Source organism: Oreochromis aureus, linkage group 17, assembly GCF_013358895.1.
Source record: "Oreochromis aureus strain Israel breed Guangdong linkage group 17, ZZ_aureus, whole genome shotgun sequence".
Taxonomy (NCBI): domain Eukaryota; kingdom Metazoa; phylum Chordata; class Actinopteri; order Cichliformes; family Cichlidae; genus Oreochromis; species Oreochromis aureus.
Genome location: NC_052958.1, coordinates 19,606,235 through 19,713,591, shown reverse-complemented (window position 1 = coordinate 19,713,591; position 107,357 = coordinate 19,606,235). Strand labels below are relative to the sequence as shown.

The 107,357-nt window shown below is 39.7% G+C and overlaps 4 protein-coding genes and 1 long non-coding RNA gene across 9 annotated transcripts; 2 read left to right on the top strand and 3 right to left on the bottom strand.

The window, feature by feature from the left end:
• Positions 1–2,775: 2,775 nt before the first annotated feature.
• echdc3 (enoyl CoA hydratase domain containing 3) lies at positions 2,776–7,159 on the top strand. The gene is made up of 6 exons (XM_031760347.2): positions 2,776–2,963; positions 3,813–3,934; positions 4,009–4,106; positions 4,712–4,912; positions 5,807–5,985; positions 6,235–7,159. Exons 1-6 carry the CDS (start codon positions 2,827–2,829, stop codon positions 6,386–6,388), a joined length of 891 nt encoding a protein of 296 aa, XP_031616207.1. The 5' UTR covers positions 2,776–2,826; the 3' UTR covers positions 6,389–7,159.
• Positions 7,160–7,668: 509 nt separating this feature from the next.
• On the bottom strand, positions 7,669–14,832 carry trim35-14 (tripartite motif containing 35-14). Of its 2 annotated transcripts, none has more exons than XM_039601582.1 (2): positions 11,419–14,832; positions 7,669–8,721 (listed from the first exon to the last, which is right to left on the bottom strand). In XM_039601582.1, the coding sequence occupies exon 1, from the start codon at positions 14,595–14,597 to the stop codon at positions 13,179–13,181; it is 1,419 nt and encodes a 472-aa protein (XP_039457516.1). In that variant the 5' UTR covers positions 14,598–14,832; the 3' UTR covers positions 7,669–8,721; positions 11,419–13,178. The 2 variants fall into 2 exon arrangements, with proteins under 2 accessions (XP_039457516.1, XP_031616202.1); XM_031760342.2 differs by lacking the exon at positions 7,669–8,721 and having other exon boundaries at positions 8,756–11,895; positions 11,959–14,832.
• Positions 14,833–17,441: 2,609 nt separating this feature from the next.
• kcnj8 (potassium inwardly rectifying channel subfamily J member 8) lies at positions 17,442–27,862 on the bottom strand. Its single transcript, XM_031760370.2, has 6 exons — positions 27,297–27,862; positions 25,864–26,012; positions 24,659–24,819; positions 20,552–20,691; positions 19,831–20,047; positions 17,442–19,673 (listed from the first exon to the last, which is right to left on the bottom strand). The coding sequence occupies exons 1-6, from the start codon at positions 27,641–27,643 to the stop codon at positions 19,422–19,424; spliced, it is 1,266 nt and encodes a 421-aa protein (XP_031616230.1). The 5' UTR covers positions 27,644–27,862; the 3' UTR covers positions 17,442–19,421.
• Positions 27,863–28,805: 943 nt separating this feature from the next.
• abcc9 (ATP-binding cassette, sub-family C (CFTR/MRP), member 9) lies at positions 28,806–107,078 on the bottom strand. Of its 4 annotated transcripts, XR_005608819.1 has the most exons (41): positions 104,398–104,598; positions 101,943–102,122; positions 95,651–95,792; positions 95,395–95,516; positions 93,617–93,783; positions 93,370–93,471; positions 93,009–93,149; positions 92,699–92,887; positions 79,473–79,637; positions 78,121–78,276; positions 77,898–78,032; positions 77,633–77,795; positions 76,498–76,538; positions 76,223–76,365; positions 75,830–75,938; positions 74,568–74,675; positions 71,366–71,438; positions 68,215–68,320; positions 61,634–61,735; positions 61,444–61,528; positions 61,285–61,365; positions 58,983–59,120; positions 58,760–58,885; positions 58,567–58,666; positions 58,159–58,232; positions 57,729–57,935; positions 57,225–57,376; positions 56,239–56,308; positions 55,878–56,035; positions 55,516–55,608; positions 52,734–52,836; positions 52,478–52,591; positions 51,491–51,611; positions 47,511–47,641; positions 46,156–46,234; positions 41,974–42,082; positions 36,033–36,136; positions 35,809–35,942; positions 35,325–35,387; positions 34,518–34,808; positions 33,925–34,056 (listed from the first exon to the last, which is right to left on the bottom strand). XR_005608819.1 is itself a non-coding variant. In XM_039600861.1 (40 exons), exons 2-40 carry the CDS (start codon positions 102,103–102,105, stop codon positions 33,919–33,921), a joined length of 4,707 nt encoding a protein of 1,568 aa, XP_039456795.1. In that variant the 5' UTR covers positions 102,106–102,122; positions 106,943–107,078; the 3' UTR covers positions 28,806–33,918. The 4 variants fall into 4 exon arrangements, 3 of the variants coding, with proteins under 3 accessions (XP_039456795.1, XP_039456794.1, XP_039456793.1); XM_039600861.1 differs by lacking the exons at positions 34,518–34,808; positions 104,398–104,598 and adding an exon at positions 106,943–107,078 and having other exon boundaries at positions 28,806–34,056; XM_039600860.1 differs by lacking the exons at positions 34,518–34,808; positions 104,398–104,598 and adding an exon at positions 106,938–107,066 and having other exon boundaries at positions 28,806–34,056.
• Positions 79,940–87,233, top strand: LOC120433887. The gene is made up of 3 exons (XR_005608820.1): positions 79,940–80,174; positions 80,516–80,675; positions 87,131–87,233. It is a non-coding gene; the product is annotated as an uncharacterized LOC120433887 (long non-coding RNA).
• Positions 107,079–107,357: the final 279 nt, after the last annotated feature.

The window sequence follows — 107,357 nt, the reverse complement described above, 5'->3', positions numbered from 1 at the left end:
TTATTTATTTTACATTTTTATTAATTATTGACACATTCAATTATTTAATGATGTAGTTATTTAATTCATTTTGGCACTTCTGACCCTGCCGCTGTGTTCTTGAATTTATTTTATCTGTCAGCCTCACGCGTCAAAGTCTAGATAATCGATTGAACTCGTGGTAGTGTGGACTTGAAGGAGCCAGGTATCCCAGAATGCATTTCAAAACACAAGCAGCACTAGTGGTGGTGTCTAAACTGTAAGTTATATCAGGACAGGTTGTCAACATAGAACATGTTTGAGGTCGCTAGCTTTGCTGACAGTCAGCTGACAGAGTGTACCGAGCTCACAGCCCCGGGACATTTCTCGGTACTTAAGTACGCAAGTCTGTACCCGCATTTTCACTAGTCCGTGCTACTGTAGTTCACACGGGAGTCCAGACTTCCCAAGAAAGCAGCCCAATCATTCTACAATTGGAAGGCAGTGTACTTGATGACATCACAACTCCAAAGTTTTTACTGCCAGGCCCCCTTAATTTAACTGTGATTAATATTTTCAGTTGGCAAAATTTGCTTTTACATGTCTAATAAGCTTCATACAGGTCAGCACAATCACTACATGACAGAATCACAAGCTTAATCTCTCTTAATAAAAATGGTATAGAGCTACGTTGCTTATTGAATAAAAGCAAACAGGTTAGAATGCTTTTATTTTTATTTTAGTAGACACTCAAACCTACAACAGACTTGGGAAGAGAAGTGAACAAATATTTAAAACATAACTTGATCATTTCTGGAGCAGCCTTTAGGATCTCCACGTATTAACCTCCCATTTCTACTGTGTCTCAAAATGTTGGCAGCAGACAGCAGAAAGCCAAATAAATAAAGGTGTCACTTACAGAGATTACACCCCAGTCACGCTGATAAGCCGTTTTTTCAGCGAAAAGATGCCGAATATTGCTAACAATCATCCCGCTTTGCGAAAGCTATTTCAGTAAACCAGCGTTAATAAAGTTATTCTTTGTTTTAAGTTGATCTATATCTTTCTTTTAGTTTAGAACAGAATTGTTTAAGCACTAAGGGGCAATAAGAAACTACAGAAAGAGGTTGACCCTAATGCAGGCTTCTACAGTTTTAATTGCTTTTGGGTTTTCTGATGATGGAACACATTGAATGTACTGTTTGAATTCATTTTTAAATTTACACTTATGTATATAAACGCGGCCATAATAATATTCAGGTCAATTATTCTTTGTCAGTCTCCCTTTGTAGATCTTTATAGTTTTCTGTAAGGCCAAACAGAACATTCTCCCAAAATAAGAGAAAATCTTCAGCAGTTTGTTTTGAAATCAAATTACAAATTTGACACCAGAATGACTGGACGATGGGGGAGAGCCAAAATAGATGGACAGATGTTTCACCGTGATCAGAACAAAAGCTGCAGCTGACATCAATATTCTTTTTTGAAGTGTTTCTGGATAGACTTTAGCCAGATAAATGTTATGAATTAATTTAAATAAAACTTGTTTCGTTATCCTATGAGAGGAGTTTACCATCTTCATTAAATAACTGAGCCACATGTGTAATACTATTAAGAAACCAGTATCCCACAAAGAGGGATTGGTGTCTGTATAAAATGTCCTCATTGTTCCACATAACATACCTGTGGGCAGAGAAATTATGTTTATAGATGAGAGTCCATAACAAAAAGGCCTGGCGATGAAAAGCAAATATCTTAATTGTGATTTTATCAATGTCATAACTGCATATTGTTTAGATATCACATGGAGCGGAATAGCATTCTAAATGGAGCTGGGCTATTTTTGTAAATATTTTAGCGAATTAATCTTAAATGTATTATTTAAATTGCTAAAATCCAGAAAATGTAGACCACCTTTATCATATGCATTCATGAAAACAGGTTTTCTTAAATAATGAGTCTTATTTCTCCACACGAAGGTAAAGAGCATCTTGTCAGTGTCAATTAAAAGTTTTTTCTCCACATGGAGAGGCAGAGCTGCACATGTTAATCGTAATATTCCCTCCACTTTGGTAATCAGAACTCTTCCTTTTAAGGAGGGATCTCTCAGCAGCCACTGGTTTAGTTTACTATGAGTTTTCTGGATGATGGGTTCCAGATTTATGGATGTTCTTTTTTGTTGATCCTTAGTAATTATTAATCCTAAGTATCTCACTTAATTTTTAACTTGTATATTACAAATAGATGTACTGGAACATTCCTAAGTTCACACTTGTTAATATTCAGATCTAAGCCAGAAGCTCTAGAGAAGACTTTTACAGATTCCACAGCTGCAGAAATTTGGTTTTCGTTCTTCAGAAAAAGAGTAGTATCGTCAGCCAGTTGAGTGATGATCAGATTTCTGTCCAGCAGAGAAATACTTTGAATTTTACTGGATCTAATATGGTCTGCTAAGAGTTGGGCAACTAGGAAAAAGAGTTAGAGAGAGACAAGGCATCCTTGTCTAATGCCTCTTGGCAGATCAAATCTAGGACAAGTTACACCACTTAGTTTCACTGAGCTATTACCATTTCTGTATAGACTTTATAGTTCAAAGTAATCTAGAATGTCTAGCAATAGTCTTTTATTATTGGTTATCTTTTAGGCATAAAACCTGATTGTGTTTCATCTATGAGGGAATTCAGGACCATTTTGAGTCCCTGTGCTAGAATTAGGGGGCGCCGGTTATCTAAAAGTAACCGAAAATGATTGAGAAGCACTAATCCAGTGACTGTTGAACAGTCATTGGTTGAAACGTTTTCCCGGTCACGTGTCCTAGAAGTCATCAAACCCGGAAGTGAGCGTGAAGGCAAACCGGCCACGGGCAAGATGGCACGGAGCGTACTGTGTACAGGCCTCGGTGTGCTTCAGCTAGGCAGGAAAACCGCGCTGCTGTCCGGCGCTCGTTTTTACTCGCAGAGCGAATCGGAGCCGCTGACAGTCAAGCAGCAAAGCGACGGAATAAGGTGCAGCTAGTCCCTTATGCAGATACACAATAATTATGGAGCAAGTAAGACTTTGACCACAGCAGTTTGTTGTAGTGATCCGTACAGTGCCTCAGTGCGTGTGTCAGACCAACACGTACACACAAAGCACACTCGGGATGAATATTACGTCAGTGAAAAGCGGTTAAAATGTCTGTTGTTCTGAATTTGAAACAATGGGGAACATGTTTTCAGGTTATTGGTTTAACTCAAAATGCACAAAAGGAACAACTTCTGTCCCAAAAGCTTGAAGTCTAAATTTAATGAGCAATAACGTGAACATTACACTGTCTGTAATGCAGACCATTTTTTTCCTGTTTTTCTCCTGTCTTTACCCTCATAATGTCAACACAAAATACAGTTTTTAAATTATGTTTTCATGTATTAAGGAAAAGAAGTTCTCCAAACGTATCTGGCCCTTTGTGAAAATGTATTTGCGTCCTAAACCTAATAACTGGTTGTGCCACCTTTGGTGCAGTGACTTTGTTTGTCAGCTTTAGGTCATGGTCATCAGGCTCTATTTAAGTGATTTCTTCATTCAGCAGGTCTGCTGGTATTCAGACCTTTCTCTAAAATTAGAATTTATTTGATTATCTGAAACATTTAAGTGTGACGAATATTCAAAAACTAAGAAATCTGAAAAGGGGCAAATATCTATTTACGGCGCTTCTACATCATCACCTTCAGCCAAATCAAAGATGAGAAATAAAAGAAAGTAAAAAAGGTGGCAGACGCCTATATTACAGAATCATTTCTGTGACCTTGGTGAAAATTGTTCTGAAATATGTTTAAAAAAATAAGAAAAATCTTTTTTTTTCTTCTCGTCTTCAGGAGAATAATACTGAACAACCCCAAGAAGAGGAATGCTTTGTCTCTGTCCATGCTCAAGTCTCTCCGAGAGAACATCTTAGCTGATGTTGACAGCGAGGATGTCAGAGTTATCATCCTATCAGGTTGGTGTTTGTCCATTACGTGTGTGACAGAGAGAGAGCTAAATGCCAGTCTGACCTTGTTATTCGTATTTCAGCCAAAGGTCCGGTGTTTTCCTCTGGACACGACCTGAAGGAGCTGACGTCTGCTCAGGGTGGAGAATATCACACAAAGGTGTTTCACACCTGCTCAGAGGTCAGTTTGTGTTTCTTTGTCTTCGTGTCTTGTCATTCACGGAGACGTTTATTGATAATTTTATGAATTAAAATGTAATGAATCATGGTATATGCTAATTGAAAAAACTGCAAAATAAAAAGTGATGTTTCAGACAGTTTATGGGATGAAAAAGCCAAATGTGCTTAGTTTAAAATAACATGAAAAAGAGACAAACTTCATATATAAGGTGGACTTTGTTACCAAAACCACTGATTGTATGTCAAAGATCGATCTATCCACCTCAGCTTCTTTGGTTTGTTTGTTTTGTGTTTTTTACTGTGACTGCAGCGTACATGCTGACAAATCACTGTAATTTCTGCTTTGTTACAGAGACTCAGGTACAGTTTTGGTCACAAGTTTCCATCCATTCATCGTGGGCATGAATGTCATGGTTATTTTGAGCTTTGAGCTGAATTTCGCGACTTGTGTAAATCCATTATTCTCCACCTAAGATCTCATATCCTTAGAACAATTCAAAGAAATCAGTAAAAGTCCCAAATTACCAGGACATTCACGCCTATGATGGAAACGTCAGATCTCCACTATAAATATAAATGTGAAGGAAAAACTATGATGTGCTGCAGGTGATGACGCTGATACAAGACATACCTGTTCCAGTGATCGCCATGGTGAACGGTGTTGCCACAGCAGCCGGATGCCAGCTTGTTGCTAGTTGTGACATCGCTGTGGTGACGGAGAAGTCCACCTTTGCTACTCCGGGTGTCAGCGTGGGTCTGTTCTGCTCGACGCCGGCGGTGGCCATCGGCAGAGCGGTGCCGAGGAAGGTGAGAGCGCTCCTCTATTTATTTTTGGTTTTATAGTTTCATTCGATGGAAACTTTCAGATTTTCTTTTTGTTAGGACTTGGAAATCTTTGTTATCCACATGACAGAACACATTATGCGAAAGATGAAGATAATATCAGAAATGATCGTAAAACAAAGCCATTTAAAAAATGAAGTCTGCTTTTTAAAGGCTGTTTTTTGTTTATTCTCTTTAATAATCAGAACATTTTTGTTTTGTGTTTTGAAGGTTTGAGTAATTACAGTCACCACGAGTAAATTAAAAAAGACTTAAGATCCTTTTTAAATCTTTATTTACACCCTGTCTGTCTGAGCTTGGTCTATAAATGAACATCATGAAAATTATTCAACAGAAAAGTACACAGTTCTCAGTTAAACCCTATGTTTTCTATGAGGCAGTGGACGTCCCCTAAAGACCATAAAAGACTCAGGTCACTTGCGCAATGTATTTTATTTTTCTAACTGATGTTTCTAAGTGTTGATTTTCTGCAGTTTGAATCAAGAAATGCAAGAACTTGACTGATGCAGACATCTGAGCAGACAGCTTTTCTATCAAAAGCTACTAAATCTAACTACAACACAGACTTTTTTACCAATTTTTGCACTTCCAAATATGGAGCAGTGAAGACCAGCTTTAAGATTTCCCACAAAGTCATGAAAAACAGGAAGCTGTTCTCTGGAGTTTATCAATCTGTCTGTCATTCAGCTCTGAATAACTTGAAGTAATATCACTGCTGGATTTTGATTCTTCTAAGAGGACACGTGTTCAGAAGATGTTGTCTCTCTTTGGATCTACTTTCAATTGTGAAAAATCATCCTCAGTATTCTAGTATTTAGCTCTAATCAATACACATCTTCCTTTCCTTCTTTTAAACAGGTTGCTATGGAGATGTTGTTCACAGGAACTCCCATCTCAGCCCATGATGCTTTGCTGCACGGTCTGGTCAGTAAAGTGGTGCCGGAGGAGCGGTTGGAAGAGGAAACATTATCCATCGCCCAGCGTATCTGTCAAGCTAGCCGACCTGTTGTAGCCCTCGGAAAGGCCACTTTCCAAAGGTGAGAATTTACAGTGTGTAAACTGACAGACAGTTTCCATGACAATAATTTCATAGGAATCTACAAACAAACAAACAAACAAACAAACAAACAAACAAAAACTACAGTAAATTTACTGCACTGTATATTTAGCTAACAATCTTGAGGTTATGATATATTTTTAAGATTCCTCAAGTGAAAACATTTGATTTGACAGTTGTCAATGAATAAATTTATGTGGTGTTTGTTCCTGCCTGTTTTCTTCCTAAGACAAATGGCTCAAGGTCGCGATGCTGCGTATGCCACCGCCTCAAAGGTGATGGTCGACAACCTGGCTCTGAGAGACGGGCAGGAGGGGATCCGCGCCTTCATAGAGAAACGCAAACCAGTGTGGAATCATAAAGCAGAAAAAGCCCACGACTGACTGAGTTTTAGCAAATTATGCAATGATCATGTGATTAATATTGACAGGAACACATGATTAGCACTCACTGGTGAGTTGAGTAATTGCCACCAGCCTTCAGTGTATGTGTTGGCTGTGCTGTTTCATGTTCTCTGAGGATTTCCTCCTGTTCACCGTAGCTAAAGATGATGATGATCCATTGTGTGCCTTAAAAGCTGCTGTGAGAGCAATGAGAAGGAAATACACTGTTGACAAAGATGGTGGATAACAAAATAGACATAATAGATAAATGCTGCTTTCCGTCCAATTTTAGATGGATTAAATGAGGTTAAGAATGGAAAGAGAATCTTAATGTTGAGATGAGCTACATCAAAGCTCTGTTTGCTAGACTGTAAATCCTAAACAGAAGCTGAAGTTTGGATCTTTGAGCAAAATTACTGTTTTTTCAGATCCTGGTTTAATTTGTTCTGGATTTGTAATTGAAATAAGTAGAAGATTATAAAAATTAATGGTCTTGACACAAAACTATAATATTATAATTCAATAAGCTTGTTGAAATACAACTCTACTTCAGTAGCTTATAGAGGTATCAAATGTTCCCAGTATTTCAGAAAAACATTAATAACAACATAACTACAACAAAAATCTAAAAAATGAAGTATTTTTTAGGGATTTTCTTTGTCCTGTTACACATAATCCTCACAATGTCTGCAGGTCCTGAACAGTTAAAGCTGAAATTCTGCACTTAAAAAATAAAACACTATAAAATAAAATAAAAAGTCTGTAAAGAAACATTTATCAGTACTTGTTCCTTGCAAACAGGATAAACAGCCTGTGTAAGAATGAGTGTAAAACCTCCTTTCTGTGATCTGTGGGAGCGTCAGGAGGAGCAGCGAGCAAAGCTGGACAGCATGGAAGCATTTTAGACTCAAACTGAGTCAGTTTGAAAGAATCAGACTGTCGGAAATGAACCGACGTTTGTCCAGCACCTTTTATTGTGCCAGCTTTTTGTTAAGTGGTGTTTGTGTTAGTTTCTGTTGTTTTTGTTCAAATTGTGCATTAAAATTAAAACTCTTATATGGATTTATTTACGCAAAATTAAAATCAAAGTGGTTAAAATGAAAACCTTGTTCACAAAATAAATGTGAGGCCCCTGTGGAGGAGATAAACATGTTTTTGTGGTAGAGCCCACACACGCGCTGTAGCAGGATACACGCTGTACAAAACCAGAACTTTTTCTCAGCGCGATCAAGTGACATGGTTTGTTTGCTGCTACGCACACAGCAAAATCAGCGGTGTTAAATTAACAACGTCAAAATGCAATGACTCTATCAGAGTTTATAAAACACAGTTGTGTTTTATAAATTATAGCTGACAGAGGCGGTGGCTTACGACACCAACTGTCTGCCATCTATAATCCAGTGCTGACACCCTGGGCCATTTGACCTCGGGAAATCACATGACGAGGGGGCTAGGTTTCACAATGAGCTCATCTGAAACCATGGCTGATTGTGACCTACACCCATTTTCACACCTTGGCTCGTGTGATTAGGTAGAGGATAATGAGGGGGTCCATTGTCCATCTTGGGGGAACACTCCACCATTTGACCCTAGAACTGAAGAAGCTTCTCGGATGAGAGGTGAAACGTCTTCAAGCATCTTAAAGAAGTCCAGATGCTTTTTTTCCCAAGCTCCTTAGACTACGATGACCTGGATGACTGAGAACCTTCACAGACAACAAGTTACAATCCAAAAAAAAAGGGAATTATATATTATATATGCATTCTAATTCCGAGTTTATTTATCAATTAAATAGAGTAAAATATTCACACTTAAATGTATAAATAATGCTCTTTACGGAGTAATTTAGCCTGTAGTGTTAATCTCATATAACACTACCCAGTGTTGGTCAGTGTTAAATCCTGACTCAATTTAGAGTCAATTTAACTCTGGAATTTCAACTCTTGTGAAAGAATAATTTAACATGGTGAAAGAATGTCCGGAGTGTAGCCCTGTCTGAAATTATTCAGGTTTGCAATATAAAGGAAAATGAAAAAAAGAAGCTCATGGTTATAAAAGTGGTTAAAATATATAAAGTCAATAAAAGGTTTAAAAATCATATGCTTGGTTACCAAGGTACTTCATTTACAGTTGTAAGAGTTCAATGAATAAAAGGATTTCATGATTTAGAGTTAATTTATATGCTGTGTCCAAGGATGCTCCGAAGGATCCTACCTATGTCACGTAGGTAGGATTCTTCGACGGCCGGGTAGGATGGATGTGAGAAGCTGGCCTTCGTTCAAGTCTGCCCTTAATTCCACGTATTTCTGGTCGCTCACGCCACAACGCAAAAACTGAAAAATGGACCAACAAATGTTGCTCCATGTGTTGTGTACTGTTTTAATTTCCGAGGAGCTACAAAACCGGTATAAACATCGCCGGCATGTTTGGTACCTTAGGCTCATCAGAGCCAGTCATATCCAGGTAAAATAATCTACCCTAAACTACACGCATTTAGGAATTACATAGCTAGTTTAACAGATAATGTCAATAACTGAATGACTGCCAGTCATTCGTACACATTCACCATATTATAAAAAATATATAAAGTAAATGTCCTTGAAACTGATAGGAGAACATGTTGTATTTATTTCCTATCATTCATTGGATCCTGTAACTTATTTGTGTGCATAGAATGGCAGTACAAATGTCACAAAGCTGAAAACAGGGTTACGTTGGAGTACACAAACATGCTTAGTTACACAGATGAAGTGTATAAAGTGTATAAAGAAAATTGTCACAGCGCATTAGTATATTTTACATAAGCTTAATAATCAGAATAATGCTTGGATCCCTTAAAATGAATGAAATTATACCCTTCCACTAAAACTGTTTATGTTGTTCTCCACCTTTTCCTTAAGCAGATGAGACCCTTATACTGCAGGATTAACCTGAGTGTCCAGGTCCTGGACCATTTTTTCAACCAGGAGGAACCTAGGCCTGATTTTCAGCTAAGCAGGGAGTCTCTGGCAGTGTTGCTAAATCTCCTGAAGCAGAATCGGCGGCATGGTTGCGGTGCAACAATTAAGACCCTGGTGTTTTTTTTCTGGTTGACAAGTCGAGCATCCTACAGGGTGGTCTCAAGAGTGTTTGGGATGCCTCGTTCTACTGTCCACTCCATTGTTCACCGTGTCACAGAAGCAGTGGTGGCCATTTGCCACCAGGTCATCCACCTCCCAAAGACCTGGAGGTAGTGTCCCGTGGGTTTGCAGCCCGGGCACGCCACAGAGCCTTTCTGAAAGCAGTGGGTGCAATCGACAGCTGCCACATCCGCATCAAGTGTCCAAGCGGTCTTGATGGTCAGTGCTATAGAAACAGGCAGTTTGTGACCATCAGGGCCGCCTCATCGACACGTACATGGGCTGGCCTGGGTCGGTGCACAATTCCAGGGTGCTTCGGCACAGCCCACTGTACAGACAGTCAGTCTACCCTCCTCCAGGGCATTTCATCCTTGCAGATGGACGGTACCCATGCCTCCAACATCCACTCCCCCATCATCACAAGAGGCCAGTCCAAGATGGAAGTGAGAGTGTCTGTGTTGAATGTAAGAAGCCTCTGTCTTTCTACACGGCGGGACAGTAACTGTATGTGTATATGTAAGTCTGGAAAAACTGCAGATAGTCAGATTAACAGCAACAATATTTTTGTCTATATCTGCCATTGTAGAAATTAATGTCATGTAAACAATAATGTGGCGCACAGCATCACGTCAAAAAAGGCGCACACCTTTGACGTTGCATGACTAAATCTCTGTTTTCCTTGTCCACATGTAAATGCAAAAACAGAGTTTTCGAAAATCTCCACCCTGGCAGGAGTTTTTAAAAATCTCAGTTTTCAGTGATTAAAAACGCTGTTTACATGTGGATGAAAGGTGCAAACGCATAGAAAAATCTGCGTTTTCAAAAATACCCGTGTACGTGTGGCCGTAGCCTTAATGAGTTACAGTGAAAAGAAGTCCCTGTAAATGGTAATATAAACAGCACTTTAGATTTTTCTATTACTGGAAAATATCAGTTAATGGTACAGAAAATATATTGTGAATAAACAGAATTTTCTGTTTTATAACTGAAGGAAATGTCTGTAAATACTACAGAGAGTATACTGTAAATCTACAGAATTTACATTTACGGAAAAGTCTGCCAACTTCCGTACAAAAACTGACAAAATGTACTGGCAGAAAATTACCAGGACTTTTCCCGTTTTTCTACAGAATTTTTTTTTTACAGTGTGCACTGATAGCACAAAGCCCTGATATACCGGAAGACCCTGCCGTTAATGCAGCGGCACATTTAGTAATATATAAAAAATTGGAAAAATGGTTCGTCACACTGCCTCATGCCTTAAAAGGCATGTAGGGTAAGCTGCACTGCCGGTGCCTGACAAGCGGGTCTGATACCAGTCCTTTTGATTCCAGTACAGTAAGTACGGACACAAACATCTTAGTGATAGCAGCCATAACTGTGATTTCTCTTATTCTTTCAAAATGGAGCTCTTATGGAGAGATAACAGAAGATAAAGGTTCAGATGAGGAGGGGGAAGAAATTGAGCTCCCAGAAGGATCAGCTCTAACAAAAGAACGTGAAATAAAACCAACTGCAGGAACCAAAAGTATCCAAACTCCAACCCCAGTAGAAGAGGTTGCAGCTGACATCCTCAATGAGATACTTGGTAACATGGATTCAAGTAGCGAAGAGCCCTGTGAGAAATATGGCTCACTAAACCTGCCTTTAATTCAGGATTAATTATCAATAAGGTGAGAGACTTCTTCGCCAGATGTGTGCCATCCACTTCAATCACCAGGCTAAAAGCACGCAAACACCACTTTTCCATGTTTGCGAAAAAATGTTTCGAAAAAATGACAAAAGAGCTAAAACAAACAATAAAGACAAACAGGAAATATTTTGTTTGTCTAAAAAACATTTGCAAATACCCAAAGCATGAAACAGTGTCCTCTGATGAAAGCATAGTTTTCAACCTGCCAGAGTCAGTACCTGAAACTCCTCGTTCCCAGAGTGCAAACTCTGATCGAGCCCCTTCCCGAAATACGCTTCCTTGTTATATAGGTTCTTCTCCAGTGGACTTTAACGTCTGATCTAATGGCGCCAATCTGTTAAACTCACAAAGAAAGAAGAAGTCTTCATCATTGAAAAAACATTAAAAATTTTATGACGAGTCGAGTGTATCCCTCTCAGACACAGTCATCTCAAGGACTCCACAAAGAGTAGATGGCTTAAAGTGTTCATTTTCTCCTGAGGTCCTCTATGTCCTCATAGAAGATGCGGTAGAAAAGTTTTTGCAAAAGCTCTGGGTGGAGAATGAAGACAATGATCAAATGATTGAAACTGAGAGGGTGTCTGGGGCTGTGGAAGACATCCAAATCTTCCTTAAAAGAACACAGACCCCAACACAGGAAAAAAGCACAGATTCAGATGGCAATGGAAAGGAATGTGCAGCATCAACACCAAAACCTGGAAGCATTTCTCCAGAAAAATGCTCTCTGGCATCGCACATGTCACCTCCAACAGCAAAACCTGGAAGCATTTCTCCAGAAAAATGCTCTCTGGCATCCCATCATCTCCAAAGGCAAAACCTAAGAGTAAAAAATGCTCCTCAAGTGTTTTAGGCTCTCTGAAAGATTTCTCTGAAATGTCAGAGCTGGGAGCTGTGCCAGGGTCATCTTCTGATGTTTAGAAATTGTCCAGTAACCTCGCCTTTTTCCTGTTGGTGACAGTCGTCAAAAAATCTTTTAAAATATTGAAGCAGAATTTTAGCACCAAATCCATTTCCATCACCCCCAACCAGTCGCAGCGGATGGCTGCCCCTTCCGGAGCCTGGTTCCGTTGGAAGTTTCTTCCTGTCAGAAGGGAGTTTTTCTTCCCCACTGTCGCCTCGTGCTTGCTCAAAGGGGGATCATTTGATTGTTGGGGTTCTCTGTAGTACTCTAGGGTTTTTACCTTACAGTACAAACAGGGAGGAAACTTGTGATTTGGCACTTTATTTTAAAAAATATTTAAGTAGGCATCAAATAAAAATAATCTAAATTAAAAATACATTCCAACTTTTGTTGTTTTTCCTATGTTGCCAAATCTGTAGAAAGTGTTGCACGTGTGATTTTAGTCATTTTGCATCAATTTGTAGCCAACATGTGTCTGTTTTTTGGGGGGTTTTTTACATTCAATAAATCACCAAATTAATACACGCTTTAATACTTGTCATTTGATTCTAGATGTAGAACTCCCATCTGAAAATTAGTACCTACCCCACTTGGACAATTTCACTGGACTAAGAAATAAATAAAAACAGATTTAATAAATGTATGAATGTTATTATACTTGATCCTAATCTGCTGCTGAGCCTTGGAAATGCAGATAACATAGAACACACAGCAAGAACACCTGTTCAATCTTCTGTGTTACCTGGATTTACATCAGTGTAAGGGACAAAAAACAAAAAGTGTGCTGGTGTGTTTTTAATAAAGTTATAGAAACTACAAAATGATAAATAAATACTTTAAAGTTACACTTCTCTCACCAACTAGGTCACCAGCAAGCCATTTAAGACAAGTGTCAGGGTTAATATTAGGTTACCATGCACCTCTTTATCTAATTATCGATTTATTAAATATTAACTGCATTTTTGTGTATGGCAAAATGAAACGCAGATAACAGAAGAGGTGAAAAAGTAAAAGCTTGTGGTTTTCACAGAATAGTATCTTTAGCAGGTTCTAGCTTTGGCAGCCAAAATCAACTTTTTAGCCTTGTTCATCAGCACAGATGGCATTTTCCAACAAACCGTCCACTGTTACAGAGATCTTCAGTGCCACTATCTTTATTGGGATGTCACACCAGGTGCTAATGTATGGAAACAGCCTGTCGGTGAAGGTGTGTGTGAAGGTGTGTATGTGTGTGTCTGTGTCAGAGTCATAAAATGACAGCTCTCCTCTGTCCCAGTCCAGCTGAAGTCTGATTCTCTTCGGGTTCCTCGTCACTTGCACATCTGACCCCGGGTCTGATGGCGACAGTATTTTGTATTCACCACCACAGAACATCAGCCTCCACAGTGCAGGCCAAATGACTCCTTTCCTCTGACATGAATCTGTTAACACTCCCAGCACAAAGGCCGTATTGTCCCCAACCTCCACCTCCCAGCTGTGAGAGCCCGAGTCAAAGCCCTCGGAGCTGACAACGGAGAAGAAGTGATCAATCCTCTCTGGATTGTCAGGAAGCTCCTGGGTTTGCGTTCCCCGCCTCACACTGGTCAGATCTTCAGACAGGATTACGCCTGGATGAGCAGTGTTTGGATCCAGGATCACAGGACAGTAGGAAACCATCTCCTTCATCTTGACCCAAACATTGAAGCCTAGGTTGCCCACATGCTGGGCCACATTTATCTGTGCTCCCGAGGCGAGCTCTGGATCATCAGGAAGAGGTTGCTGCTGAACTCGTTCCACTGCAGCTCTGTAGTTCTGCAGAAATGAGACGTTACCAGCTCTCAGCTCATTCTCTGTCTCTTTAATGGTGTGGTAAAGTGCTGTTATCTCTCTGCTCAGAGCCCCAATCTTCTCCTTCATCACTTGACTCTTCTGCTCCTCTTCCTCCCTCAGTGCAACCAACCTGGCTGCCTCCTCCTCTTCTAGAAACTGGTGAAGCTTCTGGAACTGCTCCTTAATGCTCCTCTCTGTGCTTTCAGCCTGAGCTCTAATATGCTCTGCTGTTTGATCACATGTCCCTTTAACCTCACGGATGGCCCTCATTTTCTTTTTCAGGGGTTTTAAGGAATCCTCAAGTTTTTTCTTGTGGTCCTGAGCTGCTTCATCAACAGACTGGAAACGGTGGTTTCTGTGAGCTTCTTGATTTGCGCAGATGCTGCACAGTAGCAGCTGCTCATCCACACAGAAGACGCTGAGTTTCTCAGAGTGCAGACTACAGACGGGCTCAGAGGCTCGCTCCTGTAAGAAAGCCTCACAGCGCTTCTTCAGCTCAAAATGAACAGGTGGAAACTCCTTTGAAGACTTCCTCTTGCAGACTGGACACCCCAAATCGTTTCTGTTTGCCCAGTATTTCCGTAAACAGTCATTACAGAAGCTGTGCTTACATGACAGGATGACTGGATCTTTAAATATATCTTTGCAGACGGGACACGACAGATCTTCCTGTAATTTAGACGCCATGTTGCAGCTAGTTCCTCTCTATACTGTCAAGTTACTTTCACTTTCCTTATGATCCTCCTAGGTCTTATTTTTGTGTAGTGTCAGCAGCAGGTACAGTACATTGCCAATGGCAGTATTCCCAGTATTCCCTGTGGTACTATTGCAGTCGTTCTTCACTGGGAAGTCTTGAATTTAGCGATAAAGTGTCGTCTTTCATCCGTGCGTCCTCAGCAGAGAGAAAAACAAGTTGCTTCCTCATTTCAAAAGAGGGCAGGGCTTCCTGAGTTACTGGGCAGATAAGAAATTGTTGAGTGGCAGTCAAAGAAGGAAGCTGAGGAGCTGAAGTCTGTATTTAGTTTTTAATGTTTATGTGACACATAAATAGAGACTTTTGACATACATGTAAAAATACTATCAGATGATTTGTTTTTCTTCCAAAATAATTGTTGTATTTGTAAATTGAGATCTTTGGCTCAGTGGTTTGAGTTTTGGGGATGTTTAAGTTTTCTCTTGTTGAGTATTGCAGCATCGACAGCGATCAACTCGAAGGAAAATGACGACGGAGGCAAAAATGACCTTAATAGTTTGGGAACTTTATTCCACACCAACACGCGGCAAAACTTTCCTCATGGATGCCATTTTTGTTGTGGTATAGTTTTTTCTTCTTAGGGGCGTGATGACGCAGCATACGTGCCCTTACAATGAAACAGTGCCTCCTTGTGGTGACAACTAAAATACTCTCTCTCTGTTAAACAACAGTAACCATAATGCAGCTAAACACACTGTACAACATGAGTACACAGAATGAATATCTTAACATCTCTACTCTTGTATTTATTTATTTTTATTATCTTTTATTATGGTTCTATATTTCGTATATCTCATTGTTTTCATGTTTGCTTTCTTCAGGTTCGTTCTGTGTTTTGGGGATTTATGTTCCCATAGCTCCACAGCCTTGTGTTTATGTTTAACTTTTCTTCTGTTTATGATTTTATTGAATCTGGGACTTTGGTTTCTTCACTGCTTTAGGTTAATTATAAGTTTGTTGTCCATCTACTGCCTCTGTCTGGTCTCAGTATTAGTTATTTCCGGTCTTATTTTGATAGTCTCCTGTCGCGCGTGCTCTGGGTTTTCTTCTGCTTCTCTATCTCAGTCAGTTACGACACATGCTGTGTACTCGGTCTCATGCATTTAGATCAGGCAATGAGACAGAGTACAAAGCTGCGAAGTATGGACGGAGGAAAGCCATTACAGCGGCTAAGAGGCAGTACAGAGAGAAGCTGGATGGCTTCTCACCGTTGCGTCCTCAGTCCCATCCTCTACACCAGGGGTGCCCAATCCCAGTCCTCGAGAGCTACTATCCTGCAGCTTTTAGGTGCATCCCTACTCCAACACAGCTGAATCAAATGATTCGATTACCACTTCAGCATGCATTCAAGTTTGGCAAACGCCTGATAACAAGCCATTCATTTCATTCAGGTGTGTCGGAACAAGGATGCATCTAAAAGCTGCAGGACGGTAGCTCCCAAGGACTGGGATTGGGCACCCCTGCTCTACACCCTGTACACCCACGACTGTGTCGCCTCCAATGGGGATAACACCATACTGAAGTTCGCGGATGACACTGCAGTGGTTGGTCGCATCACTGGAGGGGACGAAGCGGCTTATAGGAGAGAGGTGGCCGGTGTGGTGTCATGGTGTGAGGACAACAACCTCACCCTCAACACTGACAAGACAAAGGAGATGATAGTAGACACGAGGAAGGAGAGGAGGCCTCACCAGCTGCTGTTTATGTGGGAGAGTGAAGTAGAGAGGGTGAGCAGCTTTAGATACCAAGGTGTCCACATCACTGAGGACCTAACCTGGACATTGAACACCACACAGCTGGTCAAGAAGTCTCAGCAGCGGCTGTATTTCCTGAGGAAATTTGGTATGTCGGCCAAGATCCTAGAAGAAAAGCTTTTTTCTGAGCTTTATTGTTTTGTTTATTTTTTTTTGTTTATTATTTTTTTTAATTAGTGATGTGCAAAGCGAGGCTTCTTGAAACACTGAGACCCATCGCCACAGTGACACCTGCTGGCCGATTTGGCTATCAACACATGTTTTGGAGAAAGCCAAACAGCTACAGAAATAAGCTGCGACTGTAATGATCAGTGTCCTTCAGCATTATTCTCCCTTTGTTAAGACTCGTGTTGCTCACAATAAACCAATTTATAAAGTCAAACATACATAGACAAGACTGCAGTGTTTGCTGCAATAACTGGACAGATTTACAGTCGATTTCGAGCTCAGCCGGCTTCGTTGTTTTTGCTCACGGCTTTCAAACTTTCCATGTGTTTAGCTGTCAAGGAAAGCTAGAAGCTGGTTCACCTCTGCCTTTTGTTTTTAATTAATTTAAAAATATTCATTTAAACGAAATAACACTAAATGTGTTTTCCTTCTTTATAAAACACATTTAGTCACATTTTCATCAGCTAATTCTGACCAATCATAACAGTCCATTTCAGACCCACCGACCAGTAAAGTTTTACATGATCCTCTGCTGAGCAACCCTGACATAACTTCATGATCACTGATCTCTCTGATTCTTACTGCTATGGGAAGAAGTGCTTTCATTTTCCTATTACTGATACTAACAGAACTGCCCCTAAAACCATCAGTTCACCCAGTTAACAATGCAAATAATATGCTGGCAGACAAAGAGGCATTAAAGGCGAATGCTTCTTTGTAGTAAATTTTTCAATCTTGCTATTCAGTTCTGCACACCTTAAACCTGCAGATTCCAGTGCACAGTGCACCTGATCACATCTTAATCAGTGTACAAACTGCATTAGTGAGTTTGTTATATATTTGTGAAAGACTTTCTTACAGTATAATTTTGTAATCTTTTTTAATGAGTTTCTGCATTTGCTGCTCAGTGACAGACAGTGAAACCACATTCATGTTGTGCATTTGCGTTTGCATACATAAGCATTTATTCTCAAACAACACAAAGACAAGCATACGTGAAAAATACACAAATCAGTACCATACAGTGAATGGCTGCCATGACTTCTCATTAGTAGTGATTGTGAACTTAATTAGAAAATATTACTTAAGCAGTACGTCTTCCCTTACAACAGCCAGGTGTTTTTGCGTACTGCTGTTGTGATAATACAGCATGCACGGTTTGGACAGATTATGGAAATGAACTGGAAACTGGAACCAAGCAGAACAAGTAGAGATACAGTGAAGGCAAACATGTCAGTAATGCTGATAAGACAGCTGGTTGATTTCACATGAAACTATTTGTGGTTTCAAAACTGGCAACAGAGGATTGAGCTGATGGTGACAGATAGAGAAGGACTCTGAATGAATCATAACACCTTTGCAATAAACAGTAAAAGTGAACACGTCGCAGTCTTTTCCCCTTCTGCACAGTGCACACCAGGGCTACAGTAAATCTACTTTAAAGCTGGAATAATCCTTTATTTTTATGAGACATTAACATGCTGATTTTTAAAATAAACCATTAAGGTACAAAAGGTTCAACACAACCTCTCGTTTCCCCAGAGTGAAATCTTCAGATTGCTTTCTCTGTCTGCGGTTCATTACAATAAGTGGAACACATCAGCTGGGTCATTGAGCGTCTCGTCTTCTGAGTGGAGAGAACTGGTGACTGAAGTTGAGACCAGGCACATCGCACAGACAGACACAAAGGGTATTGTGTGTGTTTGCCAGTCTATTAAGAATATACTATTGCTGCTATTCTGAGTATCTGACGTGCAGCATCATTGAGATAAAGGCATAGAGTGTCTAGTGTAGGGGCGGTTAGACCAGAAAGACGGATTTAGACAATCTGCATTCTTTCTAATGGCCAGCAGGGGGCAAATCCTTTGGTTTCAGAGAGAAGTCCAGCTGAACTGAAGTCTATAGAAGTGATTCTGACTTCATTAATGAGCTTAGTGAACACTTTCCTGTTAAATTTATAGGTTTCAGATCTTATACGATACAACATGACAGTCATTATATAAGTTGAGGACTGATTATTGTAGCCACATTGGTCATGTCTCATCCACAGCTCTGTTTTACAGTGGTGAGGGCGCAGGTACCCAATGTATTCTTCTAAATGATAGGCGAAGACGAAACCTCTGCATCAGTGGTGCTGGTGTAAACCAGAACAAGCAGGAAGATCATCTTCCTATGTGTAATCTCTGACTCTCTGAGCTTGTGTACTGATGCATCATTGAAGTGATGGTCAAACCAATACAGTCGTCTGCAAAAAGCCTGATCCATGTTTTATCATCCTTATGGACTCTAATGAGGACCATAATTTACAGAAGAAACATAAAACTGTACTCAATAATACTTTATACAAGTGATTGAGTCCAAAAACCCAAAAGAAAGGTGTTTACTAAGGACAGTTTTAAGGCTTTAGCCAGGATCTGGGAGCCAGAGGAGTAGCCCCCTGCTGGCCATGAGAAAGAATGCACGTTTTACACCGTAGTGTTTCAGAATGAAAAGCGCTGTAAGTCATTTAGAAATCAGTCTAAGCTCACACAACCAATTCTGCAGTTTCCATCTGTCTCTTTTATCTGTTTTAGTGTCTGCTTTCTGGGTTTTTGTCAGCGCAGAGAAATGTTACTTTAACTGCTTAGAGATCACAAATGTAATCTGAACAGGACCTATTTTAAACCATGAACGTAAACACAGGGAACATTAACAGTGAACGTGTCGAGACACAAGTCTAGATATGCCAGTGAAAAGAAGAAGAATGAGTCCAATCAGAGAGACAGATGCACCAACACCCACGATCCTCCTCCCCACCAGGAAGAGCAGTGGAGCCAGCAGACGGTAGGCCTCATGTCAGGTGACGGCGTTCAGGTTCTGGCCTCCATCGGTCGGGGTGAAGAACTGGACTTTAGGCACGGCAAGGCCTGAGTTGTTCCTGCGGAGGCTCCCGCTGCTTCCTGCGCCTTTGCGCATGGAGTTGTTGCGTCTCATGGAGTTGCGCTTCCTCAGCGAGTTCTGGTGCGACAGCTCGCTCTTCTGGAGGGTTTGGATTAAGATGGACGGCTTCTCGTCCAGTTCTCTGGCACTGCAGCATGGCGTCGCAACCTGCAGGAGGAACAAGAGAACATTTTGCGAACATCTCTTAAACCAAGTTCACCAGTGGGAAGAGACACTGACCCAAATCAACGGTATCAATGTTTTGCTGTGACTGATGATGATGATGAACAAAAGTCCACTAGGATCTTTTTGTTTTAGCGTTTACCTTGACTGTGTTGCCAAATTTGGAGTAGTCGACAGAATACGCGCCCTCCTCCTCTGTTACTATGGGAACGAAGCGGTGGCCCCACTGGATCTCCTCGGAGACGTAGGAAGTCCGTGCCTGCGTGGTGATGCCCGTTGTCTCCACAACTCCCTCCAGGATGACGATCACCTCCAGGTCGCTGCACTGCAGCTCCATGGCTGACAGGTCGTACAGCGGGCTGAGGGCAGAGTGGGCGGAGTCCAGGTTTAAATATGTTTCAAATGATGGGGTCAGAGTATGTGCAGGTGATACATGGTTTCGGTTTTAGTTGTTTTATTTAAACTGTAAGTCTGTGTTTGTCCAGCAGGTGGTGGCAGGGCATAAACAAGGCTCAGCTTCTTATCTCACACTGTTACCCTTCCACAGTTTGCTTTCTTAAACTACTTTATTACTTTTATGAGTTTTCTCTTTCCAGTGATTAACTTTTAAAAAGAACTAAAGGTAAAACAATTACATTAAAATATGAGCAGAAAAAGAACCACTTTGGATTATTTTTAAAGCAAAAGCAGCCAAATGCCAATATTCTCTCCTCTCTGCCATTTTCTGTTAACCATAAATCAGCCGAGGGGCTTTCTGGTTGATAACACATCACATATTATCTGTTTGTGTGGACTGTGGAGAACACAAAGTGGGGTTTAGTCAGGTGTAATAAAGCCACAGCCTCTGTGACGTGTTTGTGGACCTGTTTTTGTCGATGACGTGGCAGATGATGAGCGGGGCGAGGAGGAACAGGCTGTTGCTGCCCACAGCGCTCTCTGTCTGCACATCGATCTGATGGATGGGGATCACCTCCCCCTCTGGTGTGGTTGTCTTCCTCACCACCTGCAAGCAGACGAGGTGTAGTCCTAATTAACTAACAGCTCAATTAAACCTGAGAAAAAAAATAGCTTTTGAGTAAATTCTGAGGTAATTAAAAAACAACCACATTAGCAGACATATTAGACTTCATATGTAACTGATATCACCCGGTGCCTGATCCTGTTCAAGCCAAGTCCTTCAAATAAAACTTGATACAACCTCAATTCCTAACTCTACTCAGCTGTAAAATGTAAATACAAACAGAATTTATATACAAATATTTAAACTGAGATATTTTAGTTTTTCAAGTGGGCACCAAAAATCTGGAAAAGCAAGGGTTACTGAAAACAAACAGCTGGAGAGATGTTTAGAAGGTAATGAGGTTAATTAGCAGAGACTGGGTATCAAAAAGGTTGAGAGGCAGAGTAGAAATGGCCAGAGGTTCACCAATCTGCAAAATGTTGCATCTAGAAATTGTGGAACAATTTCAGAAGAAAAATGTGAATAATTAGAATATTTAATATTCTATCTACAGAAAATAAAATCAAAAGATTCAGAAAATTTGGAGAAATCTCTGTGCGCGAGGGATGAGGCTGAGAATCAGTGCTGGATGCCCGGCACATTGCATTAATGCATGAGCTCTGGTCTGCTGAGCAACTAAAATCCTCCATCAGATTAGAATCAGACATCATTCCTCTCCTGAAGGTTTAGCAGCTGCTCCCCAGATGTTCCCAGATGTTTACAGACTGTAGTTAAAAGGAGACAGTCTTTCCCAACATTTTTGAGACGTGCTATCAAACTAAAAATGAGCTCATATTTCTCTTATATTTTAAAATGCTACATTTTGTAAGTTTAAACATTTTCTGTGTCCACTGTGAATAAAATATGGATTTATGAGATTTGTGCACTTCACACAGCATCCCAATATATTTCAAAGTGGATCTGTAGATACTTTGGTGAGATAGCGACATCGAGGTAAATAGAGTCAAGCTGAAGATTTCTCCTCTTGCCCCTTTGTCGTTATATCTTTACTGCAGCCCCTTATTTAAGCTTTCCTTTTTACTAAGCTACTTGTTGCTTTATTTAGGTAGATAGATACTTCAGTGATTAGAGAGGTGGGGTATATCATCTGAAGTGAAGAAAAGTACCCAGCTGATCATTTCTGCATTTTTGTAGTGAGTAATTACTTAAGTTGTGTTACATGAATAAATGTGGGTAACTTTCTTAGACTGGAGGTGCTCACGGAGATAAAACTGCCACAAACAGCTCGACCAACAGATGAAACTTCAGCTCTGGTCAAAACGTCTTTCACATGTTGGTTCTTTATTCATTGAAAGAATTAAAAAAAAGTCACACTTCAGTTTGTAATAGATGCAACAACTCTGATCACCACATAAGAAGAAAACACTTATGTAATAAAAGTTTTTCTTGTGTTTTCAATAATTCATTTTGATGTTCTGATGGTTTACTTGTTGAACTTTTGTCTTGTTGTTACCTGGAAAGACCTTACGGACCAAAAGTAGATCAGGAAAGGAGGAATAACATTTAATAATAGACATTTTTAAACCCATGTTTGAGTTGCTTCGTTTCTATGGGCTCAAAATGTGGTCATAAATATTTTGTACTTGTAAATCAGTTTTGTACTTGTAAATCAGGATTTGTATGTGTAAAAAGAATTTGTGCGTGCGTAAAAAAAGATTTGTATGTGTAAAAAAATTTTGTGCGTGCGTAAAAAGATTTGTATGTAAAAAAGAATTTGTGCGTGTGTAAAAAGATTTGTATGTGTAAAAAGAATTTGTGCGTGCGTAAAAAAGATTTGTATGTGTAAAAAAGATTTGTGTGTGGACTTAGCCAAAAACCCCCCTGCAAGTTACAAGTACGAATTGACCCTATTTTTCTTCCTGTCATCTGATTGGTCAATGTCATGTCAATCACAAATGTAACAATCCAATCAGAGAACAGATGGGTTTGGCTGTCGGAGGGGCACTTTTTTGAACTGCAGGTCCTTGAAGGGAATAAATGCCCTTTTACATGCCAACCCCGCATTTTCCTTCATCACCACGAAGGAAAACAGTCTGTGGTCGTCCGAGTTTGGTGATTTTTGTGTCACAGGTCTACGTGTTTAATACAGGGACTTCCACAGCCTTTTCAACAGCGCTGCGGATCGCGGGGGGGGGGGCAGTGTTTTGGAAATGACAGTCTTCATTACAAAGCTTTCTTCGTTATGAATTAGCATACATGTTTTTATTGAACATTTGAAGAACTAGCAAAAAAAACAGAAACTCTTGTAGAGGACATAAAGTCAGAGATAGAAACGACAAGGAGCAGGTGCATCTAGTACAGACAGAGCTGCTGCAAAAACCCACAGAGCTCAGCAGCCAGCGCAACTAATTCTGGATCCTTGGCTTTTAGTTAGCAGTTAGCATTAGCAGCACATCCTGCGTCAGATGTGAAAGGACCTTTATGCTGCGCACTGTGACTCACAGCAATGGTCCCGGGTCAGCCCTGACTTTGTGTTAAACTAATCCTAAAGTAATGATGGTATTTCTAACCACTGACATACCACAACTTTATCCTTTCAACAGCTGCTGAAAGTAAGGGGACCTAGCTGCTATCGGATATTTATATAGAGATCCTCCAGCTTCAAACTGTATTACCCTTCAAGGACCTGCAGTTCAAAAAAGTGCCCCTCCGACAGCCAAACCCATCTGTTCTCTGATTGGATTGTTACATTTGTGATTGACATGACATTGACCAATCAGATGACAGGAAGAAAAATAGGGTCAAAATTCATACTTGTAACTTGCAGGGGGGTTTTTTGGCTAAGTCCACACACAAATCTTTTTTACACATACAAATCTTTTTTACGCACGCACAAATTCTTTTTACACATACAAATCTTTTTTACACACGCACAAATTCTTTTTACACATACAAATCTTTTTAACGCACGCACAAATTCTTTTTTACACATACAAATCTTTTTTACGCACGCACAAATTCTTTTTACACATACAAATCCTGATTTACAAGTACAAAACTGATTTACAAGTACAAAATATTTATGACCACATTTTGAGCCCATACGTTTCTTTTAAAAATGTGAATATTTCACTGAAACTTTAAACAGAATTATTAGAATTATTAGAACTGATCCCAAAGATCATTTTAAAAATCATTTTAAAAGATCATTTTAAAAAAGCATTATCTGGGACTCTCGGCCATTTGACCTTAGAACTGAAGAAGCTTCTCGGATGAGAGGTGAAACGTCTTCAAGCAACTTAAAGAAGTCCAGATGCTTTTCTTTGCAAACTCCTTTGACTTTATTGTAAAAAGATCTCTTGCAATACGTTCCAGGCCCACTAGGGGGCCGTGACCCACACTGTGATTGGTAAGGGAAAGATAAAGGAAAGCCCAACACACAACAGGTTATTTTGTTATTTGGGAGAGGTCTCTTTTATATGTCTTTGAACATGTAAAGGTTGGTCAATATCACACATTTCTATGACATCACAGTGTTTACTATTTAATAATGTTATAAAATCTTTGGATTGTGGTGCAGTGCTGTTTTCTCTTTTGTTTTTATTCTTTAGTTATGATTTGTATTTATTTTACTTTGTGTGTTTCTTCTGATTTTTCATCTTTATTTCTATGTACATTTTATGAGTATATAAAATGAGTATGTGTAAAGCTATATAGGCGTATTTACAAAGTTTACACTTTCTATTAAAAAATGTGGCAGCTAACATCTTAGAGCAGCAATTAGCTGGAAAACGTCTCAGATTTTTTTTTCTCTTCCTTTTGTTGTTGTTTATTTGTCTGTTTTGTTAGCTTAGAGAAAAAGGGGGCATAAGTTCTATCAATTTGTAACAACCATGATACTTGCTCCTAATAAAAGATATTTGGAAAACGTCTCAGATTCATATAGACAAACACAAAAACATATGTTGAGCGAGTTTGATTTTACTGGTGGTTAAAATGAGAGGCTCGCCTGTAACCTGACGGTCGCTCCGATGATCATGCTCTTCCTCAGATCCCCGATACGAATCATGAAGCACAGCCGGTTGTTCCGGACTGCGATCACGGCGTGGCGGCTGAAGATGAGGGTCTCTGCCCGACGGTTCGACTGAGCCGTCTTCATGAAGATACAACCTGAGAAGGTAAAACTCGGCAAGGTTAACCTGAGCAGGTGCTTCTATGCACGCATCAGTACTTATAGGTAAGAACAGAGCAAAGCACTGCAGTTCTTTTAACACGCCAAGAGTCAAAATAGCTTCACTGCCTGTGTTTGAGTGGAAATGAAGAAGCAGGCGCTGTTCTGGATAAATAATTCGTTTCTCCTGATCTCATCTGAACCCTTTTTCTTCAAGTTAAAAATGAGTCATGTAACCTATCTGACCCGAGAGTCAGAATCATACATAATTAAAAAGAGGGCAAAGGGTCACGCTGGAATTGTGCACTGTAGGGCCAGGCTGCTTTAAACACGCAGGTCAGAAATGTTTGATGTTTCTTTTTGTCTCTTTCAGGAGAAATTTCACTTCAAAATAACTCAAAGACATACTTAAAAACATCCAAAGTGCTTTGCTTCTCAAACAAAAGAAACCGCTTTATTAGATATAGTTTTCTGGTATACTTTGAGCTCCTGAGCACCACGGCCTACCTAAGCACAGTTGCTGACCATGATCACCTTTTTATGGCCACACCGCATCCATGCTTACAGCAGGATAATGTTTCATGCCACAAAGCTCAAATCATCTTAAACTGGTTTCTGTGACATGACACTGTGTGATGCTGTCATGTAAACATGAAGCAAAAGTCTCAGAGAAATGTTTCTAGCAGCTTGTGACTCTGTGCATGAAGGATTAAAGCAGCCCTGAAGTATAAACAGCATCCAAGGTGACAAAAACTGAGCAAGGTTGATATTTCTGTCTTTTTTAACCCTTTAAATCCTTTGATCAATGGTTTAGATTTTGCTTTCAGTTTTTTTTTCTCACTATCTATTATTTGCTGAACCCTTTGCTGAATAAAGCTGAATGTTTTGCTTCATTCACATGAACGCACCGACGTTCCCGGTTCAGGAGGTTTAATCAAAAAAAATCATCTGATGTGTTGGACCTACAAGCAGAAGCAGCGGTTTTAACCATCCATCTTCTGCTGATCCTGTTAGGTTTGAGGTAAACATTTCGTGCACCTTACCCAACATCACAGCGTTGATGATGAGTCCTACTATGTTCTGCAGGATGAGGACGGTGATGGCAGTGGGACACTGCTCCGTTATCACACGTTCTCCAAAGCCGATGGTCACCTGAACCTCGATGGAGAAGAGGAAGGCTGACGTGAACGACCTGAAGAGGGGGAGACAAGTTAAATCAGATAGCCCGGGGGATAAAGTATCATGAAATATTCCCCTGGTGCTGCTGGACCTATCGCTTCATGGTTGAAATAAGCTTCACTGTGAAAGAAACAATGTAAAACCAGAAACAATGTAAAATAATTATTTTAGTTCAGCTCAGTTCACTCTTTTTCATTGAGGAGCACTTCGACAGCGCCCCCTGCCTTCCGCAGGCTGAATCTCAACCAATTTCATGCACAATGGGCTTAACCTCTAAGATCCAGGTCTTCATGGCTGATCAGGGTTAGGGATGGGGGTCACAACCACCAAGGGGTCAAAATGCATGTGAGATACTTGATGTGTAAGGTCATCTTTTAAATTCAAGTTTTTATTCAGTTTGATTAAACATGTTACTAAAATGCACCCTAACCCTGAATGTCGTTTATTCACAGACATGTTGGATGTTGAGAAGTTAACAGGAAGTAGAGTTGCGGTCTTCAGATCAGGTCTGGTCAAACCCTGTTACTCACGACATTTGCTCCCCAACTACTTTTCCACAAGACTAATTCATAAAGCAAGAAATGATGACAAACATAGAAAAAACAGAGCTGACCTCCAAAAATACTTTTGATGTAATATTCATGAAGGTCTTTTAATCACTGGTGCGTCAATATTAAAAAACACGTGAACAAGTCGAAGTCCTGCAGTTAAAATTCAGATAAGATAAAAGTGCAGACGCTTCATCACCTAAAAGTAAATTCAGGACATAAAACTTTTCATGTGAAAAGGTTATGATGATTATGATTATGAGATTTAGGGAGTGTGAAAATAAAGCAGTATTTCAATGGAAGATGGAACCGCTACCTCCAGTGGTTCCCGACCATGGATTCTGATCATTTCCAAGAAAGAAGCAAAAGCAAATTTCCTATTTTCCTTTCTGTGTCTTCTCCTTCACTGTGGTAAGGATTCATGGGGGTGAGGGTGGATGCGCTAACATGGAAGTGCCAAAAAGCTTTTCACCACATGCAATCTTTCTGCTTCTGCTCTTTTATTTCCCTGAAATAAACGCAGCAGAAGTTCTCTCATTCCCTCTTCTTTCTCTTCCCCAGTTTAAAAATGGAGAATGTTGGCGAAGAGAAGAGGAGGCGGGTGGGAGCTGGGAGGTTTGGATCAAGTGGAGACGGAGACAGAAAGAATTTCGACAGAGAGCAAAACTTGACGAATTTACACCAAACACACTTTAACAACCTCGTTTTCGTAGAACAGATAACATAAAAGCACTCAAGCTTTTCCTTACTTCAGATTTTTTACGCAGTCGGTCTCGTTTTTACGCGTAGGGTCCAGGTCTCCGTGCGCAAATGCCACCAGCCACCAGCTCATGGCGAACAGCAGCCAGCTGCTGACGAATGTCGTGGTGAAGATGACCAGCGTGAAGCGCCATTTAAGGTCCACCAGCGTGGTGAAGACGTCCTGCAGGAATCTCCCCTGCTCGCGGATGTTCTTGTGCGCCAAGTTGCACGAGCCATTTTTGGCGATGAAGCGCGCTTTGTTCACGCGGTCCCTGAACACCGGCTTGCGGGGCATCCGGGAGACGAGCCCCGGGAGACCGAACTCCTCCGGGATGATGCTTTTCCTCGCCAGCATCTTCTCCTCCGCCCGCCGCTCCCGATGGCAAAGAAAACAGTCCTCAGTGCGTCTTTACGCACGGACGCAGCATGCCCACCAGCAGGGAAACGTTCAAAGACGAGCAGTTATACCTCCGTCGCCTTTCGGAGATGTTTCGGACTGAAGGCAGCGCGCCGCCTCTGCTCTGAGCCTCTGAGGGCTGGGACGGTCTCCACTCTGCTGTTGACGCACTTCCAGAGTCAAGACCCGCTCGGATCAGAGCGCTGCTGCCTTCAGGCCCCCTCAAAGGCAGTGGGAAAGGGCAAAACCACCGAAACAGCCCGCTTTGGAAGGCCCTAAAATCTTTTTATCTTATAGGGTTTTGTTTTTTTGTTTTTTTTTGTCTTTCTTGCAGTTTTTTAAGCACTAAAACAGTTTTTTAAGCACTGCAGGTCCGAACAATTGGACAATCGGTCCTGCAGGGAACTTTAGTTAGAGCTGGGCACAAAGTCAGCACTTTCCCTGCTAATCTACGTCAATGAAACCAGTCAAACTAGACTCAGTTCTCTTTAACTGTCTATAAAAACCTTTATATTTACCCTTACCTTTTCTATCCAGTTTAAATTTGTCAAGCTACAGAGATGTTCTCCAGGCAAGCTAAATGTTCCTCTGGGACAACCCCATACACCTATAGGATGGTTGAGAGGTGGGTGTCAGGTAAAGTAAGGGCAAGATTTCGATTGTGCCGCTATCATTCATGCAGGAATGACTCTGTGAGTTCCGGTAAAACAAAAACAAACAACAGCTGTTGATAAAACCAGTGTCCCGTTTGACTGGTTTTGTGTTTCAATCTGTAAACACATCTTTGAAAATGAACACAGAAGCTCAACAAGGAAAAGTTTATTAAGAACAACAAAAAAGAAAAAAGAAAAACGCCTAACAGCTCTTATTTTCATATATTTTATGAAATGTGTGCAATTTCCTAGTATTTGGATTTATTTTAGACACAGTCATCAGGGGGCGCCATTTAGCAATTTATCACATCTAGTATTGAGGGTAGCGTGACTCCTGGCCTGTGTCCTGAGGCAGGAAAGGTCAAGAGTTTACAGCCGTGAAAGCAGCCCAACACAAACAAACAGCCTCACGTCACTCAAAAGCATTTTATTGTTATTACAAGTGTAAAAAACAAATCAGGCACACATAATAATAGCAGTTTAATATATATATATATATGTTTAAACCCTTGGATATACAGGCTACTACATACAGAATGTACATATAGAAAAAAATGACCATCTCCAAACTGATCTGTGAGAACGATGTCAGTATTTAAGATGCACTCTGTTAACAGTCAACTTCATGAACGCAAGTAAAGCTCTCTGCAACAATGAGTTACATGCAGTCCCCTCGCATTTCCACCCGCTGTTTGCTGTTTTTATGTACTTGTTTGTTCCCAAAAACTAAAACACACGTGACACCTGATCGAAAAGAGACATTCTTTGAGTGAAAAAACCTGTGCAAAGTGTAACGTGGAAAAATGGGACCGCTGCTTTTTTGCTCTTGGTGTAAAATGTCAGCTTCAAAGACAAAAAGTGGTTTGGGGTGTGAGAGGATGAGTTTACAAGGCAGCCGTGTGCAGGTTCAGAACAGGAGCAGCATCGAAGCACAGCAAGGAAAACAAAGGATTTATGAGTGTGACGGTGGCCAAGAGCATAAAAAGTGCAGCTGAACGAGGATCAAAGAAGAGGAAGAGTACTCGATCGCTAACAGAGGAGACGGACGAGGACTTGGAAGAACTGCAGGGACAGAATATAAAGCTATAAAACAACAAAGACATTCAGTGTTACAGTTAAAGCTGTCAGGGGAAAGAAAAGTGCAGGCGAAGCTTGTGATCACCAAGTGTGATGGTAATCCTCGTGTGTGTTATATATATTAAAACAAGTTGTAAAATGAGAAACCACAAAGTTCAAAAGCTTAAGTGACAACTTCTTGAGATGAAACATAAGATTATTTAAACAAGAAAAGGCTGAAAAATCATGTTTGGCATTCAACACTGTACAGTACAAAGTTTCAAAATTTAGTCCAAAAGCAAAGTAAGTCTGATTAATATACAATAATACAAAGGGACAATAGCACCGCTCCCAGAGAGATTGGAAAAGATATTCTAAAGAAATGCACTGAATGCTGAGCTGTAACTACATATTGTCAATTGCTGTGCGCTGAAAATATCACCCAAAAGCTGAGACCTTGGCTCACATGTATGATTTATTATCACTTAATTTGAGATCCGTAAAGTGTTGGTCAGTCATTTTTATGTTTGAGAGCACAGGAGTGGCAGCGCAAAGTGATTGCAATGAGCTTGTTTCCTTTGGATAACATTTATATTTATGACATTTTAAATATTCAAAAAACTTATTACCCTTTTCTTTTGCTTAATAGCCTCTTTAGTTTTGCTTAATAGCCTATTAATTCATTGATATGCATGTTGCGTGTGTGTTTTTAACTACAGAAAGGGACGACTTCTGTTTTTATATGAAAACTTGCATTGTAATGACAGTTACAAAGAATCTTGACTCTCTATTATTTGAAACCAACAGATGCAATAACCATCACTAAGTTGCTTATTAAATCTCAAAATGATTAAAAACACGACAGTTCCCAAGCATATTATGAAGTGGTTCCATTTCCTGTCCCAGTGCACAGTGTGAACATTGTCAGGCACGTTTCTGTTGCATTTATCTATTATTGTACATTATCTTGCGATGATGAGAAGTTTTCTTTTATCTGGGAGATAACAGTCATAATTATGAGATACTGTCTCCCAAATATTTTTCTTTCAATGCAAAAGAAGGGACTCTGGCATCTCTGTCTGCATGTTTGATTCTTTGTCCACAAACCCCTCCCAGAGCATCAGAAGTCAGGCAGACAAACTTGGCTCACAGGTGCATCTCCGGCCCCCGAAGGTTCTTATCTATGTCAGATATTGTGATGCCATTACGTTGCCTAGCAACCACCTAGCAATGGACTAAAATAACATTTACACATGTACAACAGCTCACAACATCATCCTATAGTTTAAATTTTATGAGACCTGATCCACATTAGTTGAATTACACATGCCGAGCGAGAACCCATCAATAAGCTTTTTTAGGATGTCAGTTAGCCAACATTACAACTTTTTTGTACAGATGAAAGAAATTATATATCAAATGTTCATTTTTCACTTTTTAAAGGTGGCTTGTGGTTATGAATATACATGTAAAATGCCTTCATAACTCTGCATGCAGAGACAAAGTGTCTGCCTCTAATAGGATTTCCAGCAGAAAATGCACTCTCCTAGTTTAATCGATGCTTTAAACAAAGCTACATGAAAACATTAAATCTAAACCTATTACACAATCCATTGCACATAAAACTAAAAGTGTTAGCTAGGACTTCCAAGAAGAATCCAATCAGTTTGATAAAAACAGTGATCATGTGTTAAAGTTTCATTATTTTACTACTGGCTAAAAACATGTCTTGATATCATCCCATCAAAGAGATGGGAGCAGCTCCCATATGCAAAAGCTCTTTTTTATTAGATGGACTCATCTTTATGTTCATCTTGTGAATGCAAGTCTAAAATTCAGTCTCTCCTATGGGCTCTAATTTGGTTTCATCCAATTCATTACGAATCTTTCATTATTAATGTCAGAAATAGAGATGCAGCTCTAAATTTCAGCCCCTAGAATTGATTAACAGTATTATTAAGTTACTGCTAGTTACTGCTCTTCCTCAGTAAAAAAAGAAAAAAAAGAAAAGACATCACTACCCTCTCAAACATCCATGAAGGATCTCTGGAGTTAACGGGAGCCACGCTGGGTATCTATTGTCCCCGAGGATAAAAAGTTCAGCAAAGCATGACCGCAGACAGACAGCAGGTTCACCGGCTGCAGGCCGAGCCGTGACACCTTACAGTGTTTGTACTAATGGAGGCATAGACGTACAACTGATAGAACAGGGAGGAAGGAAAAGTAGGCCAAAAATAGAAGATCCAGCTTTCACTTTGGAAACTCCTGTTGGTATTTTGTGACATCTCATTTTTGGCATTTCATGTGAAAAATGGCAACACATGTTCAGTCAAAGAAGGGCCACAACAATCAGCTCTGTTATTTATCATTATAAATGCATCCTTAAACTGGTTAATAAAACCATATGATTCCATCAGCTTTGTCATTTCTATCAGTGTTACCTCTATGGCAGAACTTAAAGTCAAAAAGTAGCGTAGAATACAAAAGGGTCGATTTAAAATCCTTCCACTGTGTTATTTGGAAAAAAAATGGCCAAAGAGCCAACAGTCATTTTTAAAAAGGATTTTAAATACATTTAAAAAATCTTCCATCATTATTATTGCATAATACAGGTGCTAGTCAGTATAAATAGAGGTGGTGCATGATCTAAAAAGTAACAAATTTTTTACACAAGATAATTAAAGACTGTAAAAATTCTATTAATATGAAACAACACTTCTGTTCACTCTCCAACTATTAAATCTTTACATTTTACACTTTTCACAGCCTCAACGCCTGAAATGAAATCTCAAAGCCATAATTTCTATTTAATAAACTGAATGTATTTCTTACTGTCTACAAATCCCATGAATAGACCAACTAATATTAGCCTCTGTCTTAATACTATGGCGTCCCTCAACTCCCAGGAACTCTGTTAAAGAAAACCTTTCAAATCCATTTAAAACGGTGTAAAAATGTGTTAAAAAGAGGTAACAGTGCATTTGTTAAGGCAGGTAATCCATATTCGGTGTTCTCAGAGAGATTTTATATAAATATGGTAGTTATAACAACCATGATGTCATGGCTTTAGCATTATTTTTATGGAGCCAAAAGCTATCAGCTAGTGCTTATTAGCTTGGTTAGAAAAGTGCATCCACAAGTTTAATACAAACCTAGAAAAATCAGATCCAAAAGACGCCAATGCCATAAACATGGGTGAGATGTCTAGTTCTAGTTCTAGTAATGCCTAACTTTAAACATATATACAATTTAAATGGGTCGTATAGTCCTAGACACCTATCATGTGGCCAACTTTAGCTCAGGAGGAGGAGCAGGTTGTCCACCAATCAAAAGGTTGGTAAGTTTGATTCGTGGCTCATCCAGTCTGCATGTCAAAAGTGAGCGAGATGCTGAACTCCAAGTTGCCCCTGATTCATTTGTTTTGTCACTAGAATTGAAGATTTGCATTGCAAATGTTGACTTGTCCTGCCAAAACCAACAAAAGGAACAACTTTTACTTTGAAGGTGAACAGTCGTCATTTGCAGTCTTCATCGCATTCCTCACAGTTTGACTGCTGCACAACCTGCAACTGCAGCAATCTGCTACAGACCAAAGCAACCACAGCGGTTGTCAGTGCAGCTCCGTACACCTCTTTGTGGCCAATTTTCAGCAACTGCAGGCACCGATCTGGGATAGATGCTTTATCAACATGTTTTTTTTGTAAATTTAGACATTTTAACACAGGATCTGTGTAGATTTTTTGAAGCCAGCATCAAGTGGTCACAACTGCAGTTTTTAAGACTCTATTGCTTTTTTTGTATTTGTGGTTGCATTATTTAGTATGTTTTGAGTACATATTTTATAGTAGGTTTGGTCATTCGTGGGATTTACTGGCAATAAGAAATGAAATAACTTTGCTTGATGACCTTTAATTTGTTTGCTTTTTATCAGTTCTTTATTAACTAGTAACTGTTCTCACTATTCTTAGTCTTAGAGCACAGGTAAGATCTGCCTGGCTGCCTGTTTTAATACTGTGAGCTCCGCAAGCATTATATTTATTGCTTATCTTCTTGTTTAGAAGGGAGATCTTGAAAAAATCTTGAAAGGTGGAAAAATATCTTTAGATTTTCTATGAGACAAGTGAGAAAATATATTCATTTGTAGTTTGCATTAGCCATCCATCACATATAAGATATATCTTTATTATTACTATGAGCTTTCCAGTCAGAATACTGGTAATGTCGTGGTTTGTGTTATTGGGTTTTGATAAATTCAAACAAAATAAAACGGGATAGACCAATCGATGGACTCATTCTTTAGTATGGCTTTTAAACCCACTGACTGACAGTTGACCCCGTCTCCTTTTGGTGAGTGCACAGGGAAGCTTCTTCTTGCAGAAACAGTATGTTACCGGCTTCCCCGCAGTGCTGTAGTCTCTCAGAGGGCTGTTCACCTCATCAAGAAAATAATTCAGGTTAAAAAAACAAAAACAAAAAGAAACCAAGAAACTGAGCAGGCTGTCAGCCGTTGGGTCCCGCGTGTCCCTACATGTCAGCTTTGACAAACGAGGCAAACATCCCGTCCTCCTGCTCCAAAAGAGTCTCAGGTTTGTCGTACTCCATGATGTTGCCTCGCTTCATCACAATGACCAGATCAGCTGTTAGGATGGTGTGGACACGGTGCTGGAGACACACAGGGACGACACAAAACACAAACATAATAAGTCTAAGTGAAATGTATTGTTTAAAACATATCATAATTTTATTAAAACTAGTTTTGTTGGATCAAGGATTTGGTAAGAATCTTATAGACTGGTCAGCTGCTATAAAATTAAAATATGTGGACTCTCCACAGTTTTGGAGATGATGTTATTCTTTTTCCAAGAGATGTCCAAAGACCCATTCTTTTCAGGTTTTCTTTTTATTGATACAGTCCAATTTTCCAGTAACCTGCTGAATGAGAGGAAGGTAAAACATCTGAACCAGTCAGCTACTAAAAATACAATTTCAGGTTTAATTCTAACTGAATCCCTTCTCAATTTTTAGTTTGGAGTACAAACAATGTCAAAACACTGCAGACTGTTGTCAAATTTGCACTGCAAGGAATATCTTTAAAAGAGCATGCAGTATTTTCTTGTACCAACCAGGCTGTCAGTGGCAGTAAAGCTTCAGCAGACCCAGAGTCAGACTTCAGCTGTGGCTCAGCCAGGAAAAGAAACAGAAACAGGTAGGAAAATGGAAGAAAACAGGAGAGACCGAGAGTTGGCTGAGCCAAAGTGGTCTGTGTTGATCCGGGTCTACTTGTGAGTCCTCACTAGCACACTGAAGAGGCTCTCCTCCTGTGCTAGCAGGTTGGGACCAGAGTCACTTTCCACCAAGATCCCTGAGGAGAAGACCAACACCTGCTCGGCATCCAAGATAGAGGACACACGATGCTGGTGGCAGGACAAAGGGAGAGGAAGGAGGACAACAAAAAACAGGGAGGAGGGGAAAACATGAGTGACAGATGTAGTAAAAATGAAAAAGTGAGAAAACAAAAAAGAAAAGGAAGGAGGTGGGGGGAAGGGAGGAATTTGGGAAAAAGTAGGAGACAGCAGATTGAAAACAGGAAAGAAAAACAGAGCAGGAAGAGACAGCAACACAAAGAGACAAAAGTCAGAAAAAAGGGAAGCATATAAATAAAAGAACCGGACAAGAGGACTGAATTTAAGTCACTAAATCCACAAGGAACTATGTGTTACAAACTATGCTGATGTATGGGAAAGGCCATTAATAAAAGGCACAGATAAAGGAAACATCCTTGGGGTAAATAATTTAACGATAGATGAACATAGAGCTCGGAGCAAAGAGAGCCACATATCTGCATCTATCTGTACAAACCTCAGCTGACCTCAGCAGTTTGGTTTTTTTGCCTCATTACTAACAACAGGATAAAAGACTGAAGGACTTACTGCGATTGTTACGACTGTCCTATCTGCAAACGCCGTCATCACGACTTTCTGTAAGATGTTCTCCTGCAAGACAGAAAGACAAAACAGAGAATAGAAATCGTATCGTCAGGGGAGGAAGTGCTGAGCTGCTGTAAACGTGAATCAAACCAGTGCGAGGCCAAAATGGGGCAGTCGCGATGCAAACTGCTTTGCAACCCACCTCCAGTCCAGTTATATTTATTTCAAGCTGTTTATGATGTCATGTCTCTTTTTACTGATGCCTTAGAAATAACCTGTTTTAACTAAAAATTCATTCATTCAGTCTCTTTTCCTGATTTGTTCATTTTTTGCTTTTTTCTCTAGTATTTTAGGGACAACTGGGACTACATAAGTAAAATGAAACTGGCTGATGATAATACTTAATTACAATCCCACAAATATGTGTGTCTATTAAGGAAAAAGCTTCTGTACATGATTGCACAAGATGCAATGAATAAGCACACACCGTGGCCATGTCTATAGATGCTGTGGCTTCATCCATGATGAAGATGCTGCTCTTTCTGACGAAAGCTCTAGCCAAACAGAAGAGCTGCCGCTGCCCAACGCTGAAGTTCTCTCCTCCTTCTGTCACGACAGCGTCTAAACACAAACACATCGATCAAGTACTCGACTTCAAAACCGACTTTTGGCGCAATAAGATGTATTCTTTCTCGAGTTAAGTTTGCGCACCTAGTCCTCCAGGCAAAGCTTTCACCATGTTCTTGAGCTGAGCGATCTCTAGGGCCTCCCAGAGTCGATCATCAGTGCACATCTTCTCCGGATCGAGATTAAACCTGCAACGAGTAAACATCATTAACACACAAAAAAAGCATATTTCTGCCTCTCATGGACTGATCATAGATTTAATACACCACCTGCAGAGGCTGATAAACACAGTGATGGACCCGAGATCAACAAAGACAAAGACAGGAATGTGAACTGTTTCACCAACTTTTACTGTCTTTTTAGTCTTAGGCAGCCAGGAAGGAGAGCGAGTCCTTTAAATGAATAAAAATGCCAAAAACACATCAAATGACTGATCAGCACAACACATTTCTATAGAGAGTCCTACATCATGAAAAGAAGAAAAGGAAGAAGAAACATTCGGGATCATGAATGGCTTGCTTACTGGGCTAAGCTTTGCTTAATCCCTGTTGTGTTTAAATGAATTATATTTTATCTTATCTCATAGTGAGGACAACTGGCAGGAACTGATCTAAAGAATTCAGCCTCAGTCCAATCAGTCTTTTGCCCATATTACATCCAACATCATCCTAACGACTGAACCTGAAAAACAAGGAGGACATTCAGAGCTCTTGTGATGTTTCTGCCTTCTGTTCTGTTCTCTGTCAGGATGATCCCACACTGCTTGGGGATCTGGGAAGGCCGATCCATGACTGATAGTGTTCCACTGTGTGTTTTTCTATCCAGGTGTGGGTGTCCCAAAGGGTGTGTTTGGGATTGCTGTCACACTGAAAAAACAAAGCTTTTGCCAATCAGACGCTTTCCATTTCACATTCCCAACACCACTGACATGCAGCCGTTTTTCTTAACGATAATACTTTCAGAAACTGCTCGTCTACTGCTAGACCTTCCAGTTCTTCCTCTGTCCAGTTTACTCAAATGTTTGAAAGACACATAGCACACCATGCCAAGATGAGAAAAATATCTATAAAACACATTTTATAGATTTAACTAAAGAAATGGCAGAAGCGATGTGTTTTAGTGACAGGCTGTTAGTAACAAAGTGCCTAAACATATAATTTAAATTGGTTCTTTGCTAAGTTGTCTGGTATGTGTAGACACAACACTGGTTCATCCCTTCAGTTAGGTGTCTTTTATGTTTCAATGGCTCATAGTTCAGTGCAAAAACCCCCAAAATGTTTCTCTGAAAATGATCAGGTACAAGAACTGGACTGAAAATGAGTAAAAAAGCAGCCAATGTCCAAAGAAAAGCTTTGGAAGACCTTCAGAAACACAATTTTTTATGTACATTCAGCTTCACGTTCTGCATTTTAACATCTTGCATGAATATACAGATGCACAAGCTGCCATAATCTTCCATATAACTCACAAATGATCTTTTAGTCTTGCAGCTGAAGGATCACATGTGTGTGCATTTTAATATGTGATGAACAAAATGTCATCATTACCCCTGAAACTCTAAAAGTGATATGTCAGAAGTCCAGCAGTTGCATTTGGTGCACGCTACGGCTGATGGATCTTTTCTTGGCTGCACTCTGAGCGCAAAAAATTCAAATTATCTAAACAGGACAAAGCAAAAATATTACTGACCTTTTCTAGATAGATGGAAATTGGAAATTTAACTTAAGACCCACTTAGTTAAATATGCCAAACAAGCAAAAGACGTCCTTGGATGACATCAGTGTGGTCAAAAGACCACAAAAGAAGTCGTTCTTTTATGTCTAAATCTGGCGGAAAAGTGAAAAGTAAAAAAGGATTTTTTTTCAGGCTGCACATTACTTGGAGTCAATCTAATGTCAGCCATTCAGCAATAGCACAATGAGCAGTTTTCTGTTGTTTATAACTCTAAAAAATGTTTAATTCGTACAGCAAGCTGAAAACTGGGTTAAATTTGGCTCTAAAGTGAAGGTTTCGTACTCGTCTACTCTTCATACTGCTTGTTTAAAAAAACATCTTCATTGTTTTATACATTTGATTGACAGCCACATAAATCATAAGTCAAGTTGACACAGAATTGTCAGGCAAATGTCTTCAACGGGTTTTTGCAGAGTGTGCTGCAAGTTTGGAAGTTCGGGCCAAACAGGAAAAAGAAAGCAAATAAAGCAGTTTTAAATGATCATTGTTGTGATAAATAGAAGTTAAAGGCACTGAGTTCTAAACAAGGAGAGAAGGAGAAAATGGTAAATAATAATAATAATAACAATAATTAAAAAGAAAGTTGTTCTGTTTATCCTTATTTTGTGTCATGTTTATACTGAGCTTAATGTTCATAAACATAGATTTAAATAATGACATCGGCACATGTACAAGCAGTCCCTGTGGGCCAAAAGCTCAGTTTCAGGCATCTGTTTCTACTCTTGTCTCTGTATGCTGTTTTAGAGAGCTGATATGCCTAACATGGTCATCTTGGGCATAGAAGCCACGCCCACCTGCTGGTTAAGCCTTCTGCTTAGGAGGGGCAGCCAATAAAAAAAATTACTGGGGTAAACTGAGGAACATAGGAACTAAAATCACTCATTTCAGACCGAAAATTAACTGAGAGGCTGTGAACAGCCAAAAGAAGATTATTATTTGAAAATGTGAATCTAGTAAAGTCCAAGAACAAAAATATGGAACGTGTAGATAAACAGAATAGGTCCTGTTTGCATTTAAGAAGGTTAAAAGGTTAACATAACAATTACTTCAATGTTTGTTTTAAAACTGAGGCATTTCAAATAATTATAAATAATGCATTCATTACTACTTCTCTGTGTGTGTGTGTGTGTGTGTGTGTGTGTGTGTGTGTGTGTGTGTGTGTGTGTGTGAGAGAGTGTGTGAGTGTGAGTGTGAGAGAGCATCTATGATAACAGTGTGAAGCAGTCACTGCCGACCATTCACCTCAGGCTTACGTTCACATAAACAAGAGCTGCTGAAAATGCCAAAACACAGACACACACTCACCGTCTCCCACTTTCACATACAATTATCTGGAGCAGCATATCTGTCCAAACAAACAGCACATGTACTTTGTCTTTTATAACAAACAGAGTCACTGTATCATCTGGTAACACAAACACACAGAGGCTGCGAGTGTGTACGGCAGACGCACAAAACGGCGCTGGGTCCTTCATCTCTCCAGCGACCTCCTCGGTACGTGACGTCTGTGACAAAAGTCAGATTAGGTCCCGGCCAGAGTTCCCACTGCGTTCTCAACCGCTAACCCCACAGCTGGGACTTTGTGACGTCATGTGACAAACATCTTTCGGGACAGAACTCGGACTACGATTTAGCAAAGAGGGTTTTTTCTCTCTTTCTGGTTAAGAGCTCACAGTGAGGCGAGTCAGGGTTTTCCAAATCTGAGTGTGGTAAATCAAACAGTGTGACACTCAGCTATGGAGGCTTAAAAGAGCCAGTGCTCTGACGTCATGTTTAGATGTTGGTCCACTAACTTTTGTGGCAAGTATCAGTGTTTCTGCATCAGAAGAGAACAGGACCCCCCCCAAACCGTCTGTATAGATCTTTTCTTCAGTTTTTCAGCTGTAATTTCAGGCCAGGCAAACTCCTTCCACTGTTTCTGGTATCAATTTTCCTCATCACAGTCTCTAAGAGTTGGACAAACATAAGAGACGCGGTCTGCACTTGCTCTTGTGCATCTGCCGTGCGTGCTGGATCTAATCTAGTGTGTCAAAACAGCTTGACTTAATTTTCATCCTGGGCAACTGGAGGCATGCGTACAGAGGCAAATCTGGTGAGTGGAGCAGGTGCTGAGCCAAGGCTGTGTGGAAAAAAACACAAACTCACAATGGAGTGCTCCACGGTTCGGTTGTTTCCAGTAAATGTTCTCCCTCAAACACCTCTGGATGTTTCAGTTGACTTTACTGTGATGTCAAGTGTTCTGGTTTTTTAAACTGCAGGGCGACAGCCAGCAGTCACACGATCCGATCTGCGGTAAACAGCAAAGCATACGGCTCACCTGGTCATAACTGGACTCCTAGGACCAAATTTGCAGGAAGCCATTTGGACGTAGATAAGAAATTTAAAGATTTGAATCTGGTATTTTTCTTTTTATGGGTTGATTGAGGTAACTTTTTGATCATATCTTACCTTTCTCAAAATTATTCATCTAAATGGCCCCACATTTACAGGTCTATGGGAACAAGCAAGTACTAATTACAAACCCACAGAAAAACCAAAAAAGACTACAGCGAGTACAAACAATGGACCATCATGGTCCCCGTGTAGTCTAGGTGTGGTACCTGCCTCTCTGCTATGTATGAAATGAAGTGGTGGGTGTGGCTTCTAGAAGTCCTGGCCTGGCACACCTGCTACTCATCACCAATCAATGTCATATTTAAGCTGGGTCTCGAGGCTTGGATGATGTGCCAGTAAAATTACCAAAACTGTTTGAAATACCAAGCTGATCATGACTACTTTGCTCATACTCACTGTTTGATCTCTCTCTTAGAGCTAGAAGCCAGACACCCGAAAGGCCAGTCAGACCCCCAACCAGCCCACCCAAGTAAGAGTATTGATGTTTTGTTCTTTGAAAACTGAAGAGGAGAGTTGCTAATTTCGAGAGACATACAGTTTGAATCCCTGTCCTAAAAAACAGACATTGTTTGATTACCTACCTGAAGCTCCTTATCTGTAATTCATTCCAGAGGGAATTTATCACAGCTGGAATTAGCTGAAGACTGTTTAGTTTTTAACCCTTTCACTGTGTCATGTGCTTGAGTCCTGAGTGTGAACCCTAACATCCAGGACTAAAAACCGAAGCCAACGTAAAAATGTCTCTGGATTCTTTTTTATGGCCACAAGGGGGCGACTTTTGTGGCTCCCAAGAGGTTTGTACGGTTCTAAATCGGCTGACAGATTCACAGATATTTATCCCCAGATGCCACATTGGAGGTAGTCCTGAAGGTCATACACTCACTATTAATCATGTGGCTCATCACATGTGTGCTATTGATGTCAAGGAGTAGGTGGGGTTGGATTACCTGGGAAGAGATCTCAAGACTGGTGTTGTAGCTGCTGTTTAACAATAGATGTTCGCAGTGGACATAGATGGCCTCCTTTACTTGTCTCTGACACCATCTGTCTAGTCCAGGGGTGGGCAATTCCAGGCCCCGAGGGCCGGTGTCCCTGCAGGTTTTAGAGCTCACCTTGGGTCAACACACCTGAATCACATGATTAGTTCGTTACCAGGCCTCTGGAGAACATCAGGACATGTTGAGGAGCTAATTTAGCCATTTAAATCAGCTGTGTTGGTTCAAGGACACATGTAAAACCTGCAGGGACACCGGCCCTCGGTGCCCACCCCTGGTCTAGTCTGTCCAAAATGTGAGTGCTGGCGGCCTCAAAAGAGTGACAATTTACCTTTTACATGCAGGCGCACAGCTGAGACTTGTCCCAGTGGGGTTGGCTCTCCTAAATTGTGGTGTATGAGCGTACAGTGGTGGTTTAGTTTGTCGAGTTTCTGTTTGGGTGATTAGTCCTTGGAATAAACCATTTTTTGTCTGAGGTGCATCGTGACATCAGTTTTTTCTGTCCATAAATGACTTTGTAGAGAAGCAAACAACAGTCAGGATGTAAATTTTTTGTTCACGTTTAACAGATAACTGCTGCTTTTAATCTTGGAGAGGAAATTTGAATTAAAGCTCTGTAAACAAATCTTATTCAGACTTTGTTGATGTTACCCTTTGTTGTTACCTCTCTTTACCTTTTAGGTAACCAGTTTGGAAGTACAGACCACAGAGAGCACAAATTATAGTTCTGATTGGTAACACAAGAATAAAATTATAAACAGGGATCTCTGGGAAGGAAAACATGGCGAGGAACCAGATCCTAAGGCTTTACATAATGAGTCTTCAAAAAGACTGCATTTAAAAAAAAAAAAAAAAAGGATACACTTAAGTTCTCTGTAGGCATGTTAATCACGAGTGTTTACCTTATTGATCCACTAAATAAGACCGGGTCCTGGAGGATGATCGAGAGTCGAGACCTGAGAGTCTGCAGAGGAAGCTTACAGATGTCAATCCCATCTATGATGATCTTTCCTGCAAATAAGCAAAACACTGTGTTCACATTCCAGGTAGTTTAATACCCACTGACGCTCCTCTCATAACACAAAAATAACAGTTAAATTATCCAGTACACCTTTCTTCTGAACTTTCTTTCTATATCTACAGCTCATGAAGTTCATTTATAGTGGCACTTGAGGTGTGCTGTTCTCACTGTGATCTTCTCCAGAATACTCCAAAAAAACATTCTGCATCAGCTGCAGGAATAGAGTTCAAACTGCTTTTCCTTCTGTTTAATCTGGAAATCTCACGGCAACATTATAAGACAAATCACCAAAGCTTGGTGACATCACACCTGTTAGTGTGATGTCACCACTTTTCCCATGGGCCTCTCATCAGGAGGGTGACATCAGCAAGTATAAACTAACTGTTAAGCATCAGTTGTTCACTTAATCAAGTACATCAAGTACATATTTTAAGCTTTATTTATATTTTTGGCAGCCAGAGTTAGCACCTCATTTTATGCCACAGTGAAATATAGACGCATTTTACTAATCAACTAATAGTTAATAACTCATATGTTTACCCTTCGGCTCAAACTGTGTCATTTCTGGCTTACAAAGCTTACATAATTAAAAATAAGTAGACCAGCTGATGTCTCTTACTCAATATTTCATGTTAAAGATACACTATGGAAAAACGTTGCTGCACAACCGCAGCATGGAAAAATTATTGGGATGTTTACAGTGAATGCGCGACGTTGTTGCTTTGAAATGGTTGCTGAGGTCTGCAGCCATCACAGTCAGTTACCATCTTTAAAGTGACTTTGCTGCATCAAGAGTCAGAGTCAGTCTGCCATCAGTTCCCCATCAGTGTGCACGCAAATCAAGTCCAATTAGCAATCTGTTTGTGATAAATCATCAAAAATTGCAAACCTGTTGCTGTCGACGTAAACAGAAATTCAATTGAACTACAAACATCCAGAGTTGGGTCAGAACCTCATGGATTGGAAATTTCTTTGCATATGGTGACGTAGTTGTGGTAAGCTGGAGATTTTAATTGCAAAATGGCACAGGTGCTCGGAAACCTTGTTTTTATAAAGGAACATAACCAGAATGGAAACCAGCTGAGTCCCTGATTGCAGAGAAACGTGTCACGGAGGAGTTGCACTCATCGGCACAAACTTGCATAGGTTTGCTGTAATTAAACCACCTTTAATATCTACCTTTTTCTCCTAAAGCTCTTTCATGTGGACACGATGAACGACCCTGAAGAAATGTTTTTGTTCAGTTGAACACAATGTTTTATTTTCAGAGTAATGAAATCAAGAATGTTCTGTACAGCTCACTCAGAAGAGCAATCACCAGGAAGGTGCTCTGCTTTTATTTCACTGCTTTATAAGGAAATGCTGCTGACACAATGGTCTTAAATTTACAGTTAAATGAACTGTCTTCCCAGCTGTGTGTGTGTGAGTGCATGGAAAAAGTGACTGTGTAATCTCACCCCTGTCTGAATAATCCGTCTAGGAACAGCCGTCATCAGCCAGAGTGAAAACAGAGTGGTACGATTACGACTTGCTTTCAAAATGCAATAACTAAAACAGACAGCTTTAGGACTTTATTTCTGCCCTCTTGAAGGAACATGTCTAGAGCCTGGAAATGAGTGCAGGAGAATGGGTCGAGCCTTTTTGCTATGTCCTTATCCTAGTTCTTTGATACAAGAGTCTACTTCAGGTTCTCTTAGAGTAAAACAAGGCACACGAAGAACAAAAAGGCCTTCAGATTTGCACTTAGGACTCGCACGAGTGTTTAAAAAGAGCTGAATAAATATTTCCTCCAACATATACATCGTACTGCAGTAGTGGCTGATGACAGAACACCTTTTAAAGGAATAATTTACAATAAGAAGTGCTTTAGTTCTAACAAAACTCACTGCAATATCTATCGTCATTTTGTCTCTGGGACTCAGTCACCTTAAATACCTTTATTACTGCTCACTCTGACAGATAATTTACAGCATATTGGATTTATAAAAGTAACGCTATTAAGCTTGTTCAAGTCGTATTGGGGTCTATAAATATCACTTCATGGACAGCTTGAATCCACATAACAACCATCTCAGATTCAGGAGGAGCGATCCAGCTTCGATTCTAGCTGTGGAACAGTGGAACAGCTCTATACTGTCAGGAAACTTCTGGAGCTGTCATGAAGTTTGACAGTCTAGTCTACATGTGCTTTGTGAATGTGCAGAAAGCTTATGACCAATGAGCCCCAGGATCCTGTCAGGTATACTCCTGCAGGACTGTGTTCCACAGTGTTGTTACGAGCCATCAGGTCATATAACCAAAATCATGTCTCCTTCCTCTCTCCCACACAAAGTCAAGCATGCTTTCTGGTATTGGTGCTGGTATTCACTAGGGTTTCCCTTGGTCCCCAATCCTACCTGTGATATTCAGGACATTGTTAGAATCAGCTTGGAGCCCATTGTGTTGTCACAACTGACTTGATCTACCGTGGCACAAATTCAACAAGGCGGTGCATTCCTCAGAGCATCTCACAGCTGCTACAGATTTATCAGCTGCTCATCCATGATGTGAATCTCCTGTTTCTCCACATCCCAGAGGTGGCTACTGGACTGACATCTGGTCACTGTGAAGGCCGTTAGAGTACAACTGATTTCAGCTTTGTGACCTGGGGCGTTATCCTACTGAAGCAGCAACAACACTCGGACAGGCTGTGGTGTTTAAATGTCAGTTGGTACTAAAACCCCCCACAGCATTACACCACCAGCAGCCTAAACCATCAATACAAGACAAGACGGAGCCACACTTTCATGCCGTTTACACCAAATTTTGATCCTATCATCTGAATGTCACAGCAGAAATCGAGAGCAGACAACTTTGTTCCAGTCTTGTGTTGTCCAGTTTTGCACAAATTGTGTGACGTGTAACTTCAAAGACTGATTACCAACATGTTAGAATCAATCTCAGACACGGAGCAATGCATCTCTTTGCAGCAGGGTTCTCCAATCATCTGCTTACCAGTTGGCTGTATTCTGGGTATTTTCCCATATAGCAGCAAAGCTGGAGAGGAAGCAGTGATATCGCTATTTGTGGAAGAAGTTCTGTTTCAGATCTGTGAGGTTCTGACTGGAGTCTGAATGTAAGTAGTGAATGTGACTTTCTGTTTACATAGACAGCAACAGATTTTCCCTCATTTCTAAAAGTTAATCAATTTATTCTGACAAAGAAACTCCATGAAAGTGCCAATTTGACCCCATTCAATCACAAGCTGATTGCAGACTGACTCAGTCTGACGAGTGGTCACAGACCTGATCTTCATCTTCAAAGACAACAAGATCTTGATCTATTCTAGCGAGAAATAAAAGATACTCCACACTTCCACACCCTAAAGAAAGTGTTGCATTATTTATTCTAAGTGGGACCTCAGTGTACAAAATAAACATAAAAAAACTGAGCAGCTGAGAGCAACACCTCTTTTATGCAATCACCGAAGCTGCCCCTGCTGGCCATTATGAAGACTGCAAGATTCAGAGGCAACGGCTTCTTTTCTGAGACTAAATCCATCTTTTATAAACAGTCTCACAACAGCTTTCCATCAACCAAAGAAGAAAAAGAAATAAAGAAAGAAGGGGAGAAGGGGAGTTGAAGCATGTGAAATCATGAATCCACTCAAAACCTCACGAAAAAGTAATTAAATCGCACATAATAGTTTAATTTTACTCTTGAAAATGTGTAAATCCTCCTGTCAGGAACATCTTTTGAAGGGAAAGTTTTTTTTCTTGTAAGTGGCTCAGAGGAAACTGGAAACCAAAAACGGGGACCATAACTGTGTTTTTGCTTTTTGGGCAAAGTAGAACCTTGGGTCAAGAGCTACTCATAGAAACAACCCCGAGGGAAATCTTTCCGCAAAGTTTCCAAACAGAACAGAGATTATCTTAATGAGACATAAACATACCGAACCAGAGAAAGACAACGAGAGGGAGGCTTCAGGGACAGAAAGCAAAGCTTGAAGATGAAAGAAGTGGAAAAAAACAACGTGCTCTCTCCTTGTGAGGAGAGCTAACAGCGTGACAGGAGACAGACTCACCTTCAAAAACATCCACCATGTTGAAAAAAGCCAACGACAGAGAAGACTTCCCGCTGCCTGTGCGGCCACAGATTCCCACCTGAGGAGAGAAAAACCAATAAGCTTCACTACGCTTGATGCTGCTGTGAGACATCAGACACCTGTGTGATAACAGGGTAGCAGCTACATGCTGTGCGTGGATGGAGTTTGGTGACCAAGTGTCATTTTACAGTTTATTAGAGGCATGTGGCTGTGAGTTCAAAGAAAGCTCCAGCAACATCACACTCCACACTTTAAAACAAAGTTCACCTTAGGAAGGATCAGCCAGACTACACAGGACTGAATTACTAAGCACTCCAAAGCACATTTAATTATGTCTTTATAGGTATCCTACTGTACAGGGGGTGCACGTCTACTCTGAATAAAATTCATGCCAAGCGTAGACTGTATATAGAAGATGGATGTAGCAACTGCAATATCGCCCGTGGATTTTTGGGCTCTGGTTTTTAAAACCTCTGTGTTTACTTAGCACAGTAAAGTCTGGTAATTTATCTTTCAGGAGTATCACCTTCACCTCCTCTAAGTAGATGACTTTTTTAGATTTTAAATTTGATTATTAAGCAGATAACATTGCTTGCTCTGCTACAGGAAAGTCCAAGATTTTTTTTTAGTCTGTTTAAAAATTTTAGTATTTTATTAGTCTGTTACTTAGTTTGCAGACATGAACTAGATGCAGTTCACTAACCAAGATTACTAATGTTTGGTCTTTTTCTGACTCTTAAAAAAAAAATCAAAACTCAAATAGGTGTAACACGGACTCTGTTCATTTTTGGAGATTTGGAGGTGCTCAGAGTCTAACAACAGACTTTGAGGAAAATGAAAAGGAGTTGCTTTCCATCCAAGAATCATTCAGGGGTTTTAAACTGCTCCAGTCCTTCCAGTCATTACTGTGAGTAAATATTCTCTATCCCCTGAACCTCCCATTGGGCCTCTTGGGAAAATTTTCTCCTGTCTGTATGACACTGCTTTTTCATTGCAGTGTTAAGTGAGGCCCACAGTTCCCTGCAAACCTCTGTGACTCACTGCTCCTGCAGACAAGGTATACTGCATAACATGGACATGTACTCCAGTGTCAGACTTCTGAGTGAAGAAGAACTCTGTAAAGTCCCTGTGGGCTGTCTTATATTAAGGGACAGGCATTTAAAAATTGATGAAAATAAAATTGTATTGACGGTAGACTTAATGGGAGCTTTGCCTCAACACATCCAGCATTAACTGACTTTATTAACTTTAGGAAATCTAGTTCCACCACTCTACCAGATGAAAATTCCTGAATGATTGAATGATTCCATTCTTCTCACAGAATAAGTATTTACCTTCTGGCCTGGTTTGATGTATGCGTTTACGTGTTTGAGCACTGGTTTGAGCATTGGGTCGTAGCGCACACACAGGCCCTGGATCTTTATCTCACCGTCCTGGGGCCAGTTCTCAGGGACCTGAGAGGCATCTGTAGGGAGAGACACAGATGAAGGTTTATTCCTGTCTTTTTTTTTTAAACTTTAATTCTTACTCACCCTCAGACCAGAAAACAGCTCTTGAAGTTTAAGAACACCACAACAAAAAGCAGACCTCTTACAGCTGCTACTGTCTATATTACAGTCCTGGATGATGTAAACAGGAGCTATAGACCATGCAGAGCATGTCATAACACCACAGATAGTTGACTTTTCAATGATCCCTTTGCCCATAGATAGGACTGGGTGTGCTCAGGATGGTATGGGTGAAAGCCAGTGGACCTTTTACTGAAATTCTGATTAAATGCCACAGGATTTTACTGCTACATATCCTGCAGTTTTTGAAGGATTCAGACTCTATCCAGTATTTTATCTTAGAATTAACTTTTGCCTCAAGTTGTAGCTTTTTGAGGCTTCAGAACTCAGTTGGCATCAGTCTCTGCAAGCATTGGTAAACTATAACAATTTCTTTAAAACTCGATTTGTATTTCTTTGTTGTCTTTGGATAAGGTTTCTGTTATTGTTAGTATGTAGTTTTCTTTTCACACAGTTGTTGGCAATTTCCTATTTTATACACTGTTTATGGTTTATTTTCTAGTTTTCAGTTCTTAGCTTCAGTTACTGTTGACTTTAGGATTGTGTGTAATTAGTTCCCCTTTGTGTTTCCATTCTGTTCCTTTTTCTGTCTCATCTATTTTTCTTCCTCATCTCTGTCTAGTTTCTTTAGTTACTTGGTGTCTTTACTTTGAATGGTTCAGTTTTCCCTTGTGAGTAGTGTTCCTTCCTTTCTCTACAATCACTGATTCCTTGATTGTCTTCAACTGTGTTTTGGTTCCCACCTGTTTCCTCTTTCAGAAAGCACTTGCTTTCACACATTCACACCACATTTGTGCAGATGTGAACACAGTAATTGCACTCAGGTGAAAAACAACCCCACTAAGATCCTTTGTAGGAAGGATCTTTGTAGGGTTGGTGAAGAACCGTTCATCTATGATGTAAATGTGATCCGACCTCGATCTGAACCAACTAAGAGGTGCACGCTGCAGGTTTAAGCTAAAAAAAACACTTCCCTTTGCCTCATATGCTTTGAATTCTGGAATGTGGAAAGGTACTATAGATGTGCAAAAGTCAGTATGGACTAGCAACTAGGTGTGAAATGAATGAATTCTCGATGTTCTCCAATAATCCAGAACACAGCACTTTATTCCCGTATTTACTTTTGTTGCTCACATCTGCACATCTGGCCAATAATCACACTGAACATTCTCAAAGTTCACTTGGATTTTTTCTCTGAATGAAAAGCAAACAAAAAAAGCTATAAATTTATAAACTCATTGACTGATTCAGACAAGACTGAATGAACTGCAGGTATGAAATCGCCCTCAGGTGTAGAAGAAAGTGTTACAGAAGTACCAGTCCATTTACCGTACCTCTGTGTTCTTCAGCTTGGGTTTCTCTGTGTTTTCTAAAGAAGTATTCCTACTGGTTCCTGGATGCTTTGCTCTCTGCTAGTTCTTACATTATAGAACTTTGTTATCTAATCAGCCTCAGATGCTCATCTTATGTTCGGTTTTTGTCACCTGAGTCCTGCATTTGAGTCCACAACCCTGAACACACAGTGGATCATGACAGGAACAAGATCCCTGGGCAGAGATGTGTAAAATCACCTGCAGAGGACCATCACACCCAGAGTGACTGTACCTCAGGTTCTGTTTTTTGTTTTTTTACACGTCTTTGCTATAATATTGCAGCCAAATTTCATTTGCTTATTTATAACTGATTATCCATTAATTTTGGTCACTTTTGCACGTGTTTGTTACAATTCTTTCCTCCCTGGTGTTTTTATGCTCCGTTATTTAGCCTCTGTCTCTTTCACATCTCATTTTGTTTCTAATGTTGGTGCCACATATGCACTAAAACGGGGGCATGCTGACTTTTTGGGCCATGGCTGTGTGTTCCAGTAATGCTACTAATGCACTGAGGAAAAGGTCAAGAGGCTCTGGGGGGCTGTGAGCTAACAGCTAACCTTTGTATTCCAACATGCTCACAATTAATATGGTAGCATGTTACAGTTTAGCAGATGTAGTTCTGATCAAGCTTACTTTGCCGTGTTAGCGTGCTGTTTGTTTTGGTCATAAACCAAGGGGACTGTTTTAACTGAAACAAAAAGATGAAGAAAAAAAATGCTCTCCATCCAGAGTAAAACCGCTGCTGGGCAATTATTCAAATTTTAAAATCAGTTATGATTTTGGCCTCCAACAGTCAACTAAAGAAAATAAAGAAAATATTTGGGATAAAAAAAAGACAGGAAATGGAAACAGAGGAAAACTCTGTGCACCCTTTTCCTTTCATCCTTCCCTAAAGGCTCAAACTCAGATTTAGCCCACATGACCAAAACTGAGCCTTCATTCAACAAGTTCTATGCAGAGGAAATAAAGCACTCAAGGTCAACCTATACAATTATCATTAGCAGTTGCCTCTGAATCCAGAGTGCTCAGGATTTCTCAGTTTAATAAACGCGTGTTAGCAGTCCTATGACATGCTACAAAAAAGCTGAGTCTGCGTCCTGCATTGATCATATTACTGCACTGAAAGGTAAGGATTTCATAGTCCTGCTTTCAGCTTACCCCTCGTTTGCCTCTATCTTTATCAGTTTGCTGGAAGCTTCCATGATGTCAGTAAGGACTTTGGTTTTGTGGGTCATTTACTGTAAGAAAAAGGCTTCAGAGGAAAACTCAATCAGATGGATGACGCTCATATGAGATACAGAGAGCCAGAGACTTTCCTTTGTTTCTGATTTTTTTTTAAGAAGAATTTGAGATAAGGTATTTTCTCGTTCCATCGTGCCTCCTTTTTTTTATCCCTTCACTTTCTTCTATCCATTCATCAATCTCGGGAATTGTTTTTGTTGTTTCCCGAAATACTGTAGCTGCTCTGTCTCAGAGAAATGTTCTTTGGCTGACCAGCGAAAACTTTTTCCTTTTTGTACAACATGTAAAATAGTTTGGTTTGGTTTGGTTTAATTTTGGCCTGGCTAGGCATTAGTACTCTCAGTGGTACTATGCTTAATTAATTAAATAATGAAGAGTGTTCATGTTTTGTCATCTCTTCTGCTGGGAAAAAAAGATGCCAGCAGCTTTTGCATTTCACCATAGAAACAGTCCATAAACCCAAACACACAACTTCTGGAGTCATAAGCAAAAGATAAAACTATGAAAAAGGTTTTACACACATACACTCACTGAACACAGTGAACCTGTTCACATCACATCCATACTGTACAGTCACAGTCCACTCCGTTCCTTTGGCAAACAACCATACATAGATCGGTGTGTGTGTGTCACGTGTAACATCAGATGTCTAAATGTGTTTACAAAGTCCACAGTTTGTGCCATTGCACTGCAGATGCAATTTTATCACACTTTTATATACTGACGCTACTGGTGGAGATGTAAAGACATACTCCGCCATGTTTAGGCCACATTTTTCCATCAAAGACATCAAAGCTGAGCAGTAAATACACACCAAAGGTCTGCAGGTTTGCTGGAGGAACTGTGGAAACCACAGTGCAAACCACTCGCATGTTTACTGGGATTGTCTGCTTATTAAAGGCTGCTGGAGACGGATGTGGAGGGCACTGCAAGGCATTTTTGATTGTATAATTCCCCCACAAAGCAAGTTTATATATTTTAGGTCTATACCTCCAGAAAGGATGGAAAGAGGAGTAAGTTCTTAGAAAGGCTCTGATTAAGAAGAGCTTATGATGAATACAGGGACGGAAATCACAATAAACATTTACAAAATGTTGCTACATCTGCTCTATCAGCCTAACACTGAGTTACCCATAGAGCCCTCGTAGTTCTCCGACTCTGTGCTGAGGAAGCTGTTGACCTTCTTCACAGCTGCCATCTGAACCTCCAGGTCTGCCAGGTTCCTCACAACCCAGTTCAGGTAGTTAGTGACCTGCACAGAGGCATTTTTGCAGCATGGAGATCATATTTCATACATCAGGATCACTTTCAATGGCATCATGCGTTAACTTGCATTATAAATGCATATTTACATCCATAACCTATGGCTGACCTGCAAGGATCAGGACCTGCTCTACTATAGAAATGTAATTTCAGCCCATTGTTAGGTGGTTACCTGGCAACAGTATAAAAAAATTCAAGTTTTATGGATTAAAATTAAATGGTACTGTAGTGAAAGGAAAACGATACAGTGCTTTTATGAGGTCGTGTAGGAGCACAAATGCTAAAAGTGAGTAAATTTAACTTATTGGTAGGTGGTTGCTAGGCAACACAACAATGCCATGAGTGTACTGATATAGATAAGAACCTTCAGGGGGCCTAAGATATACGTTTGTGCCACATTTAGCTGCTCGGTTAATGATTGTATCACATATGCCTCTATGACATCATACAGCTCTAATTTTTAAAAAAAACTTTCTGAAACTGGGCGTTCAAGGCTGTTTGAAGTGTGAATTTAATATAAAACTCCGTCACTGTAAAAATAGAAGACACAATATAAGGAAAACCATAATAGGTCCCCTCTGTTGTAGATTTTTATGCTTTATTTAAATGCTGTTGTCCTCCGTGTTACTTATTACACAGCAGAAATGATGCATTAAATAGTAAGTATTATAATCTAAACTCAGCTTGTTTGTTCTCCCGCGTAACCCCGGGTCAATTTAGGTTTGAAACACTTGCTTTTAAAACACAGTAATTTGAATTAATGTCTAACTACGAATGGAGGGCAACTCACTGACTGAATAAAGAGTAAAAAAAAGACAATAACAATAAAATGAATACATAAAAGAGAAAACACACAGTGAGGGCGTAGGTGAGGCCGAGGCCCACCAGACCTCCGGGATGAAGCCCGTAATGGAAACTCCATATTGAGGCCGCCGCCGCAGCCAGTACAATCACTGCTCCAAGGTAGTCCTGCAGAGACGTCAGGAAACAAAATATCACTGATACAACATATTCATATCAAATCCCAACCCACAGAAAAAGCTTCTCTCTCTCATATTTATATAACCAAACACTTTCTCCTCTTCTGAGTCCGATGAAAAAGGTTTCTCACCGTTCTGACCTCGAGCCAGCGGTTGGCAGCAGACAGAAACAGGTACGCTGTGTTGTTGGTGTCGGTCAGCTCCAGCATGCGCTGTTTGAAACGAGCCTCGTGTCTGCAGCAAACATGTAATTGAACAGAAGACACATCAGTTGTTTAATGGCTTCACCGATGCACTGAACTGCTGGTGCCCTCCTGCCTTTGGCTTTTGATCACTTGCTGACATCATCTTCCTCTAAATCCTCAATAATGAACACAAACAATAAACTCACACAGGGAGTACAAATAACAAACAAAACGCAAACAGGAAGTAAGAGAGGTACACTGTTTTTCAATTAAAGAAGGGGAGCAGCTCGACTGTACTTCAGCCTGCTGAATCTCAAAGTTTTATCTTTGTTTGTATTCAGTAGTAAATCACTGCCATCTAAACCAGACGTGGTTTGGAGGGAGACCAGTGGTTATGATAATGGGAACTATCCCACCACTGCCAAGAATCTGTCTCAACACCAGATTCACTGTTTCTGTGTGTGTGTGTGTGTGTGTGTGTGTGAGTCCTTCAGTGTTTGTATATTTGTGTGTGTTAGGAAGAGGAAGTCCTCTGGGGAAACGAGGAGAAAAAAAGCGTGAGAGCTGCTTAATGTTGGATTATCCGGACGATGGGAACAAGGCTGAATACAGAAATACAAGAAGATACTTCTCTCGCTACCGCCACTGGAACGGCAGCAGAGCACAACACAAACTGTTTGAAAGTAAAACCTAAACTGTGACAGCTTACCTGAGAGCTGCAAAGACGGCAATCCTATCAATCTAAAGGGCTCTGAACAGCTCTACTATGGAAGGTGACAGGATAAGAAGTGCTAAAGGACACTTTAACTCATTCCATAATGAAGACAAACTTCCCTCTACCCTTAATAAAGTGTGTTGACACCTAAATAAAGATGTGTTTGATGACCATTAGAACAGTCTCCAGGTTTTTCCAAGAGTTGCTGCACAGGCAAAGATCATCTTCACTAACTTCACAATCTCAGTCGCTTCGTTCTGTCAGTCAGCCCGAAATATGGAAACCACTCAGTTCAGAAAACAGGTTCAAGAGTTGTATGTCTGTGAAGGTTCTCAGTCATCCAGGTCATCGTAGTCAAAGGAGTTTGCAAAGAAAAGCGTCTGGACTTCTTTGAGTTGCTTGAAGACGTTTCACCTCTCATCCGAGAAGGTTCAAGAGTTATGCAAAAGAACCAAATGTTTATGTACACATTTACTGTCATGTTTTTTTCTATGGAGATCTCTTCTGTAGTCACACTGTAGTCACACAGTCAAACTTCAGAGTTTGGAATTAGGCATGCAGAGGTGATGCCTGTGAAGGACTGAATGCAAAAGCCACTCAAGCTGCTTGCAGCAGATAAAGCCCTGGTCACGCTTGCCAGATAGCTAGCTGGATAAGGAGCTGAGCTGCACCACAACAGGGATGCTTTGTTGCACCCTGGCTGAGGATTTATACTTCCAGGATAAATCTATGGTATGTAACCTACACCACAGCATGATGTATTCCTCCCTAGAAATGGAACTACGCATCACACTGACGCAACCCACAGGTGTTGTGATTGGTCTATTCAGTACTATAGTTTCCTCTGAAGCAATAGTACTCATTTAACTTTTCCTCAAAAGTAAAAAGTCATTCTTTCTACGAGTTTTTGCGCAAAGCTAACTGACCAGTGTCTTCATTTGCTGTCATATTTTCACTAACAGCACATTTCCTCTCTCATTCATCTTTACGTCTTTTAGATCAGTCATGTGCGATGATGGATACACCAGTAAAGCTGTCTTTTATGTGTTATTGTTCCCTTTATTTAGGTAAAAATGGAAGTCTGGAAGGTGTGCAGTGATGAGAAATAATCAGAAACTACCCTCAAATGTGTTAAAACTAGAGTACCATGTCTGTATTGAGAATGTAAGGAGTGGACAGTAGAGATATTTCTGTTAAAATGCAGAGATAGGAATCACAAAGTAAAATAAAGCGTCATGTAAAGTACAGATGCCTGAAAACTATAGGTACGTACAAAGTACTTGTACTTTGATATTTTCATATCAGTGTCTATAGGCCCAAACATTGGTATAAAATGTCTCCATCTTTATAATTGTAATAATACTGCACAAACTTATGATTCATAGCAAATTATGCAGTGAGCTCTTTTGAACCTGTGCGGGTCCCAGACCTCACTTTGAGAACCGCTGACTTACAGTGCCAGTCTAGCTTCTCAGTCATCCAGGTCAGCATCCTTTAATGGGCTTGAGATGAAAGTAAGTGGACTTCTTTTAGGCTCTTGAAGATGTTCTACGTCTTATCTAAATGTGGCTTCAGAAGTGGAAAAACCTGAGATCTGAAACATCTTTAGGAACTTAAAAGAAGTTCACTTGTTTTCAACTCAAGCACATCAGACCGGTAACTTACATGCACTTACAAGAGGCAGAAAAAACAGACACAAAACCTTAAAATAAACATGATAAAATGTTCATGCCTGTAAAACATGACTGAAACATCTTTTACAAAAGCTATGCCAATACACGCTATCTTCTATATTCTTTTTGATTTCGAGTTTGAATTTTAGTAGTTTGAACTGAAGAATGTAAAAAATTCACCACTGTTTTGATTTCTTCTGTTTACGAATGATCTTCTGCAGAGCACAACAGAAACTCTCTTCTTAATAGCAGTCGTAAAATCGTCTTTCACATTTTGTGACCAATTTCTAGAAAAAAAACAAGGGTTGCAAATTTCAGTGCATAAAAGACAAACGTGTACCTGAAAGCTCGTATGGTGGTGAGACCTTCTGCAGTCTCAGAGAAGTGGCAGAGCAGAGGAAGCTGTGTTGAGTCATCGAGGTCTTGGAGGTCCCTGAGAGGAGGTGTTTTTACAGTATGAATATGACTTCATATGAAATCTCCTATGCACAAGTGTACACATGCATATTACACACTGAATCCTATTTGCATGATGTCCTCTGGTGTACTCATTCAGAATTCATGTTCCCATGAATCATCAAGTTGATGTTTCCTGTTTCCTGCAGTGAGGAGATTCAGCTCACTGCATCTAAATAAACTCCCTGATTTGTTTAGATAGAAAAATAATACGCTGCAGCTACAACAAATACACTGTGGACATACTTGGAGGCGACTCTGAAATATTTCTGAATGAAGTAGAAGGCCACAGCCAGGGGAACCAAGGCGACCAGGAAAATAGGAGTGATTGAGGCTATGACCCCGATGCCTGACAAACAGAGCAGCGTGGATCTCGTCAAAGATTCCAGCGTTGAAGGAATATGCTACAATGAAAGGAGATGAGGAAGTGGGAGTTCAGTCATGTTTGCTTCCTTCTTTTAGTTTAGCAAAACACAAACAAATCACAACTTCACTTTGACGGCTAACCAGGAATAATAATTAAAACATCTGTTCAGTGCAGCAGTTGTGTATATGCTTCTTCATAGGTCTCGAGTCCATTATCTCTTATGCAAATTCATCAGTTTACCTGGTCGATGATGTTGGTATCAGCTGAGAATCTGTTGAGGATCTGCCCCAAAGGAGTGATGTCAAAGAACCTGTGGAGAGAAGTTACATGTGTTTAAACAAGGGAAGAAAAGAGAGGGAGGCTGCAGAAAGAGCAACAGAAAACTTTCCATCAATTACGAAGACCGATGATAAGCGAAGAACAGCGGGACGAGTGCAGCCACACACACAAAACTCAACTGTTTCCTTAGAGATGCGGCTCAAGTGTGAGGATGGTCCGCCAAAGTCCCCAGTCACACTCAAAAACACACTGTTCAGCGGATCCATCCATCCATTTTCTACCACTTACAAAGGTGATGTGAGCAAATACAATCAAAGCTCCCCAGACTCTCTTCCATTCATCACCACGTATAGCTCTTCCAACAGGACACTGAGGCGTTTTCCAACTCAGCCCAGAGATAATCCATCCATATCCTGGCTCCTCCAAGTCTAACATACCGAAAACGCCTGCACAGAAGTTCAAACTACCTTTTGATGCACAGTAATAATAATAATAATAATAATACATTTTATTTGAAAGCGCCTTTCAGAACACTCAAGGACACTGTACATGGTAGAATAATAAAAGCAAGATAAAAGCAAGCAGTTTACACAATCATAAAATGCCCATGTAAAGGCTTCACTCTTTAGGATATTTGTTAGTCTTCAAACTCAGAATGCTAATTAACCAGCAAATGCACAGCTTCACCTCCAGGGTCCAGTCTCGCTTCAGCGCAAAAAACCAGCAGAGGTTATCAGTAAAATAAAAAATACACCTTTTACAGACACCTTTACTACCAATAAAAACACATAGATTAAAAGGAGTGCAGAGTTTCAAAATTTAAAAGACAAAAACAACTTCCAACAGGTTATAAAAGCAGACGTAGGTTTACTTCAAAGATTAAATGTGAGCTTCGAGCTCTTTTACAGATGTCTACTCTGGTCTTGTTGCAGTTCTGTTTTATGTACCTGATGGGAGCGTGAATGATCTTGTTGAGGAGGTTGTGGTGCAGGTTGGTGGCTGCAGAAAGACCCAGAAATTCCACAGTGAGGGAGGTGATGAGGCATAAAGTGATTCCAGCCGCGCATAAGATGATGAACACTAGCAGACTGTAGGAGTCCTGCCCTCGGTGACACACAACAAGACAAAAATCACACCATGGAGAAACAAGAGCAGAATGTCAGAAACTAATATTATCATTAAATGTTTCTAAAATACAAATAGAGCCACTGTGATGTCACAAACTGGTTTCTGATCTCTGCATTTGTGTATTTTAATCATTGAGTTAAAATTTACATTTAATTTGTATATATTTTCCCTTATTATGCTCTCTGGAACATTCAGAGAGTCAACAGGAGATTCAGTTCATAAGTGATTTTAATAAATTATCCCAATAAAAACCATTAAAATCTTAATAAAACCCATTACAATCCCAGTAAAACCCATTAAAATCCATGACAGACATATTGTACCTGCACTGTGGTGTTGGTGCCGTTCATGCTACTGGTGGTGGGTCTGGTTCCATTAAACATGTCTGTTCCTGAACTGTTACTGATTTTCGACGTCCAGTTAGCCAACCAGTAATCGATGGCTACAATGACGGAGTGTTTCAGGAGTTTAGAGAAAATCATGAGGAAGACCATGAAGAACCCCCCAGAAGACAGGTAACACCAGCACACCTGAGAGAGCAGCATGGATCATAGTAAGAAAAGCAGTAGTCACTGGTTATTTGATCGGTCAAACTTGTTGTTCCTCTAAAAAAATGGTAGCAGGCAACTAACACTACACCCAACAACTGTCCAGTAAACTAGCTCAGGTTATTTTTCTTTTGTAGCAGTTAATGTTGTTGCTAACAACACTTTAAATCATGAGAAAATGTCATTGTGCAGATGAGTGGATTACCTTCCACGGGATCTTTGACCTTCTGTTGGTGGTCGTGGAAAAGTTGTCATCGTCCTCCTCCTCGGCTTCTTCTTCTGTTAGAATAAAATCACATTTAGAAGATATCATTTTTATGTTAAGGTGATTATAAATTAACCATAGGTGTTTTTAATCATCAAAGATGGCATTGATAATAGAAGCTGCCATGGTGCAAGTTACATTCAATTAAAATACTAGAAGGACTTTTGAGTACTCACATGTTTTGGTTATTTCCTACAGTAAATATAGAATATTTTGGAGAAACAAGCACTCCACCAAACTTTGACAATAAACCCTAAGGTGGCACTGTGTCTATGTGTCATCATGTCTTTTCGGGAGGGAACTCTGACAACATGACTCAACCAGTTACACTGAAAAGGAAACTGTCACCTTCATCTTCATCATCTATTTGGTTCTTGGCCTCTCTGGAGTAGAAAGCTCTCCTCAGCGTCTTCCTCTCAAGTGTTGTTTGACTGTCCTGCTGAATGTCCTACACACCGGAGGAGTGGATATAATAGGAGAAACATTACAGTAGACAGAAAGCTTTAATAAACACTTAGACAGCTGCAGATTTATACCTTACCTTCTCCAGCTCTTGATCCTGCCTGTTCATCAGGGTTTTCCAGTGGTCATAAAGTTCAACGTCATGAGTCTGGATGTCCTTCAGAGTTCCCTCTCGCAGGACTGTCCCATCCTTCATCGCTATAATCTGAACAAAACACACAATATAATGTTAAGGCTCAATGAAAAGAAACACTGCTCACTGAATTTATGACATGTATGTTCCTGCAAACAGAAGGCCCTACCCAGTCTGCATGTATTAGATATTGCAGTTTGTGGGTGACGAGAACCACGGTTCGTTTATCATCCTGCAGAAATTTAAGGATTCCTTCCTGCATCAAATGATCACTGAGGTGGATGTCGAGTGCTGAGAATGGATCATCCTGCAAGATTTAAGAGAGAAGCATGGATATCAGTTAATCTGACAGATGAATGACTTTCTCAATCTCAAATGCTTTTATACGTATTCAGTTTTAAAACTGTTTAGGTCCTGAATACTTATGTAATCAACTGGTTTAAACTAACATTTTGTAACACTGACACATATGTCTTCTGCTCTGTCATGTTTCACTCTCATAAGTGAATACCTGGAGGATTGCATCATTTCATGAGAAGTATTCATGATCATAAAAGACTTTCAAATTGAGTTTATTTTCAAATGAAAAGCAAATCTGATGTATATCAGATTTATGACAAACTTCAAAGCCTTAATTAGAGATGTGGTGGATAAAAGTCTCTTGAATATAAAAAACAGACTATATCTTAATGCTCAGACCCTTACTTGGAATAGTCTATTTTTGTACTATCTGTACTATGTTACCATTGATTGTTTTTTTCTTTTTTTAAAAATTTGTCATGAGAAAAGTTTTTTTAAAAATCAAGCAGAAAGTTTCTAACCTGAAAATGAATCCAACAGGAAGTGCAAGAATATGCAGTTCCTCAAATGGCCACTAGAGGTTTGCTCCATACACATCTATGCTAAAATTTCTAACTTTAAAGCTAGTTGAGAGGTGTCATATTTTTTGGCAAGTACTGTAAAAGGTCACTGGTTTGCTTCTAGCTGGAGACACAAATTGCCTTTGGGGTTATATCCGCAAGGGCATTTTTGGGGGGCTACCTGCTTTGGTGACCCCGTGTGACAAGGGAGCACCTAAAAGTAGCTGTGGAGTCACAAAAGACAATTTTGGTTTCTGTGGAGAGTTTCTCTCTTTATGATAGCTGGACAAAAACGCTCTGATTGAAATTCAGTCTTCAAATTTCCATTATGAGGGGAGAGACTACTTTGACTGCCAAGTAGCTTTAACTGCTGGCTTGTCCACTTGTTAGCTTTTATTAGCATGTATCTATGTTGGTTGGGTGAATCTGTGATGTCAAAAGGTCATCACTTCAAGCTTTTGGAAACCAAAATGGTGACTGTCAGGTATGTTCAATTCGAGGCTTCAAAATGGAAGGTCATGGACCAGTGGGAGATCTCGCCTGAGTGTGTCCATTTTTTATGTACAGTCTATTTTCAGTCTATTTATGTACAGCATTTTCTTGCAACACTGGACATGGAATAATCTGCAGAAAGATTAAACCTAAGCAAGCTTTCAGTTTCCATCATAAGGAATGCTGTAAAGGAGGCATGTGGAGGTAGGTAGGTATCAGTATATTGTACATCATGATGTAGATGTTGTACTTTAAGTTGTATTTTATATATAAATTCAGTTTGCATGGCTCCTCTTCTGTAAAAGACATTTAATCTCACCGAGACTTTCTGGTTAAATAAAGGTAAATCCTTAAATAGATATTTATACTTTATGAAACAATGGAAAAAACTGTAATGTGAAATTTCCAAGAAGAAACGATTAGTTGTGCCCTGTAAGAGTTAGTAAATTCTAACAGCCAGATGTCCATTAATCTCTGTGCTAACAGGACGGTGGATGCTATAATGTCTGTTTTATACTGTGTTAATGAAGCCTGTGTTATGGCTGTTTCATGTCTTTCGATGTGAGAGTGCATGACGCATATATTCCAGCCCTGATATCAGATATGAACAGCACAAAAGAAAAACATTCCCTCCTCATTATACATTTAATTTTTTTCTTAACCATCGTAGACATTACAAAAGGTCATGAGTGTATAAAAGAATTCCACTGATGGATTTTAATGAGGAATGTATGCTTGCTAATGGACTAAAAATCGAGGTGGCAGCAGGAAATTACACAACTACTCAGACAGATAAACAAATGACAGCATTCACTGTCATTATCCCAACGGCCACAATGTACCGTGTGTCACAAAATACATCACTGCATGATGCATTTAATTATATAAACAAAGGGAAGGTTAGAATACGACAGAACTTAATCTTGTAAAGAAATGGCATTATCTAATTTGGCTACAAATTAGGAGTAAAAGTCTTTATTTTACATTAAAATGAGGGCCATTACCACTTTTTTCAAATTGCACATTGTAAAAAAGAAAAAAAAAGACAGAACTCAGCAGGGTTTCCAATGTTTTGAACATTCAAAAGAAAGTTTAAGGAAAAGAAAATTTTAAGCTTACCAAGAAGACGATGTTGGTGTTTTGGTACAAAGCTCTGGCCACACAGATTCTCTGCCTCTGCCCTCCACTCAGGTTGATGCCCTGACACAGAAACAGATAAATTAAATCCCTTCATGTGATTATGTTTCTTTTTTGAAGGCAAATTAAAAACTTGCATACTCTCTCTCCAATCTCAGTCTGGTCTCCGAATGGCAGCAGGTCAATGTCTGGCTGCAGAGAGCAGGCGTCAATCACTGCTTTGTACCTGAAAAACACCCATGAACAGGTCAGGAAAACTCTCAATGTGCAACACGTCAGAACACAAAGCACCGCTGACGTGAGCTGTAACTGTGAGCTGTGGGGTTCTCACCGCTGTTTGTTGAATGGACTGCCGAAGGTGATGTTTTCCTCCACAGTAGCGTTGAGCAGCCAGGACTTCTGGGCAGCATAGGCAACAGAGTTTCTGTTCTTGCTGTGTGCACCATGGGAAATAGAGGCAAACAGATACCAGGTAAAAAATGCAGGTCATGCATTCATAAAGCTTTAAAGAGCAGGAATACTGATCCACCTTCACGGCAATGTTGCTTACAGTTCAGGAGCCTTATGATCATTAAAGTTTTTAGTTATTAATTTGATAAGTCATCCACTAAGGAAAAGCTAACCTAACAAAGTAAAGCAATCTGGTTCCTTGAACAAATAAAAAATACTAGTGTTTAATTCTAACATTATGTTTTAAATATAAATCTATAAATTTAACCTGGGAAATTCTTTTTGTTCTCTAAAACCTCTGCATTGAATTCAGCACCATAATACAACATCGCAGCTTTATTTACAGTTATCAGTATGTAGCTTTTTGCTGTATTTAAAGGCTAAAGCTAACATAAGATCAGTACTCCTGTTCTAATCAGCTTTATGAATGTGGGACCCAAACATAAAAACAAAAACAAAACGAGGAGGAAGAGAGGGAGGATTATGTTTGTAAATCTGTCAAACTCCACTGCAATGTAAAAACAACTCGTCAGATATGAGGGATAAATATGAAGGTCATGGATGAGGTTAATGACGAGCTGCAAATGATCAACAATTAATAATGATAAAAAAACAACAACATGACATCATCTACAGCAACACAATCATGAATACAAACATCAACACGTCAAAAACCACTGCTGGGAGTCTGAGCCGAGGCCTGCTCTGGTGTGAAGTCACTAACAAGCTCAGAGAGCTGTAATGATGACAGTTTTCTAATATTTTATCTTTTTCCATTAAAATCTGGCTGTATAGTAAGTAATATATATAAACGTGTAGGATACCTGAATTCAGCAGTTTCTCAGAACTGTACTGTCTTAAATTGTGCATATTCACAGGTATAGATGAAATGTAGACCCCGTTGGAAAGTCTGTTATACAGCTGGCTTCTTGAGGTGGCAGTGTAAGGAGGCTTTGGGTGTTGCTTAGGCTTAATTACTGATTGTCTACATGTGATGAGGTGTTGGTTAAGGGTGCTTGAGGTTGGCTAAGCAGGAACACTACATCTTTGCTCCCAGCTGCTGATTTCATCTTAAATTTAGTAATTGATGGGATTATGTAAAGCCAATAATCCCTTATATGCTGTTGTACGTCCAAAACTAGAAACACCATTCAAAGCCTGAAAATGACCGTCACCACTGTGCAAACATTTCTAGTTTTGCATACCATTTTTTAATTATCTAACAATTTGTCAAAAAAATCCCATTCAAGTTTTCATATTCATGGTTGGGGTATCCTTCAGCTGTGGCTTTTCTTACTCTGGCCTTGTTCCTCTGACACAGGTTTGTTGTAGCAACATTGTTAAAACTTTAAATCAACTAGCAAGGCTGTGAGTCTAATACTTTTATTTATTTTTATGATCTAGATTTTACAAAGTTCCTAAAATGCTTCACCCATTTGAGGGAATGAGAAGGCTACAGTGGACTAATTAACAGACAAAAAAGGAAAAAAAAAGTTCTAATTAAAATTTTCTTTTGAACCTGTTGCCATGCCTACAATTTTTATTCTACAAGCATCATATTACCCTCAAACCATAAGAAAATTCCTCTTCTTTCCAAAAAAGTCTCTTCCTCAAAGCCACCACATGTATATTTTTTGATCTGAAGCCATTAGATTGAGAGTTCTGCCATCAACTGCCACTGTCAACTGCTATTATAAATAAACTTTTTTGGAGAAAAAAAGTAATAAAGTGGCCAGCTCCCTTTTTCTTTTTTGGTGCTATCTTCTAGCAGAAATACCGCAATTGAAATCGCATAGTCTGTTTATTTGTTTGTTTGTTTTTTGTTTTTTTGAGAGGGTGTGTGTGTGTGTGTGTGTGTGTTCCAATGACTCCCAGCAATAAAAACAAAAACAACACACATGACATGTGAACAAAGAGCAACACAATGAGCACAACACTCTGAAGGCTGATGGTCCTGAACACACACAATATGACCTGATGTAGCAAAATCATTAAAGAAAGAAAGAATAAACCAATAAGTGATCCATCTGTTCACTGGTTCCTCATTAAGCTGCTGTCTTATTGAACTTGGTTCAGGTTTAAGAGCTTCAGTCACATTTCAAGTCCTCATAAGCATTGATTAGATAAAGAAAATCTCTCTATATTTAAAAAGGTAAAATAATGAAAAGCTTACTGGACTTTTTACCTCTTTACAAAACAAAAGAAAAAATCCATAAAAGTAAAATAATGTTGCATTAATAAACTGGCAACCTTGCATTGCTTTTTAATTCAGTATTATAAGCTGTGTATTCACTAAAGAATTATGTTTTTTGTCTGTGACTAACACTATATAATATTTATTTATATAGGTATAGAAAAAGATAGCTTATATGTTTGTGTTCAAGAACAACAACCTGACTATTTGCAAAACAGCAACTTCTTCTGAGGCACAGTAACAATGACAAATGGAGTTAAAACTGAAAGAGGAGGAGAAGCAGAGGAGAAAGAAGAGGAGGAGGTGAGACTGAGGGGTCAAAGGGTCACATCATTCTGAGGCAGGACACCAGAAGAAGAGCGAGTACCTCCTGATGTCTTCGTCAGACTCCTCTGCCTCTGACCAACTGTCAAAGTCAGTGTGTTAGAATTAGCCTACTGCAGTCCACTGCATGTATATTTGTGCTTACGCGTGAACACAAGGACAAGACCACCGCAACAAAAGCAAAGCGATAACACAACACAAAAGATGGGCTGCTTCTTTTTTTAAGGGGGAAAAACAAAAGAACGAAGAAAAAAAAATCATGAAAACAAATGGAAGAGCCACGTCGTCATGTCAAACCCCAGCCTGCCAGCTGTTAATTGAATTAACCTTCCCACCCAGAAAAGAAGGGCCGTGTAAGTGATGCAGTCATTGTCTGTCTGTGATAATTAGGTTTTGTGGCTTCCTTGACAATGAGGTCGTGTATTTTCTGCGACCGAGAGCATGTTTGTGTAAGAATCATATCCCAGCTTGAACGAGGACAGGCATAAACAGAAGAGCCGTCAACAAACAGAGAATCAAACTGCTAAATCAAGCGTATTTACAGAAGGATGTGCAGCATTAAATACACCCTGACTGCACTTTAAAAAGTATTCAACCCTCACTCTCTGCTCATGCTAATTTAAGCTCAGAAACATTTTCAATGTTACTTTAAGGATGTACTGTTTCTTGTGATTTTTTTGTTAAGTTAATTCTCACTGTTTCTTTTTCTCCAGCTCCAGTGCTATTTGGAGTACTAGTAATAGAGTTAGTAGAGCAGAGCTGAAAGGTATACATTTCAAAAATTGTATGGTTGTCAAACGTCATACACTAAAGTCAGCTAATATATTTAAAAATACTGAGTGAGAATCTGGCAAGATGAGCTAGAACAAAGAAAAACAGTGCAACACTGTGGTGTATAAACCTATAAAATAATGACATGTTCCGTTCAATCAAAATCAATAAAGATGTCATAAATATGCATAGATAAGCAAGTAGTCTTTTCTGTTTCTTGCATGTCAATTAATATTTGATTTTACTGTTACATCTACAGTTTAACAAGACACGAAAAATGACTAAAACCAAATTAGCTTTGAAAAAAAGAAAAGTTTAACAGCATCATGTTTTACAGTATAGAGAGGACAGCATTTATACTTTTGAGTTCGTACGTTAGTTGTGTTTATCTTTATGTTTAACAGCTGTAAGCTGTAAGAAACTAAATAACACATAAATTATCTTCTCTTGCAGTTAGTGTCTCAGTATGTAACACTGTAATGTAACAATTTAATATTTTTAGATTAGTCTTATAACATTACAAAAACATTACAACAGCGGCAAGAGGTACGCAAGGTTAAGACCCCTCTCAGATGGTTTGGTCACTCTAAGAGCTTATAGTGTGTTAAACTTCTGTACTGGTTCTCTTGGCTCATGGAAATCAGTTTAACCACTGAATAACATAAAGTAATCGATCCATCAGGCATGTGTTATGACAATACAGTCTGAATGTTGTAGCTATCCTGCTAAATGAAACAAAAGAACTGGGATTTAATAAGAACCAAGCAGTGAATGTCCCTTTCCTCTGAGGCCATCATCAGCCAAGAGCATCAGATACAGATAAACATTCCTTCAACATTTGAGAGAAATATGAATGTACTGATAATTATGTGGCTTCCACAGATCTCCAATATTAATCTCACTCTCCAACTTCAGGATAAGCCTCAGTGCTGCCACTCAGTACAAAGGTGCAGCAGCTATCGATGATAGTTGTGCATGTCCATGTGGTTCTTTTTCGAATTTCAGTACAATTTTGTACTAACTCAGCAAACACCAGATAGAAAGTGTCCTTGGTAAACACAGAAATTGCTTTACCCGCACTGGTTTCTGTAGGGCTCGTGAACCACAGCCGATCATACCTTTAGACTACTTCCTAATACGTTTTACTTACTTAACCTTCATAACACACGATGAGCGATAAAAAAAACAAAAAAAATCCAAATGGCTAAATGTAAACGTTGAAAGGCATAAAAAAACGATATGGAATGATTTGTAACCTCTTTATATTAAACTGATGGGGAAATGCTGTCCTCAGTGAGCAGTGAAAGATGGCAGTTACCTTTTTGGGTGTAATAAAAAATTATGACTAATAAACTAATTTAACACCAAGCAGATACTCATGCTTTTGCCAATACACCCCTTTAAAATAACATGAGGGTATGCAGGTGAGAAAATAGTACCCATTTTCAAGCCTGAGTATTTACAGTCTGTGTTTAAATGACTGTAGACCAGAGAGAAGGTACCTTATGTTCCCCTCGTGGATCACCTCACAATCAGGCTGCCTGATAAGGCAAGAAAGCAGAAGGTAAAGGGAAAGAAACCACACACACACACACACACACAACCACACACACACACACACACACACACACACACACACACACACACACACACACAACCACACACACACACACACCAAACCACACACACACACACTGGTTAGTGTGGAGAGATAAGCAAAGAGAAAATAAAGACAGAAATATAGGCGATAGAAATTCAAAAGTCATCTAAAAAAAGCAACTGAAACTTGAATTACAGAAAGAAAATGAGTCATAGTCACAGGACAGTTATCTAATATGACGGTGCACACTGCAGACACCTACAGCGACCATTTGTTTCCATTTCCAGCTTCACATTGTGCACTAAAAATCTGTGTAAGTCATGGTATTTTGGTCTTTTTAGATGACTTCTTTGATTTCTTTAATGACTTTAGTTGTGGTCAATCATGATCACTAATGAGAAGTTAACAGGCCTAAACTTCTGACCGCAGCTCTACATAAACACTTATGTTTATTCAAGTAACCTCTCAATTTTAACACCTTACTGTGGGTGAAACTCCAGAGTGAACCACTAAAAGTGTGAAACTGTCAGGACATTGAGAAAAAGTGATCGCAATTATGGAAGCAACTGAGATGTTACAAATGACCAGTGATATCTCAGAACTTCTCTTCAATTAGCATAAGACACAGTACTAACCAGGAAGTCCTTTCCGCTAATAATAAAATGTCCAGAGACGACAAACACAGCTGACCTCTATGTGTCGTGGCTCATTCCTGAAAGTGAAAGCAGAATCACCTTCAGGCTATGAGATCTGCTTATTACCAAATATCCTCCTCGTAATTGATTCAGCGAGTGTCACTTTTGGTTTGTGAGGCTGCATAACGAGTTTGTCTTTTGCAGTTTAATTAAATAATAAAATGAATGAAAGTATCTTTGGTGTAACTCAATATCCCCCATATTTTAGCTATTGAATGCCAATTACATTAAACTCAGGGAGAACATAATGCTTTTAAACATCATAGTTTGACTGTAGCTGAGTCCTCCATAATTGATTTTATAAATGGAAAGCTTTCCAGAGCAGAAGCTGACAGATCCCAGATGACCACAAGAGCGGCAAATTAAATGACAGTGAATGTCGCTGCTGGACGTTTGACACTAACGAGCCAGTAATTGATTCTTCTTGTTACTGTCAGCATTACTCTGTGCACAGACAAGATATTATTAGTTTACATTTGTTCCCAATCGTAGTCCATCATGAAGACGTACTGTATGTGTCCAGATGCGTAAAATAAAAATGGCGTGAAACAAAAACAACTGAAAGTACTTAACTGTTGACTAAACAAAATAAAACACGAAATATGAGATTTTCATTCTGATACATTAAAAAAGTTAAAAGGTTTATACACATATAAAGACATAGAAAGAACAGAAGAAATTTCAAATATCATCGTATACAAAACATACAAAGCTTTTAGAACATGTGTTCCACTTCCTCTATTTAACTATTTGCAGTACACCAAAAACAGCTACTGTATTTATTTATTATTAATCCACCAGGTTTGGATCCTCTGTTACATTTAACAGATTCTTGCATATCACATGAGATACTAAGTACTTGTAAAATATTGTCTTACTTGCTCCAGTAGACTCCCCCCTCGATGGCTTGCATTTCTCCAAGCATGGCCAGCAGCAGGGAGGATTTCCCACAACCCACCTGGCCCACGATCATTGTCAGCTGACCTGAGATAGAATGAAATGAAAAAGGTGGTGATGGTAAACTACCTAGAAAATCAGTTAATCTCCTAAAGCCACCATTTCACTGGTGACCCATGTGGAGAAAGGATTAGGTGTTCTTTTAGCCACACGCTAAACAGACTCTATGCAGTCATGTAACAAACTAGGAAAACCTTTCCTGCTTCCATAGCACTTAAGAGGGTAAGTATGATCCAGGTTTAGCTAATGAAAAGTAGATGTTGTGACAGTTTGCTGGTGTGTGTTAACACAATGCCAAAATCTTCCCAGGAGGGGACAGAAAATTCAGACTATGCAATACTCAGGGAAATTCCAAAAAATCAAAGAGCTACATCTCAAACTCTCTTAGTTAAAATTCATGACAAAACAATCAGCAAAATACTGAAGAGGCATGGTGGTTTGGAACGGTTGTAATGTTACATCTGAACAAACAATGTGGAGATGTTTGGACGTAATGCACAGCACCACAGCATGTCAGCACAAACACTTCATACCAGCTCATACCAGCACCTTGCACTTACTGAGTCAACCATGAAATCTTCTGTATGCAAAAGTATTGTAGAGTCAAATGTGAGGCTATGTGTCCGACAGCTAAAGCTTGAACCAATGAAAGTCACCCTGAGTGAAATCCTGCCCTACAAGCTATTGATTCATGCAGTGTACTTAGTACTTAGTTTTTTAGATGACTGCTTAGAGTCATGTGAAAGCTTCATTTTTCCACATGATTGCAGACGATGAAGTGTAACACCTGTTTTAAAAACAAGTTGGGAAATCTAAATGAAAACAATGATTTACAAATCTCACAGATGTTATTCACAACTGCGCATAGAAAACAAATTGAGTTTAGACTGAGAAAATGTACGATTGATGCCAGCAACAGGTCTGGAACTGATCGTCGGTTTAAGACTCATACATCTGACGATTACATTTTTCAGATGAAAGATTTTTAATTTGGGGGAAAGTTCTATAATAAGGGGTAGGCGTGGCCTGAACCCAAACCTAGCCTTGCCTCTAACTCTAGCTAAATTTATCTGGTGGATGCTACTTTATTACAGCGTAAGGCACACTCTAACTTTTTAATACATAAATATTCATGATTTTGTAAGAAGACTATACGACATGAGATGTTTCAATAACTTGAAAATTGTATGTTCATGAGAATCTGAGGCATTAATTGTGGAGGGCAGGTTAACTGTTAAGAAACCCCGCTACTTACTGACATCAATAACACAGTCGCTCATAATCTCTCAGATAACAATCAAGGTAATCTATAAATATGATTACAAGAAACTTCCAATATTTCAGACTAAACCGGTCAAACCAAGCTTAAAAGGAGCTCAGATCTACTATTTGTTTATTATTCCTTATCCCCTAAATGCAAGCAGCCACTGTGAGCCAAAAGTCGGTAATGACTCTAAAACAAAGTGAAAAACGCACAAACATAACACTCCAGTTACTCCGAACAACATAACACCAGCACTTGGCAGGACAACAAATCCTGTTTGTCTTAGTAGTAGCATGACTGGGATGGCAAGCAAGTCACTTCCCGAGGGAAACTGCGTGTGTGTCCGTCTGTGTGCGTGTAAGACATACTATACAGTCCATCTGTTAACAGCTTCATCAACATGGTCTCCTGACACTCAGTGTTTCAGTTACAGGAGTGCAGAATTACCGCAGCTCTCGGTGTAACAGCAGCGTCATATATACTAAAACAGTGTTCGTCACACTGAAACAGTAAAGAAGAAACACAAGCTCAAAACTTACAGTGACCTTAAATCTCCAAAACTAGATTTTAAAACAAGAATAGAAACGTTACAGAGAACAGAGCCACCATAAGAAAGTGAAAGGCAGCAGATGTATTAAAATACGCAATGATATGAGTGAGAAGATCCTTCCCTGTGGATGCATGCTTCTAAAATTAAAACACTTGGCAGAGTCAGTATCTGGCTGTGATTGCATGTATTTATTTAAACACTGATACTGCTTAAATACGCAAAGCAGCATTTAATGTTATAAAGTTCTTAACAAATTTTAGACCGCCACCCAATATAAGGTTTGTGCCAAAACTAACCTAAATTTACAGTTTCTCTAATGGTTAATCCACCAGTATGCACAAGCTCTTTAATCAAAATTATATTTTTAATGCTAAAATAGGTCATGTTGTTCATTTTTTTCATATTTACAGTTTTATTTTTTTAAAGCAAAAAAGTTTGTCACATTTTTAAAAAATGAATAAATGTAATAATAATAATAATACATTTTTTTTCTTCTTAAATTAACCTGAACAGAAAAATTCATTTCATCGGTGAAATGGTATGCCAGCTTAATGTGGGTATAAAAACATAAATTCAGTATTATTTGCCTAACACATAACAACATAATGTTTACTTATAGATTTCTAAAATATTTGTGTTTTCCTGTTTACATGACAGGTGGTCTAATACATTTGTTAAGCACCGTATATCATATAAAATCAAGTGTTTTTATATAGCAAATTCTAAAAGAAGTGGGTCTGACAAATATGCACATTACAGAACATTAAAGAGAAAATATGTAACCAAAATATTAGTAAAATAAAAGAAAGTAAAAATCAAATGCTAAAATATTAAGGCAACGTTATGCTTGTAGCCTATAAAGTGACATATAAAATAAATCAGGTCCCAAAAATAGAACCTTGAGGTACACCAAATCTAACTGTTGAAGAACAAACCTCAAATGTCATGACATCTAAGAGAATTAAAAGAAAGGAAGAGTATGAGGAGAACAATCAGCAAGTTTGGGTACAGGACAGAAATGATTAGGTTTGATGTATCATATATAACATATGTCAAACCCTTTTATTTCCACAAGCTTTCACTTAACAGCTGTGTAGGTTTACACTCTTGAGGCATTGTAAACCTCTTATGTTTTGAGCACATTGCGTTTACATATAATGAAATATGCAACATTAATAAAATTTCCATTGCCACATACTAGAGTTTCTCCTTATACAAACCTGAACTTTAAAGTATTCTACCTGTCGTCTAGTCTTACCTGTTGGGATGCGGATGTTGATGTCCGACAGTGTCAACAGGTTATTTCCCCAGGTGAAGGATCCACCCGTGACCTACACAGAGAAATTTAAAAAAAAAATCATAAGGTAACAAAAGGGTTATACAACTAAAGTGCTTTTTTTCCCAGCACATGACTCTCAGTAAATTCCCATTATGCAACATGAATACGTGCTGTTTTCTTGTTACGTGTTAACCCATTGGAGCAAAGGACATGACCCACTTTGCGCCCCGACCCAGAGTTTAAGAAATGCTAACAGTAAGTGCATTGCAGTGAACACTGCTGAGATAACACACACACTGGGCTCGTGGCATGAGGGACACCAAACCAAATGTCATCCTGTGACGCATTTCACATCGAGTTCACTTTGGTGAATGCTGACAAATAAAAATCTGTTACACAAGAGGGACAGGTGCAACAGCTCTGTTTTGTCAGTCCAAGATGTGTGAAGGCCCCAATCCACTCACACTTCCGTAGTTTAACAAGCAGGAGATTACGGTCACTGTCATCGATGTAGCCAAAAAATCACAGGTTTGCATTAAAAGGCCTGACAGGCTATATAATATACAGTATGTATTAATGGTTTCCGATAAGTTCACCATCCAAACAAGTCGTTCTTTGGTCTCTCGGCACATGCTTTACAGCCTGCGTATTAAATCTGAAAGATTGAAGCTAAATATAACAAAATGTGGTCAATTTACATTTTTATTGGACCAAATGTAAATTTCTAACCATGGATTTTTGAAACCGTCCGACACAAATACAATCTAAGTGCAAGTAATGACTTTAATGTTAGTGTTATGGCATAGTGGAAAATCCATTAAAGACCTCCCTTTAAAGACAAGCTTTTAGACATTAACCAAATATGAATGAATGATAATTACTTCCATTTCCATTTGCATAATCAGTTACCCCCAGTAAGCATAGCTGGATGAGCATTATGAAAATGAATTTACTTTATTTTCCATTACTGACTGAAAAAAGTCAACACAAGAAAGAACAGAAGGATTCAGCTTCCTCAGCTTGGTTAGAAATCACCTTTGTTGAACTGGAAACAATGAAAATCAGTCAAACAGCTGACTGAAACAGACACATGTTCACTGGAAATTTAGACTGAAGAGGTAAGGAATAAAGGATAATAAGCCTCCGCTCATTGCTTCTTCACGACGTGGCATTAAAGCAAAATCAAATGGAAGAACTCTTAAATTTAAGCTCCACTTTCAATCAAATTTATTTTTTAATGCTTCATTATTTGTGTCCAGAAACCCGCCGATCAGCACGTAACAGACTTGTGTATCTAATCCCTCGTCTACATCCCTTCATGCATGGAGTCTGTTTACATTCCTCCCATCTGTTGCATTTATTTATTTTTATTATTTTATGCCGGGACACCCCTGAAACGCAAACTTTCTTCAAAGCTCCCTTTTCCTGATGACCAGATCCCAAAGGAATCAAGATATAAGAGCATCATAAGATGATAAAAGATCTCTTTTAAAAGATTATAGCACCAAAAATAAAGATTATAATATTTAGACATTGTTTTACACCGAGTGACTAAGAAACAAATACACCTCAATTGAGCAGGCTGTTCATGCATGACCACCAAAACACACATGGCAAATCTCAGATTTATGTCCATGCTCCTGAGCAAAAGTAAACAACCAAGATTACAAAAAGCAGGATGAGGTATATAAAAATGGAAAGCAAGTTAAGATACTATCAACAATTTGACAAGGGAGGAAGGAGAAAGGACAGGGAGAGGAGATGTGCAAAAAGGGGAGTGAAAATAAAAAGATGAGATTTTGCCGAGAGTCGATAAATGTAGTCAAAATATTTAATAGAAAATGTGCAGCTGCAGGAAATGGGCCTGATGATATGTAAATATGACAGTGAATAAAACAAAAGACTGACACATAAGAAATATAAAAAATAAGATGAACCCTGGTGTATTTCTCTGCAGCTTTCTCAAGCCTGTGAACCCAAGTTAAACCCTTTATGAACCTGATTTAAAGCCTGTATGATGAAGACAAAAGCTTCTATTTCCTCTATTATCAGAATTTAAGGGGACTACACTAACATTAATGCTATATCTGCATTCTGTCCGGATTTTCCTGGATCTGGATCTCCACACAGAACACGTGTTAACATGAGCATCCACCAAAATACATATCTGATAGAAAAAGGAAAAGCAAAGGCAAACTAGGACTGGCCATAACCTTGTATATGTGGGTGTGTGTAATGCATAACAAACAAGTTTTACACTGACAAGTCAACAAGGTCTGTGTCGAGCATGGAAAAGCTACCGCTCTAATTGGGGGTCTGCCATCTGGGGAATAGCGTCACTCCACAGGGATCGGACAGGAAGAGGACTCTTCACAGAGGGGCTGAGAAAACCTTGGACACATCCACAAGGCCCTTTAAGGGGCAACAAATTCTCATGTGAATCCTGCACTTCCTGAGAGGAGTGAGAGTATGTGCACACACGCATGTCGCATGTATGACTGCAGGCAAAAACCCATGGACGCATAAACAATAAAGATATGAAACAGCTGCTCATAAAAGTGAGAGAAGCGGCAGCAACAGCACGCAGCCCTTCTGTGCTTATCCAACTGATGCTATTTCTCGAAAAGGTCTGCTGTCCACTCTCCAGGTGTGTTCAGGGAAATCCTGCACCTGCCTCGACTAGGCAGCCAATAACACGGCTGAATGAGTTTCCTCTCTCTCTATATTCCCATCAAAACAGGAACCTTTCCTCTGCATCTAAGCATAACCATCCTCAAGAGACCATTTACCTTTAAGAGGGAACTGTCAGTCTGGACAGCTGAGTTCATTGCACCTAAACGTGTTGCTCATAACCACCACTCTTAGTGTCACATGCTGAAAACCCTCCAAGACACCAGTGGGTTAGATATCAAGACAAAGGTTTCTGCTCCGACACTCATCATGTCTTTCCAGTCCCATCATCTACTTTCTCTATCCCACATCTACAGCTCTGGAAAGTCAGAGGAGTCCGTTACTACAAATTAAACCACAGCCAGTTCCTCTAAAGCTGCCAAAAAAACAAAAAGTTCATTGATAAATGGCTAGATGTGGGTCCATGTGTAGCACTTTACATGTCATCATAGCCTCTATCTAACCTACAGCCCTGTAAACATTCCCCTAACACATAAACTTTGAGCCTGACCTTTACAGCTACATCCTCCGTCTCCGAGGGTCTCATCTGTCGCCTGGTTGGCTGCTCATAGTTGTCCATCTGGTAGCGTATTGGCTGCTTCCTGTTGATGGCTTTGGTCTTGAGAGGGACAACCGAAAGAAAAAGGGAGAGACGGGAGTGAATGTTTGATAATAAACATAAGACTTTTCTGCATCTACTGTACTTCCTCTGGGAGCAGAAAACGTTGCTCCAGTGGACTCAGTCCTCATTATTTTATGATCCAGATATAAAAACAAAGTTCATCAATGTTTCTGAATTGCACGTGAAGTTCCACAACTACAATCTGCACACAAAAGTAAAAGTATTCACACATTCATCAAAAAGATGTAGTCAGGCTAGAGTATGTGAGTTTACTGCAGGTACCAGGATGCTGTATCCATAAAAGTCACACTTTTCACTCTCAAAGATCTACGTAACAGAGAATTATGGACCAGCTAGAAAACGGCATGTGATTGATGTCTAGCTTTAGTTGTCAGGCAGATGCCCTCACATCTGACTCTAGAATATTTTGGTGTGCAGAGGAGATCATGATGTACTCAGTGACTGCAAGGTGCCCAGGTGCTGTGGTTAGAAAACAATACAAAATCATAATCTCGCCACCATCGTGCAGACAGTTGGTATGAGGCGTTTGTGCTGACATGCTACGTTTATGGCCAAATATTTCTGCTTTGGTCTTGAACATTTAGCAAACACCACATGACTGCTGCTTAGTTTCCACACATAAGAAGTTTAGTTGCTAAAGAATGTCTAAAAAAAGTGTTTTTAACATTAAGTAGATTCGATAAAATGATAATGGAGATGAAAAAAAAAATCCGGTATTACTGTTACTGGGTTTTATTTCCTATGTTGTCCAATTTTATTTCCTATGTTGTCTAATTTAATTAAGTGAGAATAAAATGAGTTGAAAAAATATTCCATAAATGGGTATGCTGGTTTTTTATATCCAGTTACAATCCTATCTGAAAACCATTACAGCTCTAATGAATCATGTGAGTCACTCAGCTTTGTGGTCTGACTGTCCATTTGAACACAAAGAGTGATAATCCCACTGCAGAGCAGACACTGAGCGACTAAAGACTCAGACAGCCACAAGATCAGGCCTGCGTTTCACTGAGTGGTAAAATGTTCAAATACCCCAAACAGGCTCAGAGGTGTAGCTGTCAAAAATACAAACTGTTACTTTTGCACTTTTCCTAATTGGTCTTTTTTATTGATCTGGTATCGTAACTCACCATCCCCATGTGTTTCTTTCCAGCTTCGAAGGAAACAGATATGTCACCATTTCTCCAGCTGTCGTCTCCAATTTCATCACTCTGAAGAAACTCACCAAGCTTCTGAACACTGTAAGAATACACACACACACACACACACACACACACACACACATACAGAGCCCATTAACAGTGAGACTGTGATGATCCCAATACCAGTAATCTCTCAGGAGTTTAGAGTTTCTCGTCACTGCTGTTGGGTTTCCTTGACGTTCCTTTAATTAGATTTGCCGCTGAAGCCATGTCCAGTTTGTACTCCATGTTTAGTCATGTCCACATCCCATCTCTCTCAGTCAAAGCATCCCAACCAGCTGTCCACAACCTTTTACAATACAAATAAATTTAAACACTCACCTAACCAGAGCCTTCACAGCAAATCTGACAACAGTGGAAAGCAGGAAGAGCGGGGTGACCAGGATGTGGAACAGCGACAGAGCTGCAAAGGCCTGAGAAGGACTGGGGCCTTTGTCATTAAGGATGTGATACGTCACAAATGTCTGCAAAAAAACAACAAAAGACAAATTTAACATGTCTTCCTTATGCTGTTGAATTATAGCTTAAGAAATAAGCAAGTAGAAAATTTAAAGCAGAGTCAAATTCTTTTACAGAGTGTAATCAAACTGACTTACGGCTAGAACCGCAGCAATGGGAATAGCAGCATTCATGAAAACTGCACAAAAAAAAGGAAGGTTTTACTGGTAGGATAGTAACTTAGCTGATTTAGGTAACAATACAAGCTTTATAACATACTTTAAGTCCTTTTTAAAAAATGTATTTTTTGAAAAACAAATGTTGCAGTGTTTTAACCATTATTCAAAAACAACCCTTATGAATGTGGGCTAGACAAGAGCCTCCTCTATAATCAAATATTATATAACGGTAACAATTATTCAGTTTTATTTATATCACAAAAAGAGGTTCCTGAGGCACTTTATATTGTAATGTAAAGACCCTACAATAATACAGAGAAAATCTTTGGGGGTGAGGGTGGGAGACAGGACACTGTGGAAGAGACCTGGAGTTTAATAATAGCTAATAATTAAATGCTAAATTTTGTGTAAACACATTGTGAGCAAAAAAGGGGAATGAAAAAGAAACTCAGTGCAGAATTAATAAATGCATGAACTAGTTTTTCAGCATCACTCTCAATTTTTAGGATATTTTGTAAATTTAAGAAATCAGTGTTTCATATTAAGTGTTACATATGCTTAATATGCACACTGTAGGACATATCCTGGTCAAAGATGACTCTAAGATTCCTCAGTCTTACTGGAGGCCAAAGTAATGCCATCCAGAGTAAGCATCTGGTTAGACACCATGTTTGTGAGATTTTTAGGGCTGGGTACAATAACCTCAGTTTTATTTGAATTTAGAAAAAGAGGTCATCCAGGTTTTAATATCTTTAAGCCACTACTGCAGTTTAACTAATTGGTGTGTGTTATCTAGATAAAGCTGGATATCATCTGCATAGCAGTGAAAATGTATGCTATTTCTTTGAAGGATACTGCCTAAGGGAAGCATGTATAAATTAAATATAATCACCTGAAAACCAAGTGAAGTAATTATTGCTGTAATTTAACTGTTTGTTAAATTGTACTGTGGAAATAAGTCCCTAAAAAAATAATATACGCTAACCATCGCTGAATATATGTGTGGTGTTTCAAACAAGATTCATTCTGTACATGCCAAAGAAATTCCATTTCTGCTGGTCTGCAGACATTCTGCTCACATACTTAAAACTCCTGCTACTGATTTTCATCTTACTGGACATGGATGTGTAGAAGGCGAAGGTCCTGAGGCTGGTGAGCTCTTTGCCTCTGGTCTCCTCCACACTGTCACAGAAGATGTTCTCCCAGGCGTACAGCTTCAACAACTTTATGCCCTTTAGGATCTCAGTGGTCTTTTTAACACGATCTGTACTGTGTTCCTGAAATAGCAAATGAGACCTTCAGTGAAGATTTTTGTTCAAAATTACTCAGGAAATTTGTTTTCTAAACTGAGAAAACATTTGTATAAATATATTCTTTACCAGTGTGATTTTCTGTGTGTCTGCCAGCTTTGTAGCTATAAGGTACTGGACCGGAGCCAGCAGAACTATGACAGACGCTCCTACCAAGGCACTCGAACCCATAAAGTGACGGAGCAGAATTATTCCCATCACAATCTGCAAAGAAACAAAAAGACCTGACTTGAAAAACTACTGATAGGAGTAATACATATCCAAATATGTTTAAGAATATGGCTTATCTTACCTGTACGGGCATGGCCCACAGGTTGGGGCAGAGGAAGAGGAACCACATGAGCTGGTTGGTTTCTATAGCAACCAGGTTGTTGATCTGCCCCAACGTCATCTCCCCCATTGACATGTTGGAGGTGGATAGGCGCAGGATTTTGTTGTAGATCATTGCCTAGACAAGACAGAGATAACAAGACAGATGAAGGAAAGTTTACTTTTGAAAGCAGTCACCTTGCTTTCAAAGGTCACTGAGCATTTGCAAGCTGCTGTGGAACCCACCTGACTTCATCAATGTCATGTCTGTGTTTACTGAGTGTGGGGTCCCACACTGGTCCCAGAACCAAATCACGAAAGAAATAAATCCAGATGGTAATACCAAGCCTTTTTTGACTGAAATAGTTGAGTCAGGGCCAGCACTTTCAACTGGGACATTCCATCTGGTTCCTCAATAAACAATGGCTAGATATTTAGTACCTATCTTAGAGTTTAAGTGAAATAAAATATTGTCTGCCGTCTGCTGCTGAGCTGACTCCAGCTCATGGCTAATATATTCATGAATATATTCATTACTAGCAGTATTCTTCTGGGTTTTAATGGACAGCCAGACACTCTATATCCAATTAATGGAATCTATATATTTATAACTGCCATAACTGAATTATGCAGAAATGCCTACTAAATATTTGGATAACATCTAATTACATTAACCATGGAAGTTTTTACCACTACCACTTATCAGTAATTTTAGCTTATTAAAAGCAACTTTGCTGTTTCCTCCACTGTGTACAAGCCTGTCTTGATAAAGACTAAATGCCAAAAATGCATGGGAAAAGAAATACCTATAAAATAGCACGCTCTTTTAGAATTTAGCATTTTAAACACATTTGGTAAAAAGTCCTGTTTTAGCTTTAAGTTTTAATAAGTTATTGGAGAGCGTCAGTACTACAGTGTAGAATGCCAAAGACTTTATCCCACTGAGGGACTCCTCCTATAAATAAACCCATCACTTACATAACTGAATTAAATAGAAATGCTAACTAAATGCCTTCACATCATCGATTTACATCAGCCCTGGAGATTTTTAACCCTCCCCCACGTTTCTGTTCAACACTGACTGCCAGCTGAAATCTACAGGACTGTTGTTACACTTCAGAACAAGTGTCCAATGAAACCTCTATGTGGCTATTAAGCTGGCGCTTACATCAGCAATTAAAAGAGCCTGGTGTCACATGAGGTGACAGATAATGGTTGTATGAGCTGATAAAACTCTGAAGCATCATAGAGATCATACATGACGAGCTATTCAAAGAGACACACGAGTGTTGTAACACCTGTCCGAATGTTCATTTTCCACCATGCTTCACTCACCAGCAGAGCTCCCCGCATGTTGATGCCTGTTTCAATGGTGACGTAGTACGAGGCCTGAAGGAAGGTTCTCTGCAGGATTAAAGCCAGGAAGAGAAGAACAGCCAGGATGGAGCTGTTCTCCAGAAGGTCACTGGAAGACATGAGGTAGTTGTCTGAATGGGTGTCCTACAAACACAAGCAGACAACAGGTACAAAAATAAGATTCCTCTTTGTAACCTCATCAAAGGTCAAACTGATTTCTCATTCGACAACAGGCTGTTGTCTGTTCCACAAACCATAGTAGCTGGTGGATTAACAAGAGCATATCCCTATTTCAATCACAAACCAAAATTTGCTAGAAAATATGTGAAAACATTCTTTCAGACACAGATGTTTTTCAATTCAGCCTTATGTTCTTTATCATTCAACGTAAATAAATAATGTCAAAATGTAACTGCAGAACATTTTGTCAGTTTAATAGTTGTTCTGATATTGAAAGTTATTTTAAGTTAGACTGTTTTCTTGGATTTGCTAAATGTTTAAATATGCGATTGTAACTCTCTGGTGCCACCTTAAAACCTGTAGTCGGTAGTAGGACATGATGTCGTCAGTAAACAGGAAGTAAGTCTGTGAAATAAGGAGAAGGCATGTGCAGCATGGTGGCCTTAGTCAGACAAATCCAGTGGCATCCACATACATCCTTTGCCTTTGGTAGCATTGTGGGTATGTACAAACTTGTTTTATATTTTATGTGCATGTATAGACCACTTTCTTTCAAGTAAGTTCATTTTTCTATAAGTTTAATGATGATGCAATCTTATGCAGTTTACGCTAGCAATCGCTTATGGAGCTAGTTAAAGGGGAACGATAAACGAATTGGAGGCATTCATTGTAGCAAGACTTGTTAAAATCATAATTTGATGTTTGTATTTGAGTTAAAAAGGGAAGTAATTCATATGAACATTGCATGTCGACATATTAAAAACTGGGTTAATATATTTTCTTCGTTATATATGTACATGGTGAATAAGTACAGTGATTATGTCTTGTACTGTTTGTTACAGTTTCACCTTTCCCTGTGTCAATAAACCTGTGAACCGGGAATCGTGTCGTCAGAGTCTTGATGTGGGGAAGGAGTTTAGCTGACTGCCCAACCATAGCAGAGGCAGTACAGTGAAACCACACTTCCTAGCGGGCAAGATAACGTGGAAACGCCGACAGATGGTAGGGAGACCATCATCACAATCAACTAATGGACAATTAGCACATCTGAGCAGAGATTCGCTAAGAAATTGTTTAATCCAAGTCAGAAGAAACAACCATGTCAAAAACGCACTCGCACGCTCCTTCTGTGCACTCCTGTGCATCATCAACTGGGTCTGCTGCAGCCAAGGCACGAGCACGTGCAGAAGCAGCAAAGGCTCGTCTTTCTTATGCTGAGGAGGAAATAAACCTAAAACTAGAAAAGGCTAAATTGGAAGCCTCAATGCAAATGCTAGAATATAAGAAAGAAACTGCTGCAGCCATTGCGGAGGCAGAAGTGCTAGAAGCTGCAGCTGATATCAATAGTGAAAGACGTAGTTGTGACCTTGTACTAGATTCCGACCCTCTAGAAACTACTCAACGGACACAACAGTATGTTGCGGACCAAGGCAAAGTATCAGAGACAGAGCATCAGCGGCATGAAAGTGTTACGCCAATAAAATCAGAGCCATTCCCCAGCTCACATGGAGTTCAGATCTGTAAGGAAGAAGATGTTCACGAGCCACGACAAGTAAGATTTGAACACAGTTTTGATACTCCAGCCCGGAATCTCGGATCTCAAAATGACTATAGTGGTGCATTTTCCTCAGCCTATCCCATTCTCCTAACGCCAGCTATAGCAGCCCCAACCCAAATGATTTTGTGAGATATCTTGCACGCCGTGAACTTGTGTCTACAGGCTTACTTCAATTTAATGACAAGCCACAGAATTACAGAGCCTGGAAACGCTCATTTCTATCTGCAACCAGTGGCTTAGATTTGACTGCGAGTGAAGAGATGGATCTTCTTTTAAAGTGGCTTGGCAAGGAGTCAAAAGAACACGCAGAGCAGATCAGAGCAATTCATGTCAATCATCCAGGAGCTGGGCTGGATATGATATGGGAAAGACTCGATAGAACCTACGGCTCAACAGAGGCAATAGAGGATTCTCTCTTCAAGCGCATTGACACATTTCCAAAGGTAGGAAATCGAGACTATGCTAAGTTAACAAAGTTGAGTGATCTTCTGATGGAACTTCTTTCGGCTAAGGATGAAGGAGACCTACCTGGACTTTCATTCCTTGACACAGCAAGAGGTGTCAACCCAATCGTGCAGAAGCTCCCCTTTCGTTTGCAAGAAAAGTGGGCTTCAGCTGGCGCATCGTACAAACGGCGAGAGCATGTGCCGTATCCGCCCTTTACCTTTTTTGTAGAGTTTGTTAGCCAGGAGGCTAGCATTGCCAATGATCCAAGCTTCAACTTCATCACTCAGACAGACATCAGCCCCAGGACTGAAAAGTTAGCGTGGCAGCCAAACAAGCATAGAGAAATCTCAGTCTGTAAAATGGACGTATCCTCCAGAGCTAGTTCTTATTCTAGTAAATTTTCATCAAAGCTTGATGATTGTGAAAAGTATGCCCCATACATGGGAAACCACACCCATTACGCAAATGTCGTGCATTCAGAGAAAAAACCGATTGAAGAGCGCAAGATGTTCTTGAAGGAGCACAATTTGTGTTTCAAATGCTGTTCAGCATCATCGCACCTTGCTAGGGATTGCAAGGTCAAAGTGCAGTGTTCTGAGTGCAAAAGTGAAAGGCACAACACAGTTCTACATCCAGGGCCTGCACCTTGGATAGAAGTGAAGGACCCTGCTCCAGACCATGGCGGGGAGGAAGTTGAAACTTTGCCTCAATCGGACATCACAGCCAAATGCACAAAGGTTTGCGGGGGAGATCTGATGGACCGATCCTGTTCCAAAATATGCCTCGTGAAGGTATATCCAGCTGGGAACAGAGAAAAAGCAGTGAAGCTGTATGCAATTTTGGATGAGCAAAGTAACAGGTCGTTAGTTCGCTCACAGTTTTTGAAGTGTTTGGTGACAAAAGCCCAAGTGCGCCATACATACTGAGAACATGTGCAGGAGTAAAAGAATCATCAGGTAGGAGGGCAAGTGGCTATGAGGTGGAATCTCTTGATGGGACTGCCCGCATTCCATTACCCAGTCTCACAGAATGCAATGAAATTCCCAACAACAGGGATGAGATTCCAACCCCTGATGTCGCTCTTCATCATGCACATTTAAAGTCACTGGCACACCTCATCCCAGATCTGGACCCAAATGCCCAGATCATGCTTCTCTTAGGGCGGGGACGTTATCAGAGTACATAAAGTCCGCAAACAGGTGAATGGTTCACACAACCAGCCCTATGCTCAGAAGTTAGATCTGGGGTGGGTTGTTGTGGGCAACGTGTGTCTCGGCAGTGTCCATAGGCCATCAGCAATCAGCTCCTTCTATACAAATACCACAGAGCTGCGAAGGCCATCTATCTTTAACCCATGCCCTAATGTGTTTTGTGTTAAAGAAAGGTACAGCGCCATCCAGGTTGCAGACCATCTTCCAACATGTTCTGAACAAGAGTCCACCTGTGATGTTGACCATCTTGGATGCAATGTGTTCAAGAGGACCAAAGAGGATAACCAAGTTGCTCCTTCGATTCAGGACGCTTCATTCATGAAAATAATGAAGGATGGACTACAGAAAGACACAAATAACAGCTGGGTAGCCCCTTTACCCTTCAAGAGTCCACGTCAGCAGCTTCCTAACAACAGGCCTCAGGCACTGAAGCGTCTCAAGTCTCTCATTCACAACTTTGAGAGGAAGCCTGAAATGAGGGAACACTTCCTTAGCTTCATGGAACAGATGTTTAAAATGGTCATGCAGAGTTGGCTCCTCCGTTGGGTGAGGAGGAAGAGCGATGGTATTTACCAACATTCGGTGTGTACCATCCCAAGAAACCCAAGAAGATCAGAATAGTTTTTGACTCCAGTGCTCGATTCAATGGTGTGTCACTCAATGATGTGCTGTTGACGGGGCCTGACCTGAACAACACACTGCTGGGTGTATTGATGCGCTTTAGAAAGGAAGCTGTTGCATTCTCAGCAGACATAGAACAAATGTTCTACTCTTTCTTGGTCAGAGAAGAGGACAGAAACTTCTTGAGGTTTCTATGGTTCCGTGATAATGACCTCTCCAAAGATGTCGTGGACTACCGCATGACAGTCCACGTGTTTGGGAATAGCCCCTCGCCTGCAGTGGCTATTTATGGCCTGCATCAATCCGTTCAGGTCAGTGAGTTCCATATTGACCCTGATGTAAAGCATTTTGTGATGCGAGACTTTTATGTGTAGATGATGGATTGAAGTCTCTGCCTACAGTCGAAGCAGCTATCAACTTGTTAAAGAAGACGCAGGATGTCCTCTCCAGGTCTAACCTGAGGCTGCATAAGATCGCAGCAAACAAGAAGGAGGTCATGAGAGCCTTTCCTTCAAGAGACTATGCAAGTGACCTTAAAGATCTTGACCTCGATGCAGACACAGTACCAATGCAGCGCAGTCTCGGGCTCAACTGGAACCTTCAAACAGATTGCTTTGTCTTCAGTGTCTCCCAGGAGACAAAACCTTATACTCGCCGAGGAGTCTTATCTATCATTAACAGTCTCTACGACCCTCTTGGGTTTGTAGCACCAGTTGTAATACAAGGCAAGGCCATTCTGCGAGAGCTCACTGCTGAGAATGGTGACTGGGATGCGCCATTACCTCGAGACAAGGAGGAAGCTTGGACCTCGTGGAGAGCTTCACTGACAGAGTTGTCAAGTCTGATGATACCCAGACCCTACACTGAAACTTCACCATCGACAGCTGTCAACAGAGAATTGTGTGTTTTCTCTGACGCTTCAACAAAAGCTATTGCTGCAGTAGCATATCTTAGAGTCACAGACACTGCTGGAAAACATCATGTGGGGTTCGTCATGGGAAAGGCCAAGCTGGCACCTCGTCCAGAGCACACAATCCCGAGATTAGAGCTCTGTGCAGCAGTACTGGCTGTTGAGTTGTCAGACCTGATCTCAGCAGAACTTGATCTTCAGCTTAATGCTGTGACTTATTACACAGATAGTAAGGTGGTTCTGGGCTACATTTGCAATGAGACCAGGCGTTTTTATGTGTACGTAAGTAATCGGGTCCTGCGCATTCGAAGATCCTCCAGTCCATGCCAGTGGCGCTACGTGGCCACAAACCAGAACCCTGCAGACCATGCAACACGTTCGGTTGCTGCGGGCACTTTAAAAAGACACCAACTGGCTTAGTGGACCCAGGTTTCTGTCCAAACCAAAGCAAAACGTCCCTGACATCACCTTTGATCTTGTGGACCCAGGTTCGGATCCAGACATCCGACCGCTTGTGTCCACATTAAGCACTGCCACAGCATCCAAGCAACTTGGGTCCCAACGATTCACCAAGTTTTCTTCGTGGCGGTCACTGACTCGTGCAATCACCCATCTGAAACATATTGCCAGTTGTTACAACATGATCACAACAAACAAACCTTGTAAGGGCTGGCATCTTTGCAAGACAGGATTTAGTGTTGAGGAATCCACCCAAGCCTCAGACATCATCATTCGAACAGTCCAAGAAGAGGTTTATGGCGAGGAGATCAAATGTATCATAATACACAAAGAGGTTCCCAGAAGTAGTCCTCTGAAAAGCCTCGATCCCTTTATTGATGCACATGGCCTACTAAGAGTCGGAGGTCGTCTTCACTATTCGAGTCTTGCTCAGAGTGAGAAGACTCCTGTGATTATTCCAGGCAATCATCATATTGCAACCCTGCTCATTAGACAGTACCACGAACAAGTTCACCATCAAGGGCGTCTCTTTACGGAAGGGGCTGTCCGTGCAGCTGGGTTTTGGATAGTTGGTGGCAAGAGAAAGTGAGCAGCATCATCTACCGATGTGTGACATGCAGAAGACTCAGAGCTCCAGTAAGCTGCCAAAAATGGCCAGCCTTCCGGCAGATCGTCTCTCAACAGACCCTCCTTCACAAATGTTGGCCTTGATGTGTTTGGTCCTTGGAGTGTTTCTGCACGCCGGACTAGAGGAGGCCTCTCACACAGCAAAAGGTGGGCCGTGATTTTCACATGTATGAGCGTAAGAGCCGTACATATCGAAGTCATAGAATCCTCGACACGTCCAGCTTTATCAACGCATTGAGGCGGTTTCTAGCAGTTAGAGGGCCGGTCAAAAGTATTCGATCAGACAGAGGCACTAACTTTGTGGGTGCTTGTCAGGCCTTGAAGATACCTTCTAACATCGACCAAAATGGTGTCAAGTCTTACCTGTCAGCCCAAGGATGCTCTTGGACATTCAACCCTCCACATGCCTCCCACTTTGGTGGAACGTGGGAAAGGATGATTGGTCTGGCCAGGAGGATTCTTGACTCCATGTTCCTCCAGCTCAAGGGCAGCTTACCCATGAAGTGTTGGTAACTTTCATGGCAGAAGTAGCAGGCATCATTAATGCCCGGCCTCTTGTTCCTGTAACAACTGACCCCGACAACTCATTCATTCTTACACCAGCTGCTCTTCTAACACAGAAGGTAAACTGTGTTCCTGCTCCTCCAGGAGAGTTTGGACCCTCTGACCTCTACAAGCATCAGTGGAGACAAGTCCAGCACCTGTCCAACACCTTCTGGGACAGGTGGCGCAAGCAGTTCCTTCCAACATTGCAATCACGTAGGAAGTGGCAGTCATCTAACCCAAACATTAAGTCAGGGGATGTTGTTCTCCTCAAGGACAGCCAAGTACAAAGAAATAAGTGGCCACTTGGTCTGGTAACACAGACCTTCCAAAGCAAAGATGGTAAAGTTCGCCAGGTCGAGGTCAAGGTCATCAAGCCAGGAGGAGAAACATTGTTTGTGAGACCCATTACAGAAATAGTACTTCTTCTGGCTTCAGATGTCTAGATGTTGAACTGTCATTGACAAAGTGTGGTGGCGTTAATCACGCCAGGCGGGAGTGTTCTGATATTGAAAGTTATTTTAAGTTAGACTGTTTTCTTGGATTTGCTAAATGTTTAAATATGCGATTGTAACTCTCTGGTGCCACCTTAAAACCTGTAGTCGGTAGTAGGACATGATGTCGTCAGTAAACAGGAAGTAAGTCTGTGAAATAAGGAGAAGGCATGTGCAGCATGGTGGCCTTAGTCAGACAAATCCAGTGGCATCCACATACATCCTTTGCCTTTGGTAGCATTGTGGGTATGTACAAACTTGTTTTATATTTTATGTGCATGTATAGACCACTTTCTTTCAAGTAAGTTCATTTTCTATAAGTTTAATGATGATGCAATCTTATGCAGTTTACGCTAGCAATCGCTTATGGAGCTAGTTAAAGGGGAACGATAAACGAATTGGAGGCATTCATTGTAGCAAGACTTGTTAAAATCATAATTTGATGTTTGTATTTGAGTTAAAAAGGGAAGTAATTCATATGAACATTGCATGTCGACATATTAAAAAACTGGGTTAATATATTTTCTTCGTTATATATGTACATGGTGAATAAGTACAGTGATTATGTCTTGTACTGTTTGTTACAGTTTCACCTTTCCCTGTGTCAATAAACCTGTGAACCGGGAATCGTGTCGTCAGAGTCTTGATGTGGGGAAGGAGTTTAGCTGACTGCCCAACCATAGCAGAGGCAGTACAATAGTAATAAAATTTTTAAGTATTATTATTATTATTTCATTTATTTATTTTTTTACCTTTTTTTTGTTTATTTTATTTTATTTTCAGTTGTTACATATGGGACAGACATGACTGTCTATCATGTCTGTCATAAACAACACCATCGTGATAATCTATGTTTATATAACAGTAAATATTAAGTATTGAATATTATTGTGCAGCACGTAAGATCGACAGCGCACAGTGTGCTTTGAGGTAGCAGCCAAGAAAGGTGTAGTTTGTGTCTGTGAGCACCTGTGTGTGCACCTGTGAGCATGAGAGCGATTGTATTCAAAAGGTTTCTCTATGTAACGATCTGCTAGAGGGTGTGGGGAGCCATAGCCCCGTCCTCCAGGGCATGAAGCAGGTATGGAGGAGATCCAGGCTCCAGACATCCAGAGACCCCCAGAGTGTGAAAGTCCAAGGAAGACCAACTGAGGGGCAACTGTGCCACCCTCCTGGAAAGAACTGAGGAGAACCCCAGACGAGGGGTCACCCAGCAGCCACGGAGCAGGAGTCAGAGGGGGTTGCAGTGTCATGCCCGCGAGCTCCGCCGGCAGCCAGCTGTGCCAGTGTGGACCGAGCCCTAGGCCCAGAAGTGGCCCGTACGAGCCACAGGCACCAGGCGCCGACAAGCAGCCATCAGGAGTGAGCCGGTGCATACCTGAGCGCCTAGCCCGGCACACCAAGAACCTCCAACACACCGATGTCTGAGGGCGTCAGCCACCGGCAGGGGGAGTGGTGGGGGGAGATAGGCCTCCATACCTTGGAGGGCCTGAGATGTCCCTCAAGAGGTGGCGTCTAATACCCGACCTGACATATAGACACAGACAAACAGGCACACACAGATACGAACATCCATTCCCACCCCCATGCACACATATGCAAATACTCATGACTCACCCAACGTGGAGACAGACATAAATAGACACTGTACACACAATCACACTCCCCAAACATACTCCATACCCCAGGTCCAGGTACCCCCACCCCTAGAGGGGGAAACTGCAACTAGACCCAGGAGGTGTTACCCTTTTCCCTGGGGTGGAGACAAGCAGACCAAAATTATTATTATTAATATAATTATTATTAAATAATCGAGATGATCGGGCATATATTTAGCTAAAGAAAGAGTAGTTCTAGGACTTATTGAGAGTCTTCTGTAAAATCTGATGTTAAGATTCCACTTCATTTCTCTTTCATTTAGTCAGTTTTCACTCTGCAGCAGCAGTGGTAAAAATAAGAAGTTGAATTGGAACAAGATTGGGGTCCCGGGATTGGAAGTGCCAAAAGTTAAATACAGAAACTGATTTATTGTCTTTTGTGCTATGGATTGGTTCTTGGCTCTGCATGTTGAAACAGAGAAGGGGATGAATTTGTATATTTTTATATCTCCACTGGGTCTAAAAATTAGTTAGCAGAGGGAGGGACATGCAGACCAGAAGTGGGGAAATTCCCCCCAAATTACACCATAGTAGCTAAATCCATTTACATATAGTCTATGGGCTTTCTGAAAGAGAGATGACTGTCCGAGTCTCTGGAGCTCTTAAAAAGGAAGGAATGCTTTCTATTTTAGCAAAGTCTGACACATCGATCCAAAGTCCATCAGTGTTCAGTTAGGTTGAGCTCTGGTGAGAGTCGAGACTAAAGCATGATTCATTTTCATGAAACTATTAATTGACCGCTCATGGATAGAGCCTCTGTCACCTTGAGAGAAACTACTCCCATTTACATAATCATAGGATAAAGGCGATCACTCAGAATCACTTTCTATTGATTTGCAGTGAACTCCAACTCTAAGGGGATAATAAGATGAAAGTAAATTACAATCCAGACTGATTGTTATCCATCAGCTGGTAACCAAGCAACTGATGGCTGTGCCATTCATGGTGATTCTCAGTGCTTTGTCCATGGGCCCCATGTAGCCAGAGTTTTAAACCAGAAAGCATGGTTGTTGTTTTCAAATACAGCAATTTTATACAATATTTAAATTTGTGGCAAAAAAAGACAGAATATTTTATTCTAATATTTTATCGTTTAGTTTCTACATTTCTGAATTCGTTTAAACAAATACACATTAGAATTTTATCCATGTATCCCATTTCTAGCGCAGTAAAATAAAAAAAAAAATGTTTATACACTGATAAATCAATCTGGATTGAAAAAATTAGCCATACACATGAATTGTTGCTTCAAAAATCTCAGAGTGACGCTCAACAGTCCCTCTGTCTACGTTAAACTGAGACAGAGAGTGTGAGGTGAGTGGGGAATTTTCCATGTCACTCAGAAATGCAGCCATGCTCTGCTCTCTATCTCTATTGCCCATTATACCCACTTTAACCGGCAGGCACAGACCTGACAACAGCTTAACATCTACTATACCAGCATCCAGCCAAGTGGACTGTGTGAAAATACGCTGTCATTACAAAAGCATCTGTTTTGCCTCTCCTACAAGCCCTGACTGCTTTATGACCTTTGGAGAGGTTGGCATGGATTTAAGAGGAGTTGATGCCTATGATCACTTCTGCTGGTGTATATTTGGTTGCCAGAAATGCTGTCTGTGAACAGTCTGCTTGATCTCTGTCTGCTCTGCCCTTTTTATTGTAGGGAGACATTTATATTGTTTTGTAATGTTGTGTACGAGCTGCAGGTTTGGTCGAGCTAATTATGAGTCATGCTGGTGTATGCTAAGATATCAGACAGGAAGCCAGATATTCTGTTATTATTTACAAAGCCATTTTAAGAACAATTTTTGGTTTACTTGAATTATCAAAACTGCATTTTAGGAACATTTTCATTCAGTACCTTAATACAAGTATAACAAAGTCCATAATGAGAAGCAATTCTGAAAATTAGTAATAGAATTTGCTGCGATGAGGTTGTAGGAAAATTTTAAAAAGGAAAATAACAAAAATCCAAAAAGTCAATGAGCAATTCAGACTCAAGAATAAAACAACAAGCTAACAAAGACTGAGGGGAGACAACTGAACTAAAGCCCAATTCTAGTCCGGCCTTTCCACAGCCTCCCACTCACTGTCACTTTAACTGCACATTTGTGTGAAGGCCATGCCACATAAAGTATCATTTCAAAATAAAAGCCTTAAGTGGAACACTCGATTCTACATCAATACAGGCGTACTAACCACACTCTGAAAGTGAAGCACCTGTTTTTAACTGTGTTAACACACAGTGTGCACTGCGTTAACAGAAAGGCTTCATTCAGTGGGTTTACTGAAGTACAGCTTGTTGCAAGTTGCAAATAAATGCAGATAAAATGTACAGTAAATAAAAGAATTAATGAAAATGTGGTGCTAATTTTAAACTAAATTCTGAATATAACCTGCTCCTGACCTGGTTATGTGTTCAGGATCAGTTACTATGGTGATTTAGCCACATTAAAAAAATCCACTTTTGTAACACAAAACTTCACATAACTCACTTAAGCATTAATGTCATTTGATTGTAAGCCCCTCTGGGTCCTGCCTCTAGGGGTTAAAATAAGATTTGGCAGGAGTTTTTCTGCAAATGACCTGATGTCATGTGTCCTTCATGGCTGATTTCCAAACCCTGAAACTGTATGAAGTTACTATAAAAAGATGCAACTTAGTGACTGAATCTAATTAGCATCATCTGCTTGAATTTATAATGTCTGCTACCATTGATGTCTAAAAACGCAAATATGGAATTCAGTGGAATATCACTTCCAGACATCCAGAGCCCGTAATTGCTGACAAAGTCCTTTTGTGCTCATTTATTTGTGAGGAAAAATACTTTGGATTTCAAGATAAAAAATGACAAAACATTTGGAAAAATATTAAAAGTTTAGGTGAAACACAGTTTTGGTTTCACGCCAGGAGTCGGGCATGAAGCTGCTCTGGTTAAAGTTACATCCACAAGGTCTCTTACACGTAAAGTGTGTGTGATGTCATTTTAACTTTGTTTTAATCATCATCACGTCAGACACGGCGTCTCACACGAACTGTTGGCGATGTGACGACTGTGACCAACGCCTTGTTGACGTCGTGCTTAGAGTGAGTCACTCTTTGGCTGACTGGACCACCCAACAGTTAGAGTGTGTTAATGACCCATGATGTTTCACTGATCTGCCCTGAACCACTAATATAATGATCTTATATAAACACTTAACAAGGCTTTGGTCTTGTTGATGGTGTTGGAGACATCAGCTGTGCCTGAGTAAAGGTTCAGGTTTCCAGGATGATTTCTCAAAAGGGAAAACGAATGACACTAAACTCTTTACGTCTTCATCTCTAAAAAGATACTATATACACTGGACATCTGCTTTTTCTTATTTTATGATGTTTTTACATTGGTAAATTCTGAATTCTTATATTTTTTTAAAATCAAATATTAGGGTTAGTGTTATGTTACATGAGCTATGTTATAAACAATCTAAGAGCCTAAAGCTCAGGCGTGAATCTCTAAGCTTAATAGTCTGGTTTTTTCTACTCTTAGATATGTATGATGTCAGAGAGAGTGTATATTCCTATTAAGGTTATCTTAATCACTCACCTCTCTGACATGTTAGCACCAAAACCTAGTACAAGAAAAATGATGTTTAAACTGAGCTGTGAATCATGAAACATCCAAGAACAAGAATACAGAGCTGAATGGGTCATTTTTAAACAAATACACCTCTGAAAGGAAAGAGGACCCAAACGCAAGAAGAAGTCGGCAAGAAATTCGCAGCAAAGAAAACATTCACAAAAAAGTGAAAAACCAAACATCCAAAGCATTATGTATGAGGAAATCAACTAGGACCATAAAGGAAAACCAGAAAAACACCAAGAACACAGGAAAGCTTGGTTACAAGTATTAAGACCACACAGGTGGCTGATTTGCTAACTGAACACTATGTGGAAATGACAGGGCGGGAAAAAGAGCAAAGGCAGGAAATCTGTAGGAATTAAAAAATAAAACAGGAAGAAACCCAAAATTTCAATGACTCTAGAATCCGAATAAGTCATATGAAACACACCATACAGTAAAAAGACAGACTTCATAACACGCCGTAATATTCCATAATGAACTGTAATTATGCAACCAGTGATGATGGAAAAAAGCTTGAAAGAAAGAAAGGTTTAACCCTTAAAGCTCCCATCGGTTTTAGGTCATACTTTTAGGTCACAATACCATATCTCCCACGACAGGTTGGCTTAGAGGGTTTAAATTCATGGGAAAAATTATTTGCATTTATTATAAGATCTAGAGCATGTATATCATGGACAGGAAAGAACTTACACTTTACCTGTTTAAAAAATAAGCTGACATTTGATTTATACGTTATACAGAAGTCCATAAACAAATGTGTTTGTGTAGATTAAATCTGCTGGCCTCATGTAATCAGTTCTAAGGCGTCTTTTCTTTTCTCTTCTTGAATGTTAAAGATATGAGATCACAGGTCATTCGTCTTAAACACTCACCATTGTGTTGTTGCCTACTGGATCTTTTTCACAATTCAGCTGCTCAACGATCCCAGAGATGCAGAGGGGCCCAGCAAAGCCTAGCAGATCTGCCAAGTAGCGGAAGGTGCTGCTGAGCAGGATGGGACGGCCAAACGCTCGATACATGGAGCGCCAGATCGACGGAGATCTATCCGGGTCCTCAGGTGTCTGTGAGGACGGAGGATAGAAGGAAAAAGCAGAGAAATTAGATCTGTATATTTTCATTTAGAACAACCACTGTAAATCGCTGCAGTGAAATTAAATCATTTTACAGCCTCCATCTGCTCACCCTCTGATCCTCATAGGCGTCTTTAAGCCGCAGGTAGTTGGTGAGGGCTCTCATGGCGATGGGCAGCTTGCCGATCTTCTTCAGCTCTATAGGCCTCTTATGGGCTCCGACAATGAGAGGATTCATCCACCAATATGTCGCCTAAAAAACGAGCCAAGAATTTTCTGTGCTGTGCTGCCAAATTGTTTTCCAGTAAAAATTTGGAACACTCAATATTGACTAAGAGGCATAAAAATAAAAAATAAGTTCCTTCATTGGATTTTTTGGTTTTTAGTACTTGTGGTCTAAGTATTATTTTAATTGTGTACTTTAAAATTTGCATTTTAACCTTTTTGTGTTAATAATGGTTCTGAAAATCTACCTTTGACAGCAGGTTGACAAAAGGCTGCAGAAAACGAACCCCCAAATCCTGTAAATCTTCTGGTGGTTTAACTTTCTGAGGGTTGGCAAAGAATACATATTTCTAGAAGAAGACACAAAGACAAAATTAATCTACGCAGGAAAAAACAAGAAAAACAAAACTATTTTGGGATGCCAGGATGATTGCAATCTACACGAAACAAAACTCCTTGAACTAAACCGACGTAGCGTGAAATGTGTTTCCTCACCCTCACTCTGATGACGTTGATCTCCACGGCCATCAGAAGTCCATACAGGATCACTAACAGTGCAGTGATGTACAACCTGAGATACTGTGATGCATCTTTGTCCTCGGCAAACTTCCACAACTTTATGGACTTTGTGATGAACGCCAGCACCCAGTAGATGAAAAGGACTGTGAGAAAAGAGACAAAAAGCAGCATGACTATCACCGACGCCGCATCACTGCTATCATACTTGTGTTTTCAAAGATCATACCGTACCCTAAAAAGCTGAATTTTTCTTTGTATGTTGGCCTCTTGTCCACACACAAACAACTTTAGGTCACTGGAAACAGACCTTTGGGAACTCCTCCCAGGGAGCAGATATTAAAAGTCTATTTTGAGTGTTGACTATGCAGAAAATAAGACTCTTGGAAACCATGAAAATATCTACGCTACATTCCTGGTTGGGCCTTGTCAGTCAGTACATGCCTTTGCTTTCTGTTTACACCAGCATGCACATTCCCAGTTTAAGTGTATGGTCAATTCACATGCTTTTTCAAACGTGCAATATAATTTCTATGTCACACTCGCGCTGGTCTGTTTACTGCTTTGTTTTTCCACTCTCTCTGAGTCCAGCTGAAGTCTGCGACAACTCTCTTCAATGGCGCAAAACAGACAAATGGCCCCTTTCCAAGTATCTTGCCCAAACCTACCACCCACACTCTGAGCAGAACCCTCTTGGACAGTTCTGTGGACCACCTCTCTTTGGCGTAACCTGAACTGTGCCCAAGAATCCCTGTGACTGATATCTCCTTCCCTATTGGCTTGCTATTACCCAATAAACCTTTTGATCTTTAACTTGTCAGCAATAGGTGCTGCTTAAGAGTCCACTTCATTGCCAGTGTGGCGGATGATAATGTATGTAGATTATACATGAACCTAAGCTGAAACACTCATCTGGATGGAGATAATCTTACTTATTAGTGTTGATGTTGCTTTCACAAGCCTTCAAGAGAAGTACCTGCTTATAGATACAGTATATACCAGCTAGCAAACAGAAAATAATGTCAGGAAAAGCTGAGAAAGTGGATGAACTCTAGCGAGGCACGTCTATGTTTTTAGGATTAGCAAATTTCTCATCTGCAAAACATCCACATGCTAACCTGCCATTGTTGTTGAAACATCCTTGCATCTAATGAGCGTCTGTTTTTTGATAGATACTCCTCACTCAACCTCCTGCCCTTTCTGCTTTTTATTAATATTCCTTCTCCAACGTCTGTACTGTGGCCAACGTAGTTTTTTATTTGAGTTCCAATTCAGATAATCTTTGGCTCCTTCCTTTAGGGGGTCCCCACATCAGATCAGATCATTGGCCTCCGTCTCAGCCTATTCCCAGCATCCTCCTCCCTCACACAAAACCTCTGCATGTCCCTCTTCACTACATCCATGAGCCTATCTGTGGTCTTCCTCTTTTCCTCCTGCCAATCTTCAACATCCTTTGTCCAGCACATCTACTCTCCTCCTCCTCTGCACATGTTCAAATCATCTCAGCCTTTCTGAAATGTTTTTCTGAGACTGAATTCATTTTGTTTTATGATTATAATTATTTGTTAAAATTCCAAAGGGAAGGTTGATCATTTGAGACCAAGTTAATTGGTTTGTAGTTTTGTTTTTTCTGTTTTAATTAAGGAAGGGGTGCTAATCTTAATTGTCCTCTTTTATATTGACTTAACAGAATTCCTTGGCTGTTTATTTGATCAAAATAAAAAAAGGGTCATATTAAGCGCCCCTCACTGTCTTACCAAGCAGCAGTTTGGGAAAGTTGGATGTTTCTATGTTGTGGTAGTAAATGACTGATGTTGTGGCTGCTACAAAACCCATGAATGCTGGCATGAAGAGATGGAGGTGGTTGGTACCCATCACCCTACAGCAAGAGGCAAACACAAAATATATAATAATTAACATGCAAACCATTTATTCAACTAAAGAGAAATAAAAAACAAAAAGAGCTTCTTTTTTTTGCTTATGTTTGATTTTTAAAAAATTCAGAGGTCTCACATGTTGCAGACGATGCCTTCTGAAAACTCACAGACGTGGACTAATAGCAGCAAGAAGGTGAGGATCCACCTCATGTTGTGCCCAGGGAAATGAAGCCATGTGTTATGATGGATCTGGACTTTAGAGCTCTGACTGCCCCAACCTGATGGACAAAAACACAAGACAGTGAATCGGAGCTTGCGATGTTGTCAGAGGTGACAAGTGTGTGCAGAAAAGCGTAACAGAGGCCAAAAAAATAGATGGTGGATCAGAAAATGTGTTTATAAATGTGACTTCAAAGCACAACTGATTTGCATCAATTTACTTACACTCTCCAAATAATTCTGCTGGTTTATGTTTATGTCATAACTGAGTGAAAATCATTGTTCAGGGATGAAGAAAATAACTTTAAACATAAACATGAATCACACATGACATCACTTATAACTTTGATCTTTTAAAATCTCTGCATTTGTGTGTATGATCAAAACAACTCCAAACCACGCTTTTAAATGCATCAGGAATCTTTTGGGAAGATATGTGAACTTAAGAGGACAACAAAATTCATGTCATATTTATTTCATGTTATGTTACAAAAAAAAAACTGTAAAAGAGAGGTCCTGAAAGCATGTGCGATCTAAAAAGAGCCCAACTGTGAAAAGTCACAGAGGTAATGCATAATATTATTTCCAACCATACAAAATACCGAATACTTTGATAAATTAGGACCAGATTTAACCTTCAAATCTTAACATATTAATATATTCTGGCAGTTAAAAAAAGACAAAGAAACTATCACTAGTGTATTAATATACTTTAATGGGTACACCTGTACGACTGCTTGTTGAAGCAAATCGGAGCAATCACATGACCGCAAATTAAAACAAATTAAGGCATGTAAACATGGTCAAAACAATCTGGTAAAGTTCAAACTGAGTATCAGAATGGGGAAGAAAGGTGATTTAACTGGCTTTCCATGTGGCATGGTTGTTGTCAGATGAGCTGGCCTGTGTGTTTCAGAAACTCCTGGTTTGCTTGTATTTTCCCACATAACCATCTCTAGGGTTTACAGAGAATGGCCCATTGAAGAGAACTTATCCAGTGAGCAGTGGCGAAAATGCTTTGTTGATGCCAAAAGTGAGAGGAAAATTATAAGTCTTTAGCAAACTGATAGGAAGGCAACAGTAAGTCAAATAACCCCTCGTAGCTACCAAGACGACATTAAACCTTGAAGCAGCAGAAGACCACAACAAGTGCCAATCCTGTCAGCTAAGAACAGAAAATGTAGGTGCCAATTCACACAGGTTCACAAAAACTTGACAGTAGTAGGAACAACGTTGCCTGGTCTGATGAGGTTTGAGAGACTGAGATGACTGTAGCTTAGGAGTTAGAGCAGGCCATCTACTAATTTGACCCCTGGCTGCTCAAAATCGCATGCCTAAGTGAAGGTACTACACCCCAAGCTGCTCCCCGATGTGTTCATGTGAGTACGAATGTGGCTGAATGCTAGGTAGGAAGTGCTTATGTAAAGTATAAATGCATTATATAAGAATCAGTCTTTTCACCATGATGAGTCCAAAGTTCTGCTCCAACATTAAGATTAGAGGGTCAGAATTTTGCATAACCATCTTCTGTAGGCTGGTTCCACCTGGACAACATGCCATGTCACAAAACTCAGATAATTTCCAATTGGTTCCTTAAACATTACGATGAGTTGACTTTACTTAAATGGTCTCCATAATTTCAATCCCATACAGCACGTTTGGGATGTAGTGAATTGGGAGATTTACATGATGAATGTACAGCCAAAAAAATCTGCATCAGTGGTTATACCTTCATATCAATATGGGCCAGTATCTCTGAGTAATGTTTCCAGCACCTTGTTGAATCAAAGCCATGAAGAATTAAAGCAGTTCTGAAGGCAAAAAATTCTTCAGTCCAGTACAAGCAAGATGTACCTAATAGAGTGTCAGATGAGTGTATATTCAGGTACCATGTACCTTAGTATTGAGACATATTCAATCAGTGATACAGTCGTTCAATAAGGCAGCAACTACTAATTATGTTAAAGTCCAAACTGCTAATTATATTGTTAATAAATTCATGTTAGGCAATCTTGTACCCATCAAATATTTACTATTTGTGCTTGAAAATAAATTTGAGTAAGTATGTAATTATCAAATTACTTGCATATGGACTTTTTCCAAGTCTGCCTTTTTTCTACAGCATTTACTTCTACATGTAATTAAAGTCTTGCTGCTTTAGTAATAGTTTCATTTATTCCACCAGTCTCTATTATTAGATTTGATTCTGCTCTTAACTCAATGGACTGAAGCCATTTTGGAGCCTTAGGGCACAGAGACCATGAAAAACTACAACCAGGAAGCATCAATTAGTGAGTCCTTGGGGAGAGAGCTGAGGGCTTATGGTCAGAACCATTCCCATAAACTACTGACTACACCGAGACACACAAACGCAAACAACACAGATAACCAGCCAAGCATTCAGTAAGTTATTCCCTGCAATGACTCGAAACCTTTAATAAATACATATTTCATTCTTGTTTATCAGTTTGATCTTTCCCTCGTCATTCTTCAGCCTCTTTCTTTTTACTTCTTTTCTGTTTTCTTTAATTTTTCCAGCATTTTTCTTTTTGTCATTACTCATATTTAGCTTTCTTTTCATTGTCTAACAAGGGAAAAATCAAACGAAGAGTAAATGGGTGTGTAGGAACCTGAATATTAATATTTTCAAACCTAACCCACACAATATTCTCTATTAATAATTTGCCAGTACTCATTTTGACTGCTCTTTTGTTCCTGTGTGTTTTACTTGTTCCAGCAACACCAGCCAAGATCCCAGTGGATCACTGAACCATCGATCTAATCCCATCTTAACCACTCCTCAAAGCAGCTTAATGATGACATTCGTGTCAAGATACTGCCTTTAAGGGTATGTGTGTGGTCCGAGTTTTTGTCATGTTGTGGGGACCTAACTCTTTTTTCTTTTTACAGATGGAGATGTGTTTTTTTTAAACATGAATCATGTCAACAATCATCACATTTAAAAATAAAAACATATTTTTTAATGTAATGCTTGTCCTCTGAAATTATAGTGTGTGTGTGTGTGTGTGTGTGTGTGTGTGTGTGTGTGTGTGTGTGTGTGTGTGTGTGTGTGTGTGTGTGTGTGTGTGTGTGTTTTGCTATCTTTCTGAGGACCAATGTTTGTCTCAAAACTATTATCACAAGGACATATCTGATACGAGGACATCTGACAGATCTTCAAAAGATTTGCATTTTTCATGTTAAGATTTTGCTTAATGGTTGGGGTTAAATTTGGGGTATGGGAAAGGGGTAAAGGACTTAGATGCGATGAGTGAGATAAGGGTAAAGGGCAAGAAAACGCATCATGTCAATGAGCGACCGCACAAAAATAGCAAAAACAGTGCACGTGTGTGTTCCCAAGAGAGCGAGCACAACAGGGAACGTTAAAATCACCCACACATCTGCTCAGTCAGCCAGATTACACAGAGTCATGCTAGAGTAGAAGATTACAGTAACACAGCTCAGACAAGTCAGACAAGGGATTTCATCATTCACTTCAAAGCCGTAGAGAAGGGTTTTTGTTCCTTTCTTTCGAGACATTTTCTGACCACATCCCTGTCAATTGAAGTCAGCAAATCACTAATTTAATGTCCCCTTATATATTTTTACTATCCCATGAAAAAGAAAAAGGTTTCATTTCTTTAAAAAATGCTGGGGAGCTTTTTCTACAATAATATAGCATAATTTGCCTAGCCTCAGATAAGTGGCAGAAAATAGCTGGATGGATTTATGGATGGATATAATTTATTAGTACATTTATACTGTTCGTTTTAAAAGTAATCTAAATGTGCAGAGCATCTTTACTGCTGTTGTATTAAAAACTATAGGGGCTGCTTGGCTGAAACCTATATATATTTTATTCATACACATGCTTCTAAACATATTTTACAGTTCGCAAGCATCTATTTTTAGTCGTAAACACAAATGAATCACACTGGCCTTATTATCGTTGCCTTCCTGCCACATTTCCAATGCAATTAAGTTCTCCTCCTTCTTTCAGTAGTCTCATATGCTTTCTTTGATGGGAAAATAATGACTACAAGAAAAAAAAAATGCTTGTTAACGACTGCTGGGTTTGGTCAGTTTGCTTCATAGCTGAAATCTTGACTCGAAATGGCTAGCCCAATATGGGGTTTTTTTGGTCCTAGTCTATCAGTTCATTCGTTATATTTGGCCCTTCTTCAAAGTCTTATAAGACCTAAAAAGAGCTAAAGTATAGCCAGAATTTCTGAACTAAGAAAACTTCAATACAAATGTTACCAAAACACTGACTTTAAATCCAGCCCTGAAGCAAATCTTTTTTCCTATACTGTTGAGAAACAAGATGAGACGCTGTCATATGGCTTCATACTTTAAATAAAGATGCTCTTTTGGCCTTTAACAAATGTCAGCTCCCATAAACCCCATGACCTTTCTCAGCTAAACGCCATAACTGCAAGGAAATGATGAGTCCACTGAGCAATAGAGATGTTATTGAGTGTGGAACTAAACTCAAATCAGCTCCAATCTCACAAGTAAAAATTGATTAATTTTAGTTAAATCCCAAAGGTAATGGTTTCTTAAAATATCTAATACTATGACATAGTAAATATTAGTTGTTTTTTATTTTACCCCACAGGGCCTTCATTTCTGTTGGATAAAATTTGGTACTTTTGCAGTTCAAAATGCTTGAAACATAACATCAGTGTCACTGATTCATCGCTATGAGGATGACTATTACGCAATTAATCACTTGCTAACAAAAATCAACTAACCAAATGTCATTAGTACAGAGGTCCAATAACAGTACATCACTCATGGTCAGATTGGGTAGGCCGTACCTGCCAGTAACACCCCTGTAGGGGTGACAAAAAAAATGAAAGCTAGGTAAGTCTGGACCCATTCCCCGGCCTAAAGGTGAATGGAAGCAACACTCTCAACAACTGGGAGAAATACTGTTATACAAGTAGCAAAAACCCTACCTCTGTTCTGGCACCAGCGCTGGACCCCATTGACCTTGTCCTATGCAGGGTAAACTGGACTCTTAATTTTGTTTTTCATCATAGGGCTTGTCAGCTTTTTGTCTGACACCCCACCCTGATCCAATTTGTCTTAGGAGACCCTACCAGGAGCAAACTGCTCCTGAAAAACATAGCTCCACATCGCGCCCATAGTTTATATAAATGCAGCTTGCTAGCCGAACTTACTAGCCTCAGATGATACCACTCTCATCCAAAAATGGTCACTTCTGGGTCCAAAATCCAGCAGGAGCCAAAACACTAATACAGAGGCTTCAAAATGCATATCCAAAAACAATAGCTGCCACCTAGAATATGTATAGACCAATATCCATTAAACACAATGAAGTGCATGTGACACAATAAGAAGAGAGATCAAAACAGTCTATTTGACTCAGATCCAGTAATCCTCACTGGATTAGTTCAGTCTTGACAACTGCAGTGAATTCTGAGACTTTCCAGTAACGAAGGCGAAGCTTCAAGAGATATAAGCAGGGAACACTAAAACATAACACGAGGTCCACAGCTGTGACTTTATGCTGCAGATATACCAAAACTCATAATGTAGATAAGTATTTACCTGTGAAAATGTTTGTTTTCTTCATTTAGTCTTTCAAAATACACCTGGATCATTCCATATCAAATCTGAAATAGGTTCCCACTTGACACCCTCAAAATTAACACATATTTTATGTGTCATGCTCTCTTAGTACACGTTGGTGAGTTGAAGTTTTGAACTTTTTAATAATTCATTCCAGCATTTTTCACCCTGGGGTGGTATTGGATATGCTAAAATTTAGAAGGTATAAAGAAAGCAGACTCACTGTGAAACAGATCGAATAGGTGATTGCCTACAATTTAAAACTCACCAAACAGTTAGCTACAATAAAAAAAGGCCCACATTTTAATAAATTATTATTATTAATTATTATAAAAGTTGAAAACAAAGTCTACAGCCCTCCTCTGCTCCGCTCCTTAATCCTGAAACCCATCCAAATCAGCTACTGTCCTCCAGATTTCACTCTGTTTGCTCAGATTAGTTCTCCACACTCTCAGCCACAGTTCCCTGTGCTTCTCTTCACACCATCAACCCACTCTGTTCTCTAAGAGCCCATTTTATCATCCATTAATTACATGAAAAATTAAAAGCAGTTTCCAAGAAGAAAAACTTTTTTTTTCTAAGAGTCATAAATACAGCAGTGTGTTACATACCAATGAAGAGGATGGGGAAGGTGATGAAGAGCAGGAAGACATGAGGAACCAGGTTGAGAGCATCCACGAAGCAGGGATTGTTCAGTACGCCCTTTGTCACACTGTAGGCGTTGCTTTTGTTGCCACAAAATGACAAGGCCCTGCCACCATCCAACTGCTCCATATGAGTCCTGAGTCAGTCTGGAAAAATAAGGCCCGACATCAGCTGACACATCGCAAACCACACTAACTACAGACAATTAAGATCATTCTTTATTAAAAACAATCATTTTATTTAATCTTGCAGCAGCAGCTTTGAAGTTCAGACATTTCTGTGGCCTGACACACAAAGTGCACACACACTCTCGGTGCCACACTCAGGCTTGTGAGAGGCACGAGAGCTATTTCAGACACACCGTCCAGTTATGTGCCGGCCGGCTTATGGTGGCTTAATGTTAAGTGAATATTAAGAGTTGGAAAAGCCTCGTCTTAGATCTCATGATGCCTCACAAGCACATCTTCAAAATCTTCAGAATGTGTTTGAAAACTCATTTGTATTCCTTGATACTTTGGTCAAAGATTGCAGTTTTTAAATGCACTCAACTTTACTTGTGACATCATAAAGATCCAAGAATAGAACAAAAGAGAAAAAGAAAAGTCTGCAGCCTACGACAGAGTATTAGGGCCACATTAGGAAAAAATGCATTACTGTTTATTTTACTGAAACTATTTAACCAGCTGTTTTATTATATTTTATGGTATAACATACCCACACTATAATGGATGAGGGTGTAACCATTGGTATCCTTGCATCTGTCCTTTGCCAGCTATTTCACTTTGTGGGAATCCAGCCAAGTCTTCCAGGTTTTAGGGTTTTTCCTTCTGACCAGATGGCGATTTCTGCACCATCTCTTTAACGTCCTTATACGTATCACCACAACATAAATAATTCTTTATTACTAAAACTGATTCTGAAGCACAATTTCACTAATTCATCTACACAAGGCTTTTTGTAGAGGGTGTAACAGCTGTGGCAGCTGTTTAACTTGAAACAACAAGTCCCCAATTTCAACTTTATTTACAAAGATTTGGCTTCATGTGAAGTGCGCTGTTTTAGCCTTGACTCTAACTAAACATGTCCTTTTTTCCCTTTTTTAAAATTAGTTTTGTAACAAAGTCAGATATGATATGCCTCAAACACAAGGGGGGGAAATGTGAAAAATATCAGTAGATTATTAAACACCTCCCAACAGATGACAGTTAGCAGTATGCTAAGCTAATAGATAATATTTATACTTGGTAATAAATCTAAATACTCACCAGATATTAAAGTAAACAGTTTTGTTTTGTTTTTTTTGTTTTGTTTTGTTTTTAATTAAAGAGCATATCTCTACCTTATGTAAAAATGGCAGCAGTGCCCAGGGCGGATAATGAAGCCAATGCCAAAACTGCAGTTCCTCTAGTGACCACTTGAGGCTGCCTCTAAAAGTGAGTCAACACCCAAATGCTCCCATGTTGAATGATCAAACTACAGCAGAAATAACCATCTTTACAGTCTGGTACAAACAAAACAAAACAAAACAAAAAACAGATTTTGCCTCTTTGGATAGTTACCCCCTTATAACCGCTGTACTGGAGTGACATTTTTATGACCTATTCTGGAGTTGTACTGCTAAATATTACAGTTAGGGGTGTGACCACTTTCTAGCTCTCTGCAGACCTCGCCTTCGCTAATTCTACTCAGTAAGTTGGATATTGTGATTGTGCTGCGAGAGCATTTTTTTATTCGGACAATCTGAACAGTAATTATGGCTTGCTGTCAGGTACAGCCCATCCAAGAATTCTGTGCTTCAGTTTTAGTGAATGAAAAACAAATATTTTTACTTAGCATAAATTAGCAGTTATGTGCTCTGGGTTTTGCACCTGTAGAGTTGGATGCACCTTGCTACCCAAGCATGCCATTAGCTAGTGCCCCTCTGTGTGTGTTCCCAATCACTTTTTCTACTTCATTATCACTTCTGGCTTCAGAAAACTAACATGACACCTGCCAAAATGTTAATGTTGAGGCTTAAAAATGCAAAGGCTAGTTATTGAATGACTACATGGTGGTTACATTCAACTTTTATATGCAGCCACTACACAGCATTCTGTTGCCTTATTGCTGAGAAATTATCACTGTGTGACGTACAGGAGAAGAGTTTCACCTCAAATTTCTGCCTAATGTTAGCTTCTTTACTTATTTGTTTATTACCGTATTACTTTCCCTTTTACTACCATCACATAAGGATATAATTAATGCACGTGGATCATTTCACCTGGAAGTACAAGTAAGTTAACCTTGAACACCTGCGTTACACTTCAGCCCAGTACTTAAACTACATGAGGATAATTCAGGAACCTAATTTAGAGTTGTTTAAATTGAGGCAGCTTAATAAGAAATACTACAATGGTAGCTTAGTAAAACCAAGTGTCTTACCTCAGAGTAAAGTAATAATCCTTATCAACACCGTCTCATTCAGAATGCTTGAATTTAAAAAAAAATGTAAATAAAAACAAACACAAGGAAAACAGACAAAGGAAAGAAAGGAAGAAAGGAGGGAGAGGAACAGAAACAAAATACGGTGAGAGTTGGAGAGGGAAAAAGTTGATTATTTTTAGCTCCGCAAAAGATTCAGCTGCTCCACTCACTGCTGCCTGCCTGTGTGGATGGTGTCACCTTACACCGTGTATGATAAAGCGCTTCCATCCAAGTCTTTCAAAATAAAACCTTTGTATTTGCATATAAACTGAGTACTGTGGGTGTGCTTACACTGAATTACTCACAATCCATAGTTAAATATAGAAAAATGCTAATTGTCTATCATTGCAAATTTCCATAATGTGGCTCCTGATGCAGAACAGGTTTTCTACTAATTGGAGTAAGAAAGCAGTTTCTTTCAATACAATAGACAAGAACTATGTAAGAACCAGTCCATATAATAATTTAGTTGTTTTAAAAATATAATACAAAGATCATTATTTATAATATTTATAATTATATTTATCTATACCTTAGTTTATAGTTTATCTTTTTGGCAGCTTAGTTCAACTTAAAATAGGAGTTCATGATGACAAAAAGAACAATTGCAAAATTTACGATATAACTGTTTAGTTTTTTTTTAATAATCACTGTTATTACCAGCACATGTGACACAACAATCTTAAAGTGAACAGTGTATATTCAACACTTTATGACCCCAATTTATTTAAAACACCTTGTACAATGCAGGAAAAACATGAAGTAATACTAATACCAGCATATTGAGGCAGTTAAATATTTAAATACTATATATGCTTTGAATACAGACATCTCCTATAATACTTACTGTGCTCTTTCCTGTTCGTTCTCTGCACATGTATAATGTCATCATGTGTACCCATGTTAAATGCATTCACCTAATCTGTTACACGTTACACCAAAATGTCCTTGTGTCATTTTCACTTATTATTTTAAATTGTTTGTGTTCATTTTCACTACACATATTCTTGATCCCACATTACATTTGTCTCTTTTTTGCCTTTCAGCCTGTGTTGTATGATCAGCAGTTTCTATAAGCTAAACATCCATTTAGTTAAAAAGAAAAAAAAGGAGTTTTATTTTGAAGGTTCAAACCTCATAAATTTCAGTAAAACTCTGAGTACATTCAGCCAGCTTGATACAAAGTCGCCTCCTATCAGATTTCCAAACTTGTACCAGTTTAGGGGTGAGAAGGAGGTTTATTATAGGCTTCCTCAACAGCCTGCTGACATGTCAAGAGCAAAGTGGATTTACAAACATGCAGCTAAAGAAATATCGCTTAATCTGGCATATCTACTTTTATCATGTGCAGCATTAAACCTCTATAGTGCAAACAATCTGTCTGTATGATTGTATGAATATATTAACCTTAGTTGGAAAATCCAACATTTTTTAAGTAAATCACACAGAAATAAGCGTAAAGTCATTAAATTAATATTTTATTTAAAATAACTAGAATTAATTGATATGAGATATATAGAAATAGAGTAAATATAATGCTATTTTAATTAACAAGGTGAAATTAACTATCCTTAAGGGACCTCAACCTGCTCTAATGTTTTGGCATGTGCACATTTATAATGATGAACACTTTAAACTCTTTAATCTGATTTCGTGTGGTTGCACACACAGTAGCTTGATATGGGAGATCATCCCTAAAACCTGAGTGAATCCCAGAGCCTGCAGGGTACACACGTGAAACTGCTCTGCTTAGCATTAAAACAGGGACCTTTGATGCGGTCAGCGGGCGCACTGAAGAGAGCACATTATCGACTGTATTGTCTTTCATTCATGCAAGCTGCTGCACTCAGAAGCACGAGGTTCAAGTCTTGCATGCATAGAAATACCTGAAAAAAAAAACTGATGGAGCGGGGAGGGGGGATCAATCGGGTTTATTTTCACGTGTCATTCAGCGTCCTTCATTGTGATTCAGTCCTGCCACGCATTAATATCAACAAAACTCCATTCAGAAATCAAACAGTTAGAAGACTTTCAACGCGCGGACCAATAGAAACAGACATATTTTAAAGATGTGTGATTTTTCTAAACCAATGTGATCCAATCTTATATTCGGCAAGAATAACTGAAATAATAAGAAGATGTAAATGTATAAATCCTTAAACTTTTTAAACTGTACCGCTTGTAATCGACCCAGCCTCCTTCCACGACCAGCAGCAAAACGCCTTGTTTTCCCTGAACTGTGTGTGCACGGTGCATTACACGGTGCCGAAATGAAGACTCACATCTCAAAGACTCCGATATTTTACACTGTTTATTTTGAAGCTACACGCCAGCAGTAAGAGCCAAATCGACTCAAACTGGAGGAATGCTCAATGAAGTCTGGCTGTCTCACATCTCTTAACGTCCTCAGTTAAGACGTCGTGTTACGGCACACTGAGGATGCTGTCGCCTGGTTGCGAATGACAGAAGAATAAAGGAGAGCTCACCCCAGCACTTACCCGACCTTTGACGCAGGTTTGCGGGTCACGGCGTCTCTTCCGCAGTCGTTATCCCCGTTCGGGGTGTCTTATTATGATTGCGGTTTATACTGAAGGCACGGTGACAGGAAATGCTATATATTACGACTACTAACGTGTCCGCTCAGAAGCCGTTATGGCGCTCGTGCGGTACAAATGATACGCACGCACTCTCAGATATGATGGCTGTCTTTTTTTTTTTTTTTTTTTTTGTGCATGTGCATGATAGAAGGATAAATTTAGGTCAAACTAAAGACAAATGAGCGTTAAATCGGCCTTTTTCAGAGAAGCTGTTTTTAAGCTGGCAAATTAGGAGTATGTTTCAAATGAAATAAAGGAATTTTTTCCCCCAGGTTATGATATGAGAGAAAAAAAATGAAGACTATTTTAACTTATGTGTGG

Coding starts and splice junctions, on each gene's coding strand:
- echdc3 (XM_031760347.2), top strand. CDS start 2,827: ATGGCACGGAGCGTACTGTGTACAGGCCTCGGTGTGCTTCAGCTAGGC. Junction 4,107..4,711: donor TGTTTCACACCTGCTCAGAG/GTCAGTTTGTGT, acceptor GATGTGCTGCAG/GTGATGACGCTGATACAAGA. Junction 4,913..5,806: donor GCAGAGCGGTGCCGAGGAAG/GTGAGAGCGCTC, acceptor TCTTTTAAACAG/GTTGCTATGGAGATGTTGTT.
- trim35-14 (XM_039601582.1), bottom strand. CDS start 14,597: ATGGCGTCTAAATTACAGGAAGATCTGTCGTGTCCCGTCTGCAAAGAT.
- kcnj8 (XM_031760370.2), bottom strand. CDS start 27,643: ATGCTGGCGAGGAAAAGCATCATCCCGGAGGAGTTCGGTCTCCCGGGG. Junction 24,820..25,863: donor CATCAACGCTGTGATGTTGG/GTAAGGTGCACG, acceptor TTACCTTCTCAG/GTTGTATCTTCATGAAGACG. Junction 20,692..24,658: donor GAGCGACCGTCAGGTTACAG/GCGAGCCTCTCA, acceptor GTCTGCTTGCAG/GTGGTGAGGAAGACAACCAC.
- abcc9 (XM_039600861.1), bottom strand. CDS start 102,105: ATGGAGCAGTTGGATGGTGGCAGGGCCTTGTCATTTTGTGGCAACAAA. Junction 93,472..93,616: donor TCAACGTCATCAGAGTGAGG/GTGAGGAAACAC, acceptor GTCTTCTTCTAG/AAATATGTATTCTTTGCCAA. Junction 34,057..35,324: donor GGACAGTCGTAACAATCGCA/GTAAGTCCTTCA, acceptor GTGTGTCTCCAG/CACCGTGTCCACACCATCCT.